This window comes from Magnolia sinica, chromosome 3 (genome assembly GCF_029962835.1).
Source record: "Magnolia sinica isolate HGM2019 chromosome 3, MsV1, whole genome shotgun sequence".
NCBI classification, from domain to species: Eukaryota; Viridiplantae; Streptophyta; class Magnoliopsida; order Magnoliales; family Magnoliaceae; genus Magnolia; species Magnolia sinica.
The window spans coordinates 111,925,014-112,064,630 of NC_080575.1; the positions used below are offsets into that span (position 1 = coordinate 111,925,014).

Here is a 139,617-nt window from a genome sequence, read left to right on the forward strand (position 1 = left end):
TGCAAGACCTAGGATATGGAATGTCAATTAGGTGGGGCCCACTTAATGTGGACTATCCATCATGAAGGGCCACACTTTGATGTGGGCCATCCATCATGTGAGGTCCACTTTGTCCATTATACAAGCCACCTTAATGTGGACCATTCATATGTGTGGGGCCCCACGTTTAGTACAAGTCGTTCATCATGTGGGCTCACTTTTGATGCCCATAATCCATCATGTGGATCCCGCCTTTAATGTGGATAGTCCATCAAGTTAAGCCACACTTTGATCTGGGCCATCCATCATGTGAGACCCACCTTTAATGTGAATAGTGCATTATGTGGGCCAACCTTGATGTGAACGATTCATCATACAGGGGGCACCTTCAATATGGGTCATTCATCCTGTGGTCCCACCTTTGATGTCCGCCACCCATCGTGTGGGTCCAACTTTTGCTTTGGACCGCCCATCACGATAGTGCCCACCTAATGTGGATAGTCAATACAGGGCCACATTTTGATGTTTGACATCCATCATGTAGGACAAACCTTTGCTGTCCACCATCTATCATGTGGGTCCCACCTTTGCTGTGAATCATCCATCATGTGGGGTCCAACCTTCAATATAGGTCGTTTATCACATGGGTCCACCTTTGATCTCAACTTTCCATAATGTGGTCCCACCTTCAATGTCCACCATCCATCGTGTGGGTCCCACCTTTAATGTGGGCTGTCCATTGGGTGAGACCCATTTGATGTTATCATCCATCATGTGGAGACACACTTTGATGTAGGGCATCCATCATATGGGGCCCACCTTTGAGGTGACTGAATTATGTGGGCCCACCTTGACGTGGACCGTTAATCATGTAGAGCCCCACCTTTAATATGGGTTGTTCACCGGGTAGGCTCACCTTATAGAAAATGTATAGAGGAGAATAAGGCAAAATGAGAATTACTTGAAAAGCTTAAGGGCAAGCTTATCCAAAAATATCTACCGCTTGTCTATCATTTATTTTTAAGAAATGTTTTTTGTTAGTTTTTTTTAAAAATAATTTATAAAATTAGAAATTTACAAAATAGTCTATTTTCAAAATAAGACCCTTTTTTTAATAAGCAAATAAGCTTTTACTAGTAGATATGCTAAACAACCCTTGAGTTGATCTATTAATCAAATTCAAATCTTGTAAATATACTACAAAATCTCATTGCATTACAATTTTTGGATTCCAATGTATTTCAAGTACAAGGTGCGAATTTAAAAAAATCTCAGTACATTTCAATTTCTCAATTCCAATGCATTCTAATTGCAAGTTACCAAAACATAACTGGAAATTAAAAATCACTTTGATTCTCATGTGATTGTGGTTTGGATTCCAATGCATTCCAAATGCACGCTCCCAGACGAGCCTACAAGTGGTCCTCATGGCTCCGTGACTGAAACCTTTGATTTTGTGGGCCCCTCTTATTGCTGAAAGCTTCGGCAGTTGGGAAGATCCTAACGTTTGTAGTAGAGGCCAGCAAAATAAGAAGTAAAGAAAGAACGCAGCCAGTCCATCTTGGAGATTCTTTAATCTCCATCCACACTGTGGACCATAATATCAACGGTTTGGACAAGAGAACCAGGGCCCCACTTGTACAAACTGAAACCTGAGAGAATCTTGATATTCATTCCACCAAAAAAAAAAAAATCCAAACAGAAAAAAGAGTATTAATAACAAGAGAAAAACTAACTCGGTTCAACTAGAACGAGTCGGAGTCCGCTAATCCAGGATGGAGACCCCAGGATGAACGGTCAGGATAGTCCGCTAATTCAGGACCATCCTCATTTTTACCTTTTGAGATTAGTCTCACACGGTCATTCTCGTAACTTAAAATCTGCCTCGGCCAAAAAAAAAAGAGGAGAAAAAGGTTAAGAAAGAAATGCACCTTATAATCAATGAATTATATGAGATGAATCCCCTGCAAGCTGTTGAAAATTTTGGCATTCTGCCACTTACAAGGAAAATATGAAGAAAATTACAATCCCCGAGGATGGTTGCTCTGAAATTACGCTAACCAAAGCATTAGAATCAATGTAAAATTAATAAAGAATGCTTGTGTGCTTGCGTCCCGGGACCAAAATAGGTAACATGCAGATGTCCTTTTGGCCTTGGTTAATTATGATAGAGCCCATCTGCCTGAACTCCAACCTTACGCATGAGCGTTTGAAGCCACTGCCCGGTTTCCGGGTCATCCTGAAAAATATGTCAATGTGAAGAAGATATTGAATATTGCCAGTGGGTTTGAAATGCATAGGCTCTTTTAGAGCTTTTTTGGAAGCAATTACTCCAAAGAGGAATCACCTCACCATACAGGCACCAAACACGGATGATGATTGGGAATGCTGATCTGGCGGGCCACTATGTGGATGGGCTATAGACCAACAATTACAGAAATTAGACAAATCTGATCATCCACTATAGAGATTTGCCAGTTGAACGTAGGACTATTGATTGTTTTGAGTAAACCATGCTGCTTTCAGACAAACGATCAAGATGGCTACCAGTCCAATCTGGTTGAATTTTGGTAAATGGACCATCCACAGGAAGATACCATCCATGACATAACAGGTCTTCCAATGCAGTCTGCTTTACTATCAGAGCTTCTTGTTATTTATGCCCTGTCTAAATGGAAGAATAAAAAAGGGGGTGTTGCAACCGTTACGTAATGGTGACAGTCATAACTGTTATGCGTTACGGGAACGAAACGGCCGTAATGTCAAAAACAAGTCTTAAAGGCCCTGTAATGGTCTCATAACAGCCCTATAACAGACCATAACATCCCCATAATGGTCCCATAACTAACAGTTTTTTCAAAAAATAAAAAAGAGTAGTAATGGCCGATACAGCGGCCATAACCGCAGTTGCAGCCCGTATCATAATGGTAATGGTCGTGGCCATTACGGCCACCGTTACTATTATGGAACACCTTGGGTAGTACTGGTACCACTGTAAGCTTATGGTGGTACCAAATAGAAATGGGGCCCACATGGTGTATGTATCACATCTCAGGTTACCCCCATGGCCTGAAATTTAGCACGATCTAAAAGTCTGGTAGACCACATCAAGGAACAATGTGGGAGGGAACACTCACCCTTGATTTTCACTGGGCCCCACCTAAGTTGCAGACCAGCCTGATTTTTGTCTTGACGGCTTGGTGACGGCTTGGTGACGGCTTGGATTCCATCACAACATGGTGGGCCCACATGCAAATCAAGGGTGGGTATTTTCTCTCAACTTGTCCCCTGTTCTGGAGCCTACCTGAGTTTCCGTTTGGGCTGATTTTTGGGCACTGTGAGTAGCATTGAGGTGAAAAATCTGATGAACGGGTCGGACGTTGTGAATACATTATGCGGGCCCCACTTCTGCCTGGTGGTACTGTAGCTTATGGTAACTTTCTTGGACAGTTAATGAGGTGGTGAGTGTTCCACTATGGAAGCCATAACCAAATCACGTGTAATTAGAAATCTCTGCCCTAGGCTACAAACTGGTGAAACACTTGCAGAGCCAATTCATGAAAGAATTCTGTTACTCTCAAAGGGGCACTCACATATAGGCAACCACTGAACCTTGCATCTGTTAACATTTGAGGAAGCATATTCTGCAAAACCACAAAAGCTCTGCATTTACACAAACAAGAGGTAATTGCCATATTATCTGACAGGCATATATGCATGAAAAAGGACCATTACATGACAACTAACAATCAGAAAGGCTTATGCACAAACCTAGGATGATCTGAAAGTCTAAGGAAACAACGAATGATAGTTTTTAGCAGTTGCTTGCCCGGTCTTCCAGAGTGTGACGCAATCATTCCCCATAGAGTTTGACTTATGGCGAGATACCGTTCAGCTGTGTTACAGGCATATTGCAGCCCAAAGTCATCCATGAGAATTTTATGAAGAATAAAGGTGGCCACCTATATATTAAAATGGATCAAAGTGATGAGTTATAATTCAAAATCATCAATAAATTCAAAGATAACAACAATTCTTCAGCATCACACCAAAAAAGCATTTGATTAAAATACAGTAACGAATCAAGAAAGTTAGTAAACTAGGACCCAATGCCTTTTTTTTTTTTTTTTTTTTGAAATTGTGCTGTGTCACATGTGCCTGTATTACCAACAGTCCTGGTCATGGCTCATCGAAAAATAGTGTATTGTTTTTTTATTATTATATTTTATTTTTAGGTTTTTAATAATCAGTTGCTTTTTTACTTTTTATTTATTTCCTGAAGTTTACATAAAATAATCACAACAAACTATTAAATATAATATTTTTATCATTACAAAAAATGTTCATAAGGATGAGTTGGCGAATCTCAATTTTGAAGGCCACCATCTCCAACACCATATACTCTTGTTCATAAGGATGAGTTGTTTTTCACATTTTTATTTATTTCCTGAATTTTGCATAAAATAATCACAACAAACTATTAAATATAATATTTTTATAATTACAAATGTTCATAAGGATGAGTTGGCAAATCTGACTATTGAAGGCCACCATCTCCAACACCAATATTCTTGTTCAAGTCACATAATAAGCAAAAAAATAAAGGACTAACAACAAATAAAAACAAACTGATAGATTGGAAAAAATAGTTCCATGGCAACGACAAAAATTAGAAGAAAATTAGCACAAAAGGGGCAAGCACCTGAAATCAAACCAAAAGCTACAACCAACCGGAACAGACAGCGGAAAAAAAATCTAAGGAGAATCATCTTTTCATTGACCCCTTGGTTAACCAGCCAATCTATGTCATTCACATCCTTTTGCATGTGAGCCAGACCACATGCAACTTTTATCTCCAACATTTTTCTGACAGAACCTGATGCTGCCAACGGAACACCACCCACCACACAACACATTTAATATGCTTGGACCACTTATCTGTATAGTGACCGCAGCTAATAAGCGATTGATCAGAACAGTGAGTTTCTAATTCAGAAGACATGGAATCTACGTCAAATTCAGAGGAAAGAACTGCCATGTACCATTGAACCCTAACTATACTACATCACTCACCTACATCACCAACTAAAATCTTGAACCATAAATCCTACAAGGTGGATTTTTCATTTGTAGAAGTCCGCCTAATGTGGTAGGTCGGACAATGATCATCCAATCAAACCACCTAAAATTGGTCATTTTTACATATTCCTTTACCGGATAAGCAGTACTCAAGTCAGGAACTCTATCAAGCTGTTTCTGATTTGAGAAGGCTCAAGGCAGGCTATGGAAGTTTCATAGTTGGGTTCGGCTTCCGTTGAACAATCAGATCTATACTTTACAAGGATGTCAAGCGAACAAGTGAGTAGAAACATCTCCCATTTTGAGCAATCTACTTCTTTCCATCCTGAAAATTCAGAATGACCCTCGACTCACACTACATAATAAGATCGTACAAATTTTAAAAGGATGTTAACTGATTTAAAAGAAGAAGAAGAAGAAAGAAACATAATGATGTCCCATACTGTCCTAGAAACCAGACAGGACCATCTGATCTGACTGGTTTCAACTTGAACCAGAGCCCCTCTCCAGTGTGAACAGTCTGACTGAGTTCAACCTGAACCAGACCCGCCTCTTAGTTGGATTGAATTTGTTTAAACCTAGATGTGCAAGATACATCTACACGATATATTTGAACTTGTAGACCAAGGTTCAGCTCTCTACAAGATACATTTGTCATAGTCTGAATCCATTGCGATACATCTCCAGTAAAGATTCGATACCTTCTACCATCAACCAAGGTATGATAATGATTATCAGGGGAGGAATGCATCAATGATAAATTTCATATCTTGGCATGTATTGACAAAACAATACAAAAGATACATCTTTATATGTATACGTATTGCTAAATAGACTTCTGTGCTGCATCACCTGATGATTTTTTGTGTGTGCATGTGTGTGTGTGTTCCTGTTACAATATAGTATGTTCCAATATTTGCTTTACGCAGCTATATTTAACCCGACTAAAACATTTGGTAATACAAAGATTGGCTGAGAGAGATGAAAAACACATAATAGAAAGTACTCAAACTTACAAAAGTGAGCCACTCACTATCTTTGAAATTTCAGAGCCAAAATCCATGGAAAGCAAACACCGAGGGACTACTTCTGTCTCTATAAGGTATCTAATACTTTCCCTATCATCAACCTGCAAAAGAAATTTATAATTTCCTTAGCTTGTTAAAGGAGTCAAAATCCAATGAACAATAACAGATAAAGTCATTTTTAACAAATGCAGTATTTTGTTAGGGGCATCAACTGATCAAACACTGCTACCATGAATTTGTTTCCTTTCCATGACAGCATGGTTGAACAAAAATAGGCAGCAAATTAATGCTTTTCCTTATAGATATACTGAAAATTAGATTTTAGCTTGTTGGTTCAGATATTTTAGAAAAAGTAGCCAACAGAAGATGATGGGCATTTCTGAGAAACTTTAGAGAGACCGCAAATCCAAAGTATAGAAAGACCTTTGGGATTTCGAAGTGCAAAGACTACTGGTGAGGGTAGAATCTCAAAGCATTCTGTGATCCTAATCAAGAAATGCAAAGATAACTGGTGAGGGTTAAATCTTGAAGCATTCTCTCACAGCATCTGCTGGACACATTCATCAGGTGGTCTCCACCATATATATTCTGGTGCAAAAATAACCCTAGTTCAGTCATCTGGTGTGCCCCACATGTAAAAAACAAAAAAGAAAGGAAGAAAACAAAAGAAAGGAAAACTAGAAAAGAAAGACTGATGGTTCAAACTCCTACTCAAGCATCCTCAGCAGGGCTCAATGATGATCTTTTCATGGTTGAAAGAAAGAAAGAAAAGAAAAGAAAAGAAAAAAGAAGAAGAAGAAGAAGGAAAACTAGAAAAGGACTGATGGTTCAAACTCCTACTCAAGCATCCTTAGCAGGGCTCAATGATGATCTTTTCATGGTCACAGGTTTAGTTTTCTAGTGAAAGTAGCTAGAATAACGTTCAGCATACAATATATGGCAATTCCTTTTACCAATTTGCATGATGACACACAACATACCTTTAAAAAAACAATGACACACAAGATATAAAGCTCCTTAGGAACCATCCAAACAACATCATGAAAGGGGTCCACCACTACATGCAATGATATATGAGATAAAAAGCTCCCTAAGAACCATCAAAGCAACAACATGAAGGGCTCCATCACTCGATTTACTGGGCCAGTGATTCTCAATCATCAAGCTTAGTAAATACTCTTGAATGTACCAAACCATTCTAGTTCCAACACAAGGTGTGCCTTTCAATTTTCTCTTCCCCCAAGCTATGCAAAATGTGCAAAAAAGACAATGATTTACTTATATCAAGCCAACTTATAGCTTCTCCATATATTCCTATGTGACAGGTAATTCTACTGAGAAAACAAATATACAGTAGTTGTAATCGTGGTTTGCTCATCAAACGATAGTCGAATTTTTTCAGCAACAGTAATCATAGAAAATCTATTTGCACAGATTCAAATGCTCTCTTGAAGGACAGAACATAATGTTAGAGTGCATAGACTTAGGTACACCTGGAACCACCATAACCAATATTGGATACGAACTTGTGTATATCTGCAGACTTCCAAAAAGTTTTGACTTAGTCATAGCCTCATAGGACAGCAGAATAGACAACCTGTGTATCTTATCGTTTGTAAATGGATTTCCTCTTTAAATAGATTTACAGGGAGAAGACGTAAACACAACTACACAAGAGATTACTCTCTCCCTTAACATGATTATTTCTCTACTTTTTCTCATGTTCTTTTGATTTTCATGGTTTCAGAGCATGTAGTTTCTCTTTTCTTTCCATTTCATTCTTCCTTACTTGAAATCGTCCAGTAAAGTGATGAAAGAGAGATTGTTCTCCATCATCATTCCACCGTTGCAGCAGTAATACGTCAACTGGAAGAGATTTCATCACCGATATTATTCTAGAAGAAGCAATCACAGTTGGAAAAGGTTTCCAATCTTCTTGAGAGTTAGATGACATCTGTTTTCCAGTCTTTTGCTCGAAAAACTTCCAAGATCTTTAGAAATCTTATCTACGGTTGCTAGTTTTGCTCAAAAGCCCTTCCAAGCTGCACAACTCCTATTCCTATCGGAATCTTTCCGGTCAGATCTGCCACAGACATCTCAAGGGATATCAGTTTTTTTATCCAAAAAAATCTTTTCACGTCTGATCTGAGAAATATGATTATTTCACTTGCCGTCAAGGCCATCTTAGTATTCCAATGTCAGAAAATCCTCCCTTTGACGACCTTGTCATCATCATCTCAAAGCAGTTTATCGAATACTTTATTTGAAAGGTGTACCTGATCATGGTTTTCTTCATTTCAATCATGGAGACTTGAATACCAGTATATTTTGTTATGTTGAATATTGTGGTCTATTACAAGAAACAATCTTTTGATGACCATTCATCTACTGAAGTTGAATATCATGCAATGGCTCATACTGCTTGTGAACTGATCCGGGTGAAAGCTCTCCTGTAGGATATGGGATTTCCAACATCTCCCTCCATTCCTTTACATTGTGACAACCAGGCAGCCATACACATTGTATTGAATCCAGTCTTCCATGAATGTACCAAGTATATTGAAGTCAACAGTCATTTTTATTCAAGAGAAATTTGATGCCAAAGTTCCTCACACACCATTAGTTTGTTCAAAAGATCAGGCGAATATCTTTACCAAAGCCACATCCACAGTTCATCTAAAAGCCATTTGTGCCAAGCTTGGCATGAACAGCATCCATGCTCCAGCTTGAGGGGGGGATGCTAGTCTGTATAGGCTTAGGTACACCTGGAGAGCACCATGCCCAATATTGTATATAAACTTGTGTATATCAGCAGACTACCATACAATTTTGACTTAGTCATAAGACAGCTAGCACAAACAACCTGTGCATCTTATTGTTTGTAAACATATTTGCTCTTCAAATAGATTTACAAGGAGAAGACATAAACACCAGAGAGAAAACTCCCTTTCGTGATTATTTCTCTACTTGTGTTCTTTTGATTTTCACATACAATTCCACATTTTAATTCATAGTTCTACTGAATTAAATCCACTAAAATATTGAAGCATTAAATACCTTTACAAGCGTGCCAATTACTCCCAAGCTAGTAAGCCTCAAATCTTCAATGGGTGTTGTGTACATTCTAATGCTTAAAAATGGGTACAAGTATACAGGTATGTTAGCTGCAAGAGAACAGGCCATGTATTCTGTTAATAATGTCCAACACCAACAATTTCCAAACTGTTTAATGAAACAAATGCATGTTAGTGGAAGAAGAAGAAATAGATAATTCAAAGAACAATTCCATAAATGTTAAACATAAAATCGTAAGAACATGGACTGCCGGAGATTACTACCCAGCAATTGATGAAATTTCCACGATCATGCATATTGAAGTTTTTTTTTTTTTTCGTAATATAACTGTCCTCATTCCTTGGAACCAAGAGGCATGCCCATAGAATTCGAGATGGATGGAAGAACTGGAAATGTGCCTCCGGAGTTTTATGTGATCGTCATGTATCACTCAAATTGAAAGGGAAATTTTATAGGATCGCTATAGGACCAGCCATATTTTATGGGGCAAAATGTTGGGCAGTCAGGGAATAACATGTTCATAGTATGAGTGTAGCGGAAATGAGGATGTTGAGATGGATGAGCAGCCACAGCCCGCAAGACAAGGAAGGATAGAGTTAGAAATGCATGCATTCGAGGGTACCAAGGAACAACGTTTTAAATATCGACGATATTGGCTAATATATCCCACAATATGTCTTGTATCCCACTTGTGCGATACGAAACTCACAGGTAGTGCCGATATATCCCACATGTTCAATTTGATGAGCATTTTCCATTTCTCATCCCCCCCCCCCTTTCTTTTTTTTTTTGAAATTATGTTAAATCAGTGTCAAATGGTTATAAATCCATTAGTTTTTCATGCTTTGCATGAAAAATCATGGAGTTGGAGCTTTGATTTCGATATCCATTGGCACTTCATGTTCTCCATGTTTTTTTTTTTTTTTTGAAAATTTCCTTCAACCAGTTATCAATTCAAACTAAGTTCGAAGTCTTTAAGAGTATTTGATGAAATGATCATTACAAACACTCTGATTTCGAAATTTGAGTGTAGGTGGTCCAATTTGGGGAAAATTCAAAAATTTCCCAATTTTCCCAAATTGCTTGCAATGTTACACACCAAACATGAAATCAAGCATGTATGAGGGCTAATCTACTGATTTGTTAAGTCCTTGTCAATTTTTGGAAAATAAAAATAACTTTTAATTAAAATCATTAAAATATTAATTTTTTTCTTCAAAATTATGCTTCAACTAGCAGTCAATTCAAACTAATTTCGAAGCATTTAGGAGTGTTTGATGAAATTATCATCACATACACTCTAAATGTTATGCATTCAATTTGAATATTGTTGCATTAGTTCAGTCACATAACAGATAGCTTAGGACCCTATACAAAGGAAACCTATTTTGTGCACTTCTTTTTCGAGATGTTATGATTTAAAAGTGTGTATTAAGGTATTTTTTTAACAATCCCTGAAGTTTCATAAAAAAATTCAACCATTTTCCCAATGCTTCCCAACAAGTGCGATAAATTACCCGATACAAACGATATATCCCGTGCGATAACTGATATGTATCTGTATCCCAAGGATGCGATACATAAAGCCATACCGATATTTCGAACACTTCCTAGGAGTAGGGCCAATAGGTCATAGGATGAGGGAAAGTAGTCTTAGATGGTTTGGTCATGTGCAACGGAGACCAAGAACCACGCTGATTAGGAGTGAGTTGGTACTAGTTGAAGATCTAAAGGGGGGAAGGCCCAAGAGGGCATGGATGGAGGCAATAATAAAAGATTTGATGATCTATGGTCTAACTGAAGGTCTAGCCCTTGATAGAGTGGAATGTTGGAACAAAATTCATGTAGCCAACCCCAATTAATTGGGATAAGGCTTAGATGATGATGAACTCTCCTCGTGCTTGAGAACAAGGAAGCGTGCTTCAGGTTACTCATCTAAACAAACCCTAAAAGATGGAGAGACGAGAAGAACATATTTAAATCACTCACAGAGGGAAGATGTAACTAAGACTCCCAAAGATCAGGCCAATCTCATTGACTTAAACTCCTTGTGTAGCATTACATACTCAAGCAAGACTTTCCCATCATCAATATTGGAAAACAAGCTCATCTAAATCACACCAGACCTGCATTTGCTTTATTACAATCATTGAAGTTGACTTTCAAGGCACTAAGAGGTAGGGACAATTGAAAAGCCAAGAAAATAAGAAAGCAGCCTCTACGAAGTTGCACCTCTGCAACACAAACACAATTACAAATACATATTATCTTACACTCCCCCTCCAGCTGAAGCATATTTATGCACATGCCCAGCTTGCCCAAAATCTGGTGAACACAAGAACAACGGAAGCTTTTGTGAGAATATCAGCTAAATGATTGTCTCACTGAACAAATGGAGCAGACGGTAATTTCGAGGCAACCTTCTCTCTATCAAAGTGATAGTCAACTTGATATGATTGGTTCTCTCATAGACAATTGAACTAGAAGCAATAAGAAGGGATCTACGCAATGTGTGGCACACACGTCCACACTGTGGGACCTGTGTCTCATAGGTTTGTAGCATATGTACAACAGCCGAGCCAAGTGAGGTCACCATCATTGGCATGTGCAATCCAATCTATCCACAAAATTAGGCACATTACATTCACCATACATGAGAATAAAAAAAAAAAAAACTGCATCCCAACCTAGGTGGTCCCCACACAAATCTATGCTTGGTGTCCTCTTCCTATTGTTCCACGTGTTGTGGCCCACCTAAGTTGTTGATTTGTTAGGTTTTTTATCCCACTTCGTAATAGGAAAGGGCTCGCCCAATGGATGGAGTGGATGTCACACACAACATAGTGGGCCCACTGATCTCGTGTGTTATATGGTGCGAGTTAGAAAGTTTTCTCATGGTCAGCACTTACAAACAGAACAAGCCTCATGGTGTTAAAAGACAAAAATAAATAAATAAGAAAGATGAGAGAAGAAGGCTGCCATGTAGGCAGCCCCATTTCTGAACTGGGATTCACTTAGTATGTTTATCGATGTGTATAGCTGCTTGATAATCACACTGTAATGGGTTAGGCATAGGCCATTGCATGATATTTGTGAGTACTAGTAGTGATCGATGTAAGGCAGTAACTGCCCAACCTTGCTTCTACTCGCAGTCCATGTACTAGCCCACATGGTTAAATCATCGTCATGCGAGCAAAACTGAAGCATGTTTTTCCTGATCCACACAAATAGAAGGAACAGGTTGGGATACACTTCAAAAGCTCATGTTTTGCCACTACGTGAAGCTGTGACTAAGGCATCTACAGGAAAATGATGGAAGAGAACCGGTATGCAACCCCTTGGACTTGATGGTAACTGGTGGAGATGCATTTGTGGCTGGGGAGGATGAGGATCCAATTTACGAGTCAGTTAATTCGGCAGAGACTTGGACAGGGCACATTGACACCCTCATTAAAGATATTACGAGATGCAGAAGACATGAACATTGCTGTCAACAAACTTATGGTTAAAGAAGTGGGGTCTCAAGATGATTCCTTTTAATTCCTTGATGAAGGTGCTGGCATCTAAAAGTGAGGTCCATGAGGCATCAAGGTCACATGGGGGCTGTGTGGTAGCTTGAGCGATTAAGTGAGCAACAATGAGTGGGCTGCATACCCATCTGATAGAGATGACAACAGAGATGATGGAGACGATGACGGCATCGAGGATGTTTGTATAGAGATTCCAAATCAGGCATCTTTTACCATTGTGGAGAGGGACTTTGACCATGTTACACAGGATCCAGACCATGGTGCTCATGCCCCATTATGGGCTTCTAAGCTGAGGCAGCAGATATTGGGTTCTAGGAGATAGATGACACGATGAGGCTATTGCATAGAGCACTGAGTCCATAGAAGTGATGTTCAAGCAGCTCCATTTCCATGCCGCATTATGGATATGGCTCGTATGCCCAGTATTCGAATTATCTCCGATATTATCGAAATATCTCTGATATTAGCTTTATCTCCAGCTCAATGATACCGATAACATTGGTAGCGATACCAATAACGCTGGTGGTATTAGAAATTCCAGGTATTAGCAATGTGTCGCTAAGTATCACCAACATATCAATATCACTATATAATCGCCAATATTTTCAACTATGTAAATTCTAGGTGTCGCTTGTATTGCCAATGCATCAATATCACCAATGTATCACCAATATTTTCAACTACGCAAATTCTAGGTAATGCTTGTATCATAAGTGTATCGATGATATTTCAATAATATCTCCAACGTATTGATATTATCAAAATTTTTTTTATTAGAAAAAAAATTATTTCAAAATTATTTTTTTTTTTTCATGGGCACATGGTTATATGTAGTGTTCAATTTGTCACTGATAATATCTCAATATTATCAACATTACAACATGCGTGATATTGAGACCACAATCTTTCATTTCCTTTACAATTGTTGATGATTTCTTGGTGAAATATCATGTGTTGTTGATATTTTGCAATATCAATGGATGTTTGGCTTGAAGGTTGGGTTAAATAGGGTGGATGGGATGGACTGATTTCTTACAACAGCACAAGCTTTTAAGGCCCCATTAAATGGAAACTTGTTATGTGTGCATTTCTTTTGTAAATTATTTTTTTTCTAAATATGCAAATATGTACATTTTAACATATCCTAAAGTTTTGCTGAAAATTCCACCGTTTTTCCCATGCTTCCCTACATTTCCGGTTATTAGCGATATTATTGGCGATATCGATATTGTTTCCGTATCCCTGGCCAGCGAAACTTGTAGCGATACCGATACTTCGAACACTGCGTATGCCTTTGGGATGAGCAACACCAATGAATATGACACGCCGTCATTTGACTATGGATATGGTCATGGGTGCAATTATGGCTATGGATAGAAATACAGCTACGGGTAGATGTATCTAGGATACGGATTTAGGTGTGGAGGTTTACAGCCACAAGCTCATAATAAAGATGCATTATTGCAAGCCTCATAATTTTAAAAAATGCATTGCTAAAAGCTGAAGATGTATAAAACCATAAACACAAAATGCTAACAAAGAGATGAGAAGGGCCATAATAAACATGAAGGAATGTGCACTCTACAAAATAAATTGGAACTAAAGTAATGTAAGAAAAATAAATAAATCATGGCTAGCACTAACAATGATTGTATCTACCAAAATAGTATGTCAACGCAAGGAGAAACATAACTCCATCATACATTAATCGAAGCTCAAGTTATTTTCCATGATTTCTATATTCAGCCACTTTATTAATTGAATTGAACTTCAAGAGGATCCAAGTTGGAATGTCCTCACACATTAATAAGGATACTGCAGAATTACCATTCAATAAAAGATGTCTTGTTTCTGGGTGCAACGCTATGCTCTGTATGGAAATTCAAACCGAAAAAGAATTAAATCAGTTGTGTGCAAATTTTCAGAATGAATGAACAGGGGAAAAAAGAAGGAAAAAGTCTGACATCTATAATAGACTCATGAAGCTCTTAGGAGCCCAAGCCACGAGCAATACACGAGAGCAACTAGGCACACAATGCCTTTATAAATAAATCATAAGTCAACAAGAGAAAAGTCAAGATGGCTTAAGTTATATGCTGAGGGAACAAACCCAACAAGGAGCAACAAGATCGACATGTCAAGGAACTAACATGTTGAAGAAAGGGGGAAGGGTGTACTGATTATATATTAGGCTGTAGGTATAGACGGGAATAAAAAAGCATCTATGGTATAGACGGGAATAAAAAAGCATCTATGTGTTGGCCTATATAAATCTTGACCTTACCCTGCAAGAGGTTAATACATATTATTAATAGTGATAGGTCTGATAGGTTTGTTGCAGAGGATCCTGATGTGGACCTTCAGCAGTCTTTCCTACCTCGTAAATGTCGTGGTGGTGACAGGTGTCAAGGGAAGTGAAATAATGAGTTTAGAATGGGCATCTCAGAAAAAGTAGTCTTTTGGAGATATGTTGCCAATCCTTCGTCAAACCTGTGTGGCAGAGGATTATGAATTTTGGAGAGATCAATGGCGGTCACCATCACTTATTGTAGAAACAATACTAAAACACAAACCCAGCTCAATGATTCTAGTTGATCTCCAAGAAGCAGTCACTGGCTAGATAACATTCCCTAAATTTCCCAAGTTTACAGTCTTCGACCTTTTTTTGGATAGTTAGGATTTTATTATAAGCAAAAAGAATGCCAACTGACTTCTAGTTAATTTCTGTAATTAGCTGATTGTTCCTTTTGCTCATGGGATAACAGAGGATGAAGAAGTGCATGGCTGTGTGACGCGACAAAAGAAATCAAATAATCAATCTAACTAAGAGACATTATGAAGAAGAATAAAGAGAGGTCAAATGTCACAAGAAAATAGGGAGGATGTGAGCAAACACCCTGCCTGAATCTAAAACAATATGAACCCCATAACTAATCTAATGTTTGCCAACCCATTTGATACATAACAAAAACCCTAAATACCTCTCGTAATGAGTAAATAATTTTACCCCACCACAATACGCAGTTCATAATTTGTTGATAACACCTCAATTCTTGTGTTGAACAGTGGGCGAGCATTTTATGTGGACACTTATGGAGGTATATGGGCCAAATAACCTAGAATGAGAAGCAATATTTGGCATGAGCTGAGGGCTGTTGGTGGGGATTTCAACACGATCCGCTTCAGTCACGAGAAAATGGGAGGGCGCAGAGTCACAACTTCCATGAGGAAGTTCGTGGAACTTGTGGATAGGAATGGCCTTATTGATCTTCCTTAAGTAGAAGTCGGTTAACTTGATCTGAAAAACCAAGATAGGTCCATCATGTGCACTGTTGTAATGTGCGATCGCATATGCGCACTATGGAGGGGAAATCGCATATGTGACTATGGCATATGCAATCATTGCACATATAGGATCACATATGTCAAATATGCAACAATATTAGATCGCACACAACATATGCGATCGCATATTGGCCCAATGGTCAGAAATCTGACCGGAAGGACTTAATTTTTTATTTTTATTTTTTCAAAATCCAACCTTTTTGCCTATAAAAAGGCATTCATACCCACTCCATCTATTTGCATTCTACATTCACTCAAACTCTCTCTCTCTACTCTCATACACTTTCAAAGTCTCAATTTTCTTATTCTCTCTTACATAATTACATTCTCCATCTTTGAACTCTCAAATTCCAAGTCTCCAAGGCCCAAGCTCCAACTTCTTTCAACCTTCGATCAAGATTCAAGAAAGTAGAAGAAAGAATACATCGAATTCCAAGTCAAGTCTCTCATTTCATTTTCTACATATCTCATAATTCTCATTCATTTCATTTTCTACATTCTCCTATTTATTATATTCATTCTCTAGTTACATAACATTCATTTAAACATTCTCTCTCTCTCTCTCTCTCTCTCTCTCTCTCTCTCTCTCTCTCTCTCTCTTTCTACATTCTACATTTTTTAATCTCAAGATTCTTCATAATCTATGATTATACATTCATTCATTCTCATTTTATTTCTATATCTCTTTAATCCCTAAATTCTCATTTCTACAATCTACATAACTACATTCATTCATTCTCATATCTATCTCTCTTTAGTCACTCATTTATCTCTATTATCATTTCTATCTCTTTAATCTCTAGATTCTCATTTCTATTCTACAATATACATTCATTCATCATTCTCATTTGTCATTTGCGACAAAGTAGGTACAAGTACAATCTACTTTCATCTCATTTGTCATTCTACATTTCTCTCTCTCTTTCTATCTTTCTCTCTCTACATTCAAGACTCAAGAGTCGAGACGTTTTTTTTTAGTTTGTTACAACTTACAAGAAGATAAGATTCAAGTGTAACTTTAACTCCCTCTCTTTCTCCTTTTCTTTTCGATCCCTTTTTTCTACTACTAGTGTGAGTAAGTGTAACTCTCTCTCTCTCTCTCTCTCTCTCTCTCTCTCATCTTTTTAGTCTTAACTCTTTATTTTAGTTTAGTCTTTAGTTTTTACAACTTACAAGTTATAACAAGAAGAATCAATAAACCATGCCTTCTTCCCAATCTTTCTCTTTGAAACCCAAGTTGAATGACCCGGGTTGGAAGTATGGGCATTATCGTAGTGCTACGGATAAAACTCGCACAGTATGTGAGTTATGTTGGTTCTAGTGGCATTGCGTAACAACACCTTGCATATACAGTTACTGGGGTCAAATGCAAAAGCACACGACAAAATTACTACAGAAATCCGAACGGAGATCACGGAATATATGGATAAACAATTGAGAAAGAGATGCGATAGTGCCAAACGTCAAGATGAATGTATGGAACACAACGCATACGATGATATAAACGTAGTTGATGTAGATGAAGCTAGCCCTACCCCCCTATGCATACTTCTTTGTGTAACTGTATAGAGCCCAAAGGTCCAAAAGCCACATGTCGCTATGGCATATGCGGTCCATCCTCCCAAAGTGGCACGTGTGATTGCATAATCACTTACATGATCGCAAATGACAACATTTATGCAATTGCATATGACAACACTTATCACATCATCACCCAATCATCATCAGGGTCTAGGCTCCAAACATGGACCTAAAAGACTACATAGGCTCAAGACTAAATGGCCCTATTGGTGCTCTTCCATATGCATAAGTCTATACAACACGACTATATATTGTGGTTTCCTTACTGAACTATCATGTGAGTACATGTTTCCACTCAAGTGACCCAACCACATCTGTATGTCATATTCAGTCAAAGAATAACAGCATGTATTAAATCCACTCGAGGTGATAACGAATTCTCCATTACTCATCCTTAGGTGTCAAGACGTATGGACAAGGCACTTAGCAATGTAGTATGCTTCCATAATGGGACCTAGAAGCATTCCTTCACGTGATCCCATGTTCAATGTGCCAATACCTATGTTGTGCATACTCATGTACATATGTGATTAAAATAACTCAAATTGCGAGACAAAGCCAAAATTGCTTTAGTAGTCATCAAGTCACATAACAACCTCACATATGTACTACCCAAGCACATGATTGATTGTGAAAATTATTTTCATGGACAAGGGATTTCGGGTCCTATCTCCTCATGTCATTGGCTTGACCGCATACACAAGATCCAATGCAGTGTCCATGATGGACTCCATGGGTTTAGCCATGCTATGCGCTTACAACATGTAAGATGCAATTAAGAAGATATGCTCCCAGACAGTAACCATGTTACATTAGTCATTAATAAAGTAGTATTAATGATGGCTTTAGCAGGAATCCAATTGGATTTCTATAAAATTCAACAAATGCAATGAGAAAGAAAAGTTTTGGAAGTGGGAAGCAAAGGCCTGGTTTTCATCCAAATTTCTCCTTGCTAAGTTGTGCAACTATGGACACCCTCGATGCTTGTGCGCCAAAATTTGGAAGGTCATTATTCCCCCTCAGTTTCAAGCTTTTGTGTGGATCACTGTCACCAACAAAATTCTTACAATTGACGCCTCAAAAAGAGGAATGTGGTGGTGGACAATAAGTTTTTTCATGTGCAGGAGACGAAAGGAATCAACGGATCATCTCCTTTTGCATTGCTAGGTTGCTAGAGGTATTTGGGACTTTCTTTAAAAGGTAACAATAATCTTATTAAAGAAAAGGAGCATCGAGATAGAGCAAAACACTATACAAAGGAAACATACAAACATCATAACAAACTATAAAATGAAAGAGCAAGCATTCCCCCCACCCCCAAAACATGACCCCCACTAGGGAATATAAGGCATCACTCTCAAAATTACCCAATCAATATTGTGGATCATATTTTAGAAATACCTCCTATTTCTTTCTTCCCAAATCGCCCATAAAGCCACTAACAATCACAAACGTCAGATTGCCCTCCGACTCTTCCCAACCTCTACACCATGCGATCCCACAAGAAATTGTCCACTTGAGCTTGGCGAAGCGCAAAAAGACAGTGTAGACTATTTAGTTGAAGGCACTAGGTACACCCTAGGCAACAACCCCTGAAATGCTAGAAATGCCCAGGCACGAGACGACATTCCACGAGCGGTTTTTTCTTTTAGAAAATTATATTAGTAGAATATATGTTGTTTATAGATACATTATTTTTAGAATAATTTTAGCTCTAAAACTAATTTTAACACAATGAAATAAAACTAAGTGTAAAGTTACTGTGAATTTTAAATAAAGTGATAGTTAGACACCACTTCCAAAAACTTGAATTCATTTATAAATTGGAACATGTTTATGGTGGTGTAACGGTCCACTCTTTGGTGAGAAGTTGTATCATACTGTCTGATGAATTTATGAACCTTCATATATTTAATTTTCTAACTATCTACTATCAATGATAGATATATTAGAATGAATGTAATATGAAAATATCTTACATTTAGGTGTTTGCACTTATTTTTGAGGGCCAAAATTCATGCATAAATAGAAAAAAATATTTTAAAAAATAAATAAAATGGTAGAATTTCCAATTCCTCTTTAGCTTAAAATCCCATATCCTCAACTTTCATAAATTCCCCTAATTATAATCCATACAATTCCAATTTCCCAAAATCCTTGCCCTAAATTTCCTAATTTCGCGAGTACCCAAATTCCCCAACCCAAAATCATAATTTTGCTAAATTTCCTAAAATTTCCAAACCTTAAAAAACCAAAATTTCAATATCCCCAACTCTTTTAATCTAAATTTTCCAGTTTCCTTGAGAACCCCAATTTGTGTCTATCCCTTGTTGGCATAAATGGAAACTCAAATTTCTTTTAAGAACCCTAATGTAGTGCTTGAAAGGCTAGTAGAAAAAATCCACAAAACCTTAATTTCAAAATTTCCAAACTTAGAAACCTTCATTTTATAGAATTTCCAATAATTTGTGTCTATCCCTTGTTGGCATAAATGGAAACTCAAATTTCTTTTAAGAACCCTAATGTAGTGCTTGAAAGGCTAGTAGAAAATGTAAACCGAGACGAGTTGAAAGCTTTTGTGTATTTGAGACAACCCAAAGGGGTTGAATATATAGAGATTACAGCATCTATACAAGGAAAGAAATAAAATCAGAATCATCTACCTATGGAAACCAACTATATAAGGTATGCTAGCTATACAAGGTATGTTTCAGCCTGTCTAACATCCTCCCTCAAACTAATGCGGGTCATCGACAAGTAATAGTTTGCCAATGAGAAATGAGTGACGTGCAGAAGTTAGGGACTTGGTGAAAATGTCTGCAAGCTGATCATGGGATGCAACATGTGGTAGAGAAATGAGTCCAGACTGAAATTTCTCACGGATAAAGTGACAGTCAACTTCAATATGCTTCGTCCGTTCATGAAAAACCGGGTTAGAGGCAATCTGAATGGCTCTGAGATTATCAACATGGAGTGGAGTAGGATTCTGCACAGGAATGCCCAAGTCGGAAAGAAGTCCACATAACCAAACAAGTTCACTACACGCAGCAGACATCGCTCGATACTCGGCTTCTGTGCTTGATTTGGAAACAGTGGCCTGCTTCTTACACTTCCAAGAGATGAGAGAAGTGCCGAGAAAAACACAGCAGCCAGTGATAGATCTTCGTGTGAGAGCGTAACCAGCCCAATCAACATCCGAATAAGCACGAAGGTCCAGAGTCGCCGTGGAGGAGAAGAACAGTGATCGATCTAGAGTTCCACGTAGGTACCATATGATGCGTAACACCGCAGTCATATGAAGAGTCCGAGGAGCAGAAACAAACTGACTGACGACTTGGACAGCGTAGGCAATATCAAGGCGAGTCATAGTTAAGTAAACCAGACTCCCAACCAAATGGCAGTATAAGTCGGGCTGTGCAAGTAGATCACCATCGTCGTGGCCATAATGAATGTTAAGTTCTAAGGGAGTCTGAACTGTTTTCTGATCTGTCAATGATGCCAAAGCGAGAAGATCCTTGGCATATTTACGCTGGCTGACTAGGATCTCACGTTTAGAACGTGAGATTTCAAGCCCAAGAAAGTATGTAAGATGGCCGAGGTCTTTCATCTTGAAGGAGGATTGCAGAACTTCCTTTAAAGCCGAGATGCCAGCAGTATCGCTACCAGTCAGTAGGAGGTCGTCAACATATACTAGAACAATGACAATTCCGTGAGCAGTGATGCGCAAAAATAAGGATAGGTCATGACCACTTTGAGTAAAGCCAGCACCCGTAACAACATCGTGAAAGCGTTGGAACCATGCCCGAGGTGCCTGTTTGAGGCCGTATAGGGCTTTCTTTAGGCGACATACCTTATTGTCAGGGATTAAGGAGCCAGGAGGAGGTTTCAAATACACGGTTTCTTGAAGATCTCTATGAAGAAAGGCATTTTTCACATCCATCTAAGCGAGTGGCCATGAGCGAACAGAAGATATAGCCAGAAGAGTACGAACAGTTTTCATCTTGGCCACGGGAGCGAAAGTCTCATCATAATCAATTCCGTATTCTTGTTTGTATCCCTGAGCGACAAGTCGAGCCTTGTATCGATCCAATGATCCATCAGACTTGAGTTTGACCGAATAAATCCATTTGCTACCAATTAGTTGGTGGAGGTCGAGTGACAATGTCCCACGTATGATTATCATCCAATGCCCAAGTTCTTCTGCCATAGCCTTCTTCCAACAATCATGAGTGGCTGCCTGAGAGTATGAAGTAGGAATAGAAACGGTATCCGGAGTAGCATTCATGGCAGACATAGAGCATATCAACTGATCAGGCGCTCGATGTTCACGAGCGGAATGACGGATCGAGGTAAGTTCGGGATCAGCAACGGGTACAGTAGGTTCGGGTTGAGTAATAGGTGGTGGATCTGCACGTGGTCGACATGAGTAAACCTGCAACGGACGAGGGAGAGTACTTGAGGCAAACGGAATTTCTGGAAAGGCAGTTAGACCAGGAGAGTTGGGAGTGTGCGGAGGAGGAAGAGATGAATGAAAAGCAATGTGCTAAAGAAAAACATGTCGTGAAACCCGAACACGATGAGAAACCGGATCATAACATCGAAAACCCTTCTGAGTTTCTCCAAATCCCAAGTACATACATTTGACTGATTTTGGAGATAGTTTGTTACGTTCACGTGAAGCCAGGTGAACATAACAGATACAACCAAAAACACGAAATGTGGAATATGCAGGAGGTAAGCCAGTGAGAACAGAGTAAGGAGATTTACTGTTCAGAACTTTGGTTGGCATCCGGTTAATCAAGTAGACGGAATGTAACATTGCTTCAGCCCAGAAAGAACGAGGAACACTCATAACTGTCATCAGGGTGTTGGCAGTTTCAACAATATGACGATTTTTTCTTTTAGCCACCCCATTCTGTTGTGGAGTATCAGAATAGGTGATTTGATGAATAATTCCATGCCCTTGAAGAAATGTACGAAAATCAGTTGAGAGATGCAGGAGGTAAGCCAGTGAGAACAGAGTAAGGAGATTTACTGTTCAGAACTTTGGTTGGCATCCGGTTAATCAAGTAGACGGAATGTAACATTGCTTCAGCCCAGAAAGAACGAGGAACACTCATATCTGTCATCAGGGTGTTGGCAGTTTCAATAATATGACGATTTTTTCTTTCAGCCACCCCGTTCTGTTGTGGAATATCAGAACAGGTGGTTTGATGAATAATTCCATGCCCTTGAAGAAATGTACGAAAATCAGTTGAGAGATATTCCCCCCCTAAGTCAGAGCGGAGAGTTTGAACTGAAACCCGAAATTGAGTCTCCACCATAGAGTGAAATAACTTGAATTTTTCAAAAACCTGTGACTTCAATTGCAGAAAGTAAATCCAAGTGTAACGTGTGAAATCATCAATGAATATTACATAATATCGTAACCCAGAGAGAGACATAATTGGTGAAGGACCCCAGACATCCGTATGCACAAGTTCAAACATAGAAGATGATTTTGTAGTACTTAGGGAAAATGGAACACACTTACTTTTTGAAAGACAACAGGAAGAACAAGAATAATCCAAATCATTTTTATTAAGAGAAATATTCCCTAACATGCCAGACGAAATTAACTGAAGTAACCGATCGGAATGTGGATGACCCAGGCGAAAGTGCCATAGTTTCCAGAATTTATTTGCTGAAGAAATATCTGATGAAGAATGAGAAAAGAAACAACGGGCCGTAGTGACAGATGGATCAAAATCCAGCACGTACAGACGACCATGCCGCCTACCCCTCCCAAGTACCTTCCCCGTCGCCAGATCCTGCACAAAACAACAGTTGGGAAGAAATATGACTAAGCAGTTATTTGATGTGAGTTGACCAACTGAAATTAAATTGGAGGAGAGGTTAGGGACATGAAACACATCACGAAGGGTGAACTGGCGATGAGCAGAAGGAGAGAAAGTCAATGATCCAACAGACTGAATAGGTAGTCTAGTGCTATCCGCAGTAGAAATAGCCTGATTGCCGGTGTAGGGACGAATGTCACGAAGATGTGATACAGCACCGGTCATATGATTGGAAGCACCCGAATCGAAGAACCATGTAGAAGATGGGGATATACCTGACATACCGGCCACAGAAAGGGCCTGAACGATTTGCTGGAGCATCGCAGGAGTCAACGGAGATGAAAGACCTTCAGCAGAAACAGTAACAGTCGACTCGGAAGAAATAGTGGCAGCAGTAGCAGAAAGAACACGACCATGGCCAAGACCACGACCACCACGTCCACGAACAGAAGAAGATGCATATGCACGTGTACGGCAGTCTTAAATACCATGACCAGTTCGTCGACAATAAGCGCACCATTCTTTGTATTGAGCAACAACATGACCCACCTTGTTGCAGCCGCGACATGTTAAAAGAGAGGAGCCACGCATTGATGTAGTGGTGGACACAGCAAGCACCATATCAGAGGATCCCGGAGTCGAGGAAGGAAGTGATAGAACTTTCAGTCGTTGTTCCTCAGCCAATAGATCATTAATAACCGAATTCAATGAAAGAGTAGGGCTACGGTTCAAGAGAGCAGCTCGACAATGCTCGAATTCCGGACGCAGTTTCATAAGAAATTGGCGAACTTGCGCACTCTCGCGCATAGTTTGGAAAATCCTAAAGTCATTAGGAAATATTGGATCCATCAAGGCCATCTCAGTCCAAATTGTGACAATTTTAGAATAAAATGATTGAATACTGTCGTCACCCTGAGTAAGGTTAACGAGATCTTATTCCAGACGATATGACCGGGCCGCATTACTTTGTTGATAAATTGTCTGAAGATGCTCCCACATTGCCTTAGCCGTGCGATGAGGTGTGAGGCCAACAGCAATGGACCGATCGACTGAATCGAGAATCCAAATAATAATCCGTCCATTGTTCATTTCCCAATCAGCCAATTTATCGGCATCCGTGGAAGTGGGAATAGTAACAGATCCATCAATTAGTCCCCACAAACCACGACCCTTCAGGAAGTTCTGAAAATGGATGGCCCATAGTGAATAGTTGGTACCATCAAAACTACACCTTGGGGCCTCTGTACGTGATGAGTTCTTGTCCATTGATCGGAGTTAGTATAAAGCACGCAAAGAGTTGCAGCAAAAGAAGAATAGGAACAGCAACAGGACAGCAACAGTTGTAGCAGAAGAAGAATAGGAACAGCAACAGTTACAGCAGAAGAAGAATAGGAACAGCAACAGGACCTGTGGATCTGAAAAATGTAGATCCGGCGACGCAGCAACAACAGCAACAGATCAGGCGACGCTGGGGGTGGTCGGATCTTCAATAGGAGTGGTCGGACGCGCAGGGGGTGGTTGAACGCACAACAGGGGGTGGTCGGACACGCGGCAGGGGGTGGTCGGACGTGCAGGGGGTGGTCGGACGAATGGTCGGACGCGCAGGGGATGGGCGGATCTTCAACAGGGGACGTTCGGACAAGCAAGGAGTGGCCGGATCTGCAACAGGGGACGTTCGGAAGAGCAGGGGATAGTCGGATCTGCAACAGGGGCGCAGGACGAGCAGCAGATGGTGCTGGACGAGCAGAGGGATGATCGGACGACGCAACAGGGGTGGCCGGACGACGCAGGGGTGGTCGGATCTGACAGGTGGTGCCGGATTTGGATCAGTGATGCTCTGATACCATGTAAATCGGGACGAGCTGAAAGCTTTTGTGTATTTGAGACAACCCAAAGGGGTTGAATATATAGAGATTACAGCATCTATACAAGGAAAGAAATAAAATCAGAATCATCTACCTATGGAAACCAACTATATAAGGTATGCTAGCTATAGAAGGTATGTTTCAGCCTGTCTAACAGAAAAAAGAAATCAATATTTCATGAGTTCATAAAATATCTAACAAATTTGGGAGAGGAGTGTTTCATAAATCAAATACTTGGTATAATTAGAATTAGGAAAGCATGCTCCAAGGGGATTTATAAGATGTCTTTCCACTCTTAATGGGTTTTAACACCAAAACTAACATTCCTTGATGTATCCAAAAGTATAAAGAGTGACAACATTATGCAGGTGGCAGTCCGGCATTAGGTGCTTAGCACATGCCTAGGCTTACACCTGGGGATAAGACCTCTCCTAGGGCCCAGGCGTGCAGGTAGCTCAAACGCCTACACCCTGAATGTCATTAACTGCACTAGTTTTAGAGTGAGATGGGTTTTCTAGAGGTCCCTGCTTGATGTGATTGTTGGCTAGAATTCGGATATGTTATTCGATCGCAGTAGCCGTATCAAGTCAATGTTCCCCTAAGCTATTATTTGGGGATTTGGAAAGAGAGGAATATGAGAATTTTTCATGAAAAGCTTATGTCTACCAATAGTCTTTCTAGCTCCCATTGTATGTATCCCCAGTTTTGGGGAGGGACCTTATCCTCACTGAATTTTTGGGCAATCAACCCTAGGCAGGCCTTTGTTGTTTTATTGGCCTTCTTTGTTGTTCTTTTGTTTTGTTTGTGTTGCAATGCAGTGACGATAAGGTCACCTTCCAGTGTTGTTTGTCTTCTTCTATTCTTTAATTAATGAATTTTCTTTTCTTGTTTTAAAGGAAAAAACCATGAATAGTCTTCCATGGAAGAGGCCAATTGATGGCATCGGCAAAGTTCCTTTGATTATGGATGGAGGAACATGCATAGGGATGAGTTATTTCAAGCCAAAAAAAAAAAAAAAAAACCATAGCTCTGCCTAATTAGAATCCATAACCCCAATCAGTAGATGCAACGACTCCTTCGCTAACCATCCTTGCTGATCCGCCTATCACCAACAGACCTAGATTTCCTCTCTTGAACTTCCATCGAAGTTGAGTTTCCACATTCCAGTTAGAGGATCCCTTGCTACACGAATAACAAAAGGATGCCTAACATCCTCAATAACCTCCAAACGATGTAATGATTTTCCATGCATAAATAATCAAGTGCAGTAACTTTAAATAAAACAAAACTTTGGATGGATAGTCAACCTGAAGAAGAGCAAGTGCATTGCAAACTCGCTTTGAAGCACTGGCGGAGAGTGTGGGAGGTGAAAGTTCATGGTATATTGAAACTATCTCCTACAAGTAACCATAAATGTGGTCATTAGTTGCAAATAAGGCAATCTGTTAGTAAAGGGGGAAGCTCCTAACTGTACTGCAAGTTTGCTAGCCCATCTTAATGTATGGTTAGAAGATGCAAAGAGCAAAAGAAGCACAAATATTTTGCATAAAAAATTATAACAAAGTTTTATAAGCGAATAATCGATAACATGCTTTCAATAGATCAAAAACAAAACATTGGAGCAAAATTATGTATCCAATAGAAATCCTAATTCAATAAAGAATGAATACACAAGCTAATAGGGCCAAGTGTGCACGCACAGAGTCACACATAGGAAAAATAAATAAAAATAATAAAAACACATGTAGAGAATACCATGTAAATCAGAAATCGGAAAATAAAGTTATTTCATGACATAGCATACTTAGTTATTACTACAGTTCAAAGCATCAATGTTGTTAAATTCTATTGAAAACCAATAATGACATAGAAACAAACTAATGAGCCATAAATGCAATAAGGTAACACCAGTATAATCATCAAACTATGGATAGAAAATGATCCCCCACAAAAGAAAAAAGGAAAAAGAAAAAAGGAAAAAAAAAAAAAAAAAAAAAAGAAGAAGAAGAAGAAGAAGAAGAAGAAAAAGCCCCCGCTATCAAAACAGACCAAAAAATGGATATTTAGTTTTGGAAAACCCTAGTCTAAGGTAACAGACAATTCCCTGCAATATTTAGTTTGCAATAGTTTGGAGAAGAAAACTGCAGTTCCTCATATAAAAAATGTAAAAGCATGTGTCATTGATTAAAAACATGTAGTTTACTACTAGTTAGAGAGTTAGTTTTGGGATTCCGTATTTTCTTTAATGCTCCCAACTATAATGCGAGTTTGCTAGTCCATCATAAAGTATGAGTAGAAGATACAAAGTGCTGTAGCATAAAAATATTGTAACAAAGTTTTTATGGAGAATAATTGCAATATTCTTTTCAGTAGATCAAAAACAAAACATTGGAGCAAAATGACACTTCCAATAGAAATCCTAATTCAACAAAGAATGCAACACATAAGCTAATGAGGTCAAGTAGTCGGGGGATCGGAGAGAGAGAGAGAGAGAATATCATGTCAATTGGAAATTAAGGTTATTAGAGCGCTCATATAAAATACTTAATTATTACTACAGTTCAAAGCATCAATTTTGTGGCCCTTCAAAGAAAAAAGCATCAATGTTGATAAATCCTATTGAAAACCAAAAATAACATAGAAACAAAACAAACGAGACATAAGCACAATAAGGTAACTCTAGTCTAATTGTCATACAAGGGACAAAAAATGATCCCCGACATAAATTAAAATTGCCATTTCTATCAAAATGAATAAAAAAAATGGACCAGAAAATGGATATTTAGGTTCAGTAAACTCTATTCTAAGATAACTGCACAGTTCCCTACAATGCTTAGTTTGTAATAGTTTGGAGCTAAAAATAAAAAATAAATAAAAAAAAGAATGCACCCCATATAAAATTGTAATAGTTTTTGTCTTGTTGATTCACAAACATGCAGTATGCTACAAGTTGGAGATTTAGTTTTGCGAATCCATATTTTCTTTAACCATGTTTTCAGGGAGGATAAATGATCACTGACACAATAGGCCAGGAGGGTGTGTGAGATGTGCTTTATGTACTGGGCTGTCACTTGTCCATGGTATACACAATACCTGATCCTTGTCACCATACTGGTAATTAGGGAACATGATTCTCAAAGTGATGTTCTCCCAGCTGGTTGTTTGCAAAAGTGATGCTCCCCGAGCCCATTGCTGTGGAAATAGAGTAAAAAATATATCTCATGATATTTTATCACAAAATCCTGAACAGTGAAAGAGAGCTGAAGGTTGGGATGAAGGTTTCCGGCAAGTGCTGAATCCAGTGAGATGAGTGGTTTCCGGCAAGGCGTGAGGAGGTCAAGGAAGTTGTCAAGAGTATGCATGGTGTTTGGATTATGGCCAGACGGAGGAGGAAATCCTTAGACGTCAATGGAGGGGGTAGAAGGTTGGGATTGCTGATGGAGCTTCCGACGCTAGTATGTGGAAAGCTTCCTAGAGTGGTCGGAATTGAATTGCCACAGAGTTTACAGTTGAGCAGGAGGGGTAAAGGAGGTATTTATTCCTCATTGGAGGGATCGGTGATCATCTGAGGCTTTGCATTCGTTCGAATGGGAATGGTTGAGGAAGCAAAGTTCTCCATCTCATTGTTGCATGGTTATAGTTATGGTGGAAGATGATTGTTAGTGAAAATGGCCAAGTATGGGCCGGAGGTAGTGAATCGAGCTTCCCATCGGAAGGAGGAGAGAAAAAGGAAAGAGGAGGTGGGTAAAAGGGAGGTAGAATGGGGATATAAAGGAGGGTCTAAAGCCAGGAGGAGTAGAAGAAGGAAATTCAAAATCCTATAGGTGTTCGAGTTGTCGGTATTGCTATAAGTTTCGCTGGTCGGAGATAAACATATGATATCATTATCGCCAATAATATCACCGATAACTGGAAATGTGGGGAAAAGGGGGGAAACATGAGGGAAACAGTGGAATTTTTCAGTGAAACTTCAAGAAATGCCTAAATACACTTATTTGCATATTTAGGAATAAAAAATGCAAAAAGAATATATTAAATAATAACTTTTCATCTAATGGGGCCCTCAAATAATAAGTTTTCATCTAATGGGGCCTAAAAGGCATGCGTTGCCGTAAGAAATCACTCTAATAGTAACCAAAACGAGTTGATATAATATAAATATAACTAACATACGATAATTAAGACATGTAAAAGTAAACGAATTCAAAAAGTACACCTTTCCGGCCATATTTCATCCCCATATGGAATGACGAGATGGCTCATAGTCATCATCCGGATCCCGTTGCAGTTGGGTGTGGCATTGTTGCCCAACACGTTGGCAGTATTGTTCCTAGATCATCATCTGTTTGTACCAATTGAGGAACTCTCTATATACCTCTGATAATCATTCTACTCGAACTGTATGAGTACACCCAGACATGAGTACTGTGTGACATACATTTACGGCAATGGCCGAGTAAGGTCCTGAGGGAACAGATCAAGTCCAGCCCCAACTCCCTGATATTATTGTTGTCAGTCATACGATTACCTCGAATATCCTCCTATCAAAGGGTCGTGACTCCAGGAACTATCTGTCGGCTGCCTGTATCCATGGGTAGATGAGTGTAATTGAATGTCTGAGCCGCCATGCCCATACTTATGATATCCCCCATGCGCATAAGGCAGGACGAAGGTAGAGCTCTCATGCTCTAAATTGACGTCCGTAAATGACAAGCCACGTGCGAGAGCGTCAGCCACGGCGCGTCCGACTTTCTTCTTCGAAAGACACTCAAAAATATGTGTGGGCTCTGATGCTTTCATCCCAAATGGTGAACGAGATCCCTGGTCCTTGTCTTAAGTGGCATGGTCAAAGTACTGCTCCTCAGTGAATTGGCCAACAGATCACTAGCTCTGACCCGTTGTGTACCCCCCACCACTGCCACCTCAGCCCCCACTAATACCACCTACATCGGTGATGGTACCTCCATCCCCTGCCTCACCACTGCTATCATTGTTGTCAACTCACGACCAGTGTAGAATGGGGGTTGAGTCTCATCATCATCACTCACTACGATTTGATGATGGGGAGTGGGTCGTGAAGATGCTTTCTCACCCTCATTTGGACGTGCCAAACTCCGCACCAAAGGATCAAAGGAGTCCATATCTGCCCTTTGTTAGCTTACTACCTAATCGACATCGATACCAAGAGACGTTGCTTCCTCGGGTACTTGTGGAAAAGAGCCTCCCTCCGCATCATCTAAATCAGCTGACTTGACCCACTCATAAAGTGGGTCCTCGGCATTGTCACTTGTCTATGCCATGGTACCTACTGACAACAGGTTGAGCGGGTCCAAATTTTTCTCCTTGTCTCGGTTTGCACGCAACTGCCTCTCTTAACTTCATATTGTAATGGCAGTAAACGAGCTCCTGCAACTTCTCATATGCTAGCATGTTCCTCTTGCTGGTGTGTATGAGTGGTCACGTACTCCAATTCCTCTTTCACATGGTGAAGAGGATACAGTCTAGGTGAGAACACGGACTGCCAATAACTGCAGTGCGGGTGTATCGCCTCCTTACATCACCCACCACTCGCCTATTATCCACAAGGAACTTGTTTTAGTTTGAAGTTTAAATGGAGAATGCAATTACCTAACCATATATTATACTACATAAGTAAATAAATTAAAAATTATACTCACACGGCATCATCGTTTATCTCGATGCTTTTGCTAGTGCGGATGAGAATGTACTCCTAACATTCCTAAACCGCAACAATTATAAACATGGATTCACAAGTCATCAATTTTAACCACCCATATTTTTAGAGACTATAAGGAAATATGCTCATTAACGAAATCCACTTAAATTGCATTACCTGGTTACCGAATTTTGCTTGTGTTGACGATTCAGACAATAACGTTTCAAAAACCTCTTGGACGGCCATCTTCAAATCATTTTTCTCATGGAGCTGGTGTTTGTAATGGAATTTGGGATTCATTTAGTATGTTGAAATCCAAATATTATTTATTCAGTTGCATTAACATGCAAACAGAAGTGATGATTAAAGTGCAAGTCCAAGTGCAAGTGATAAAAAATACAGGTAAACGTAACAAACTTACTGGCCTGGCAGAGTGGATGCTCAAGGGTCTTGGTCCATCTATATCGATGATAACGATCACCCACTGACGTGAGGTGGGGATTGCAGTCTGTATCCCTTCCCTCATAATTCTCACAAGCTTGTAAAGTGACCCATCAAAGGCCACATCTCATTATCTACGGCCCATAGGATCCTTTTAGATCGGACTTAAGATGGAAAGGACAGTATGAACTCTATCCCAGAAGGAATCGGAAAGCACCATTTTCGAAAACCATCTTTGCACCATCTGTCTTCCTCTGGTTCCACTCTAAGTAGTTCTCATATCTGAACAAATTTCTGAGACCCACACGGTGCCTGTACAAGCTGTCAAGTGCGATGAAGTTCATGGCGAACCGTGTCACACCCGGTCTAACGATGTCCCCTCCACAACACTCATGCATCGCAGCCAACAACTATGAGTGATTGTATATGAAGTTCGTCACTCTCCTCGCATCATTGATGGTCTTCCTGACGGAATTCCTCTGGCCTATCGCCTCGAACATTAAATTAATGCAATGTGCCACGCACGAGGTCCAATATAGATTTTACCTCCTCATCAATTTCTTCCACGCCTTAACGAATGCATTGTCGTTGTCCGTGACAACTTGGATGACATTCTGGGGCCCAACATCTTTAATCACCTCCACTAAGAGCTCACATATATTTGTGATCTTTTATATTGGCGAATGCATCAATAAATTTGAGGAAAACGGGCGGCCCTCTACAGTACACCATAAAATTGGTAATTGATATTTTCATGGGTCCCGTCCACCCATTACACATGACCGTCAACCGGTACTGCTACCAATTCGGCTTGAGTTCACATGCCCAAACCCACATCTCCCCATACTCTTGATCGAGGCAAACCCCAAGAATCTCTGTTAGCGTCAGAGGCTTCACACCAAGCCCGGCACACTACACCTCCTCAATCATATCTTTGAAGTGAGGATTGTTGGCTTCATTTGCTGATATGTGACTCGAGATGAACCACCCAGATATGACACTCCTCCCTTTCTCCTCGATCCCCTTGTTTCACATGTTTTTTTAACCTTTTCTCATTAACACCTACAATTGGTGCATCTGTAACGCGGGCACTTTGTGTGCACTGTAGGCCATGCCCACCAGAACCACTACTACCCATATTGCCTCCCTCAAACTATCCGTTGCTCCCACCAGCCTCATGTCAGGACCACCCAAACAACGGCCTAGTCTCATCAAGCCGTCTCCTTTGCTCCCCCTCCCACCCCGATGCCTGATGCCCGAGACTCGCGGATTGCCTCTCTGAACTCCCTCATATCCTGACTTATAACACAGTCATCGAGATATGCAATCTCCTCGTTGTTGTCGTCATCTTACTTGTCAATAACACCTAGGCCCCGTCCAGTACCTCATAGCTCCTCCCTTAAATCCCTTTTCCAATCCTTTTGTTGCTACTTGTGTGACTTCGCCTCAACCAACACTCATCTCATCTCCTCTCTCACTGGCTTTATTATACTCGGGCAATTTTTCACATTCTTATGCCCCCCCTCCCCCCCCCCAAAAAAAAAAGCTCATTTAGCCTAGATACCCCACCACTTTGTATTAGGGCGGAAAGTTGGGCAGGTTCAAACCGACCGACCCATTACCGACCCGACATTGGGTTGAGCTTGGGCGGGATGTATCGGGTTTGGTCTCGGGCTTGGTCCATACAAACACCATCTCGATAAAACTTGGGTTGGGCTCGGGTTGAGGTCCCGGGTTGCCCTACCCAACCCGAACCAAATCAATATATAAATTCCTTATAAATTAATTATAATTGAGTGGGAATCGTCTGTGTTGAAGGCACATGAAATTCCAATGCCGTCGGGTTTCATTGATCCATGTCGTTTCCAATGACTCAAGCTAACAAGATATGCTCGATTTCTCTCCCAAATAGATTGCTTGATACACAATATGACTTTTAAAAGTGTAGTTGTCCTATATTTTAGCTTGTTTGTTTAAAAAAATGAATTTCTTTACGATAAATAACTACGTATATAATTAATAAAATTATAGGTACAAAAAATAAGATGTGTATTGAAAATATATAGACTAATGTAATAATGAAAATATTAGCATATATCTACCCGACCAACCTGGCCAACCCGACCGAGCCCACTTGGGTTGGGCTTGGGTTGAGAATTCCCAACCCGAGGTGAGGTTGGGTTGGGTTGGGTTAGGGTTGAGGTATAGGAAACTTGGGTTGGGCTAGGGTTGAGCACCAACCCAACCCAACCCACCCGACCTTCAGCCCTACTTTGTATCACTTGGCCACAATAGTTGTATATGGCTCCATATTTATTCTCTTCCACTGGCCATCTAAGTTTCCACCCAATGTCCCTTGCTCCTCATTTTCTTGATTTAAACGACATTTTGCTCCCGATTGACACTACATACAAATACAACGAAACAAATTGCATATAACTCCATAATTATACCTCAGAGACGTTTTTAATTGCTCGAATCGGCCAGTATTCAATTATTTATAAAAATATATCGAGTCATCTATATATAGAATCCTGAATTCTGACCAATCCATTCATTCTCCGAAATGAAGGACAAATCAAATTGTCAAAATATTTTTACATGTGGGCCCAATTTGGCGATACATGATGGTAATCCTAAATCTTCGAACAAACAAAAAATGAAGTAGATACAAAATTCAGGTGGACCACACCACATGATATTTTTTTCCTTTCATCCAATTGCCACTGTTTACTATGGGATGGTCCACCTGATAATTGGATCTGCTTCATTTTTTGGATAAGGGAGTTGTTTGCAAGTTGAATATCGAGAGAGAGTACAATCACGTAGAATGGGATTTTCTTGATTGTATTTTGGGTCGATTGAGTTGTGGGCGAAAGTACAAGAAGTGGATTCAAGAGTGTATTAGTTAATTAGGTTGAGTTTTCAATGCTAGTCAATGGATCTCCCAAAGGTTATTTCAAAGCTTTGAGAGGGCTTTGGTGGGGGACCTGCTTTCTCCCTTCTTACTTGTAGTGGTAGCGAAGGCCCACATAAGATGTTGGATAAGGGTTTATCAATGGGGCTTATTAGCAGGTTTTGGGGTTGAGAATGCAGATTTTCACGTATTGCATCTTCAATTTGCTGGTAATACCATTTTATTTTGCAATGCAAATATGGGGAAGGTAAACAATTAGAAAAAAATCATCAGGCGTTTTGAAGTGATGTCCAAGCTAAAGGTTGATAAACTTAAGCCTAAGATGTTAGGGGTACGTGTTTCCAAGGAGGAGAGGAGAGTCTGGTTGTCAAGTCAAATCTTTTCCTTCCACATATCTTGGGCTTCCTTTATATGTAGGCAAACCAATTAGGCATCTTTGGGACAATGTAATTGAAAAGATTGGAAGAAAACTATCAAAGGTGGAAGAACAGGCAAGTATCCTTTTGTATTTATGTAACATCCTTGATTTTCACTGTTTTGGATTTCCAAAAATCCATCAATTTGTTTTTTATTTAATTAACCTAAATATTACTTATTAACCATTAACACTCAATGTTAGTGTATATAGGAGTGGTACCAGTAAAGAACCGCACCAGTCCGATTAATCAGCCATAGGAATCCAATGAATCCGCCCGATCACTTGAACATCAGGTGTAGTGTAACGTCCCGCCCAACCAGAACAGTGTCCTGGGGCGTCCACATAGGATTTGTCACAGGACCGTTCGTTTAAGCTACTCGTAGTGAAGTATCACAAATAAATTAGACCAAGATTAGTCCAATTGATTAGGCCAGACGGGTCCTGATAGAACCTGGTGCGGGCCTCCAAGCCAGATGGCTGTTTACACCTAGCGACAGCCTGTGCAGGGTATACCGCGTCACGGGAAGGTCAGAAAATTATAAAAATTTAGGGGAGCATAGATCTCACTGGGCTCGGGGACCATCATGGACCACGGATCCAGTGGACACTCAGAAGTGGAATCTGACACTTGCCAGATGCGCCCCACCAATGCCAGAATTGAAATCTGGCACGTGTAAATAAAACTGAAATATAAGACATTTCAGCTGTCAGATTTCTTCATAATTTATGATGAGGGTCTAATATATTTTTCTACACTCGTCCACAAAATCTAAGACCCGATCGTGGCACAGTGACCGTTGATCGCAAATCGGACCCGTACGACCAAACCCCATATCTGATCGTCTCCAAATTTTGCATGGCCCTTCATTAGGCCATGGAGCATTTATCCTATAAGTTTCATGGCCAGAGGGCCACCAGAACTGCTCCAATCACCAAAATAGACCCCACGGGGCCATTTAAAGGTCGGAACCGTTTACTCAGACCCCATATCCGTTCATCCGTTTATTCTCAAATTTTATATGGCCCCTCATTGGGCTATAAGGTACCTACACACCAAATTTGGTGGCCAAAGGGGGTGTTAGGTCCGCCCCAAAGCCAATGAGGAATCCTAAAAGGCCATTGTGGGAATCCATTAAAACTTAAGGCCAGAGGGCCCAAATCTAACTGACCCTTCGCTAACTAATCAAGGCAAGCATGACTAAATTAAAGATCTAACCGAGGCAGAATCAGATAAGGCCCGGATCTTGAATAATAGACCAAATCAACCCCGTTACTCTTTTAGCCTAAAACCGATGGCTTAGAGTAATCATGACTAAATCTCCACTTTCACTAGTTATAAATAGGCCACACTATGAACATAGTTAATCCAAACTCTAATCATCGCCCACGAGAAATCTCAATACCTAATTCATTCCAAAAATGCCCCGATTTCCCGAACAAGCTCTAGACCGCTTGTTACTGGGCTTGACGTCCATCGCTGGAGTCAGACCTGGATACTATCCAGAACCGCTCAACTTGAGCCAAAGGACGAGTGCATGAGAAGTGCAAATACCCTAAAGGAAGAAGCTGAAACTTAAGTGAATTGGGTCGTCCACTCTTATGCAAAGTTGAGAGTTTCGGACCGTCGATTTGCGACCAAACTTCGCACGTGGAGTAAGGATATTTCCCTGCTCATATCCATATAACCGCGGCCCCGATCGACCATCGGTGACCGTTGAACAGACTTCTAATCATATCTGTCGATCGGCGAATCCAAATGGCGGGCCGATCATATCCATGCGTAGATCATCATTAGGGCCAAATATCCAACGGTGGGTGTCGACTCCTACGCCCCGTAGTGGCCCCCAAATGGTAGAAACACACTCCCCTAGGGCTAGTATAGTGAAAACCCATCCCTTAGGGTCATTTACACCAAACCTGGCACTATATAAAGGCCTTATTTGGGGCACCCTCTCCCCCATAAGAATTTGCCGTAGGGAACAAAGGGAGAGAGGAGAGAAAAAGGAAAAGGAAGAGAGTGAAGGTGGACCATAGGCAAGGTGGGACCCAAGGGAGTTCAATCTTGCACCTCCTTACCTCTTCTTCAAGGAAGAACCCTCCACCACAACCACGCATTCGCTCCGTTGATCGTCTAGGTAAAAGCCCTCATCCCTTTTCTTGAAAACCTTGAGTTGAAGAAGGATTTACTTGAAACTCTAACATGCGAATGGTTGCTTTAGGGATTCCGGCCGTTAAACCCCAAAGCCCTCATTCTTAAGTCGATTTTCGAGTCTCCAACGACCCGAAGGTGCGGACTATTATCCTTAGGTGGCTTAGCACCAATTGTAGTTGAAGTTTAATGATTTTGTTTGCTTGGTATGTTGTATGGAAGAATCTAGAGGAACCTAGGAATGGTATGTTGTTGGATTGTATGAAATGGCATGTTTAGTTCTCCTTGATGTTAAATCTTGTCTCTCATGATCTAGTGTATGGATGATTATATGCACATGATTGTTTGATTTCTTTTTCTCTCATATGTGTTGCTTCCTAGTGTGTATGATTCATTGTTCTTGTGTAATTGATCCCTTGAGGTGTAGGAAGTGCTTGACTTCCTCCCAAATCCACACCACTCACATGCACCTTATTCGTGATGTTGTAGTTTGCTTGCTAGGAGTGTTTGAATCATATGTTGAGATGTATGTGAACATGATACTGTATGCTAGATGATATCCTTGATGGTTGGCATGTTAAGAGTCATTCTCAAATCCTTGGATTGGTTAGGAAACTTGAGGAGAGACGGTAGCCCCATTGGTAGGACTACCCAAGTCTAAACCCATGGATTTGGGCGAGTGCGCGTGGGCGGCAGTAGTTCGACTACATGGGCCTCTTGTGCTCGATGTCGTCCGTCACATGCTCGCCTGACTCATGCGGTTTAGCCTATTTACTGTCCAACCCTGGTTGTTAACCATGTTTGCTCACTTATGTATGGAATCTGGAACACCCTCCCACCGTTGTAGCTCATCGATACCGAATGGAATATTGATCCACAGTCTCGTGAGCCGGGCATGGTGGAATGAGACAATGTCTGAGTTGTCGCCCTATGCTGGGGTGATGCGCCTCCCCGTAGTGACCGCGAGTCATCCCTTTCTCTCAGCACTCCCCGTGTGCTTGAAGTCGGGGACGGGGAACCCGACGGGATCAAGGATCGTGAGGTCTTGGCTTCACACATTGAAGGGTCTTGGCCTCGCAACTCGTTCAGGGCATTTGATACGTAGGGTGTATCAGATTCCCAAATCTGCTGGATGAATGGACTTAACTAAGAACCCGGTTAACATTATCATTACATTGCCCTAGTTAGGTTGGCGACTCGGCAGTTGAGGTCGCTCTGAGGGAGTGTTGACATTCGTGATCGTTAGACGGAGTCGCTCGAGGGAGAGTTATGGCGAGGGCATACATCATATCATCCACCATGCATGTGCATTAATAAGATTAGTTAAGTATTTGTGAATGATTGCTTTTCATTAAAATCTTATTATAACTGATGCTTGTTGCAACTTAAGACTAATAGCACCTACTAAGTTGATCACTCACTCCCACTCTGGGACGGTGTTTTAAAACACCAACTAGACTCTTTCATAGCTGCAGGTGACGAGGAGTTCGAGGAGCCTGTCGACGCGAGCTTGGACGAAGAGGATGAATTATCCTACTTTTAGTTGATGGGCAGCTCTCCATCGGCTTGACGGGTGAAGCTTAGCTCGCTGAGTCGTGGACTCGGCCTTATATTCTTTGGGACATGGCATTTCTTTTCTTATGATTTTGTTGGGCGACACCTTGTGCGACCCATTTTCATTCTTTTGGACCTGTATATATTTAATCTTTTCATTTCAGTAGATTTGTGTGGTTGTGCTTCATGTTCCAAGATATTCCAGGCTGCGCATTTAAATTGAATTAAACGCATAGTAATGAAAATCGGTTATAAGTGACCCCAGGAACTCGGGAGCCGAGTGTATGCACGACCCCCGATTTCCAGGGCGTTACAATTTATTTATTGGTAATGTTAATTAAAATTAAAGAAGCTATGTAGAACATGACTCTTTACTTTGTCTCTTTTTAGATGCCCTAAGGCAGTTTAAATAGATTAGAGAGGTTAAGAATGGCATATTTTTATAGTAAAGCACAAATGAGAAGAAGTTTCATCTCTTGAAGTGGAAGTGGAATGCAGTGTGCCTTCCATATGGGGATGGGGGAGCAGGAATAAGGAAATTGGAGGGTATGAACTCGGCGTTATCGAGTTAAGTGGTGACAATTTGGCATGGAAGAAGACAACTTATGGAGAGAAGTGATAGCCTATAAGTTCGAAGTGAGGGAAGGGGGATTGTAAACAAAAGACTTCCCTTTATAGGGCGTCAGCGATCTAGAAGGTGGTAGCTAGGTTGGGGGCTAAGCTCAAGGAGGGAATTAGGTTTTCCTTAGGAGATGGTAAGAAGATTCGTTTATGGCAGGACTCCTAGGTGGGAAAGAGGGCACTCAAAGAAGAATTTCCAAGGCTAGCTAGACTATTACCAGAGGAGAATATTCCTAGTACTTGATGTTTTTCAATGGCTGGGGACTTGGTGGTTTGGACTCCTCATTGCCAAAGAAACTTATCAAATGAGGAAGCCATTGATTTCATCTGGTAATTGGATTAGTCTCAAGGTTTTTGGCTACCTATTAGTAAGTGCGGCTGATTGGTTTGGAAAATGGAGAGTTTGGATCGGTTTTCAGTGCGTTCTTTCTACAAAGTGTTGTATGGGTCGTTATTTGGGGAGCACAATGGACACACTCCTCGTGTTTGGCACTATGGAGCTCCCTAAAAAGTTGCAACTTTTGCTCGGTTGGTGGGGAGAAATAAAGTGCTAATAGTTGTCGACCTTCAGAAGAGGAAAATGGTGATACCCAACATTTGTGTTATGTATGTAGAATGCAAAGTTGATCAATCATCTTTTTTCTATGTCCATTAGCTAGAGGTGTGGAAAGGTTTTTCAAGATATTTAGAGTGATGTGGGTGGTGCCACGAACTATTGATGGGTTTTTTTTCTAAGGTGGCATGGAGATAGTATAGGGAAAAAGGGAAAGGCAAATTGGAGCCTAGCTTTGTTGGAAGGTCTTTGGGCCATATGGGGAAAGAAATAACCATTGCTTTAGAAATCAGTGGTTTAGCTCTGGAGGTGTTTATAAGGGCTAACATGGATGCAATGGAGCGAGCCTCGTGTTTAGATTCTCTGACTGATTGTAATCTTTCGCATTTGAATTGGGCTTCTTTGTTGTAATTTGCCTAAGGTTTTGTTAGGCTTCCTTTAATAAATTTTCGTCATCTTTCAAAAAAAAAAAAACCCTCAACAGTGGAGACCTGCTTTCCTTCTTTTGCTTTTACTTTCTTTTTTTCCCAACAAAACTGATGACTTGTTTCTTTGTAAACAAAATAGAGATCTTAGTTTCAAGAATGCATGTTTCCTTTTAATCATGTTTTGAGGCAGCACAAATGGTCACGGCACATCAGTGAAGTACGGTTTTATGTACTGGACTGTCATTCCCTCTTCCATTTCATATGCCTGCACTTATCTATTTCTGGAAACACAATCAGGCATGATTCTACAATAAGCAAACTATGAGAGAATTAGGAAGGAAGAAGAAGTCACATCTGGAAAGACACCCAGGCATGTTTCCACCAAAAAAAAAAACTATCTCAACAGATCTGATCTGGTGGTTCCTTTCCGCAAACTGCCCCAGAGGAGGTCTTGATGGGAGAGATATCACTCAACATCACCCTCTCAGGAGAATTTATTAATAAGCAAATTGGCAACTGAAATGATCACGAACACATATATTCACAGATGTAACATGTTGTTGTCAATGAAAACCTCTGCCATGGCGAGTTCCAGAGCCTGTGTAAAAGTGGAAGCTTGATGCCCAGTGGGCAGTTGATCATAGACCTTTTGTGGAACTACAATTTAAAAGCTGAAACCAAATTTCTGGGATAAAGACTAAGGTGATGATGCTGAATAATGATATTCAGATACAAATAAGCATGTCACTGACCAAAAATGCCAGTTCCATATTTTTTTTTTTTAAAAAGGCAATTTACCTAAAACCAAGAAAGAGAATTTGTAAGTATCATTATTGAATGCTTTTTTTTAAAAATGCAAGTAGTCAGTGTCATAGAGATTGTCCATGCCAAACTGACAACAGAGAAGGGAAGCAAACCTGTAAGAGTACAGCAACAGAACCAAAAGAATGCCACAACAACAGACCGAGATCTTGAAATGCCTGTCTTTGCTACAAGAAAATGAAGGTAAGTCTACAATTCATCCATATGAACAAACAACAAATATGATAAAAGCATTAAAAGGAACAACTGGAGAGAATGTCAAAAGACTGCATAAGAGATTCAATATGAATGCAAAGTTTGAATAGACTAGCCTTTAACAAATATCCAGTCTTGTTGTTCATAATCAGGTCCTTTTGTTTGTCTGATTGGTTGCCCGGAGAGACTCTCAGGCAGGATCTACGGGTGAGTTTGTATTTGTCTTTTTCTTTTGTTTTTTGTTTTTTTTTTTGGTTTTTGTTTGTTTTGTTTGTTTGTTGTTATTGTTGTTGTTTACTTTTCTGGCCTCTAGCCTTAATAATATTGCTGCATCTTTCCAAAAAAAAAAAAAAAAGTATACAGTCTTGCAGCAACTGCTAGCGGAAGTTTTTCATCCCTTGTTATATGGTGCTTGACATTACAATCCAGGCTAACGAGGCTGGTGGTTGTTTCACGTGTAGGTCTATTTATACTAATACAGTGACGCAGGACAACCAACCACTTGCTCTAAAAGCTCGAATTGATAGAGCATGGCAAATCAATCCCTTTATCTCAAAGCCCAGGCCCCACATCTCATGGGAAATGCCCCTGCATTATCCAGCCCTTCAGTTTGCCTTGACTATCTCAAGGATGGGAATGAGGAACAAGATTCTTACATTTATAAAGGCAATGAACTTGAGAAAAGACATTGCTTGGGAGGACTCTTCTGCACTATGGTAGGGGCAATGAGATGTTGAAATTCAGTTGCATTAACCTCATTAAATTTCATCAAGGTAAGACCTTATGATTCTAAACCCCTACCAGCAACCCCATACCCTAACCTCAATGCACCAATCACTCAAGTAAAGTTTGCAGCATAGCGATTGTAATTTTTGCAAGATCAATGGCCAAAATTAACCCATCAAACAAAGTTCTTTTTCCCCCAAGAGCTTGTTTGTTTAGAGAGAAAACTATAGTCAACCATGGAAAAGAAAACGAATTCCTTTATTAGAGAAACCAAAAAAGGGAAGGAATTCGATTTCCTCTCACAAAGTATTCCTAAAAAAGTAAGTAAAACATGTTAAAATCTCTTTTCCTTGGTGGGAAAAGAGTGGACCTTCTGAAGTGATATTTTAAATTGCAAAAAGTTGTCATTACTGCACTCTTCTTTGGTGTGGGTAGATTAACCCTTTCAAAATGGCAACACAAACATTGGGAATGGAAAAAGAGACCCTTTTCCATGCAAACTCATGGTACAAAACAAATAGGGATATGGCAATCGGTTCCACCCAATGCTGATGTCACATTTGCATGTTTTGAAATTCCCTACCTATTTTCCTTTTCTAGATTCTGTTTTTTCATCCTAAACAAACAGGCCCTAACATGCAAGCTCAAACGATAAATAAATAAATAAAATGAGCAGACAAATTGCCGCTCAAAATTTTTATAAGTCTCCAACTAAACAGTGGAGAAATGCTAAGGCAATTGCATGAGGATTGGTTAAACTTTCAAGACAATTCATAGCACATGTACCAACCTGGTGCACTCTCGCAAGATCCAGTCCATCCATCTGCTTGGACCGGACTCGGATTGCGGAGTGTAGAACACAGCACCAAGGTCGGCACTATGGTGACGTGGCAAAGTTCTATGGGTCCTACCATGATGTATGTGTTATATCTCCATCCATTCTGCTAGATCATTTTAGGCATGAGCCCAAAAATGAGACAAATCCAAAGCTCAAGCGAACCACACCACAAAAAGCAGTGGGGACAATAACGCCCACTATTGAAACCTTCCTAGTGCCCTCCATGATATTTATTTGCCATCCAACCTGTTCACAAGTCTCACAGATTTGAATGAAGGGTAAACACAAATATCAGCTTGATCCAAAACTTCTACGGCCCCCATGAAGTTTTCAATGGTAAGCGTTCAATCCCCACTTCTTTCTGTGGTGTGATCCACTTGAGCCTTGGATCTGCCTCGCTTTTGGGCTCATGCCCTAAAGTGATCTGGCAAAATGGATGGATGGTGTGGATATAATGCGCACATCATGGTGGGGCCCACAGAACCTTGCCAAGTCAACACAGTACAGACCTCAGTGCCATGTTCTACACTATGCAATCCAAGTCCAGTTGGACCACAGGGAATGTGCCCTGGCCCACATTGAATATAGACCATTGGTCCACTTTTTAACAAGGTCCGATTTTCTCAAACACACATGACAAAGTCAAGAGTAGACCATCCTAATTTTCCACTGGTCCATTTTTTTTTCCACAACATTCGATTTCCTCAAACACACATGCCCCACTCACAAGTGGACTGGCCTAATTTTCCGGCGAAAGCACATTCATTTGAGGGTCACACCTGATAAATGTCCCAAATTTTGCAGATGAAGTACGGTTTCAATGAATCACCTCTTCAATCTATACCAGGCAAATCACCTCCACATTTCTCAAGGAGAAGCAATTCGGTGCCTCCATGTCCACAACCGTCAATTCACTTCGGCAGGCGAATTTTCAGCCACTGGATTGAGATTTTCCAGTTCAGCTAAGTTACAGTTAAAATGGCTTCTTCCGAAGCTCCTGTTTTCGACCCAAGAATTCAAACAGACGGTTGCAGATATAGAGAGAAGACACCGAATCAGTTCTCTTTATCAAAATACGGGAAAAAACAAGAAAAAGGAATGAAAGAAAGAGAAAGAAAAAACTAAAAGAAGAAGAAGCTACCATCACCAATTTGCGTCAGCCCAATCTACAATACAAATGTGGCCTCTCACAGGCATCAGAACCATTCATCTGGTGCGAACCACCTGCGAAATTCGGACGAAACCTATCCGTCCAGACAAACACGGAAAGCCATTCTCATTCAAAAGCGGGGCCCACCAGATGAACAGCTCCCGTCACCGAACACAGGCTACGTGCTTTTCTTGAAAAGGACGAGAAATAAAGAAAGAAGGGATAAACCTGGGAGAGAATATCCATGGCTCTCTCTCTGCGATCCGGTTCGCGTAGGTCGAATATCAGTTTCTCTTTCAAATCCATTTTCTTTTGCTTGTGCGAAAGAGAGATTGGGAACGACGACGGAGAGACAGGAAGAACGCGCGGGTGTATATATGCAAATGGGGCATTGATTGATACTCTAGCTGCCTGTGACGCTTGATACGCAGGCCCTTAGAGATGGCACGTGTGGCATACATAAACACCAATCCAATCGAATAAATTCTGGAATTAGGTGTAGGTAAGATGGATTGGAACATCCTACCCTCTGATTCGGGCAAACTTGTTTGTTGAAGTAAATCCATTGGATGTTTTTCATTTTAAACCGTCCAATATATGTTAATCATTCTGATACGAAAATGGTCAAATGAGAGTTTTTCTTGGATTCATTTAACATGTCAACTAACAGGTATTATTTGAACGATTTACTTTTATGAAAATTTTCTAATTTCTAAGTGCCTGTGTATCATTCATCATACTCTTCCAGAGTATCACATTTTTTTCTCATGCAAATTCATCTTCCATACGCTGGGACGCCGATTGGGTACCATCCCCGCCTGTTCCGAGCTCCGGACAGGCTGGGGCTCTAAGGGCCACTGTGATGTATGGCTTTCATCAACACCGTTAATCCATTTTTCTATATCATTTTAGATTAGAAGCCCAAAACTCAGGAATATCCAAGGCTCAAGTGGACCACACCACATGAAGCATCTGTGCTAATGAATCCACCGTTGAAACCTTCCTAGGGCCCACCTTATTGCATGTATCATGCACCACTGTTTCCTCTGGTATGGTCCACCTGACAATTGGATCTGCTTTATTCTTGGGTTCGTGCTCTAAAATGATCGGACAAAAACGGATGAACAACATGGATATAAAAAACACGCATCAAGGTGGCCCCACGATAATGGCCACACCGCCAGGTGACTCTGGCGCCGCACGTAATCCGCTCCGCGTGCGAAATGCTTTCCCAGGAAGTTCCTGCGCGCTGATAATCTAGCGGGCCCTCGATGATGTTTGTGAGAAATCTACCCCGTCCATCCATTTTCCCCGCTCATTTTACTAAAAGAATATGAAATTGAGGCAGATCTAGAACTCAATTGGACCACACCAGAGGAAACTGTGGGGATTGAATGACCAAAGTTGAAACATTCGCATGCCCACATAAGTTTTGTATCAGGCTAGTTTTCCGTCTTTTCCGTTCATGTCAGTGGGAATGACCTTATAAACGGTTTAGATGGCATAAAAACATCAAGGTGGACCATAAGGAGGATTTAAGAGTAGGCATTTCTTTTACCAGTTTTCCCTCTCGTGTGGCCACTTTAGTTTTGGATCCACCTTATTTCGTTGCCTCTTGTATTAAACTCTGTGTCTTTTATTAAAATGAGCTGGAAAAATGGATGGACGGTTGGATTTCTCACAAACATAACGGTGGGCTCCACTGACCTTCCCAGTTAAGTAACTTACTGCAAAACTTTTCGCAGGCAAACCCCGTCCCGTGCAATTCCTGTGCATGCAGAACTGATTTTGTATATGATTCTCGCGTATTTAAAAGTTCGTTCGGACGCATGAAGAGCTCATTCCAGGACAAGGTTGTCACGTCGAAGATTCAAATCGTTGACATGGACGTCCTGGATTGTGTTTAGACGGCCTGGCATGGATCTTGCTGTTTTGGTTTTAGATGGCCCATTCGAAGTACCTTTTACTGAAATGCGAGTCGTCGGATCATACTCTCTTTTCAAATGGAGTGCATTTAGTGTTTGGTTAATATACGGACCTACTTGAAATATGTAGGTGCACAAGATCCACGCCCTTTATAAACGGGTCCAAAATGTGAACTTACTCTGTCTCAAAACCCAGGCCGTGTAACTATAGGTTGCGTCTTCCATGTTCAAGGTAAATAAAAAAATTGCGGCCAAGTTAATGAGTGTACCCACCTGATTTATGGGCCATTGCATGTCCATGGTCTGATGAGCCGGACGGATGGACCAGATCTCCTACATACGCACCCTGTTGATAAGTGTCTTGCAAATCCCTCTGTTCATCTCACCCGAGTGAAGCATTTCTCGAGCAGAACGAATACGGGAAAAGGAGCTATTTGATACTCTGGCTGCGTGTGAATCTTGATACGCGAGCACTTAAAGATATGTTATATGTGGCATGTATTAGCTCGAACTAAACCGTCCAAAATTGTGGAACCACCTTTTTCTAAGTTACTCTCCGTAGATCAATTTGATTGAACAATCCTGACCTATGATTCGTGGATACTTGTTTTTGAAATAATACCATTGGAGGTATTTCCATTTTTAACCGTCCAGTAAATTCCCATTAATCTAATAGGCAGATAGCCCGATAGAAGTAATTTTTAGCTCATGATACATCTAAAATAGTACCTATAATTTGGACGGTTTTGCTTTGAATTACGTGTACGCCATGCAATTTCTCAGTAATTTCTAAGTGCCTGCGTATCATCCATCACACTGCCAGAGTATCCAAATACCTCTCTACAGGAAATAAGGATATGCACGGACTTATTGGTTTTTCAGGTTGTTGATGTTCCGGTGGTTCATTGATCCAGACCATTGGTCCATTGAACGGAGCATGCGTCTATGAATTCAAATCCTAAACGTCTGGCAATTTTCCAGGAGCTATTAGACAATGCTCCGTTGGAGTGATTGTACATCACTGTCTAGTTTTTGGTTCACACAAATGGGCCCATTTTTCAGTGATCTAAACTGTCTATAATATGGTCAATGATCCACACACTAAAAACATCCCAGATGGACGCATCCCAAGCTTTTGAATAAAGGACCAACAAAGAAACGGTTAAAAATGAATTACAGCAATGGTTCCAGTCTTCCAGATATTCTATAGCTAATATTCTCGAATCCAAGGTTCTTTTCACCGTACAATACAGACCATCCGCGCTGGGTCCTATTACATCAACGTTTTGGGTTACTAAACAATGGGCCCCGCCTGTAAAATCTGAGATTACGTGCAATCACCTTTTTTCGGTCACGCGTGGCACGGCACGTGTTGCCGCTCACTTCTATGTGCAGGCAAAGATTGAAGGGCCCATCTCAAACCGGGAACTCAGGATCGTCCAACTGACTTATTCCTGACATTTCCTGCATATGGTAGGGGCCACTATATCAACAGTCTGGATCACTGGACTATAGAACCCACATGGACGTTGATGCGGGCGAATCAGGACCTTAAATTACCTTGAATCCTCGTCTCACTACATACCATTTGTGGCACAGCGTGCCAGATTCGGGCCATTCAGCAGGTGGGCCAAAAGATTAAACCAGTTCAGTCATCAGGTAGGCCACACGTGCAATCCGATATGACTAGTCCCCTCTTTCAACCGACATTGTTTTCATACGTGTGTCCAGCCTAATTTTTGGGCCATTGGGTACAGGTGATGAAGACACCAGATGAACCGCCCAGATATTCCCACTCCCTCATGGTAGTACATATCGAATTATCACTAAGTAGTGCACCTCCCCACGTCCACACGCACCACTGGCACGTGTGGGATATTATAGCTCTTCATCAGGTAGAGGCCCCACTATAAATATGTGGCTCAAATGTTAGGCTGGTCAACCGATCAGGCGGGCCACGTGTGAAAACAATGGATGGTTAAAAAGAAGTCAATGGTCCCAGTTAAATGTATATGTGGTCCACAATGTGAAGGATTCTGATTCTTTGCACGGGTCTGCTATGGAATGGAGTTTAGCAAAAGGCTGAATGCATAGAATCTGCATGGGTGAAAATGGGCTGTATGCAATTTGTAAGATATTTTACGTGCCTGTGTATCATCCATCACACACTGGCAGAGTTTCAAAGTTCTCTTGAGAACTAATAAAATGCATCAACACAGGCCTAACTCATTTACCGTTGTAGAAAAGGGAACTTGGGCTAAGCCGCCTTGGCAGGCCCTAGGTCCGGTTATTAGCTCACAAATGGGCTAGGATATCCTCAGCCCGGCCAAGTTCACTAGAGCTGTTTAGAGTCTTATCCCACTCCCTACCTAAATCACGTTCAGCCCTCCACCCTAGACATGGCCCACTGGTTCGATGATGCGACTATGTCCAACGGTCACTGCCTTCTTTGCAAAATGGCATCCAAGCTGGACGATCCTGACCACTGGCTCCCAGATGGGATATTGATGCTCTGCCAAAGTGTGATGGATGATACACAAGCACAGGAAAAGAAAATAAAAGATGCATAATGCTTACACCCCTACTGCAAATGTTCCTACCAGAACATGCATTGATACATAAAATTATTCACATCCTGCTACCAAATAAGAAAAATAGATGCCACAGATAAAATTTAGCTAGTTACAATCTCTTGGTGAGATCTATGGTAAGCTCCTCCACTGAGGATGCGTTCGGTTTCACCAATTATCATGATATTTCATGATTGATCAGTTGAATTTGGTGCAAATTATCATGAAATTTCACGATATTAGGTGCAACCAAATGCACCCTAAAAGGCATCTCTATATCAGATTGTCAGCAAATGTTAGATTTCTACCATTAGCCTTAGGGGTCCTTGGGACATATCTCCTGCAAAAGAGGTTTCCGCAAGTCCCTTTTTTCTCAGTCAAAATTTTCACTGCGAGTGAGCTTTTTAGTGCACATTTCAACGAGTGGGGGCAAAACAGGGATTTGCAAAAGTTCATCCAAACACAGAAGGCAAAATGGAGTTTTGACTCAAAACGGCAACCCTCGTGAGGGTGCGTCCGATGGGCCCTTAACATTGTAACTGAAACTATGATTGAGATGGGCACATGGAAACATCAATGCAATAAAGAAGTTTATCGTAGATGGGAAAGAATTGATGAGCTCACAAGACTTCATTTCTGGAATTCTTAAGCAATTAGCTATTCCATTGTATAAAATTCAGAAGGCAGACATCCATGCAGTTAATAATTGTAAAAAAGGCTATGATTAAAGGGAATTAAAGTCAAGATATCAATTTTGATCATAACTTTATGGGAGAGTACAAAGATATTAGCATTTAATAATTTGCACGATTACGATGGTAGAGAGGTGAAGGAACATGCCATCCTCTTAAAACCACTAGTAGAAAGTTGAAGATTACTTGCTTTCTGCTTTCTTAGGATACTCCCTTGCCCCAAATATTGTTGATCCGACTCTGACATTTGTACTCCCCATTTCAATCTGCAGAAAACCGTTGTATACAAAATGTCAATGTATGTTACTTGTATATACTGCACTACTACTCTGTCATATACATTTAGGGTTGTTAGCAGGTTGGGTTCAGGAAGGACACTGCTGTACCAGTATCAGGAGTCAGGACCCAATTAAGGGAATTGGATCTAGGTTCTGTTTGGTTCAGATAACGACACCATATATGAGGTACTGAATCCAAATCTGATTGTGTTTGGGTATTCAGCGAGTTCTTTGCCTAATTTCAAGCATGAAATAGTATTCGAAATGGGGTTTGGATCTGGAATCAATACTGGAGCCAGTCTTGGGTAGGGATCTGGATTCGTGTCTTTACAAGAAACATGCTTTTTGTGCGAGTTTTAGACAATAAATATAATTATTTTTTTGAAAGAGAATGAATTTTATTCAAAAGGCACAGTCATATAACAACAGAGAAAAATAAAGTACAACAACTGGACCACCAGCGGCCACAAGCTCAAAGCTCCCACTCCCTTCGAAGCAAAAAAACCTTCGCAACTATCACCAAGAGGGGAGCTACAATTCTTAAAGCAGCGACCATTACTCTCCCCCCAAATGGACCAAAGGCCCGCGAGCAAAGCAAGCCGCCGCTTCGATCTACCGCTAGAACTAGACCCACCTTCATGACGGGCAAGAAAAAAAAGTCCCTTCATAGACTTGGCATAAAAGGATAGGATACGGACCCACGCATCCCAAGCAAAGGGGCAATGGATAAAAAAGTTGCTCCCCATTTCCGCATCCCTCTTGGAAAGGAGACAAACGTTCAGCAACACCATCCTTCTCTTGCATGAGTCATCGATGGTTAACACCCTGTGGTGCCCAGCCAGCCATGCAAAGGCGGCACCTTGGGAGGAGCACTGTAACGCCAAACAAGCCCGATATGGTTTGCACTACAGTTCAAGCCCGGGGGAGGTATCGAGCCACAAAAAGAATGGATGGAGAAGCCCCCAGATTGGTCTCTAAGCCAAAAAAGAGAATCGATATCACCCGGAGATGGAAACAATCCTTCCAGGCAAGAGAGAAGCCGCACCAATTCATCTACTTCATTGTCCATAAGGTGGCGCCTACGGTGGGGAAGCCAAACCCCACTAGAGAAGCATCAAACTACTGATATGTCCGCAAAAGGACACAACCTTGCCAAATTGGGGAACTCTAACAGGAGAAAAACATCCCCACACCATAAATCATCCCAAAATCTAATTCTTTCCCCATCTCCGACTAAGAACCCAATCCCTTTGAAGACTTTAGGCACCCTCTTAGCAATTGATAAAACTAAAATAGTACCTGATTGGACCCCATTCCTAATAGATTAGAATCTAGTTGACACATATCACACCAGATTATTAATTGGCGCTGCAATCTAGATCCAGATTGAATTAAATCGGGTTGGAATTGGGATCCTATGGATCCAGGCAACCATTGACAGCCCTACATACATTTCCTGATGAAAAATATACAATGGCTGATCGATCTTTTTTTCTGCACAACAAAAGGTACATGTGGTTTCCACCAGGTGATCCAAATTATTCATATGGTAGGAGTAGAACCCATGGTAGATGAGATACGCTCCCAAAATCTCCCCATCAGAGGATCATAGCCATCAGGTTTGGCCCCATTAAATGAGGAACATTGAATCATCTATCTTCATTAGATGAGTGGGATCATCTGATAGGGAAGATAAAAGGCCATAGCCCATTACATGAGAGCACACTATATCAGTGGCTTTGGTTACATAAATGTAGGCCTCATCAGTAATATTGCTGGATCAAACATAAGAAAACACTGCTTCTCTCATTCAAACAACATATTCCCTTACCGCTTGCTCAAAGTCAGCAGACATGCCCATTGACAGCTCACACTCCTCTTCACTTATTCCAAGTGCCTTGCAGACTTCAATCCTACACTCAGACAATGCCTATTTCTCCAACCATTAGAATATTCAGTAAAATCAAACAACTGACTGACTGACGGTTCCAGCAGCTTCACCTTGAAATTCTCAGGAGTTGATGAGTAATCAAGCATTCCTATTGTCATTAGGCCAGAAAACTCGAGGTTTGGGCACCCCAGCTTAACGTGTTTAGCCAGTTCTACACAACCTGAGGGATCAACACCAGATTTTGCTGCAATTGAAACAATCGTTCCATTAATTGATTAACCTCCACACATGCTATGTGATGCAATAGTTATAGGAGACAACAAACATATCTAAACTCTAAAATGTTACAGAAGGCCACTAAACAACCCGAATCAAACCAGAGTTTTTAATGCTAAGAACTTTCATTCTAATTCAGAAACATTGAATACAGGCATGTTGAAATGAAAGCGAGAATAAAGGGACGAAAAAATAATAATAATAACTCAACGGGGCTGAAGCATAAGCAAGGAATGATTGCATGACTTCAACAGAGCAAACAAATGGAAAAGAAAATAAGATTTACTTATTTTAGTGAATTCTGTTGCTGATATTATTTTAAAGACCAACTGAACATCACTGCAGATATGAACACAAACGATTTTTCCTCTTTCCTACTCACATGCTTCCCCACTGGTATTAACTTGGACTAAAACTTTCAGAGGCTTTCTTCCAATGCTTGCAACAGCACGATCAAGATGATTTGCAATCTGCATGGGGACACAAGGCAGGGTGACACTGCTACCGTGAGTAGCAACAAAAGTAGATAAAAACTGGGCAGGTTGTTACAAGAGCAGTTCATTAATCTTTCTATACGATGACACTTTTTAATAAAGAAAAGGGAGGTAAGTTTCTACATGAAGCAAGCCAAGATAGTCTGCAAATGCAAATTACAGGTTGAAAACAGCAAGCTAGGTATAAGTCAAAGTGAGTATACAGGTTAAGTAACACAAAATTACTCAAGTGAAGAACAATGAGTAAAAACAAGCAACAGGTCAAGCAATAAACAGTCAGACTTGCAGCAGAGAAAACATTAGCATTGATCAAGAGCTACAGAAGGCTTGCTAGCCCCATATGCACCCTCTCTTCATGCACCTATACACACAGCCTCTGTGCAAACCTGGCCAGGGGGTGTGCAAACCTGGCAAGGGCATGGGACATCTGAGCATACTGAATGCAAAAATAGGCCGAGCTATGCACATTCAGTGTGGATAGATGGCAAGTGTTTTAAACAGTTCATTCTTTTCAGCAGAGGTGGCCCACCTAATGAGTGAACCAACCTCATCTTTTCATATGGTCATTTTCCTGATGGGGGCAACCTTATGCACCACTCAGATATCCCACACGCTTGCCAGGTTGGTGCAGTGGGCATGTGGAGAGGTTGCTGATGGGGCCAGTAAACATCAGAGCTATATTCCAGGTAAGGCAATTGCATTGGCAGAAAGATTAGCTCCCACTTAGAAAAGCAGGAATCAGATCCACTACTGCAAAGACCTTCTGATAGCAAATTCAACAAAATGTGGATCAGCTTATAATCCATGAAATGACCTAGTCACAGTTTGAGCATCTAAAAATATACAGCGGGCAAGCAATACAGACAAGATTTCTGTACAGACAGAAACTGCATGTGTTTTTGTGTTACTTGTTCCCCATTTGTGTTTGGTTACTTGTACACCTAAAAGGACCCCATATAATGTTCCACTATGGCATGCGTAACTCAAAATGCAGTTGTAGCTTATCCACAAGTACAGGGTGTAAGCCAACATATGGAAGAAATTTCACCCAGCTGGTTAGTCTCCGTGACGGTTCTTTGACAACCTCGTATTTTCACTATTCTTAACCTAAATTTTGACAACTGTGCTTGAAGCCTGCAATTCTGCTGTTGAAGCTCTGTGCTGCTGTTAGGGTGTCAAGTTAAGAGTTCAAAACCTACAATCACTATCGCCCTAGATCTCAAACTAGCTTTGTTATGGAAAACCAGTTAAGAGTACCAGAGGGATATGGGGAGAATCCTCTGCCCATGCCTGTGCAGACTACTGCATATTTAGGGAAAGCATATAGTGGGTGCAAAAGAAATAAAGGCCAGTAGGCTATGTTGCACAGAAATTTTCAAGAGCAATGATAAAGAGTACCAGAAGTTATGTAAATACAACGATCTTTTGCTTAAATGTTTACCTTCTCATCATCCACACTCTCGACCATTTCAAGATTGGGGACAGCAGCTGCATAATTGGTAAATACAGAGAGACATCCATTAAACAGAAATCCAATCGCAAGTACAAGATGAAATGAAAAGACCTAGCCTCAAAAATGGAGCATAATGGTTATCAAGAAAATGCCAAGATTATGCACAACCAAAGGCAAGAAGAAATATAAAAAAGGCTATAGCAGATGTAAAGGAATGGGAGGCTGCCTTATAGGCTTGTAGCAGTAGGGTAGTTTTTGCTTGGTTTTGTCTTTTTTCCTTTTTCCTTTTTGTATATTGTATTCTTTTGCCTTCGGCCCACCAATAATAAATCATCGCCTTTCAAAAAGATGAACATATATAATTGTAAAATATGTGTAACTATTCACTGGACAAAATAATCTCCCAACCTTGACAACACACAAGAAGAGATGTGTGTTTGTGTGCATTTAAGCGATAAAGGAGTGTAAAATAATAACAGAACGCAAACAGATCATCTCAGAACAAGGAAGCGAAACTCCAACTTCATTTGAGCTTCTCTACATATGAAAACCCCAAGTTAGACTATGCTACTTTCCTACACATTTGAACACCTATGCTACATTAAAAATGAATAAATTTACAGATTATGGTTAGCTACTTCCGTGCGAGCAAATTCAAGAAGATTTAGTTCACTCCCAAGTGCCAGATGGATGGGCAATTGGGCATCCATATTGTATCACTAGTTCATCATCATCATAGCCTTGTCCAAGGCTCCGAGCAATCTGGATCAGCTTTACGAATCCTGTTTCACCTGTTATTGTATCCTTAGTAAAAGGTACTAATGCCCAATATTTTCTCTCTGGGGTGAATGAGATGCCTATGTTAATGATGCCAACTATAGTCACTGAAATTATGGTCATGAAACTCATAGACAAGGTGGTTGAAATGAAGAATTGGTGATGAGACCAATGAAGAGGAGTTCCATAGTTTTAGAGTTGATAGTAGCAGTCTTAGGAGACTTCAGACTTTGAGTTGATGCTCCTAGGACAGACAATGTCTGGTTTCCTTGAGCTTTTCATCATTCTTCCATTCTCCTTTCAATAGAGTTAGGCTTGTAGTTGGGTTGGAGTTAGGTCACCCATAGTTCTGTTTAGTAGACAGTTTGTACCTTTGATGAAGGCTTCACATGTGTCCAATGCATACAATCTACATGCCACCACATGTGCTGGCATGGTAGACAGGTGCAATATCCAAGCCAGATGTCCAGCCCAAAAATAAATCCGGTCACTCAGCAAGTGGGCCGTGATATTAGAAACAGATGGGTGGGTTAGAAACCACCAGCTAAGTTCTACTTGGCTGTTTTTTTTTTTTGTGAACTGTGTCCCACCTGATTCTAGAGGACCAACCTGATTCTTGGGTCAGAGTATCTACACTGTGGTACCCCTGGACGGATGGTTTGGATCCCGTGCCTATGTTTTAGGCTGGCAGATGTGCAGCATGCACATGGGCTGACTCGTACACACATGTAGGCTTACAAATGCTCATATCTGTGTGTACATACACAATTTGATAATAAAAAACCAATGATAAATGCATTGGTCGTTACAGATTTACCATCGTTAATTTCCTGTAAATTGTGACACAAAGAACTCAATTTGAATTTAGCATTATTACAAAGTTACATCAGCAATGTGTGCATGTTGTGGCGGGCTCAACACTAACCTGATTGGCCAAATCTAAAATTTTGGTCGTGTCAGGTCAGGTTGGGCTTGGAAATCCTCAACCCAACCCCGGGTCACATTGGGCTCAGGTTGAGGCCCCAGGGCAACCTGAACCCAACCCTATATTACAAGTATACTATAAATTATTATATTAAATGTATGCATAGCATAAGATACAAAATTACTAATATTGGTAGAGTGTACTATCCAATCCAACCTGACCCAAGATGGGTTTAGGTTTTGGGATATAGTACATCGGGCAGGCCTCAGGTTGGGGAGCTCAAGTCAGGTCTCAGGTTGTGCCAAGTCACAGGTTGACCCCCAACTTGAAGTAGGGGTGGGCTCGGGTTGATCCTCAACTCAACTTGGCCCACCCAAGTTGCACCCCTATATGTATGCATTTCATTTCACATTTATGTGCTAATGTGGGCTTTAAGATTTCACCAACTTCCACAATTTCCAAATTTTCCCAATTCTCCATTTCTTTGAAAATTCCTTATATTTACTAAAATAACAAAATAACATGCTCAAGTTAATTTGGTAACAAATTCATTCCGATGTGTTTCTCAATTTGGTAACTGTTGCAAGAATCTTGCCAATGGGAGTGCTGGAATCGCGGTTATTAGCCTTAGGAGACAAGTCAGACATATTTTTGTCCCTGCACTTTTTTTTTTCCTTCTTTTTCTACCTCTACATTGTCTATTATAATGTATTATCACTTGAAGATTTTCTTCTCAAAGTATGCTACTTAATGTAAATACCAACGGAAGACTCCTCACTTCGCATGAATTGTGTGAGAGTACCAAACACAACTGTACTTAGCAGCTAATTCCATAAATAGTTACCAAACGTTCTCAAAGTTTCCAGTTCTGGGAAAGTACTTTAGATGAATAGGACTCCAAATTCCTAATAAGAAGGATTTCCATGCAAATTACAAAATTGCATGAGATTACAGTTTAGAACCCATTTCAATCCTTGAAAGCATCCAAGATTGGGCAAACTTCACAAACTTAGGCTGCATTGGATGCAAGCATGCATAGAATTGCAAGCAATCAATTTAACCAAGCAGAGGGTGACAATAGATTAGTCATATTTCCTAGTACTCATAACGAGAAAATAGCCCTTGAATTGCAACACCGTTTCTTCCAAGTCCAATTTGGAAGTACAGAAACTGCAATTAGAGCCCATCGCTCGATGGGAAGGCCTGAGGAAGATAATGACAACCGAGTTATTTCCACTTTCTTAGGCCCTGTTTGGTTGCCACTTCAAAATTATTTCATATCCATTATAGTAAACATTAATTATGTGTTGGAGATCATAGCTATGTATCGGAGATCATAGCTTATATAAAAAAAAGGTGACCAAGATTATTCTTAATCCTTACCAAAAATCTCTAATACATATTACTATTAGTTAAAACGATATGAACTAATTTTAAGTAGCAACCAAACAGGGCCTTAGATTAATAATAGCAATTCAATTCGATAGTGCATTCCTTAATTGCATTATTGGCTGAAAACGCATATACTCAAGGAGTTCGATAGCAATTCACACAAAAAGCAACCGAAGAGGTGAATTGCAGACAAGATGGTACACATGCAAAAGATCCGTGCCAATCATTAGGTGTGGCCTACAGCGAACAGGCACCGGCGAATAAATCAGGCCAATCCATTTATTACCTAGGCCCCCACTCATACAAGGAAAGCGAATGGTCAGAAAGAAAATGCCAACGGCATGTTCTCATAAAGCAACACCTAGTACATGAATCGGATCTCGCACACGTGTGCACTATTAGCACGTACTTATGAGGGATACACATACCAATAAGGGATTTGGCTTTGTTGCTCTGCAAGTGCCCGATGAAATGCCATTCGATATCTGCAGGAAGCTGCAAAAGAGGGAGGCGAGCTGCTTCGACGGAAATAAGAAATGAAAGTCGATATGTAGAATTTCAAGAAGAGGAAATTACCTGAGGGGCCTTATCAACGAGCTCTTGCACGTAATTCTCGCCAAAGCATCGGTGGCCAGCGTCGTAGACCTGTCGGACGAGGGAGACGGGCTTCGTTTTGCTGACAGCCACCACCCTAACTCGCTCGGCAGGCCTTCCTGACCTCTCCGCTGCCTGGTGGGCTCGTTGTAGCACCGAGCGAAGGGCCGTTACAGCAGCGCTCTCCATGGCCGGTGCGGCCATCCAACTGTTGTGAATTTGGTCCGCGTCGTGTGGGGCTGCGGGCCGCTTAGGCTATTTGGAATTCGATTCGGATTTATTTCCTGCGTAGGCTACTTTGCGAGTTCTGTACGATTTATACGGAGTGGCTCGGACAGTCTGGCAGGGTCATAGATGATACTCAGGTACTTGGAAATTGCATTCTTGACATACGATTAATTTAAAATAAGCCGTCTAACTTATGCATCCCATTTTAGATGTGTCATGGGCCAAAAATAAGATTATTTGATTACTTTGATAGTGGAGATTGGTAGACATTCATTGGGTTGTGACAAATGAAAAACTCTTGATGATCCTATTTAATTAAAGTCACATGCAATGTTTTTAAGTACCGGTGATATTCGTCAATATATCTCAAAATATATCTTGTACTATACTCGCAAGATATGAAATGCATAAGTAGGAAAATATATTTCACATATTAGATTTGCTGAGAATTTTTTATTTATGAATTTTTTTTCTCTTTAAATCATGTTAAATTAGTGTTCGATTATCATAATTTTTCATATTTTATATAAAAATTATAAACTATAAGTTTTAATTTTGGAATTTGAAAAGGATGATTGAATTATGAAAAAAATTTTAAAAAAATTCAAATTCTCACAAATTGATTGCAACCGACCCAAAAAGCCAAAAGAATCAAACATATATATATATATATATATATATATATATATATATATATATATATATATATATATATATATATATATATATATATATATATATATATATATATATACTTGAACCCTCGAACCCTTGACTGGGCGTTGAAACTCTGGAGAGTCTACCCCACATTTTTTTAACATTTTATAAACTATATGAATATAATTTGAATGTACCTACATTAATCTATTAAATAATGAATAAATTAAGATCCCAAACAATTTATATATATATATATATATATATATATACATGCTTTTATTTTTTATAATATTTTGATTTATAATTGTGCATGATGTCTTGTTGGGTATTTGAGCTGCAGAATCACACAAATCTAAATTTAGGATAGCAATCCAATAACGTCAAGCAACCACAAGAGAACACAAAGTTTTAATGTAGAAAACCTTTACAGGAAAAAACCACGGCACAAAGCAACAGAAATCCACTATGAAATAGAAATTACAAGAGAGAAGACTTATCCAATTCGAACAACCTCGAATCTCACCCTTGTTACACCCTTTGATAACCCTAGAACCCTTTAGGAACCCTTGGAAAATTTTTAGAACGCTTTAAAATACCTTAAAATAGCCCTAAGGACCCTTATTTTTAGTTTAAGAAACTCCACTTACGCACCTAATTCGGAAAAGTCTGAAAATCGCCTCAAATTTACGCAGTCCGCGCAAGATCTGCGTAACCTCGACTGGTTAAGGGACCCCCTCAACCGGTCGAGCGGCTCGGACACCAAAAACATGTGCTCGCTGAACTTTGAGTTGAGTAGTGCTCGACAAGTTGAGCAGCTCCCTTGACTGGTTAAGCCTGACCCTCAACCGGTCGAGCAACACCAAAAAATTAGATTGAAGGCTTATGATAACAATCTCTACCAAGTCTTCAATCTTCAACCTTGTAGCTCCTTGACCTTTTCTCTTATCTCTTCATTGCATCATAGCTTCAATCAACGCTTCTCGTACACACTCCGTCCTTCTTTTAAGCCATCGCCAAGCCCAGAGAAGTTGCACAGAACTTTTAACTTCTCTGTAGGAACAACCTTGGTGAGTATGTCTGTTGGATTCATACTAGTGTAAATCTTTTCCAGTGTGACGCCTCCTTCCTCAAGCACCAGTCGGATAAAAGTGGTGACGAACATCAATGTGTTTAGTATGTGAGTGATAAACAGAATTTTTAGTCAAATTGATAGCGCTCTTGCTATCATTGTTAACCTGCACAGCCTCCTGCTGAAGTCTCAACTGATTTATCATGCCTCTGAGCCAAACATCTTTTTTAAACGTTTCCGTCACTAACATATATTCTGCTTCAGTCGTGGAAAGAGCTACCATGGACTGAAGCTTTGATATCTAATTAATTGCTCCACCCGCTAATACAAACGAGTATCTTGAAGTAGACTTCTTCGAATCTATACTACCTGCGTATTCAGAATCCACATATCCTATCAACTTTGTCTTTGTCTTTTCAAAAGTTAAGACGTAGTCTTTCGTACCTTGAATATATCAAAGTAGTCATTTCACTGCTTCCCAATGTTGCTTGCCGGAATTTGACATGTATCTGCTCATAACACTGACTGCTTGTGAAATACCTGGTCTCGTACAAACCATGACATACATTAAACTGCCAACTGCATTCGAATAGGGCACATAAAATAACCTGCTTTTCCTCATTGGATTTAGGACATTGTTCTGAGGAAAGCTTAAAGTGAGCCTTATGGGGAACGCTCACCGGCTTTGCCTGATCCATCTCATACTTGATTAATACCTTTTTAAGGTATTCTGCTTGTGATAACCAAAGCCTGCTCATCTTCCTATCTTTATAAATATCTATGCCGAGAACCCTCTTTGAAGCCCCCAGATCTTTCATCTTAAATGTCCTTGATAACTGAGTCTTCAATATGTTGATTTCAGACATATCATGACAGGTAATCAACATATCATCAACATACAGTATTAGGATAATGAATTTTCCATCACTCAGTGTCTTGTAATAGATACAATGATCGTATTCACTCCGAGTAAATTTCTAACTCGCCATGAAAGAATCAAAATTTTTATAGCACTACCTAGGCGGCTGTTTCAGGCCGTATAACGACCTCATTAACCTGCAAACATTTTTCTCTCCCCCTTTAACTTCGTAGCCCTATGGTTGCTTCATGTAGATCAACTTTTCCAATTCTCCGTGCAGGAATGCAGTCTTCACATCCATCTGTTCCAGCTTAAGATCGAATTGGGCAACCAGTGCTAACACAAATCTGATAGATACCTGCTTAACTACCGGCGTGAATATCTCTGTGAAGTCAATTCATTCTCTTTGAGCATAACCCTTCGCTACTAACCTTATTTTGTATCTATCTGTTTCCTTTTTAATAACTACTTGCATCCGATCGCTTTTCGGCCCATGAGAAGCTCCACCAGCTCCCACTTTTCTGCATCAGGCTCATCAAGAGCCTCCTAAATAGTAAACGGGTCCCCCTTATCTGTAATGAGGGCATGTGCAATATTAGAGTCGTCCATGTATCTTGCCGGTAACCTGCGATCACGCGGTGGATTCCTTCTCACAGGTGGCTGCTTCACCTGATCCTGTACCTCTGTCTTCGCATTTGTCTCTGCCTGAGTATTATCTGTGTCAATCTAGATGTTTACGATCACCCTTTCTAGTTCATTTTGCTCATTTTGATCATTCTTGTGAATATAGAGAGCTTTCATCGAATCTGATGTCACAGCTAGTGATGACCTTGCATGTGACCTTGTCGAATAACCTGTAACCTTTCACACCAATGTCATAGCTAACAAAGATATACTTTTTGGCCCTATGGTCTATCTTATCTCTCTCAACTAATGATACATAAGAGTAAGCCTTACAACCAAATATGCGTAGGTCTGAGTAGTCGATTTTTTGACCACTCCATACTTTCTCTGGGTTTTTACATTCAATTGTCGTTGAAGAAGACCGGTTCACCAAATAACAAGCCGTGTTAACGGCCTCAGTCCATAGGTCATTGCCTAACGCAGCATTACTTAACATGCATCTGGCCATCTCCATGAGAGTCCGATTCATTCGCTCAGCCACACCGTTTTGCTCGAGCGTGTGGCGCACTGTATTATGCTTAATGATCCATTCATCTTTGCAATAATCATTAAACTCAGTGGAAGTAAATTCTCCACCATTGTCAGTCCTTAAAACCTTTATTTTTTACCTTGACTGTTTTTGTAACATTGTCTTCCATTACTTGAATATGGTGAAAACTTCAGATTTACGTTTCATGAAGTAAACCTAAAATTTTATGGAGTAGTCGTTAATGAATGAAACAACTATGATGACCCCCTAATGGAAACCTCTAGTGATGGCCTCCATATGTCAAAGTGCACATAATTAAGCACTCTCTTACAAACATGTTTTCCAGATTTAAAAGATAGTCTAGATTGTTTACCATATATACAATGCTCGCATATATCTAAATCAGAATTTTTAACAGCTGAAATCAAACATTAATCAGAAAGTACCTTCATGCCTCGCTCGCTCATGTGGCCCAGACGAGCATGCCACATACGTAGAGACGTGGAGTCTGCAATAGTTGCTGCCGCTCCACCTACTGAAGTGCTCCTAATCAACCTGTAAAGGTTTCCGTGCCTCTACGCTCTCATAACCACAAGTGCCCATTTTGAAACTTTAATGACACCGTTAATATCGGTGAACTTGCACCTTATAGCCTCGAGTGCATCGTGAGAAATCAGACTTTTCTTTATATTAGGAACGTGCCTGATGTCAGTCAATGTACGCTCCATCCCATCAAACATCTTGATGCTCACTGTACTAATAATCACAACATTACAGGCATTGTCATTGCCCCATAAAAACTTGTCATTCGCATTCCTTGTAACTAGTAAACCAACTTCAATGAGAAGTCATGTGATAAGATGCTCATGTGTCAAGTATCCACTCGTTTTTATGATTGTTGTGTAAGTGACCAATCATGGAAACAGACATAACATCACCACCACTTGATTTTTCATCAGATGTGACCACATTGGCCTTCTTGGAAGAAGCCGTTGAATTTTCTTTCTTTGTTTTAAGATTTCTACAGTCCTTCTTCATATGTCCAGACAGGCCACAATTCTAACACTTTAATTTTCCTTTGCCGTTACCCTTGGATTTGGATCTAGATCTTGAGGATCCTGTACCTCGCTTAAAATCTTTGCCCCTCGTAATCAGTGCATCGGAAGATGCCCCTATGTTGTCGTTTAGCTTTCTCCTAGTCTTCCCTTGAAGGGCTGAGATAACGGTGTCAACACTTAGAGTTTTATTTGCGGTGCACATCGTGTCCTTGAAAGACTCATATGATGCAGGAAGAGAATTCAACAATATACATGCATGTTCCTCATCTTTGACCACTTCTTCCATATCCAGCAATTTGCACATTAATTTATTAAAATTGCTGACATGGGCTTTTAAATCTCCACCATCTGCCATCTTGAAAGTATAACATTGTAACTTCAAGTGTAGGCGATTTTCAGAGGATTTCTTTGCAAAGATGTTCTCTAACTTCACCCACAAACTAACCGCAGTTTTCTTCCTCAAAACATTATAAAAAACCCCATCCGTGAGACATAAATGGATAAATGCTAAAGCATTACTATCAAGGTTTTCTCATTCATTATCTTTCATGGTAGATTTCCGCTCCTCAAGAGCCTTAATCTCGCCTTGCTTGGTTAACAGGCTAATCATCTTAATCTTCCATAATTCAAAATTATTTTTGCCTGAGTACTTCTCAATATCAAACTTGTCATTTCCCATTATTACTAATTCTGCAGATTTAGATCTGTGCCCTAATAATTGCTCTGATACCACTTGCTGGGGATTCGAGCTGTGGAATCACACATCTAGATCTAGGATAGCAATCCAATAACGTCAAGCAATCACAAGAGAACACAAAGTTTTAACATGGAAAACCTTTACGGGAAAAAACCATGGCACAAAGCGACAGAAATCCACTATGAAATATAAATTACAAAAGAGAAGATTTACTCGATTCGAACAACCTCAAATCTCACCCTTGCTACACCCTTTGATAACCCTAGAACCCTTGAAAAACTTCTACAAAGCTTTAGAATACCTTAGAATAGCCCTAGGGACCCCTATTTATAGTTTAGGAAACTCCACTTACGCACCTAGTCCAGAAGAGTTCGGAAACCGCCTCAAATTTACACAGTCCGCGCAGGATTTGCGTAACCTCGACTGATCGAGGGACCCCCTTGGTCGGTCAAGTCATCCCCTCGACTGGTCAAGCGGCCTGGACACCAAAAACATTTGCTCGCTGGACTTTGAGTTGAGCAGCTCCCTCGACCAGTCGAGCAATCTCAAAAAATCAGATTAAAGGCTTCTGACAACATGTCTTTTTTAATAATCATTAAAATTCATTAAAAAGTTAAACCAATTTTTTAATGTTTTCTCATGATTCCAACAACAGGGATATATTACGCGGTATAATCGATATACCCAAGTATCTATGTACAAAGGTACGACACATAACACAATACCAGTATTTTGTACACAATACCGATATTTCATACACTAGTCACATATATTATTTTAATATTTACTTATCAAGCATTGAACCGGCTAGAGTATTAAATAACCGCCGCAGTCTGGGTCTGCCTAGTAAAGCTGGTAGAGAGTGCACCGAGGTTCCATCCCTCTGGCTTTAGCTTATGAAACTTTATTAGTATTAAAAAAAAATGGTGGTAACTCATGCTCCTCGCATGGGACAATGAGGTACGGCTATCCAAATCATTCAAGATGTGCGATCCATTATGGTCGGAGGATATCATACATCTAAACTCAAGCAAGCAAGCAATCCTAATCATCCAATTAATGTTTTAATCAAATAATGGTTGAAAGCAAAATGGTCAGTGGTCCAACTTAGAAGTGAAATTAAGACCGTTTAGGTTATCCTATGGGCGCAAATTTTCGACTATGCTCCGTTCACAGCTGATCTATCCACAGTTGTGTGTACGTTTTAAGAGCCTCCACCATTTTCTAAACAATGCAAAACTAACAAAGAAGCGTAGCGTGATTTCCTATTTGGCTCAGTACTTCACTGCAACTCTCGGATGCGGATTTTGAACTACCCCACCTGTTCCGCTATCAAAACAGGCTAGGGCTCTGACGGGTCGACCGTGATGTATGGGTTTATCCACACCGTCCATCAATTTTTTTTCATATAATTTTAGGGTATATACCCAAATAAAGAGACAATCCTAGGTTCAAGTGGACCACAGAATTAGGATTAAATTTTATCATTAAAGCCTTATTCGGAGCCGCAGAAGTTTTGGACCAAGCTGATAATTGTGTTTTGCCTTCATCCTGTTCTACATGAGTTTATGAACAGCTTGGATGGCAAATAAACATCACGGTCAGCCCTAGGAAGGTTTAAGGATGGACGTCATTATTAGCACTGCTTACTGTATTGTGGTACACTTGAGCTTTGGATATAGTTCATATTTGGGCTTATACCCTAATAGATGGACAATATGGATAAACCATAGATCACGGTGGCCCGTTAGAGCCTCCAGCCTGTTTCGAGCACTGAACAGGCGAGGTTGGTAGTTGGTACCCATCTGCATCCAACTCTCTCGCATCCGGATTGTCTAGTGACCCTGCCACTAGCCAAGGGCTGGTGGTCAGTGCTATGTGGGCCCAAAATGATGTATATGTTTCATCCATGCCGTCCATCCATTGTTTGGGATCATTTTATTTTATGAACCAACAGTAGAGGTAGATCAAAATATCAAGTCAGTCGACCACTTCGTAGGAAACAGTGTTGATTGAACGTCCACCATTAAAACTTTACAGCGACACAAGTTTGGGATCAAGATGATATTTACTTTTTTCCCTTCATCCAGGTCTGTATAACCTAATCAACAGGTTGGATGTCAAATAAACATTAGAGTGGGCTCTGGGAGGTTTTTAATGGTGTACATCCAATCATTGCTGTTTTTCCGCGGTGTGGTCCACCTAAGATTTAGATTTGCCTTATTTTTGGGATCAAGCCCTAAAATGACATGGAAAAAGGGATGTACGGTGTTATTTAACACGTACATTATGGTGGCCCACAGAGCACCGACCACTAGCCACCTGGCTAGGCGCAGGGTCAGTGCCCCGCGTCTAACTCTCTCGGCTCAGGCGCATTAACGTAGGTAGCGGATTAGGTGTTACCCGCGTAACACCTTAGTGGGTGTTACCCTTACTTTGGAATACACCTTGATGATGTTTTTATATATCCACTCCGTCCATCTGTTTCTACATCCTATTCTAGGACGGGTTTCGAAAAATTATGTATTCCAAATCTCAAGTGGACCACACCATGGGAAAAAGTGGTGATTGAGTGTCTCACCATTAAAAATTCCAAAAGGGACGATCGTGGGGTTTTAGTAATGTTTATTTGCATTCCAACCTGTTTATAATGTCAAGAATATATGGATGAAAGGGAAAAATAAGAAGATCAGCTTCATCGAAAGCTTTTATGGCCCACAAAAAGTTTTCAATGGTCATTCATCACTGTTTCTATTTCTAGTGGTATAGTCCACCTGAGATTTGGATCTTCTTAAGGCTCGTGATCATACCCTACAATAAGAGAGGAAAAACAGATGGCCGGGGTGAATATGCAACAAATACATAAGGTGGGCCCCACACGGTTAGGGTAACACCCACTAAGGTGTTACCCAGGTAACAGATAATCCGCTCCCATTATCATGTGAAATGATAGGAGCCAGTCGGGGCTCCGGTCTGGTAATCCAGACCATTGGTTTCCTTGGTCCCATCGTGGATGGAGAAATAAGATCGTTTTATGGAGGAGATTTTCAGCGTAGTCTATTTTCGGGCACAACAGATCAATGGTCTGGATTACCAAACCATGCCTCTCACTCGTTAGAATTGAAACCCATGTGTACTGTTGAAAGGTGTGGGCCACGTATCATGTAATTCCACCATGTTTCATTGATACTCATCGCCCCAGATGCAATGGCTGAATCCAGATCATCCATATGGGTGGGCTCTTTTTCAGGCGGATCATTGTACTAACTAAAACCACTTAAGATTGAATGGCCCTAGCCTTCTAGTCAAGAGACATCTCCACCTTATATGGGCCGGGCGGCCCAAACAAGTCTCGCTCAAAGCCCAATACCGTAGATTCGGCTGTGCTCGTCCTGCCCCCCGTTCAGGCTCAAGAGATTGATGACTCGTCCGAGTCGACTCAAGATGGCAGCTGTTAAAGAATTAGAATCGACATGTATTACACCTTGGGGGAAAACGGGCAGCAGCTAGCTCGAGTCCAGTCAGCTAACAGGCCTGGTTTTTGGACCTGACAGCTCTGTCCCAAGCCGAGCGAGTTTACTCATTTGAGCTGGTCTCATTGTTGTAAGTTTTGGTTTAAGGTCTATTTATTTAGCACAAGGAATGGAAGGTTCACAGCTATATATGGTGCTTGAATAGCACCCGTATCACTACTGGTAATGGTGGTATATGGTTGTTGTGCTCGTGTGGTGTATGTATGGCAACTGACGGTCCAAGAGATGCACCCTACCTTGATGGAGAAATATCCCAAAAAGCAGGCTGTCCAACCATCAGATGGGCCACGCCATAGAAAGCAATGCATGAACCTCACAAAAATCTTCAAATTAAATTCAAGTGGTACGGCCCATATGATGATTGGATTAGCCTGATTTTGGGGGCATCCCACCATAATGATGGAGTGCACCTGGTGGATGGGTTAGATGACATGGACGTATCAAGTGGACTGCACCTCTTTATTTAGAGATTTATTTTGGTGTGGTCGTACATTGTTTGAGGTGGTGACCCCATTGGTGATTGGATTGGCCTGATTTTGGAGAGGGCTGTGAATGGGTCAGGTCGGGTTCTACAGTACTTGTACTTAGGCTAAATGGGTTTGGGTCCCATCAGGTCTCATCAGGTCTTTCTTGAAGGTCTAGGCCCGAATCCAATATGATTCGGGTACCCATCGAGCTCACCAGACAGATGGATTAGATCACACAGACATGTGCTTCTTTGACACACGTATGGTGTGAAAATAGGCTCTCTTATATGTGTGGGGCTTAGGAAGCCTTACTTTCTTTTCCTTGGACTAACCTACATGTGTGTGTGTGTGTGTGTGTATAATACAGCCATTTCAACACTGAGGTGTTGATATGGATTCCCTAGTGGGGGTGCTAACAGTGGAGTATGTGTACTAACAGGGCTAAGCAAAAAAGTGAAAAAATAAAATAATAATAAAGAGAACCCCTAAGTGATGTGTATTGGATGGACCTGATCCTAACCCAGTTACACCGGATTTTTAACCGGGTCTAAAAGGTGAGACCGGACCTGACCCAATTTATCAATGGTTCCAATAAATAGGTCCCAAACCTGTTAAATTACATTGGGCCCTTCCTATACTTACATGTTACATGTATCAATGGTTCCAATAAATGGCCCTAATCTTTGAGTTAGGCTGAAATTGTGTTGGAATATTTGGTTGAATTAAATAGATTATAGAAAATTGAGAACAAAAAAAAAAATAAAATTTTGAGAAAAATAACTTATTGAATTGAGTCGAGGCGTGACTGAGTCACTCGGCTTGAAATTGAATTTGCTTCCCTTGGACAGCGTCCCAAGTGCAACAGGTTTCCAGAGCAATCGACTTCTAGGATACAATGACTATGACCCGATCCCAGCGGTGTACTCACTGTACGTGGGCTCGAACCACTTGCAGTTTAATTTGAAAGTGCTGAGTTGACTCAGCGATGAACTCAGTAAAATTCTTAAACCAGAATATCAAAGAGAGTTTTATAAAAAAGAAGAATTTTTCGTATATTTCAAACATAAATCAGAAGTCTTTATATAGGCTCTAAAGTGGTACGTTAAGCACTCTTTACAAAGGATTAGGTCCGTTGGGTTTAAAACCAACAGATGCGACCAACCGGAACGGACACACTTCTCTGGTTTAAAACGAAAAGGCATAAGTGCGAGTACACTCTCGCAAATAAAGTCCCGCGAGTACCTATACACACACACACCCACGCGAGTACACTCACACCACACCTGCACCCACGCCTAGCCCAGCCTGTCCTGTCCCGTCGCGCACACGCATGCGCACATGGACTTGGCTCGGCTCGGCATGGCACAGCACGGCTCGGCTTAGCACGTGTGCGTGTAGTGAATGGCGTAGATTAGAGCTATTAGCATAGCTCCCCCACAGGACCAAATTCACATGCCCCCTGAATGGAGCTCAAGCCCAAGGTAAAAAGACTATCTTATATACAATATAATTTTCTTTGTCAAATCCGATGTGGGACAAAACCGACAATGCAAAAGCACTAAAACTTTTCAAATGTGGAGGGAAACCGAAAATTTGAAAATCAAATTTTTAATATTTATTTTAAAACAAAATACAACAATCCCCCACATGTTTTAAAATAAAACTCTTTCGGGTTAAAGCGTAATAGTTGTGCAATGGTGCCGGTGTCACCATAGTCTTGAACCTGAATCCTTTTAATGTAGATCGCAAGTACATGCCACTCACACATCTTCCTCTGTAAGTGATTCTGCAGTTCGGTGCGTTTCAGTCATATACCATTACCTGGATTTCATGAGTGTTATAGAGAATTCGCTTAGATTCTCATAAGAAGTGGCCTCCACCTCCACACCCATATAGGTGAATTCCATTAAGTGTATGCAGCAACTTTATATACCACCAAATATATGTTTATGGATCCATTAAGAGTTATAAAAATTTATACTTCTGCGTTGCTGCTCGCACTGTACACCATAAAAGGGGCTCATATAACTCAGTGTAATCGTTTACCTCGTGTCTTGTTGTTTACCTATTGAACTTATCTCATGTGATCTCCACTTGTATAGGTTGGGTTGCCAATACTGTCAGCTCATATATTAGGCTCAGCCCCATTTTCTTCGATGTATCATTGACTAACCTTTTAGATAGTTCTTTGGTCAGAGGATCTGCTAGATTCTTTTATGACCTCACAAAGTAAATAGATATGACTTCATCACGCAACATGTATTTCATTATATTGTGTTTGAGTCAATATGCCTGCTCTTTCCACTATATATTTTACTCTTTACTTTCGTTATAACTGCTTGATAGTCACAATGAATAAACACGACTGATACAGGCTTTGGCCACAATGGTATATCAGCTAAGAGATTTCTAAGCCACTCCTGATAAAACCTTTTCTAAAGCAATAAACTCAGATTTCATAGTCGACCGAGCAATATATGTCTGTTTGGTAGACTTCCAAAAGACTGCTCTTCCACCCAAAGTGAAGACATATTCACTAGTGGATTTTGTCTCATTTAAATCACTGATCTAGTTAGCATCACTATATTCTTCTAATACAACAGGATAACCATTATAATGTAAACTATAGGCCATAACCATTATAATGTAAACCATAAGCCATACTGCCTTTTAGGTATCTCAAAATCCTAAACAAGACATTCCAATGCTCTTTTATAGGGCTATGTGTATATCTACTTAGCCTTCCTACTGTAAAAGCTATGTCTGGTGTAGTGTAGTTTGTTAGATACATGACGCTATCAAGTATTCTGGAATACTCCAATTGAGACACAATATTTTCTGTATTCTTCATGAGAGTCACACTATAATCATAAGGAGTACTGACAGGTAAACAGTCAAAATGGTTAAACTTTCTCAATATTTTCTTAATGTAATGAGATTGTGATAATATAATAACACCATCTTTCCTAATTACTTTAATACCCAAGATTACACAAGCCTCTTTTAAGTCTTTCATGTCAAACTTAGATGACAAGAATTTTTTAGTTGCATTAACTAATTTAATATTAGTTCCAAAAATGAGCATGTCATCAACATAAAGGCATATAATAACATAATCATTTTCAGAAATTTTACTATATACACATCTATCTACAACACTTATATGATAACCATTTGATTTTAAAACACTATCAAATTTTTCATGTCATTGTTTAGGAGCCTGTTTTAAACCATATAGTGATTTAATTTGTCTACATACTTTATTTTCTTTACCTGATATCTTATAATCCTCATGTTGCTCCATATATATTTTTTCTTTTAAGTCTCCATTTAGGAAAGCTATTTTAACGTCCATCTAGTGTACCACCAGTTTATATATGGAGGCTATCGCTATTAAAACCCTAATAGTTGTAATCCTAGTTACAGGGGAATATATATCAAAGTAATCTATTCATTCCTTTTGTTTAAAGCCTTTTGCTACCAATCTAGCCTTAAACTTATCAATAATTCCATCTAATTTTAATTTCTTTCTAAACACCTATTTATAGCCTATTGGTTTGTTTCCAAGTGGTAGATTTACACGTTTCCAAGTGTTATTAGATATTATAGATTCCAATTAATCATTTATTACTTCCTTCTAAAATGTTGCTTTTATAGATTTAGATTTTATAGGGAATATGCTCTTAAAGAACTCTGCATTCCTAACTTCTATAATTGTATTAGAATTTAGAATATTATTCTTAGTTTTTAAAACTAGAAACCTGTAAACTGTATTGTTTTGTGCGTAACCTATAAATACACAGTCGATCGTTTTAGGGCCTAACTTTCTTTTCTTAGTTTCATGCAATCCTACTTTAGCAAGACACCCTCACACTTTAATATATTTATAACTAGGAACATGATTCTTCTAAAGTTCATAAGGTATTTGTTCAGAAGATTTAGAAGGAATTCTATTTACGATATAACAAACAGATAAAATTGCTTCTCCCCACATATTTGAAGGTAAGCCTGAACTATTTAACATAGTATTCATCATCTCCTTTAGATTTCTATTATTATGTTCTGCTATTCCGTTTTATTCTGGTGTATAAGGAGCTGTAGTTTCGTGAACTATTCCATTCTTTTCACATAATTCTTTAAATTGAGAAGATTTATATTCACCACCTCTATTTATTCTAAGTCTTTTAATTTTTATATTTAACTGATTTTCAACTTCAATTTTATATTTAGAAAAAACATCTAAAGCTTCATCTTTGTTCCTTAGCAGATAGATTCTAGTGAACCTAGAGTAGTCATTTACAAAAGTTATATAATATCTTTTTCCACCTCTACACATGTGATTTCTAAAATCACCTAAGTCACTGTGTATTAACTCTAATAGAACAGATGATCTTTCTATTCGTTTAAAGGGTTTTCTAATGAATTTTGATTCTACACATGTCTCACATTTTTCGAATTCTTCATTAGATATATTAGGTAATAAACCTAATCTTTTCATTTTCTTTAAAGATACTACATTCACATGACCTAATCTACTATGCCATAGATAAAAAGGTTCAACGATATAAACAGAACTGGATGTCTTCTTATTATTATCTTGGATACATTCACAATGAATAAACCATCGATACAGTATCCCTTACCAACAAAAGTTCTATTCTTAGTCATTACAAGCTTATCTGAATCAAATACTAACTTAACACCAACCTTATTGAGAAGCGAACCAGAGACCAAGTTTCTTTTAATATCGGGCACATATGGGACATCATTCAACATCAGAGTCTTTCCAGAAGTGAATTTTAGAAGTACTTTTCATTTCCCTACAACTGGAGATGTTCTAGCATTACCCATGAACACCTGTTCATCATCTCCTGATACTTGGTAGGAGGTAAACATGCTACGATCCTTGCACACGTGCCTAGTTGCACCAGTGTCTAGTACTCACTCCAAGTTGTTTACAAGAAAGACTTCTGACACCACATCTACTACCATGTCAGACTCATGGCCTGTTTATGTAAGATTAGCCCGCGGCTTATCTTTATTTTTCTTAAATCGATAGGTTTTAATGTGATGCCCTGGCTTTCCACAGTTGTAGCAATTTTCATTTTTCTTGAATTGATTGTTTGCATTCTTCTTTTTGAGCCTGCATTCATTTGCGTAATGTCCATGTTTGCCACAGTTATGATAGTTGTCTTTTTTCTTATTATTTGCCCGACTTGATTCCACAATATTCGCCTTTGAATATATCTCATTTCTATTTTCTTTTTGGTCCCTGATTCTATTGGCCTCCTCTATTCGTATATGTACGATAGTAGTTTCCAAAGAAACATTGTTCTTTTTATGTTTCATTCTATTTCTATATTCTTTACAGGAGGGTGATAGCTTTTGTATTAGCGCTCCTGACAGAAACACTTCATCCAACTTAATTCCTTCTGTCGATAGTTCGTGAACTAGACTTTGAAAATCGTGAATCTGATTTGTAACAGGTTTATCGTCTGTCATTTCGTAATGAAGGAAATTAGCAATTGTATGATTCTATTGGCTTCCTCTATTCGTATATGTATGATAGTAGTTTCCAAAGAAACATTGTTCTTTTTATGTTTCATTCTATTTCTATATTCTTTACAGGAGGGTGGTAGCTTTTGTATTAGCGCTCTTGACAGAAACACTTCATCCAACTTAATTCCTTCTGTCGATAGTTCGTGAACTAGACTTTGAAAATCGTGAATCTGATTTGTAACAGGTTTATCGTCTGTCATTTCGTAATGAAGGAAATTAACAATTGCATGTTTCTTAGCACCTATATCTTCTAATATGTAATTCTTTTCTAAAGCAATTTATATGTATTTAACAGATTTATAAGAAGCATACACGTCATATAGTTTGTTGGACAAAGAGTTTAAAATATAGTTTTTACAATTATTTTCATCTGTTACTTCTTTTTGATTTGCTGGATCTATAGTAAATGATTTAGATAGTATGTATGAAACTTTAAGGGTGGTTAATGCGAACATCAGTTTCTGTTTCCAACATTTAAAGTATTGTCCATCAAACGGTTTGATTTTGGCTAACTCAGCAGAAGCATTTATTGTTACTGTAGCCATAGTTTATGTAATTCAACAATTCGATTTCAACATTGTTGGAATATTTGGTTGAATTAAATAGACTGTAGAAAATCGAGAACTAATTAAAAAAAAAATTTGAGAAAGATGACTTATTGAATTAAGTCGAGGTGTGACTGAGTCATTCGACGTGAAATCGAATTTGCTCCCCTTGGACAGTATCCCAAGTGCAACAGGTTTCTAGAGCAGTCGACCTCCAGGATACAACAACTATGACCCAGTCCCAGCAGTGCATTCACTATACGTGGGCTCGAACCACTTGCAGTTTAATCCGAAAGTACTGAGTTGACAGAATATCAGAGAGAGTTTTATAAAAGAGAAGAATTTTTCATATATTTCAAACATAAATTGGAAGTCTTTATATAGACTCCGAAGTGGTGCATTAAGCACCCTTTATAAAGGGTTAGGTCCGTTGGGTTTAAACCCAATAGATGCGACTAACAAGAATAGACACACCTCTCTGGTTTAAAACGAAAAGCGCAAGTGCGAGTACACTCTTGCAAATAAAGTCCCGTGAGTACCTATATATACACACTCACGCAAGTACACTCACACTCACACCGCACCAGCACCCACGCCCAGCCCAACCCAGCCCGTCCTGTCCTGTCCCGTCATGCACACAGACTCGGCTTGGCGCGCGCGTGCGTGTGTGGTCAATGGTATAGATTAGAGCTATTGACATAACCCCACATGACCAAATTCACATGCTCCCTGAATGAGGTTCAAGCCCAAGGCAAAAAGACTATCTTATATATAATATAGTTTTCTTTGTCAAATCCGATATGGTACAAAACCCACAACTCAAAAGCACAAAAACTTTTCAAATGTGGAGGGAAACTGAAAATTTAAAAACCAAATTTTTAATATTTATTTTAAAACAAAACACAACAAATTGTTCAGTAAGTACGCGACAACAATGGTTGTGTGCCACCACTAATTTTTAACATAAGCATATCGTAACCTGTAACCCTTAATGTAAACTAATAAAAAAGAACCACTTGCATGCTTAAAATGTAAGGTTAAGCTGTAAATTACCTAGAAAATTATTGTGCATCAGATGATATTTTTAACATTCTAAACTCTAAATCCCATATCTGACATATTTATGCAATTTTTTTTTTAAATTACTCTACTCTACTGATTATTAAAAGACGGCAAACAATTCACGTCTATTTGGCAAGCATCATCAGTATGACACATGTACCATATATATGGTAAAAAGAGCCAGGCAGCCCTCCCACATGAAATGCAGATTCACACATAAATCTCTTTTCTTTTTTGTGATCAACAAAAACACTCGTACAAAGGAATATTAGATCTACCATCCATCAATCAAAATAATAAAGGAAAAAAGAAAAGGAAGGGGGATATTTGGCACGTGTGCACGAGTACATCCGTGCAGACACATTAGCTCTAACAGACTAATTACTTGGAGTCAGCGCCATTGCGGCTTTTGATACCCTGGGTTTTTGGAAATAGAAAAAAGGTCCAGGTGATGATCTCCAACACAAGAGCTATGAAACCCAAACAAGAAAGGATCCCAACATAAGCCCACTTCCACTTCTCTGCCGGACTTAGAATACTGATGCCTTGGAATATATTCACCGCAATCAACGAAAACAAAGAGTAGCCCAAGAAATGGTGGTATATGTGCCAATACTTGCGGTAGTCGTCGTTCCTCTTGGGCCTCAGCCATATAGCCAGCATCTGAAGCCACACCAAACAACAACAACAACCGTTAGGTGCAAACATGGCAAGTGTGCGAAATCTAGGCCGTTTATCTGGTTAGCTCCAGATGAACATGCCCTGGTCCACTCATCCCGTGAGTGCCTGAGCATGGCTGATGTTCTCCAGCTAAAAAGGGAGTTAAATGATACTTAAGCAACATGACATTTGATATTCAGGCACTCACAAGTTGCACACGTGGCATGCATGGACTCAAGTTAAAACTAATTAATTGCAGAAGGACGTCAGACTGGTGAACAATCCTGACCATCAATTCATGGGTACTTGTTTGTCGAAATAGAACCGTTGGATTTTGGCACCTGCCATGTTAGCCCAATGACAAAAAACACCCTCCTTTATGCCTTTTTTCAAAATGATGCATTTAAATATGATAGTAAAAAATTCACCTTGCCGTTAATTTATTGAGTGGAAAAACTAACTATGATTAAGTTAGTAAATATCTTTTTGAAAATGCCAATAGTATCCCTCTCTCACATCCCCAACAAAAACCCAAACACAATCCTAATCTCTCCCCTCTCTTCTCCCAAGATATAAGCCTAACCCTACCTTCTTATAAAACCCTCGCCCTAAACCTATTTGGGATAAAAAGGTAATTTTATGTGGTCAACAGTCACCTATAATAGCCTTGACATGGTTCAATAACTTTCTGCCGGCAGAGTTTGACCCAGAGTGGTCTGAAGGGGTTATTTAGGAATGCACACAAGGGAGGGTGTTATTGTCGTTAGGGTCAAAGGGAAGCTGTTATATGTCAAAACACCTTTCTATTTTTAACCTTCCAATGTATGTCCACCAATACTCAAATAATCAAAGAAGCATGAATATCGAATTCATTATACCGTGAACCAATTAGTTTGACTTATATATCACACATGAAATTTTGGGCCTGTTTGGATAGAGTGCAAGCATTTGACTTAAGTGGGATGAAATTGACATTAGCGCCGGGAAAGCAAACACTTCATATTTGTTTGTTTTGCAACAAAAGTATCTTCAAAAAACGTATTTCCTTTTCATATGAAATTATGTGGATTACAATTCCACGTAGAAAAACATTTTTTCTCTTCAAAGATACCATTTAAAATGTTACATTAAAGATGAACTCTTTTATTTTCATTTGTCTTTTGGGAATTTTTTTACAAAAAAAAGAGGAGAAAAGATTGTACTTCCTTGTTGAGAAGGCATATGCAAGCAAACCATTTGCCACAACATTCTTCACTTTCCAAATAAGTGCAAGCGCCTTGTTGATATAAATTGAATACCGTCACTCGCTTGCATTCTATCCAAAAACGCTCTTTCAAGCAAGTTTTTATTGTTTGCACATCATCCATCACTCTACCAAAGTATTAAAGATTTTCTCAGGAATAATTAAAAGAGGAATGCTACTTGCGTCTGGCCGAAGTGTATTTGCTTCACACATGGAAATGAGACTCAAACCCTAATGATATATTGTATGTGTTCCAAAATATTATTTGTATATTCATAATGGCACATCTATATATTTACCAAAAAAATGTATGGATGTATCCATTCATAATGTCACATACATATAGTTGTCAAAAGACGAATGCATCTACTACATAATTCCATCCATATATGCATCATAAATATGTAACTTTTTGCAAAAAATGGTCACCTAAAGTTCATATATACCCAACCTTAGCTTAATTGCATAGAAAAAATCTTCTCATCATATTCTCCTTTCTTTGAATTCCTCTTATTTCGTAAATAGCATTATATTTTATAGTAATGAAAATAAATGATAGACACCATTCCAATACTAAAACCGGATACAAACTTTACTAGAGCTTGGACTCGATTGAATCTCGAGGATGGTATGCAAGATGTCTGTTACTCCAATTGGAGGTAAAAACTGTCTTAAAAAAACGGCGTTATAGAGTGCTTCTCAGCCAAAATTCTTTAAATGGGACATCCATTGAATAACAAATCTAACATGATATGCATAATCTACGACTGACACATGTTAGGAAATAAGATATGAATGTGTATACAACTATACATATACATATCTTACTTAACAATTCTAACCTGACCTATTGACAGCCCTACATCCATGATCAGCTTATCAGGTGTTCCTGAGTGTTGGTTATCCAAATTCTATAGGCCCAATCAGATGGTTAGCCTTATTCAATCGATGTGACTTTTGTGCTATGCTCCCATCTTGAGTAGGACTAGAATCCGTAGACTTAGTAGATTAGTGAATATGCATGACACATGGGCTATGGATGAGTTGACAAAATTTATTAAACTACAAATGCAAATGATTATTGTAGCCCAAAGTAGATGAATTTACTTGCAGAGTAGCCACGCCAAAGAGCGTAATGCCGAGAATCCTGTGAGTGGTGAAGGTGTAGTTCTTAGAGCTATTGCCGAGAGATATCCCAATTGCCCAACCGATGGTGCCAATTACATATGCCATCACCTGACCCGGAACATGAATGCGAAACCACCTCTCCGACTTGAAAGGAAACGACTTGAAATACCTTGCCACGATGATTGCGAGAGGCAAGATAGTCCCCCATCCTATTATATTTAGTACTCCGTGCACCTGTGCTAACGACATAGTTTTAGGACTTGGATGAGTCAAGTCGATGGGGACTTTGTAAGAAAGCGATCTGGTTTGATAGCACTAGTTGCCTAGAAGTTTCGCCCTTGACTCGGACCAGTCGGTCGATTTACATGCCACTGGACTTAAAGACTGCTGGATTAGTCCATCCGAGTCCAGAGAATTTAAGTCATGTTCTCTAATAAAAGGTTGATAAAATTACACTTAGAAATTAGAAAGGTTAAAACACAGATGCAGCTTCTAACCCAAGCTCAATGGGGTCCGCATTGATGTTTTTGTTATATCTAATCTGTCCAACCATTTCTCCAACTTATTTAAGGACATGGGCTCAAGCAGGAGGGAGAACCAAATATCAAGTGATCTATACTAAAAGAAACAATTGAGACAGGAACGACTATGGTTGAAACCTTTGTCAGGCCACAAAAGTTCTGAATCAGGTTGATATTTTGTTCTCTTTATCTTAATGAGAGTCACCTTATGAAGCGTTGCACAGTGAACCCCATGAAGCCTTCAATGGTGGCATTTTTCTTGCCGCTTGATTTTTGAATCTCTCCTTACTTGGCCCAGGTCCTAAAATGAGCTATAGAAATGATTGCATGGAATAAATATAACACAAAAATCAAAGTGGACTCCACAGGCGCCCTGGGTTCATATAAGTTTTTCTTTTTCACACGCGCTCACATATCCCGCATTTAAGCCTGCATACTCACACCACTGTAGGTGCTCCAATCCATGACCTTATGTTGAAACTCCGGTGAGTCTACCACTGCGCCATTGGGTCACAGGAGATTCTTTAACCATATGTAGAAGGCAAGTCGCAGGTATGTGTTTAACCTTTGGATTTTTATATTTAAAAGTTAAGAGGTTTGCTGGATGTGTTTAACCTTTCAATTATTATATTTAAAAGATGGAAGTTTGCTAGAATCCACATTGACATCGAGACTGTAGACTTTGGATATGGGATTATCTTTTGATGATCCAAACCGTTTATACAGTGGTCCTCACCTCGGGTGGGTGATAACCACAAAAAAGAGAATTCATGGATTAGAATATTTGGAACCTTTGATCATACTCTTTTCCATGAACGTGGATGTTATCTGAACCTTTGGATAATCAAAGGTTTCAAATATTTCAAATCCGTGACTTTTTAGTCTTCATGCATCCATCGTAAGTTTCATGGTATAATCATTAATTAGTTTGGATGATTGAAAGTGACCTTGATCCAACTAATAGTGCGATGGGAGCAGATTAAGTGAGAACCTGGATTCACCGAGGCCCCTGACTGTGGGGCCCACTGTGATGTATGTGACTGCATCCACGCGGTCCATTTGTATTGAAAGCTGATTTTAGGGCATGATCCAAAAAATGTAGTTCCAAATCCCACCATAGTACAGGAAACAGTGGTGATTGACCATTAAAAACTTCTTGTGGGCCACAAGCTTTGGATTAAGATGATATTTGTGTGGTCTCTTCATCTAGGTGTTTGTGACCTTGTCAACAGGTTGGATGGCAAATAAACATGCCGGTGGAATTCATAAAGTTTTTTTTTTATCGTGGGGATTCAATCACGGCTGTTTCAAAATGGTTGGACGGTGCGGATTTAAGGCGCATGCATCACTGTGAGACCCATAGTCAGGGGTCTCACCCACCTCGGTGGATCGGAAACGGATTGGCTACTCCCCCTGCCACCAGCCCCGTGGCTGATGGTCGGTGCTCTGTGGGCCCTACCATGATGTATGTGTTTCATCCATTCCATTCATCCATTTTTAAAGATCATTTTATGGGTTTATATAAAAAATTAGAGGTATATAAATCTCAGGTGGTCCACACCACATGAAAACACTAGTGATTGGATATCCACCACTAAAATCCTCCTAAGGTCCACTGTACTGTTTATTTGACATCCAATGTGTTGATTTGGTCATACAGGCCCAGATGAAGTGAAAAAACAAAAATCAGCTTGATCCAAAACTTTTATGGCCACCAAAAAATTTTTAATGGTCGACGATCATTCAACACTGTTTCCTGTAATGTGTTCCACTTGAGATTGCTATATATCTCATTTTTGGTATCATATAGTAAAAGTTTCTGTAAAAATAGATGGACGGCATGGATGAAACATATACATCATGGTGGGGCCCACGGAGCACCGACCATCAGCCATTGGCTGGTGTCAGGGGGAGTAGCCAATCCGTTCCCCGGTGGATCCGGGGTCTCACATAATCCGCTCCCAGTCCGGACACATCACATCGCAGTGAAGTACGCTGGGATCTGATGTACCAAACTTCTAAACGTTATAAAGGTCTGCTGGGGCCACAAGGGTCTGGATGTCTGCTATATGCGGACACGGATTCCCTGACAAAACTTCCAGCTAACGGAAGCTAGGTGGGACCCACTATGACGTTTGTATGAAATCCACCTCGTTCATCCGTTTTTCCAGACCCACATGGCCCAAAATAATACAAATCTAAAACTCAAATGGGCCACAGGACAAGAAAATGCACTAGGTAAATGCGAACCGTTGAAACCTCCCTGAGTCCACCTTAATGTATATATGCCATCATACATTTCACAATCTCCTTATTAAGATGAACTGAAATCACAAAAATTACTCAAATCCAAAACTTACGTAGCCCCATGAATGTTTCAACAGTGGATGTTCAATCCTCTATTGTGCGGCCCACATGAGCTTTGGATTTGAGTCAATTTTCGGCCCATGGCCTAACAAGATCCGTAAAAACGGATGAATGAAGTGGATTTCTCACAAACATCACAGTGGGCCCCATCTAGCTTCCCATCACAGGAAGGCAATCCTCCCTGTATAGCAACATGGCTCATATATGTAATCTCCCAATCTTCAGTTTAAATTGTGTGGTTGTAAAAATCACGTTGACTCCTCAGGTGGGCCACATTGCAAAGAAAATTGGATTGGCCAAAAAAATAAAAAATAAAAAATTCTTCTTTTGCCGCCCATCTGAGAAGTGAAACAGCTGATTTTTTAAACAGATAATCATATCAGTGTAATCACTCCTGATGGAAAGCCAAGCCTACATGCCACCACTAAGCGTGGGTCCCACTTTGCATGCTATGAGATTTGAGCTTTTTCCATCATGGCTACACTATTTAAATCGTCTCCTTTGGTGGGCCATAGTGTATAAAACAAATGGATGGCTATAACAAAAAATAAATTCGTTCTGGCTATTAATTCATTTCTTTATATTTAGGCCTTTAAAATCTAGTTATTATCTCTCAATCTATCTTCTTATGTGTTTACCTTTCTTAGATGCTGACGGTGATGGAGAGCACTCTGAGAATGACCAGATGTAAGATCAACGGTCTCACGGCAATCAAAGTTTTGGATAGTGGTACGGTGCATCAACGGCTCCTGATTGATCACATGCTCGCCGATTTGCCACACGTGATTCAATCTCGATAAATTGTAATCGGACGTGGATGGAAAATCGAGTCTCACGAACATAGAAAGGTAGCCTGCCAAGTTGGTGATGTTCCTTACCTTAAAACCCACTTCTATTGGTGAAGATTGTAACCGGCACCCGCGCTTGGTGTCGCCGGTGATGTTGAAAGGCAATAATTCAAGAGAGCCGTTCGAACTTTTGAAGGCGATTAGGGCTCTGGTGCCCACCATTTCCGCACGCCTGCCTGGATTTACACCCCACGCCACCCACCCGGACTGGAACGGTGCACGGAAGAAGACGTCGACGGTCTTCTCGCTCTTGTTACGTATCACATTGTGGTAATTCCATCCAAATTCAGCTCCGAGAGCGTCTAATCTTCTGCATTGTGTGATTCTTCCATCATTCATGTAAGAAGTACCCTCGTCACCGCACACTGTCGAATGGGAATGGGCGTTGACAGAGAGGCGGAAGAGGGATGATGACGATGCGGCGGCGAAGATGAGGATAAAATACACATGAAAAGAAGGCATGTTTAGGAACTTCATTGGCCCCAATTTCCTGATAGTGTTTTGCAAATGTGAATGAAGGGGTTTATGTAGTTGGATGGAGTAAAGGATACTCATTGAATGGCCGTTTTTGGTTATTCTCTTGTATTTTTTACTACTTTCAAGAGTAGAAAAGCATGGTGATGGCAATATTTTTAGTTGTGAAGTTTCTTCCTTGTTGATGAAGATTGTAGTGATGGGCTATTTTGAGATACTTGCATGATTGTACAATTCATGTCCGCCTTTCTATTTTCTAAAAGAGACTGAGACTACAAGATCTAAAAGAGGACTTCAAAATCTAACAATATATATGTTTTGGCACAAAACAGCATAGTAACAAATGGACTGGATATTCACATGTTTGTAATAACACACCTATCTACTCAACACTGATGTATTGGTATCGATTCCCAAGTAGGATGTGGCTATTGGTTCCCAAGTGAGGTGTGACTAACAGTGGGGCGTGTGTACCAACGTACTAATAAATAATAATAAAAAACCTTTGTAATGATATATCTAGGATTTTGACCAAAGTAGCCTTGTGGTATTGCTAAAGGCCTGAAAATTAAAAGATTTAAACAAATGGCCTATATATCTAGCCTGACACAATTTTAAAAAAATTTTGGGACAACTACGGTGTCCGTGAGAAATCCACTTTGTTCTCATGTTTTGCCAAATCATTTTATGACATAAGCCCAAAAATGAAGTAGATCTAAAGCTCAAGTGGGCCACACAATAGAAGACAATAGAGATTGTACGCCCATAGTTGAAACATTCATGAGGTCGCAAAAGTTTTGGATCAGGCTAATATTTTCATTTTTTCAGTCTATCCTCATGGTAAGGACTTTATGAGCATTTGGGTCACTTCATGAACAATATGCATTGTATATCAACATCACAATGGAGCCTATACAGGTTTGAATGGTTGGCAACCCTTTTCCATTATTTCTATTCGTGTGGCGCACTTGAGTTTCAAATCTATCTAATTTTTGGTCTCATATCTTAATATGATCTTCCAAAACAGATGGATGGAGTGGATTTCTCACAAACATCATAGTAGGCCCAACATAGCTTCCGATGGTATGAACTTCTATAAAAGGCTTTTGCTCTCAAAATTTGCATTGATGGGATGTCACGCGGATTGGATAACAGGACCTATCTAGAAATAGATGGTCCCGTGGAGTCCACTGTGATGTATATATTTTATCAACGCCGTCCATCCATTTTGAAAGATCATTTTAGGGCATAAGCCAAAAAATGAGGCATATCAAAAGCTCAAGTGGACCACACCATAGAAAGCAGTGAGATTGAAAACCTATTATTGAAAACTTCCCAAGGCTAATGAATTTTTGAATGTAACTCATTCTTTGGCCCATGATATTAAATTAAATTCTGAATTTAATGGATGTAGAGATTTGATACATATCTAACGGTGGGCCCCGCAACCCTTAACACATGATAACCCATACTCTTAACACATGACAACCTCGACCCTTAACACATGATAACCACAACCTCGACTCTTATCACATGATAACCTCGACCCCTTAGCACATCACAACCTTAACTCTTATCACATGCCAACCATGACCTAGACCTTGACAACCTGGACATTGACAACCTCAACTCTTAACACATGATAACCGCAACCCAGACCTTTAACATATGATAACCTCAACCCTTAACATATGACAACTAGAAAGAAGACCCTTAACACACAACATTAACTCTTAACAAATTATATATGTTCATTGTCTTCCAAGGTATACATTATAAAATCTAAATTCTATCTCCTTCATTATCTTTCACGTGACACAACTATTCATCTTTACCTCAAATTCATTCTAACAATTATTTCTCCCCACGACAACAATCATGACCATTCCTCTCTATTTACAACCCAAAATAGCTTCTACCTCTAAAAAAAAAACTATTATATTAAAATAATAAAAAATTTTTTTATTCAAAGTATCTTTCACCTATCAATGGCTTCTATCTTTAAGAAATATGATCATCGGAGTAAAAACAACACTCGTTTTTAGGGCTAGAGAAGTTGTTGGCGCTACCCATATGTCGGAGAAATTTATGATGGTGACCATACGTCAGAAAACAGAATTTGAAGGGGGGGTGGGGGGGTGGAGTCCTAGGAAAATAACAAAAGAAGAAAAAGAAAGTTTGTATGAGCACTAGCCTCCAAGAAGAAGCAATTTCATCTCAATTTTTGTTTTAAGGTGTCAGGGGGCTACCTAGGACATTTATTTAAACCTTTCGATTTTTGGAGTGTTTGGCAATACCACAAAGCTACTTTGGTCAAAATCTATAATATAACACCAAGTAGAAAAAAGGTGTATTTATCAAAAAGGGTGGGTTGTGTAGAGATGAGGAAGTAACATAGTTATAAAGATTCATACAAGAGACAAAAGAAAAGAAATCAAATTGTGTCTTGCCCCGCTTGGAGGAAGTAGGTTCAAGCAAGGGCTTTGTAGGACCCACCGTGATGTATGGATTTTATTCACGCTGTTCATCCACTTTTTCCGGATCATTTTAGGTATGAGCACAAAATTGAGGTAGATCCAAGGCTCAAGTGGACCACATCACAAGAAGTAGTGGTGGTAATGACGCCCAATGTTGAAAACTTCCTAGGGCCCTCCATGATGTTTATTTTCCATCCAACCTATTCATAAGGTCACATAGACTTGGATGAAGGGAAAACAAAAATGTTAGCTTGATCCAAAACTTTTATGGCACTCAATAAGTTGGTTTTTTTTTTTTTTTTTTTAAATAGTGGGCGTTCAATCCCCAATGTATGGTCCACTTGAGCTTTGATCTACTTCATTTTTGGGTTTAAATTAACCTTAAAAAGATCTAGAAAAATGGATGAATGGTGTAGATAAAACCCACACATCATGATGGGCTCCACATATTCCCCACCTGCTCCATTACCATCCATGCAAGGGCAAGACACAATCCACTTTCGAAAGAAAAGGATGACAATAGAAAAGGAAATGCTCTAGCCCGCTTATAGTGCTATAAGTTAAAATGCTCAATCCATTGATATAAAAAGGTTTAGGACCGCAAACATTACACCTATCTGGCGAATATTAGCCATTTGATCAATAAAATTTTGGTCTGTTTGTCTGAGGGATGTATCAGGACTTAATATACAATTTAGATGGACTGATTGATTTATCCAAGTGAACCCATGCAAGCAATAACTAACACGGGGAGGGATTTGATGAGCATGACTACCGCCTTCCTAAGTAGATATCTACTCCAAATCCATGGAACTCTCTAGACTCCTCACTAAGCTTCCTCGACTCCGTGATAGATAAAAGTAGAAATAATTTTCAATAAATTCTAAATAAATCGATTGATGATAAAAAATAAAAATAAAAAGAAATTACAATCTTTTAAAAATTGAGCTCAAACCTATGATAGAGTTCTAGACTCAAAACTCCTGACTTATAATAAATAGTAAACTTACTATTTATAGAGGGTCTCCATTCATACTAGACTTCCCAGTTTTTGCCAAAAATAGTAAGGGGCCAATTTATCCTAACCATGTTATTATCCAAACTTTTAAAAGCCCTTTGTTTTTTTTTTTTTGTTTTTTTTATGTTGGGTAGGGTTCCTATCATTCATAGGATCAAAAGTTATACCTCAACTAAAACTTACTAGAGTAAAAATGAAAATTAAATGGACTTTTGATCGAAAAACATGGATTTTTCATTTGACATGGCCCAATGAAAATGTGGGAGATGAAAAATCCTTATTTTCCAGCAAGACTCTTTAATTAAAGTTCTTAAGACCAACTGGTTAGACCATTAACTAGGGTTCACCAAGTTAATAGCTTCCAACCTTTAGTGAATGTGCAACATCCAATCCGTCCAGTCAGTTGGTCCCATCATGATAATTTCCATACAAAACATCAGCCATATTTACACATTTAATGGCCAAACTTGTATCTTTATGTTTATCAATGGCTGAAAACTATTTTATATGGAGTGGCACATGCACATTTGTGTATGTAAGGCTTATTTCTGATCATGAACTTATACCTTCTCAGTAAAATAAGCCTGCTTTACTCATCTCTTCCATCCTTCTCGACAATTACCACAGTTACCGTACCGGAGCCTAGTTTCCTCCCCCCAAGTACATCTTAGATGATGATCCAACCGTTCATGTTCTGCATTCTATACTACTGGCCGGCCATTAAATGAAAATTTGATTTTATACGATGAACATGGAAATTAAAAAGTTACTTTTCAAGTGACTCATATTCAAATCTAAGACACGACGTCAATCATCAATGAAGTATGATTATAAGATCACAACTTCATGTGGTTGTAGTGAGAACATGAATGGTTCCGATCAATCTAAGGATCCAATCGGGTGTGAAAATCTGTTATAATGCGGTGTGGTGGTAGGGGGCACCCTACCCTATCAAAACACTAAATTAGGCTATATTGTTCTATCTCTGCAGGACATCGAGATTCTAAACTGAAATTTTTAGTAAGAGAAATGATCGAGTGGACTCGGTTGAAGGAAACCTTCCCATACACCCAAGTGTATTTGTAATCGTTGTCATGTTAATCACTTATCTGGACCGTCCGTTAGGCCTAGTCTTCTCTTCTCCTGCTACGATGAAAAAATCAATGCAACCCGATGTTCGTATGGACTTATCCTCTATGAATGATCTTGTTCATTTGATTTTATATTCCACTCATTAGTAATGGTTTGGATCATCTGATCTGTATGATTCTTTCAATGGAATCTACTAAGAGTAGACTGGACTTAGTGGACGATATGGATGGGTGATATGGACCCACTTCTGGAGCCAAAGTGCATAAGGATATTATATATGTATCCTCTTTGAATTATTGGCGCTGCACAATGGGGTTCTGTCCTTTGCGACCCACAGGCCAATGTTAATGGACCGGATCCAGGTTGGGGCCAGACCGAGTTCCGTCAGGCTATGATCATAGGGCCTACTTTGATGTATGTGTTCTATATTCACTCCATTTATCCCTCTTGTTTTTTCTTTCTCATTTTAAGCCGTGGGTACACGAAAAAGCATATCTAAATTTAAGACCGACCCACCGTGTAAAACAGTGGTGGTTGAAAGGAAACATAAATATCAACTTGATCCAAAACTTTTGGGGCCTGATAGTAAGTTTTTAACCGTCAATCATCACCATTTCCCTCAACCTGAGATAGATTTGAATATGCTACGGTTTTTTATGCAGGGATGAATATGATGAAGTCAATCAGTATCTTTCTCAACAATGACTACTCTGAATCCAAGGAACTTCTCGGACTCCTCATATAAACTTCTCGAAACTATAAGCAGAAAAGTAAGTAAAATAGAAATAAATTCTATAAAATTCTTAATTTCATTCATTGAAATAAATGAGTTCATGGCCCTTTAATGAGATACTAAGCAATAGAAGAAATTTCAAAATCAAATTACCGCTAAAACTCTTAGAATTCGCAAAAATCAAATTATAGCTAAAACTCTTAGAATTCACAGCTTACTATAAATAGTGAACTTACTATTTATAGACGGTCATGATGTCTATTAGTACGCATGATTTTCGGCCAAAAATAGTATCTTATTTGGCTTTACCACACTGTTCTTCTAATTATTCTAAACACTTTTCACGTTGGGCGCAACTCCTAAAGCCTAATCTACAAAGAATTATAATCAAAGAAAAACTTATTATAGTAAAAACATATCAGAAGAGGGAAATGATCGTCAATCTAATGGTATTTTACAAATTTGGCACGGGTAACTCAGCATAACGGGGTTGGGTGGCTAAAGTAGCTCATCCTACCCAAAATCATATAGGTATGTCAAATAACTCATTTCAGATTGTGAGATACATCCGATTTAAGGTCTAACGGTGTGTATCACTTCTATTGTTGACCGGGCCTCTTTTGATCCATCTTGACTATGAAACTGCCTGCAACATACTCTACATCAGTTTTGGACTTACTCAAATGAATAAGGAAAATGGATGAACAATTTAAATATACAAAATATATATCAAGGTGGGGTGGGTCTACGGTAATGGCTTGACGGAATTGGATCAAGGCTGGACCTGACTGAATCTGATCCCCAATGACCATGCTGCTCTTTTTTTTATTAAAATCAGTGATCAGCAGACGCATGCACTTTACACCTTGCATATATGTGCTTCAATGCAAACCATAAAAATCATCTTATCCATGCAGATGATGCTGAAAAAAAAAACATTGATCGGATTATCTTGATCATTTGATTGGATGTCATTAACTGGATATCTACCTCAAAAATAACCACTCGTTCAAATTTAACCAATGGATTCTTACTCTTGCTCCGGTGGTAGACTCCTAGGAGTTTCAACACCCGGTCAAGGGTTCTAGTAGTGTTTTTAAAAAAAATGAAAAGAACAAAAAGAAAAACAATGCTAGATATTTGGAGATTTGGATCGTACAACAAATTAAAATTTTTTCATCTTACTATTTGGATGGTCTGGATTGAGGAAATAACATGCCACACATACTGTAGAAGTGTGAATGAATACGGATGGAAATTGTCAGCCAGCGTATCATTTGTCTTCTCCTTTCTCTCCACAAGGTAACTCGTGTTTCACGTGTCGCCCGCAGGGGAGTTACATGATACTCGGGCAGCGTATGGTGCTTGATATGCCGTCACTCATGAATTCTACATGTGGCATTAATTGGATAAAATTAAACCAGCTAAATTCTGGAACTCACTGTCTTAACGTTACAGTCACTAAATCAAATTGTTTCCACCACGTTAAGATGTCAATTGTGGATACTTGTACGTTGAAGTAGGATCATTGGATTTTCTCACTTTTAACCGTCCAATAAATGTCCACCAATCTGACAGTAAAATATTCATTTAAGACATGCTTTTTGTTTGCGGTGCATCTAAACTGGGAACCATAACTTACACTATTTAACTTGACTTACTTCATGCTCAGCCTTCTAAGTAATTTCTAAGTGCCTGCATATCATCCATGGGATTCTGCCAGAGTATCGAAAATTTTCCGTTACCTGGACGTGTTACTTACGGCACGGAAAAGAATTCCATGCGTTGCTTGAAAGAGCGTACGCATATGATATATTGTAAGGTCCGAATCCAACAAAATGTGAAATATGTCATAATACGCCAGTTTGTATATATAGAGCCCATGGTTCGGATATCCAGACCGTTGATCTTAAGGAACCTGCAACGGATCGATGGTACCTAAATGAATATTGCAGATTAAATGAATCCAACCCTTAGTTTAGTGTCTGAAAAATAAATGGTTAGGAATGAAATACAATAATGTTTGAAATAACAGCCAATTTGAGATAGATAGGATCAACCTATGTAGAAAATTTTAAGGATATTTTCCGTTCATGGTGTGTCCCGTCACATTAAGGGTCTGGATTAAATAAAATTAGTCACAAATTCTACAAAACATAGGCCAATATTCACGTCTGGATGCATGCTACCGTGGTTAAAAGACTCGGTGAGTCGGACCGACTCGAATCGGTTAGGCATGCACGTGTAAATATGTAAGATGTGTGCTCGACCCAGCTTCCTCGTTTATACGGGTTTGCTCAGGTCACATCTGCTTTCCGCGCCCGAATCCAAAAAAAAACGTTTCTCCGTAAGCTCAGTGGGTGTTTGATTTTTCATTTCCCATATAAATACCTTATGAACATTACATTATTGAATAGCTGTTTGGAAATTAACGAATATTATCGTCTTGAAAATCAAGATATATGGGCCCCATTGTGATGTATGCGACGCCATCCATAAGTAAAAAACCAGAATACTTAAGAGTGCAAGTTCTAAAATGAGGTTAATCCAAAGCTCAAGTGGCCCACATCACACGAAACAGTGGTTGTGAAACGGTCACCATTGAAGAGTTTTTTCTTCCCAATGCTAGTAAAATTATTTATCTGTCATCTAACATATGCGTGAGATAACACAAATATGAATAAGATGATTATACAAATATCAGCTTGATACAAATCTCATGGAGAAAGGAGTTTTTATTGATAGGCCTTCAATTCCCACCATCTCCTACTTCGTTATCCACATGAGCTTTGGATTTGCCTCAATTTTCAGCTCATGCCTTAAAATCAGTTGGCAACGGCATGGAGAGGCCACATATGAAAGATGTTATTAATGGCCTTTAGTAATGAGAACATGTACCGTTCAAATCATCTAAGCACGTGGGCCCACTGTTGGCGGAGGCAAAACAAACTCTATTTCAATCCTTTTACTTTTTCTCTTTTATACTTTTTTAGGTTCGGTCTGCCGTGCTAAGAACAATACAGTGCACCACATTCTACCAAACATTCTACTTTTATCTTTTTCTTTCTTCTACGTAACAGATGCCAAATGAGGAAATTGATCCTGGCTCTTCCCTCTATAGAGGGTACGTACAAGCCAACTCGATTCTCGAACATCAATCCGCTTTCTCTTTTTAATGGTCCATGGTGGTAAAGTGAAGGCTTATCCATCAAATAAAGGAGGCCCACCCTGATTGGCTTCCTGGATTAGGAAACGTGCTTGTTACGTGACACGTGGAAACTGGCACCAAATGCAGGACGGATTGGGTGCTACCACGCTCCTCGGCTTGGCACTGGCTGGGGCTCTGAGGGGCCACCATGATGTATGGGTTTTATCCATACCTTTCATCCATTTTTCCATGTCCTTTTAGGATGTAAAGTTATAAATTAGGCAAATCCAAGGCTAAGTGGACTATACAATGTGGATTAAATGTCTACAGTTGAAAACTTATTAGGGCCATAGAAGTTTTGGATCAAGCTGATATTTGTGTTTTCCCTTTCAGATTATGAATAAGTTGGATGGCTAATAAACATCACGTGGGTCTTAGGAAGCTTTCAACGGTAGATATCGTTATAACCACTTCTTCATGTGGTGCGGTCCACTTGAGCCTTTGATATGTCTAAGTTTTGGGCCTATACTATTAAGTAATATGGTAAAATGGATGAACGGTGTGGATAATACACACAAATAACAGTGGCCCCACATAGCCTCAGCCTGTGGGGAACTGGGACAGCTGGTAGTACCCAATCCGCGTCCTATCATTTGGGTGGCCACTTGCTCCCTTTTTTTTTTTTTTTTTTTAAAGCTTGCTGGTACACGTACGGTCACTTCACACTTCACTGTTAGCCACCCCAACTAGTAATCAATACTAAGACCTCAGCGTTGAAATACTTGCTCGTCATTTGCAGCATTGTTTCAAGGCTGGGTGTTCCTATGGCTACGATAGTCAGCTTTGTGTGATTTTTCAACGGAGGCACATTAATGGATAGGGCCCATTAGATGGGTGGCTGGGATCCACCTCTCCCATCTCCAACATCATGGTTGAGTTTTTTTCTTGGCAAAACTAAAAGGAACAATTTCTTGAGTGGGAAACAAGTAATACCGTTGTTAAAAGGCAAAAGGATTCCTCTCCGTCGGATTGGGTGGAGGGTTGGAAGTTCGGTACAACTTCAATGGGAACTTCACGTGCTTTCATGTTACAGTCGCGGCCTCGTGGGAGGCCGGTTCGTATACAAGTCTATGTAGAGTATGCTTATTCTACCAGTGTTGCAGGTAGGGCTCACGGGGGCGCGGGTTGGATACTGACAAGGTCAGTAGTCAAATCGCTACTGAAGTGACGTCACCAAGCTCTGTGGACCCCACTAGGATGCGTGTGTTGTATCCATACCGTCCAACCATTTTTAGAGATCATTTTATGGAATTACAAAGAGAATGAGATAGATCTAAAGTTCAAGTGGACCCCACCATAGAAAACAGTGGGGACAGTAACATCCACCGTTCAAAACTTCTTAGGGCCAAATTAGTTTCCGTTGAAGCTGATATTTTTGTTTTCACTTCATTTATCTCTATGTTAACTTATGTATAGGATAGATCTCAAAAACACATGATGGCCTTATAAATGTTTCAACGGTGGATGTGATGGCTCTCACAGTTTTCTGTGGTGGGTCCACTTGAAACTTAGATATATCTCATTTTCTTTTTAATGCCATAAAACGATCTCTATGAATGGTTGGACGGTATGGATACAACACATGCATCATCGTGGGTCTACATAGCTTGATAACGTTACTTCAGTAACGATGCGGCTACTTGCCTTTTCAGTATCCCATCTGCGCCCAGCTGACGGGGTGTGGGTAGTTACATCCAACCTGTCAAACACTAGCTATATAGCTGCTGTAGGTACGCGGGAAGACGAGCGCTCACTCCTCAAGCTCGAGTTGTACAAACGGTTCAAAGGAGATCGAAGTTACGTGGCTCTAAAGTGATATATTTATTATATCTACACGGTTCATGTATTTTTAGAGATCATTTTAGAGTATTATCCAGAAAATGAATTGTATCCAAAGCTCAGGTGGACCACACCATAAATATCAGCGGGGGTAATGATTTTCATCGTTAAAATATTTATAGAGCCCATCATAATGTTTATTTTCCATCCAATCTGTTCATAAGGAAAGAGTAAAAATAATTTTCATATTGATCCAAAACTTGCGTAACCTCAAAAAAAGTTTCAATGGTAGATATTCAATTCTCCATTGCTTTTTGCAGTGTAGTCCACTTGATAGGTAGATCTGTCTTATTTATGTCTAAAGCCTTAAGATGAGCACGCCAAATAGATGGACAGCTTGGATGTAACACATACATCATAGCAGGCCAAATGAATGAACAATTTGTGACACATACATTATAATCAGACCCACTGAACTTGCTGACATCAATTTAGCAGCCATGTAGCTGGCCAATCCACCTTCAAAAGGAATAGCTGCTGGTTAGACACCGACAGCATCGGTAGCTAAATAGCGTTGAATCCACTGTTCCGGCCATTTGTAAGTGTCGTTTTTTATAGCACGAGAAGAAGAATAAGATAGGTTCAAGTGGACCAACAACAGAAAACTAGGGATCAGTCACACCCACTGTTGAAACATTTATGGAGCCCACCATGATGTATCGTTTAGATCAACCTCTTCATAAGTTAACATAGAGATAGATGAAGTGATAACAAAAATATAAGCTTGATCGGAAACTTCTCTTGGCCCCTAAGAAGTTTTGAACGATGGATGTCAGTCACTGTCCCACTATTTTCTATAGTGGGATCCACTTGAATTTTACATCTATTTCATTATTTTTCTCATGCCATAAAACTCTCTCCAAATGGATGGACCGTATGGATACAACACATGCATGATGGTGGGTCCACGGAGCTCGATGACGTCACTTCAGTAATGATTTGACTGATGAGCTTGTCAATATCTAATCCGCGCCCCTTGTAGAGTCAGTGATCCCTCCATTACCGAGCTCCGTACTGGTGGGTGCTGGGAAAGCTCAGTGGCCTACCATGATTTTAATCTTGCAATTTAGTATAGTGGAACCTTTGTGGATGGTGCTCCTGAGACCGGCTCCGCTACAACATTCAAGAGGAGAAGGATAGAACCGTTCATGTTTTAGGTGCTACCTCAAATGGGACACAAAGATGATCCTGACCATCAATATGTACAGACGAATGTGAACTTTTTAAAAATAAAATATTCAATCCGTTGAATTTAGCGCAATCGATAAACGGTCAGGCTCGCTGTTTCAGAATAATTATTGGATCAGTGACCATTCAAAATATCTACCTATTTATGGACGCTTCTGATTATCCAAATGCGGTTTTGGGGCAAATGGCTGACATATGCTGGCAATCGCGAATCAGCGTGCAGGAAGAACTGTCCCATCAAAACTAGAATGCTAAACCAGGTCATTTGACTTGTATTTAGCGAGAAAAGCGCCCCTGGTTGATAACTTACTGGTCCACCTGAGAGAGTTTTGGTGTTTCCCTTCATGCTATTGAATCAAACGTGATGACTGGGTTGGATGATATATATACAAAACACAGTGGACCCACATTAATTTTATCTGGACTTTTCTACGGTAGGAATTGTAAAAAGCCAAACGTATACCAATATTACCATAAACCATGGCGTTTGTTTCAGGTTTTCATGTTCTTTGAGACGACTCCATGCATCATGGAATGTATGGATTGGGTCCAGCACAAAAACTAGATCAATCACCAGCACTTTTCTTACGAATGTAGACCATTTATCCAGTTTTACACTCGCTATCCGTTTGGAGGCTACATTAGATGACATTGGTTGGTGCATCCCACCATATGGATGATCGTGATTCAGGGATTTTTAATGGGGACTCGTAGTGAATCAAAACAGCAAATCATCTCAAGGAACCAGTAGGGTTGATATGTTTCCAACCCCGCCACAAAAGAAAACCCAGGACCGAGCCTGTCCTGGGCCCTTCACGGGCCACAACAATCAGGCCTGACCCTGGTCTTTGATTATAATGCACAGAAACCCAGCCCAAGCAGTAGCCCTGCAATACAATCTTGTGCAACATCTGGGTTGTTCATCATCCATGACATATGACAAAAATGCCCTTGAAATCCTCAACTGGCCGAGATGGGATACGGACTCCTAAACGAAACCCAAGTTGGCCCGGCTTATAATGGGCCAAAATAAACTGGCCCGCTTGAAGTCCTAAATTGATAATTAATGGCCCAAGCCCAATCCAGCAACGTCTGGACTCATTAAGTGGCCCATCGTCCATGATATACGAAAAATTGCCCTTGAAATCCTAAACGTGCATATCTGGGCTGAAGACCTTTTAAATGAAATCTTAGTGTGGCCTGATTATTTCACGGGCTTAAAATTTAGACCGGTCCATTGCTTGGACCTGAAATTCCGGCCCGGCCCACTGACAGCCCTATCAGGGAGCATGACGGGTTTTGATGGATTGAGGAACCCACTGTCATGAGGGGTCTCATTCGCACCATCAGATGGCGAGCGTGCAATCCATCTGGTCCATTCATTAGGCAGGGCACAGTGCACACCCCCCATTTTTTTTTCTCATACAAGTGTGATGTGCTTGATCATGGCATGTCAACAACATACCTACCTGATCAGTGGTCCCGATCTCTGACATATATCATCCGACGGTGGGAACGAGGCCTAACATCAGAAGATCTACCGGAAACGGATTGGCTACTCCCCCTGCCACTAGCCCGGTGGCTAGTGGTCGGGGCTCTGCGGGCCCCACTAGAAGTATGTATTTTATTCGTGCCGTTCATCCATTTTTACAGACCATTTCATGGGTTGTACCAAAAACGAGAGGGATATAAATCTCAGGGCCAAAACTGTGATTGGATATCCACCATTAAAATCCTCCTAAGGCCCACTGTACTGTTAATTTGACATCCAAGCTGTTGATTAGGTCATACTGATTTAGATGAAGGATAAAAAACAAATATCAGCTTGATCCAAAACTTATATGGCCCCAAAAATTTTTTAATGGTCGATGTTCAATCAACACTGTTTCCAGTAATGTGGTCCATTTGAGATTGTGATATATCTCATTTTTCGGTTCGTATCATAAAATGATCTAGAAAAATATATGAACGGAATGGATGAAACACATACATCATGGTGGGGCCCACAGAGCACCGACCACTAGCCATTGGCTAGTGGCAGGGGAGAAGCCAATCCGTTCTCAGATCTACCCTGAATTGCAAGATCAGGTTGAAGAAATGCAAGGCAATCGGTAGAGGAAAGCAGGCCATTAGTAGTACTGAGTTACTCAGTAAGCTCTTATCGTACTGAGTAAACTCAGTTGGGCGGGCCCACCTTGAATGTATGTGGTCTATCCACGCCGTCCATCCGTTTTTCCATCTAATTTAAGGGTATCCAAAGATTAAGTGGATCATACCACTAGAAAGAGTAGGGATAATGATTTCCACCGTTGAAACATTTCTAGGCCCCTCAGTGATGTTTATTTGTCATCCAACATGTTCATGAGATCATAAAGACATGGCCCAACACGAACATGCCCTGGCCCAAGAATTAGGCCAGTCTGCTTATCAAGTGGGCTACGTGTTGATAAAGTCGACGGTTGGAAAGGAGATCAAGTATGGCCTCTCCAGCCTATTTTTGGGGAGGGAGTGCTCACGATGTGCACCAGCTGATGTACGGACCAGATCTTGCACATATATGCTACGGGTCGCCCTCTTAAATCTTTCGGCGTGAATTGCGGTAGCACTATCCTTTTTCTCATTCATCTCAAAACTTATTTCATGGTCAACATGACTATATTCACTGTTTTCGGGACCATTCATATGCGTGACCCCTTCATGTATGGACCACAGCACTATCAAACAATCAGTCGTTGGATCGATGGACTTTTGGTCATTAAATAGGTTCGTTTCCCTTTTAATTTTCCACATGAATGCTAACGAATGGGAAATAGCTCACAATTATCTTTGAACCATCTATTATTTTTGTATAATGGTGGCCAACTTGATGATTGGACCAGCCCAATAGGCCAGCCCCAAACCATTCATCATTGACCTGAACTGGACACATTTCAAGCTTAGGCCCAACGCTCAGGCCAAGCCCTACTGAGCTGGGCTGTTTGGACCAGTTCAACCCATAGATGAAGGATCCAATTTTGGTGCAGGGAAGCGCATGATGAGGTGGATAATCTTCCTCAAGGATAACCAGTTGGAATCTATGGAGCTCTCTGGACTCCTCACAAAGCTTCCTCAAATCCGTGAGGAATAAGAGTAGAAATAACTCCTAATAAATTGGAAATAACTTGATTAATTATAACATCCAAAATTACAACTATAAAAAAAAGGAACTCCAACTTAAGATGGTGTTTTAGACTAAGACTCCATCTCAAACATACTAAAATGTAACTTACTATTTATAGATGACGTCTATTCCTACTAAACTTTATGCTTTTCTGCTAAAAATAGTAAGTGTCCAATTTGACCCAACCCAGTTATTCTCCCAATCTTTCTAAGCTCTTTCTCATGTTGGACACGACTTCTACCACTTAAGGGATCAAAACTTGCACTCCAGCTAAAACTAACTATTTATGGTAAAAATGAAATTAAATGGAACTTTTGACAGACGATATGATGGAATCTTGCAAATCCAGTGTGGGCCAACTGGCATAATGGGTTAGTTGGCTCAAGCAGGTTCTCATACCCCAGAATTATATATAATATGTTGAAAAACTCATCCCAATTTGCGAGATTCAACGGATTTAAAGTTCGACGGTGCGGATCGTTTCTGCCTCCAATCAGGCCTTCTTTGGTCCATTCTTTGACCCGCTCTGCATCAAATTTTTGGACAGTAACCTCTCCATGGTGGGGCCAGCTAGGTAGCTGGCCATGATCACCACACATAAGGTGGAGATCTAATGCCATGTAGAGAACTTGATTGTCATTGAATTCAACGTGCTACTTTAATTGGGGTCAAAGCCTTCCTTAAACTATCCTTATTTGACAAAATCAAAGATAATCTAGAAATAGATAAGGAAAAAACCGCTTAAAGACAACCTAATTTCATTATTTTAGCTCGAGAAGAGGAGTTTGTCAAAATTTGAAATGTTAGGCCTCGTGCTGCCAAACGAGTCTAAAATCTTCTACTTGATATTAAGGACGAATTATGTCCGGATTTTCAGTTCTGGAATCGGGTCCACCATTGTCCTGTTAGGCCCTATTGTGGATGGACCATGATCCGAATTTCCCGGGGTTGAACTGCTCATCTACTGACTCATACCATGGATGTACCTACCCCAAAATTTCCGTTGGACTCTCCATGATTAGGATTGGAACATTAGAGGAAAAACCTGGTTGAACCAACGGTTGACAATCGATGGTCGAATATCATCTAATAACCATCAGCCGTGATGATTTGTCAGTTTTGGTTTTTTGGAGTATGGTCCTAACGTAGGGCCCTGGAAATGAACGGTAGAGATCTCATAAATATTTGACACATGCAAGGAAATGAAGTGGACGTTTAGCTCTGGAACCTTTCTAGTGAACAAACCGTGTTAACGTCCTGCGTGCATTTTAACCATCTCTTAAATCCTGGTGACTCATCAACCACAACGTCCCACAGGTACAAGTCAATCGAGACTGTCCAAATTATGTTCTCCATCATGGATGGAGCTTATCCTGTCGAATTATAATCTTCATAGGCCACTGAATTTGGTCCATTTGATTCCAGCAGTTGGACCATGTGTTGAGTGCGATTTACAAGATATGTTCCATTAATCATGTAGGGATCAATATTTGCTGTGATGCATGGCATATTCCTTTGGATGTTATTAGGAGAGAGAATTGGTGAGAGATGTGCCTCCCAAAAAGTTTATTATGCGTGACTCTCGTCACCACCGGAACCTCAATAATGGTCAATATTCACCTAACTAAAATTATAACAATTGAATGAAATAGATTGGGTCACCAAATAAATTTTGATTAACGTATGATAGCCATAGATGATGGAAAAATTTCCTCATGCCATAAGATAAAATGAAAATCAAATGAACAGAAGGTATAATATGAAATTAGAGTACATAGATTCATATATAATTTGAATGCGTTGGTCATCGTGGATAAAATTATAATTCGTTAGTTATGTTGAGCAAAACTGAATCATTTAGTTCCAAAAGAAGATATGTTATAAGTAATTAAATTTTCTACTTAAATACCTTGTCTCTCATCTTTAATGGCATTTTTATTTCCTTCTATCATAATTGCATATCATTCTTTCACTAATACTATATTCATTTTTAATTTTCACAACACTTCAAATTTGATAGAACAAGATCCAGCGATCTAAAAAATAATTACACCACAGAAGTATCGATCTTGTGCTCAAGTTTAACTCAATGTTAGTTGTTGTGGAAAATCACCCCTACACACTATTGATATAATTAAGATAAGCCAAACAATAAAAAGAAAAGAGCTAAATTAAAAAGCCTAACATAAAAAAATAAAGATACAAATATTTACGTGATTTGATAATATGCGTAGGTTTACTGGCAACAACATAAAGAAATTTATTCATCACAACAACAAATATTAGAAATACAAGATACTATTTCTTGACCACTACAACAAAAGACTCTCAGAGCAGCAGTTCGATTCAGCCCTGAGTTGGCTGGCGTCTTAACCAAATCATGGGGTAGCCGGTGCTGTCGAACTAATTAGCGTACCAAAGTCCATGTATAGCACACTACTTAGGGTAATCTTAAAACCATGAGAGTGAAAAAGCACAACTAATTAGTTTTAGAACAAGAACCCGTAAAAACAAAGCTTTGTAATACTACCATTTCTTTAGCGGAATATCCATTCCATCCATCAGCTGCGCTCCTCAATTCTATGCCTTGGGGACAAAACTCAGCTGGATCTACAGCTCAGGTGGCCCACATCACAGGAAAAAATGGGCATGGGATGCCAACCATAGACTTGTTTGTGGGGGCTACCTTGGCATGTATATTTCATCAAACTCCAAGTGTGAGCCACCACAAGCCAAAATAACAAAATCAGCCTGATCTAAAACTTAAGCATGCCATATTGCGTGAACTTGGAAGTGTTGGGCACAATTTTACATTATTCCCTGGTGTGGCCCAATTGAGTTTTGTACCTGGATGATCTTTTTGCATTACAGTGACCAAAAAGGTTCTTACCAGATGAACAAAGTGAATGAGGAAGCTACCCACCGTGACTTGTGTATTTTATCGTCTCCGTCAATCCATTTTACCAGATAATTTCAAGGGTTAATTGAGGCCAAAAATGAAACATATATAAAGGTGGATCTGACCACACAGGAAACAGTGTTAATTGAACTTCTATGGTTGAAATTTTTTGAGTGGCACCGAAGTTTTGGATCAAGCGGATATTTGTATTTTCCCTTCATCCACGCCTGTGATCTTACAAACAGGTTGGATGACAAATAAACATCAGTGTAGAGCCCAAGGAAGGTTTCAACTGTGGAAATCATTATTCCCATTATTTCCTGGGGTGTAGTCCATTGAAGCTTTTGGATATGCTTCCCATAAAATGAAATAGAAAAACGGATGGATGGCGTGGATAAACCACTTACATTCATAGTGGCCAACAGAGTTTACTCAATATGATAAAAGCCTACTGATTTGGAAGCGGATTGCGTCCTGCCCCGCCTGGACGATTATCTGTCTAGGCAGTGGGTCTGTATGGGTTTTATCCATGCCATCCATACATTTTTTTTCATATCATCCAGGGGCATGAACCAAAAATAGAGGCATGTCCAAACATCAACTCGATCACACCACAGGAAGCAGCAATGATAATGACACCCACCGTTGAAACCTTCCCAGGGGCCAACGTGATGTTTATTTGTCATCTAACCCATTCATAGGTTATAAACGGTGGATGTTCAATCCCCACTTTACCGTCCAGTTGAGCCTTGGTTCTGCCTCGTTTTTGGGTTCATGCCCTGAAAGGTAAAGACGCGTGGATAAAAACCCTTCCATCAGGGTGGGACCCACATAGCCCTGCCTCGACGGATTATCGTCCAAAAGCGGGGACAGGCAATTCAATTTCAGTGGGATGTATTAGACACGCAACATGGTCCCACCGATTGGAGGTGCTGTAGGCGCTGCCTAAAACAGGTGTTGTAGACGATTCCGCCTCTAAACCAGAGAATGAAATTTTAATCTGTGCATCAGTGCATGGCAAATCGTCTTATTTTTTCAACACGTCGAAGTTTGACCAAAACGTATGAGATTTGAGAACCGGGCCTTTTTCTATATAGATAAAGCAGATACTTACGCGTAGTCAACGTACAATGGTTCCAGATACTGGAGTTGTGCTCCTTCACCTACTCGTATTCTTGTCTCTGTGTGTCAGCTACTCTTTTTTGAAATTCTTTAAAAGCTTATACTACCTAACTCTTATAAAACTAGCCGTAGAAGTGGACCACTGTATAGTGTGTACACAACTCCATCTCCCGTGTCAACTCCCCCACTATAAAATCCCAGTCTCCCTTCCATACCTCTCTCTCTCTCTCTCTCTCTCTCTCTCTCTCTCTCCCCCCTCAACTCTAACAATGAAGCTAGCAAAGACCTTAGTCATTGTATTAATAGTCATGGTTTTATTCATGGCTCGTATCAATGCTATTATTGACAATGAAACAGAAGAAGAAGAAAACTTCGTACAGGAAGAAGAAGTTCCTGCACTGGACTCTGACTCGGTTTCAACTGACCTCTCTTCTACCGAAAGCGAACAGTCTTCTTTCCAAGGATTGGGCCGGTTCCTCCTAGCCAAGAACAAGCGGAAGCAACTCAAATGCAACAAGAACCCTCGAATTTGCCGGGCTAAGGGCAGCCCAGGGCCCTTCTGTTGTAAGAAGAAATGCGTAGACGTGAGGATGGACCGACTCAACTGCGGTCTCTGTGGGAAGAAGTGCAAGTACAATGAGACATGTTGTAAGGGCAAATGCATCAACGTAGCATTCGACAAGAGGCACTGTGGACGTTGCAACAACCGCTGCGGAAGTGGGGATTTTTGTTCATATGGCCTGTGCAGTTATGCTTAGAAACATTAACATTCAGTCGTCCATCATAAGTTTACGTTCCTTTCATTTTTTTTTTGGAAAAGTTTGTAAGAAGTTCAATGTCCAAAAAATGTTCTTTTCAACCGTAAGCTAAATTTTAGCCATGCTCATTTGAGTTCCTTTTTTTTCATTTCTTTCTTGGAAAATGGAGTTTTTTGGTGGTGAATATTGTGGAGCTTGCTAGGGTACGGTAATCGACCACCCTATGAAGGGTAATTGTTACTAATTGCACCTATAGATTGTTGCTATACCTAATTTCCAAAATCTCCTTAGGATATGAAAGTTAGAAATTGTTGGAGAATCAGGTAAGCAAATTTTGAATTCAAACCAAATAAGATAGATATAAATGCAAACAAGCATAACATAAAATACACAAATTTTATTTGAAAAATTTTTACGGAAAAAAATCACGGCACAAACGACAAACAAATTCACTATGATAGATGAATTATAAGAGATGGATGCACTTATATAGATGAGAACCCATCAAAGCCCTAGCTTTCTCTCTAGAACTCTTTAGGGCCTGTTTGGCTGGACCGATCCCACGGTATTAGGTAGGATGGGATTCAAAAAACATAATTATTATCCATGGCAGGGATTGTTCCCTGTACCATGGTATAAGCTTAATTCCCTGCTTTATTTGTAATACTATGGTACATTGAAAGGATATACCCACCAAAGAAGTTTTCAACGGTAAGTATTCAATCCCTGTTGCTTTCTATGGTGGGGTCCACTTGAGCTTTAGATCTACCTGATTTTTTGGCCCATGCTCTAAAATGATCTCGAAAAATGTGTGGACGGTATGGATATAGCCCATTCATCATGGTGAGTCCTACACAACTTGCTAACATTGAATGAAATTGGCACGGACCAAATACGATTCCATCTAACCTACTTCCAAGCTTTTCCACTCATCTCAAACATTGAGTGGAATTAGCACAAGACCAGATGCAATTCCATTCCACCTAAGCCCATCTAATCCAGCCGGCCAAACAGGCCCTTAATGACGTTTTGGAATAACCCTAATCCCAATTACGCCCGATATATATATAGCATCACAATCGAAATATAAAATAAATTATGCAATTATGCAAAACTGTGCTCCATTGATTTAAGCATTGATTGATTGACATCGATTGAGCAGCCTTTGATCGATCGAGCACCACATTTTTTATTCCTCGAATATGCTCAAAAGTGTCCATAGAATTTTTCAAGTTTTTTCAAATTCGTCGATCAATCAACACTATCCAAAACTGTCCAGAGATGCCAATAAGTATAAATCAGAGTTCACTCGATTGATCAATCGATCGGATCCTGTTCTATATACAGATTGAAGACATCTCACAATAGAGATACATCCTCTCTATTTTTCAAATTTATAAATTCCTTCCCCTACCCTTCTACTACTATCTATTGGGACTTTGGAGGCATCAGAGGAATCCAAACCAAATGATAAAGTTTACATGCAAATGTGCTTTGATACAGAGGGTTTTTTTTTTTTCAAAATGAAGTAGGAGTAATCCACCAAGATTTCATTGAATTGACAAAATATATAGCCATTCGGGTAGGTCCGAACAAAAAGGATTGGACCACACCTATCATATGCAAAGGGAAGCTAAAGGCTGAACAAATATAGACAGAAGCAGGGGCGCCCGGTGGGCTGAGAACAGAAGCAGAGCTGGGGAGAATGAGAGCCACCAGACCAATCTAAGTTTGGAGCTCCCTCATTTTCTCAAAGATAACATCATTAGAGGACTGGCGGTTTCTTGTTGGAAGGAATCTGCACGAATCTGGAAAACAGTGGATTCGTATCTGCAAAGATGAAAACGGAGGGGAATCATGTAAAATTGCCAAGTAGCTAAGGTCCTGATTCGCAGAGTCCCAGCAACACAGGCCATGAAGTACAATCTATTCGGGCCTTTCCATTGTACAGGAGCCCAGTGATCTACACACCCAAAAAAAGAAAAAAAAAATCCCAGATGAAAAGAAAAATCTAGGCCATTTGATAAGTTGGGGACACAGAAATGGTCAAATGCCTGATGAAATATCTAACAACATGAATGACGGTAAAATGCTGCTTGGAGGCCAACATAATTTCCATGGAGGAGGAACTAGGCAATAGACGGAGTAGGATGGGAGATTTTGGGCGTCCTATCCATTGTTCAAATTATCATGCGTCGTCTACATCATCGATAAAACATTTTAACGAGCTCGACGGTGTGAAAATTTTAAAGGATAAACATATTGCAATAATATTTTATATTGTATTCTTGTATATATTTTTTCTTAAAAAAAAAAGAAAAAAAAATCCTTTCATGCATTGATAAATTATATGAATATTTTATTCAAGGACCCAAGTTATTTAGAACCATTGTCTCACCTGTACGTGGAGAATCCGTTGGCCTTGAACTAACAAAAATGTAAATATTCTATAGGTAGGAGCTCTAAGTGTTTAGGATTTTTTGGTGCATGGTTTGTCCACTGTAAGGCGTATTATTTCAACGTTTTTGATTACTGAACTATGGGCTCCACTTACACAAACTGGAAGCCGAACATGCTGGATAACCTAAAAACCATGCTCCAATGTCCATTTCTTACCATGTGTTGTCCGCCTGATTAATGGACGGACCATAATTTTTGGTCCCAGTAGCCAATCTGATGAACGCACTGAATCTGCACATAAATTGGCACCGGTCAAGAACCTTTTGCTTTGTACCTGTAAGTGCTCGGCACAAAATAGCTTCCACTACAAAAAGGCTTTTTTAAGAATTGGTACGCAGGCGTTGAATATTCTCGGAATTTTGTAAGTTTGTACGGGCATTACGAATGTAAAACGTGCTTCCTCGCTACTAGATGGGATGATAGGTTTTTTTTTCTTCTTTGTAATTATTATTATTTTATTGGTTAATACGTTGTTATACAGACGTAACAGACCCCACTATTAGCCACACCCAAATTGGGAATCGATGCCAAGACCTCCATGTTGAAGTAAGGTATGGATCGGTATGGTGCGATGATAGGTTAAGCTAGCATGGATAAACGGATCGAAAAGTCATCCATCCTTGGTCCACATGGCGCAGTAATGTAACAATCAAGTCCGTCCATCTAGAGGGGCACATCATGGGTGGCCCTTGTTGCAAGACATGTTTGTCTACATGCGTTTCAACAAGCATTTTCACATTTAGACATTTTATCAAACACTTAAGCTACACATATCATATATATGTAATAAAGTATTTATAACGGGTATCATAGTCTATTTAAAAAGGGTTCACCATGCATACAACAATCGAGTATTCTCAGTCAATGAACATGACAAACATAAATAATAATTTCATACTCATTCAATCATTTAAACAAACACGTGGAATTCATTAAAATCAACATAGTCTACACTCATATATATAGTATATGGAAAACGTCGTATCTACGCATATGTGACAACAATCAAGTCAGCCATAAATCATTATTGACATTGAAAGTCTTGAAAACCATAACCTAAACATTTATAGTCTGCACCTTTCGCCGATAGACTCATAACAAACTCAGTTTAAACCCTAAGTCTTTGTCTACAGCACGACGACAACCTATAGCATGAAATAGGTTAGCTATTTCACCATTTACTCTATTTGAATATCTAAAACAGATTAGGGATAGGATTTCTTACCCAAGACGGAGTCGGAATCGTCGGGGTAGCGATACAGACAGACTGATTCAACTCGTGGAGTGATGGGGTTGAATCCCAGGAACTCCCTCACTTTCTCTCTCTTTCCTTCTCTCTCTTTGCTCTCTTCTCTCTCCTAGAGTTTTTGCAAATTCGTATGGAATAGGAGAGAGAGGGTTTAAGGCCCTTATATAGGCCCAGAATTGATGGGAATGGCCCTAGGGCCATGGTATAAATTAGGTTATAGCCAAAAGTTAGTTGTTTCAATCCAACGGAGCTATTCTGGAGGCCCATTTTCTACATGCAGTCGGACTTAAGCTCCCTGACATTGGATCTAGGTCAGGTTAAGATCTCGGTCCGATCGGATCACTGAATCGGCCACGGGGGTCAGTTTCAGTTCAACAGTCATCGACACTCGATCAGAGTCACAAGTACATTGACATGTGTTAGAAATTTTTTCTGATCCGAGGGTGTAATTGGGTCAGAATCTGACGGTCTGAATCCTTAGATTCGGCCTGCAAGCGAATGACTCAATTCACTTAAGTTTCAGTTCATTTCCTAAAGATATTCGCGTTTCTCACGCACTTCGCTCCGGGCTCATGTTATGCATTTCTGGATATCTTTAGGACTTGATTTTCAAGATGGTTGCCAAGTCCAACAATGCGGTCATAACCGTATAGATTGGGAAAATCGGACTTTCGACGCGCGGTCCAGGTCCGATACAGAGTTTCGATGTGCTCCCAAGAGCAACTGGGTTTTAAGATGGATCTTAAGTTTCTAAGCAAGGTAGCGTTAGCGATCCTGCAGATTTTGGGTCACACAGATCGTATTTAAAGTGATTAGTACTAATTTCATAGATAATCTAGTTTAGCATCTAATTAATCCACATCTAATTTCTAAAGGGATTCAGTCCTTAGTGATTTCTGCCTAAGGTGATACTCGGGTCTTTGTACGAATTTTTTCGAGACGTTACACTAACTATTTTTCAAGAAATGATCTATGTCATGTGACAAATATTCCTGGTACTTCAAGCAATGATCCATGCCATGATCGAAGACTTGATGATTGTGAGATACCATTGTTTCGATTGCTGAGTAATGAGGTTGCAATAGATATTCCCAGCACTTCAAGCAATGATCAATGCCATGCTATAAATGTTGAAGGACAAACGCCGACTAAAGAATTTTCTTTTTAAGTATGCGATGTGACACAATTTCTAATTTAAGTTCTTGAAATTAAACAAAACGGCATATACAATTAGGTGTCTTGTAGAAAGTTACAGTTGGAGTTGCATACGTTGATAGTGGACGACGTAGGAATATTCAAAATAAAGATATATAGGTCCAAGTACATATGTGGCATGTCCTTCGAGGCAATAAACCAGTGCCAAGCAAATATTGAGGAGAGTGGGCAACGTACAGTAACTTCCAAGAGAAAAAGAAGAGATCATTGCCAGGTCACCCGTTTGATAAGTAGTGAATTTAACATTAGTCACATAAATTCAAAATTAACTTGTAAGGCAAAATAAATTCAACATCAAATGAAGAGGAGATACGAAATTAAAATCAGTTAGGAGAAAGTATGGAAAGGTGAGGATATTACAACAGAAGAAGTTTTGGAATTTTACGAGGATTCTGATAATGAGCTTCCGCCATATCTTCACAACCTGAGAAAGGCAAATTTAGGTATTGTGATGGATTTCATATGAACGAAGAAATAAAACCGTTTCAAAATATGCTTCCTTGCAATTGGACAGTGCGTCTGAAGCTTTCAACTGATGATTCGAAAGGTTTCGTGTATTGATGTCACATATTTAATTGGAAGATACAAGTGTGTTATCTTTATGATAATAACATTCGATGGAAATAATCACATCATATCATTCCAGTAGCATATACAGGATCAGAGAATCGGAAAGCAATAATGGTTGCAGGTGGTTCCTCATCATTTTACAAAAAGTAATTAGAATCATTCCAAGGCTTCTTATTATGTCAAATCGAAACAAAGAGTTAGTCACTAAAGTTACCACCATTTTTCCTTATGCACTACACGAATATTGTGTGCATCATATTTAAAAAACATAAAACAAAAAAAGTGTGTAAGGAAAACTCAGTAAGGAATTACTTTTGAGTTACTGTTAAGACATTCATGACAACTACTTGTTTAGGGATTCAATGGATATATGTAGATCACTTAGTGTGGCTTTTCCGATGAATGACACAGATCTCCAACACATGTGCTGCATGTACGGATACCCGACGCTTATCCTTCCCAGCTCGCATGTTCAAAGGTTTCTCGTGGATGATGGGTCTCATTACCATCCAAACCTCTGCCATTTCCTGTGACGTGATTATAGATTATAACAAATGACCCCACATATCATCTATATCCCATCATTATACACTAACCTCTCTATGATTAGATACGGGCACAGGAAACTTCCATTGTGCATATTTAACACGTGATCATTTTTTGAGGGGGAGAGAGAAAGAGAGAGGCCAATCAGTTTCAGTCCAAAGCCAAGAGAGAGAGAGAGAGCACCCAATCAGTTTCATTTCAAAGATATATAAACTAGAGAATGAAATTTTATAGTGAGGCGAAGGTCCCCACTTGTAAAACATCTGCCTTCTTTTCCAATACCCTTGTGTTTGACCGAGGAGGTTGTAGAAATTGACCCTATTTCTATAATAAATAAAGTACAAACGCACACATATTCAATGTACAATGGTCCCTCACCTGCTTGTATATGTGTTTCTACGTGTGTCGCAGCTCCCCTTCTTTGAAATTCTTAAAAAGCTAAAAGCTTTTTTAAAACTATCAGTACGTACAAGTGGGCCACTGTACACAACCCCATCTCCACCACTATAAAAATTCCATGTTTCCCTTCCAAAACCCACCACCCATCTCTCTCTCTCTCTCTCTCATCATGATCAATCTAGGAAGGACCTTACTCATCTTGGCAATAGCCATGGCTTTAATCATGACTCATATCAATGCTATTAGCCAGGAGGAAGAAGAAGTAAACTTCATCGAGGAGGAAGAAGTTCCTGCATTGGACTCCGAATCCATTTCAACCGACCTCCCTCCAGCTGATAGCGAACCTTCTTCTTTCCGAGGATTGGGCCGGTTCCTCCTTGTCAAGAACAAGCAGAAGCCCCTCAAATGCAACAAGAACCCACTAATTTGCCGGTCTAAGGGCAGTGCAGGGCCCTTCTGTTGCAAGAAGAAATGCGTCGATGTGAGGACGGACCGCCTCAACTGCGGCCTCTGTGGAAAGAAGTGCAAGTACAATGAAACATGTTGTAAGGGCAAATGCGTCAACCTATCATTCCACAAGAGGCATTGCGGACGTTGCAACAACAGCTGTGGAAATGGCAATTTCTGTTCATATGGCTTGTGCAATTATGCTTAGAAACATTAACCTTAAGTCGTCCACTAATTTTAAAATATTTATATTCTTTTCATTTCATTCTTTCTAATTTTATTAAAACAAAAATTAAGTTGTCAAGCTTCCAATAAACGTACTCTTCTCGTTCTTTCGAATAGTGACAAACATTTTTCATTTCTTGCTTCGAACTTAAGGGAATCAGTGAAGATGGAGTTCGGTGGTGGACGAATGTTGAGTTTTCCAGGGTAGATTAGTGGGCCATGGGACAACAGGCCGCACAACATTTCCGGGCTTTTCCTTTGTACACGTGGAGCCCCTTGTTCAGTACTCTTAATCCTTGATATTATGGGGCCCAACGTGTATGATGTCCACCCAATTTGATCAATCCATACATGGCTTGGAAAATGGATGGCTCCAAAAAAAAGGAAACTTGATGGATGGATTGGATCATATCATCATTCTACAGTTTTTTGCACAGTACCCAATAAAATGTATTTTGGACTTAATAATAGACGGCTCAGATTGATCCATTCGACTGTCCAAGTGATGGAATGGAACTAGGAGCACTACAACTTATAGTGCTCTTAGAGCCTGGTTTTTAGGAACATTGGTTAACCAAAACCCGTCAACGAATTAATGGCCTTCCAATGGATGGTTAAGAACAAATTGTCCAACGGATTCACGTTTAAAAATGAAATTGAGAGGCCAGGATTGTCTCACCGTTGCAATTCTAATCAACCACCTATCGAAAGTGTTTTTTTTTTTTTTTTGGCAAACCGGTTAAATGGTTTGATATATGGTACTTTTGTGGGCACGCTATGACAGCCCTCTCTCCATGCTACACGTGGCAGATCGTTCGGGATCCATCTATTCGCCGTACTAAGGCTGATAAATGATAGCAAACATATCGGATGATACTCGCCATCTAATCAGTGGAATTCAAAATAACAATGGAACTGAACGGCTGATATTCAGTTCTTGAAAATGAAGAAAAACTGATGGTGACAATAATCTCAAGTGTTTTGAATCTCTGCCGTAAACCATGTATAGCGTCAAGGAAGCGCGTTCTAATCGCAGAATACATCCCCACAACCAAAAACTTACAAAATGCTGAGCCCATTTTATATATATACAGCCTACCTTTTGATTATTAAAGGAGCCTTTTGGTAGTGGATGCTATTTGAGGTGGAGCATCTGCACGCTCTAAACAAAGGTTCTTCACATATGCCAATTCACGTGGAAATTCAAAATGTTAATCGGGCTGGTCACTTAGACCAATATTCTGGGTCAGTCCATTCATCAGGTGGGCCAGACATGTTTATTAATGGACGACAGAGGGTGAATAGCCAGTCCACATCCAAACTAAATGTTTTCACCATATGATGAGTGGACTAGCCTGGTTTTTAGGTTGTACAGCATGCTCTCCGGATTTCAGTTTGTACCATTAGAGCACACTTTTCCGCCATCCAAACCGTTGAGATTATGGGCCTCGCAAGCGATGACTGAATAATAAAAAAGGGAGAAATTTCCTCCGTATATAGAGACCCAATCTATAGGGTATTAGGATATTTGTTGGTAGAAGGCCTCCACACAGGTGGGACATCTAAAGGTTCCCATTCAAACCGTCCGAGCTTTGTGCCATGTGAATCAGAAATTTAATTATTAAAAAAGGAGAGCCAATCGATGTGCAGACACCCAGAATGAGTTTTTGGACATGACATATAAGAATTTGGGGTAGGTGAAGCAATTTTAGCCAACTAACCCTGCTATGCCGGGTTGCCCATGCCAGATTTGTGAGATTCCATTGTAAGTTCATTTTATTTTCGTTTTTACTGTAAATGGTAAGTTTTAGTTCTTACATAACTTTTAATCTTTTGAGTTGTAGTAGTCATGTCCAACATGAAAAGGACTTTAAAAAATTAGGAGAATAACATGGTTAGGTCAAATTGGATACTTACTATTTTTCGCTGAAAACTATGAAGTCTAATAGGAATATGGTTGTCTATAATTAATAGGTTTATTAATTATAGTAAATCATGTTTTTAGGGAGTTTGAGTCTAAAACTCTGTCTTAGGTTTGAACTCATTTTTTAAAGGATTGTAATTTTGTTTTTATAGTCAATTTATTTTCAGATTTACTAAAAATCATTTCTAATTTTATCCCTCATAAATTTAAGGAAGCCCTGTGAGGAGGCCAAATTGCTCAGCAAATTCAGATTAGTTATTCCCTACGAAAGATTGGCCTCATCACATTTTTTCCTACATCACAACCGATTAGTTATTCCCTAAGAAAGACGGTGACTGACCTCATCACATTTTTTCCTGCATCACAATCATTACATCTGATTTATGCACACTTGTTTATCGAAATATGACAATTGAATATTTTTCATCTTTAATTGACCAATCAATACCCACCAATCCTATAATCAAATTGTCAAATAATCATAATGTTTGGCTCATGATACATCGAGACTGAGATCCATGATTTGGAGAGTTTAATTATTTATGCAAGGTATGCAATTTCTAAGTACTTTGAAAATGCCTGCGTATCATTGGGCACCCGAGTATGAAATATCTTATCACTAAGGAAATGGGCTTTTTACATCTACCTCGTGTGGCAAATGCAATTTTATATAAACGTACCCCCTTCTGCTTTTGATTTTTATGGATACCACCTCACTGTTTTCAAGATTCATTGCTGATTTCCCCACACGAGAAACCATCCTCTATTAACATCCTATCTTTATTTTAAAATAAATACTAGGACAAAACCTATGACAGATCCACTGTACACGATGGCCGGCAAATACCTCAATCCAACCCGTCCAAATTATTGGGCCTCCATCAGTTGGTACAGAGTTCTGAAATCAGATTCATTGCATCATGTGGTTCTTCGTATGCCCACTAAAAAAGAAAGTATTTTGGTGATTTGCTCCACATTCCCATAATACCTCTTGACGTAGGGTAAGGAGAGGAGGTATCTGCAAAACTGAAAGAGAGAGGGAAGGTATGCCTAACTATCATATGATAAAGCAGGACTTTTAGGGATAGCAGCAATCTATACAATGAATTTTAGTGCAGTCAAACAACACAAGTGATCACCACTAATCTACCCTGGGAAACTCCACATTCCCCACCGCAAAACTTCATTTTGTCTCTTGCCTTGAAGTTCCAAACAAGAAATGAAGAGAAGGAACTGAAATAAGCATTACTAAAAAAATATTCATCACTATTCAAAAGAATGAGAAGAGTACATTTATTGGATGCTTGACACCTTACAATTTTGTTTTAAGAAAAGAAAAAATCAAATGAAAAGAATATGAATTTAAAATTAGTGGATGACTCAACGCTTATAGTTCTAAGCGTAATTGCACAAGCCATATGAACAGAAATTGCCGTTTCCACAGGGGTTGTTGCAACGTCCACAATGCCTCTTGTCGAATGCCAGGTTGATGCATTTGCCTTTACAACATGTCTCATTGTACTTGCACTTCTTCCCACAGAGGCCACAGTTGAGGCGGTCTGTCCTCACGTCGACGCATTTCTTCTTGCAACAGAAGGGCCCTGCACTGCCCTTTGCCCGGCAAATTAGTGGGTTCTTGTTGCACTTGAGGGGCTTCCGGTTGTTCTTGGCAAGGAGGAAACGGCCCAATCCTCGCAATGAAGATGGTTCGCTATCAGCCGGAGGGAAGTCGGTTGAAACCGAGTCAGAGTCCAATACAGGAACTTCTTCCTCCTCGATGAAGTTTATTTCTTCTTCTTCTTCCTCCTCGCTCATAGCATTGATATGAGTCATGATTAAAGCTAAGGCTATTGCCAAGATGAGTAAGGTCTTTGCTAGCTTCATGCTTTGAGAGAGAGAGAGAGAGAGAGAGAGAGAGAGAGAGAGAGAGAGAGAGAGAGAGAGAGGTGGTGGATTTTGGAAGGGAGCTTGGGATTTTATAGAGTGATGGAGATGAAGAGAACGATGGGTTTGTGTACAGTGGTCCACTTCTACTGAATAGTTTTATAGAATCTTTTGCTTTCTACGAAATTCAAATAAGAGGAGCTGAGAGACAGTTTCACAAATAGAAGTTGGTGAGGGAGCACAAACTCGAAAGTCTGGAACTTGTGTGCATTGACTATTGGAATGTTCAGACTCAGCATTCCAAAAACTGCAGAGAGTGGTCAAACTTCAACGTGTTGAAACAAAATGACGATTTGACAAACTCAGTATAAACAGTATAAAATGTTTTGGAAGGCGACTGTTGTAGGAAGTGCCTTTTTTTGCACGGAAGCGGCTTCCGTGGTGTTCCACACGCCACCGACTTCCTTGGCGCGTTCACGTCACCAAGTTCTGTGGGCTCCACAACGATGTAGGTGTTATATCCAAGCCATCCATCCATCTGGCGAGAACATTTTATTGCACAATTCTAAAAATGAAATAGGGATATAGCTCAAGTGAACCACACCACAGAAAGCAGTGGAGACAATGATGGCCACCATTGAAAACTTCTTGCGGCCAAAGAAAGCTGATATATTTTTTCCCTTCATCCAGGTCCGTATGAAATTATGAACGGGTTGGATGGCCAATAAACATTACGGTGGACCCTAGGAAGCTTTCAACAGTGGGAATTACCGTCTCCACTGCTTTCTATGGTGTGGTCCACTTTAGATTTGGATCTTATTCACTTTTCGGCTCATCCAATAAAATCATCTCACCAAATTAATTGACAGTCATCATGGTGGACCCCACAAAACTTGGTGACGTTTGAAAGGTTTGTTCTTGCTTCGGCTGAATGTGTATCTCCAGGAAGACTCATGCATTCATGAGTCAAAATGAAACATTTTATGCATTGTGATTGTTTTGCTATGTTTTTCTACGATGTTATACTTGATTGATACATTTTATGCCTGTTTGGCCGGGCAGATTGGATGGGATTGGAAGATGGATCCCGGGATTGGCCAGGCGTGCCAAACAAACACCAAATTGTGATCCCGGGATATAGCAATCCCATGGATCTTAAGACAATCCACTGACATCACCATCATTGCCTTTAAATCCCATCCGATCCACCCTAATCCGTTCAAATTTGCCTGAGACGTGTTTGGTTCGATGGATTGGAATGGATTGGAAGGTTTAATCCCAGGATTGGCCGGTCGTGCCAAACGGACCCGATATACCAATCCCATAGATCTTGCACCAATCCACTGACGCAGCCATCATTACCTTGAAATCCATGCAATCCACCCTAATACCAACCAATCCCGTCCAATCTGCCCGGCCAAACAGGCCCTGAAACTAAACAGGGTAGGAGGGCGTAACAGCATTTGCTTGGCTGGAATTGCTCCGCTGGAATAGGAGCCCGAGCCTTTTGGATTTCTTTAGGACTTCTTTTGTTAAATTGACATTATATATTAATTGGTTTGTTTTATAGTTTGTGTAGTTCTTTTGTGCACTCATTGGACTTGCACATTTTTTAGGGCTTGCCCATTTGCTTTATGGTTGCTTATCCCTTATCATTTTTTATTTTTACGCCCTTGAGTATGTGCTATTCTAGGGGCCACTGTTGGCCAGTTGCATTAGAAAGGATTAGGTGGGACGGGATTCAAAAACTATAATTATTACCCATAGCAGGGATTGTTCCCGGTTACCATGGGATAAGCTTAATTCCATACTTTGTTTGTAATACGGTGGTACATTGAATGGAAATACCCACCATCATTTGAAACTATTGAAAATAACACACATGTGTTATATCTAAACCGTTCATTTGTTTTGTAACCTCTAAAAATGAGACAGATCCAAAACTTATGTGGCCCCAAAGAAGTTTTCAACGGTAAGTATTCAATCCCCGTTGCTTTCTATGGTGGGGTCCACTTGAGCTTTAGATTTACCTGATTTTTTAGCCCATGCTCTAAAATGATCTCAAAAAATGGGTGGACAGTGTGGATATAGCCCACACATCATTGTGGGACCTACACAACTTGCTAACATTGAGTGAAATTGGTACGAACCCAATGCGATTCCATCTAATCTACTTCCAAGCTTTTCCATTCTTCCCAAACATGGAGTGGAATTGGCACAGGACCAGATGCAATTCCATCCCACCTAATCCTTTCTGGTGCAACTGGCCAAACAGGCCCTAAATCAACTTGCGCGTGGGATGAATGTAATTTGACCTGCAAGCATGGTACGTGTGACACTTATGTAATTCTCAGTGTGACACTTGGGCTTTCGCGGCCAAAGCATTGTACTCGATTGACAAAAAATTAAGGCATTACTGTGACGCCCTGTCATTGTGGTCACATGTGGGTGAGCATACGAGGGCAGGTCCTAAGATGGCTGGCAGGCTATTGTGTGGCTGGCAGGCTACTGTGCACATAGTGAAGGTGAAACTTTGTCCTACATCGGAAGTGTCGTCTGAAGTAATGGTAGCTATATGTGGAGTTGTCACCCTATACTGCATGAAGCCTTTTGAGGGAATTCTCCAAGAACAAAACTGTACGGGCTGTGCCCAGAGCGGACAATATCATACAGTGTGGGTGTAGGCTGTTACAATTACACTTGCTTTCTTTTATCTATCCAACCTTTTACCCTACCATCTCCCCTAATAGCGAGGAAGCATGTTCTAAATGCGAAACGCATCCATACAAACTTCTAAAATGCTGAGCATATTCTATACACCACCTGCATGGCAATGCTTAAAAGAGCCTTTTTGTAGTGGATGCTATTTTGGACCGAGCACTTTGAGGTGCTAAGCAAAAGGTTCGTTTACACGTGCCAATTCATGTGCAGATTCAGCGCTCATTCGGTTGGCCGTTGGGACAAAAAATTCTGGTCCATCCATTAATCGGGTGAGCTAGACATGTTAAGAATTGGACATTAGAGAGTTGAAATAGTGTAAAAGAACCTCGTTTCAACACTGTGGTCTTGGTATCGATCCCTAGTGGGGGTGGCTAACACTGAAGTGTCAACTAACAGTGAGTGTGCTAACAAGCTAACAAAAAAAAAAAAAAAAGAGTTGAAATATAGGATGTGGCTTGGACGCCAACATGATATACAAGGAGGGGAACAAGGCAGCTGATGGTGTGGATTGGGGGATTTTGTACGTCCTATCTATGGTTCAAGTTATCATGTGGCGTATTTATATAAGTGATCGCTTATATAGCTGATAAAACTGTTTTACCGTGTGGATCGGAGTGAAATTTTCAAAGGTAAAACATGCTAAAATAATATTTTATATTGTAATATTGTATATGTTTATTTTTTCAATTAAAAATCCTGCCATTCATGGATAAATGATATGGATATTTTGTTCAAGGACTAAAGTAAATAACAAAATATGTACCTGTATATATTCTATAGGTAGGATGTCTAAATATTGAATATTTTTTGGTGCATAGTTCATCCATTGTCACACCATTCATCACGTTGGATATTTCATCAGTACCAAGTAGAGCATTTCTGTGCCCGCGACTTATCAAATGAACTAGAATTTTCTTTTCACCTGGGATGGGATATATATATATATATATATATATATATGGGAAAAGGTACTATGCGCTCGACCTCACGATAAGCTCCCGTGAGGTCGAGTTGTGTGGGCCCCACCATGATGTGTGTCGACCATCAACACCGTGCATTTGATGGGTCCCCTTTAAATTATGGGATATCCCAAAAACCAGCCGTATACGAAACTCAGGTGGGCCATACCATCTAAAATCATGTGAAGACACCGTTAAAACATATAAAAGCACCTAGTGGGGCCCACCTGAAATTTTCATGCATCTGAAACTTGGTCTGAACCCTCATCCAAGTGGGAAACACATAATGGATGGTCTGGATTTGCAAACCACATCTCGGTGGGCCTAAAAAATGGTTATGAATGTTTTAATGGTACATGGCCCCTCTCCACTTCTGTATGTGGTGTGGCCCACACAAGTCACGGATTGACTTGATTTATGAGACCTAGGCCCACAATGGAATGGTACATCTGACTGATGGGATAGATTTTCGAATCACATCACGGTGGGGCCCACACAGCTCGACCTCATGGGACGAACTTGCGTGCGCGCGCGTGTGTATATATATATATATATATATATATATATATATATATATATATATATATATAATGCTCACACACAACTAGCTGGACCGTCCAACTAGTTTGACTAATTATTGCTAATTAATGCTTAGAAAGAGAGGGTACGTGGTTTCTCCGTGGCTTTTAACAGGCTCTTATTAAAAAAAGATCAAAAGTCATGGGACCCACCACTGTGTTAACGTGAAATTTTCTAGGATCATCATGTGTGTCATCTCATGTGAGATCTTGGGTCCAAAAATTAGCCCCATCTATTATTCAGGTGGACCACGTAATTGAAAATAGTGTAAAAAAATCTCACCATTCAAAATGATTCCTTTGATTGGGCCTATTTGAATCACGTGTAAGCATGATATTTTGGTACCATACATGGCTTTTGGTGTGGCCTCTAACGGCTGGAGTGGATTTCACATAACGATAAATGTGGGCCCTATAAAAATTAAGGGTGGACATATTTGCATCAACTAGAATGAGATTACAAATATGATAGTCGGAGGGAATCTTATATATACATCACACGGTTAGGCCTTTTAAGAAAATCAAATTTAGCTTCCCTCTCCCGCTGTTGGCTCCAAGAAAAAGGCCCTCCCCGCTTATCATTAGGAGAAAAGAGGCATTTGCCAACGAAAAAACACCAACGAAAATAGGTATGACATAGTCCTCACGCCATATGGTGCATCCTTCACCGTGGGTCAACTTGTTATATGTATCGTATATCCATGCCATTGGTCCAAATCTGCAGGTCATGTTCCAGCAAGATTCCAAAAAGTTAGAAGATAAAAATCTCAAGACTACCACACGGTAAGAAATATTTGATATTGAACGTTTATCATTAAAAACTTCCTAAGGCCCACTTTAGTGTTTATTTTCCACTTGACATATTGATAAAGTTATGAAAACCTAGATTATGGGCAAGTGAAAAAATAAAATAATAAAATTTTCTTGATCCAAAAATTTTATGGTTTACAAAATGTTTCTAATGGCTAATCACCATTGTTTCCTATGGTGTGGTCCACCTGAGATTTATATCTATTTTAGTTTTTGAATAGTGTTTTAAAATAAATTGAAAATATAATTGGATTGCATGGATATATAATACATATATCAAATTGAGCCCCACGGTAAGGGATGCATCCTATTGTGCTTGGATTAAGTGCACTCCATGCGGGGTTGGAAGTTCACGGAGAGCAGCTTGGCTAGTGACCCTGCCACTGGCCAATGGCTAGTGGTCGGTGCTCTGTGGGCCTCACCACGATGTATTTGTTTCATCCATGCTATTCATCTATTTTTCTATATCATTTTATGGTATAATACCAAAAAAGAGATATATTCCAACTTAAAGTGGACCACATCACAGAAACAGTATTGACTGAACGTCTACCATTAAAAAATTCCTAGGGGCCATGAAAGTCTTGGATCAAGCTGATCTTTGTTTTTTCCCTTCATCTAGGTCTTGATGACCTAATCAACATATTAGATGTTGAATAAATAGGACAGTAGGCCTTAGGAGGATTTTAATGGTGTGTATTCAATCTCTACTGTTTTCTTGTGGTGTGGTCTTTCTGAGATTTATATTCAACTAATTTTTGGGGTCAGGGGCTAAAATGATCTGTAAAAATGGTTGGACGGCATGGATAAAACATATACTTTATAGCGGGGCCCACAGAGCACCGGCCACTAGCCGGGCTAGTGGCAGCACTCTAGCCAAACGGCGTAGTAAAGATAATTACAGAAGAATAGTGCGTTAAATGAGGTGAGAGGTATGGAGAATGGTTGTTTCTAAATAAAGTGGGATGATTAAACAGGGTGTACATGTGTGATATATTGGAGCAATGCGCCACATGTCTAAAAAATCTATTTTGTTCATTAGATTGGGACCCATGTAAGCATATCAAGTACTTTTTTTTTTTTTTTTCTTGTGATCAATAATATAATATTCACTTACGAGAAAAGTGAGTTGGTAAAAATTCATTCCAACAATATAAATTTCACTTATATGTGTGGTTCCAGTAGTGAAGATGATCATTTACTAATTTTTAGTACATAAAATTTTATTGGTGGGCCCTATTTGATAAACGGGTTAGATCTACGACATGTAACTGCCATTATACTTATGTAAGACTCGTCTTGTATTTTCACATCTAGTGCATTACATGTATATAGAAAGATATTTTTTTTTTGTCATTTAATGCACAGTTCAACTAGTCATGTGTGAGCATTTCTCTCTCTTTCTCAAATTGGCCCAAGTAGCTCTCTCTCTCTCTCTCTCTCTCTCACTCTCTCTCTCTCTCTCTATATATATATATATATATCAGCTTTGTTATTTGGTACAGATTACTCTAATGCCTCAAAAGTCCCAATGAATTGTAATAAAAGGGTCAGGGGAGGTATTTACAAATTTGAGAAAACAGAGGGTGATGTGTCTCTAATTTTCACATAATAAGGAGATTTTAGGAATTACAGATGGCAACAATCTATGGATGCAATTAGTACAGTTAACCGTCACAGGGTAGCCCATTACTGTACTCTGGCAAGCTCCATGTTCACCACCAAAAAACTACATTCTCCAAGCAAGAAAAGAAGAAAAGGAACTCAAATAAGCATGGCTAAAATATAATTTAATGTTGAAAATAACATTTATTAGATTTGACTTCTTACAAACTATTTTCAAGAAATGAGAAGAACATAAGCTTATAGTGGACGACTGAATGTTAATGTTTCTAAGCATAACTGCACAGACCATGTGTACAAAAATCACCATTTCCGCAGCTGTTGTTGCAACGTCCGCAATGCTTCTTGTTGAACGCCAGGTTGACGCATTTCCCCTCACAACATGTCTCATTGTACTTGCACTTCTTCCCACAGAGACCGCAGTTGAGGCGGTCTGTCCTCACATCAACACATTTCTTCTTGCAACAGGAGGGCCCCGGGCTGCCCTTAGCCTGGCAAATTCTCGGGTTCTTGTTGCATTTGAGGTTCTTTGGCTTGTCCTTGGCCAGGAGGAACCGGCCCAATCCTTGTAAAGAAGACAGTTCACTTTCAGCAGAAGGCAGGTCTTTTTCTTCTTCTTCTGCTTCGTTGTCAGTAATAGCATTGATATGAGCCATGAATAAAACCATGACTATTGACAGGATGAGTAAGGTCTTTGCTAGCTTCATGGTTAAAGTTAGAGAGAGAGAGAGAGAGAGATGGATGCTGGGTTTGGAAGGAGTCTGGGATTTTATAGAGTGGTGAAGCTGACGCGAGAGATGGGGTTGTGAACACACGATACAGTGGTCCACTTCCACGGCTAGTTTTATAAAACAAGTATGGTTAGGCCGTTCAAGCTTTTTAAGAATTTCAAATAAGAGGAGCTGTACACGGAGATAGGAATACGAGTGGGTGAAGGAGCACAATTCCTATTTCTGGAAACAATGTACATTGATTACGTGTATGAGTGCGGATCCTCTGTTTCGTGAAAACAGTGAGCACCTGAATCCAGCTTTACTATTGGTCCACGTCACTGTAAGTGCCACGTCATCATATTTTTTAAATATATTAAAAAAATACATTTAAGGAGAAGTCTAACGGAAACGTTAGAACTTAGACGGTTTCCATTTGGAAATCGGGTTGCATGCTGAGTACGGTACGCGCTTATCTTACTCAGTGAACTCAGTTGAGCCCACCTTGTATGTTTGTGGTCTATCCATGCCGCCCATCCGTTTTTCCATATAATTTAAGGGGTTGAGCCCAAAATTGAAGTATATCCAAATAACAAGTGGATCATAGTACAGTAAACAGTGGGGATAATGATTTCCACCGTTGGAACCTTTCCATGCCCCACAGTTATGTTTATTTGTCATCCAACCTGTTCATAAGATCATACAGACATGGATGAAGGGAAAAAACAAATATAAGTTTGATCCCAAAACTTTTGTAGCCCCCAAGGAATTTTCAACGGTAAACATTCAATTCAACTGTTTCCTATGGTGTGGTCCATTTGAACATTTTATATGCTTCATTTTTGTTATCAAGCTCTAAAATTATGTGATAAAATTGGTAGACAGAGCGGATAAAATACATAAATCATAATGTACCCCCACAGAGTTTACTCAGTACGCTTAGCGTACTGAGTTACTCACCGCGCAATCCGCGTCCTTCCATCCGGGGATTCACAGTCCGCTTCCTTCCGTTTGCGGATTCAGCAGCCGGTTGAGCAGCGGGACCCCTAAAGTGATGTTACCTAGTTACGTGGGCCCCACCATGATATGTGTTTTATATCCATACCGTACATCCATTTGGAAATATCATTTTAGGGTATGAGCCAAAGAATGAATCAGATCCAAAACTCGAGTGGACCCCACCACAGAAAAATATGGAGAGAGTCACGCCCGCCATTAAAAACTTTTAATGGACACAGAAGTTTTCAATCAAGCTGATATCTGTGTTTTCCCTTCTCTAATGTCCATGTTAACTTAAGGTCCATGATTTTTATTTAAGTTTCCATTTGAACAGCGAGACTCGCTACTAAAGTGATGTCACCTAGTTATGTTGGTCCCATCATAATGTATGTTTTGTATCCACACCGATCCATATATTTGGAGAGATCATTTAAGGGCATGAGCCAAATAATGAATCAGATCAAAAACTCGAGTGGACCCCACCACAGAAAATAATGAAGAGAGTACACGCACAATTAAAAACTTCTAAGGGGCACAAAAGTTTTCGATCAAGCTAATATCTGTGTTTCCGCTTCTTTAATGTTCGTGTTAACTTATGAACAGGTTAGATCTCAAATAAAAATCACAGTGGACATTGGGAAGGCTTCAACGGTGGACGTCACTCTCCTCACTGTTTTCTATGGTGGGGTCCACTCCAGCTTTGGATCTACCTCATTATTTTGATCATGCCCTAAAATGATCTCTCCAAATGGATGGGCAGTGTGGATACAACGCATACTTCATGGTGGGCCCCACAAAATTTGGTGGCGTCACTTCAGTAGCAAGTCTAGCTACTCAACCTATCGGTAGTTAATCCGCCTCCAATTTCTTTCTTCTAAAATTTAATTAAGCCGTATCATCTCACGGCAATTTTATAAGATTAAAAAAAATATTTACAAACTTTGCTTGATTAGCAAGGAATATTAACTGCGACCCAGGATGAGTGATGTCCGTAGGATCCTCACCGTGGGTCCACCTCGATCTATACATTGTATATCTACTCCATCCATTTGTTTTCTCATATTATTTTAAGACTCGACCCGAATCAATACTTGTGATCGGGTCAGACTTAGTCCGGATTAGTCTAGGCCAGGCCAGGACTCGGATTGGGTTAGGCATGTTGGACTCGGTACTGAGTCGGGTCAAGTTCGGGTTAGGCCTATTTCAAAATTGAATCAAGTCGGGTCAGCCCTAACTCGATTTGAATCGACTCGATGCCCACCTCTAACCATGATGGTTATTTTTTTTTTTTTATCCACAATGTTTATCCATTTTACCCACTTACATCAGGGCATGAGTCTAAAAATAGATAAATCAACATCTCAAGTGGACCACAACATAGGAAAAGTGGTGATTGAACAAAAACTATTATAAACTTCGTAGAGCCCAATGTAGTGTTTATTTTCCATCCAACCAACTGATAACTTCACAAAGACATAGATGAAGAGAAAATACAAATATCAGCTTGATCTAAAACTTTTGTAGCCCCCAATAAGTTTTTAATCTTCTAATCATCCATGTTTCTTGTGGTGTGGTCCACCTGAGATTTGGATCTTCCTCAATTGTGTTCTCATGAACTACAATGACTTGTAAAAATGGATGGACGGCGTGGATAAAATACATACACCATGGTGGAGCTAATATAGCTTTTCGAATAACACTCAGTACTACATTTGGTGGTATATGCTACCAATGTCCCCTTTGTAAAAGCCACTTGTATGAGAAAATAGTCAGTGGCTTAGGTGGGTCATACTGTGATGTTTTCTGGAAAATCAATCTGGACCACAAGGTGTGTTACCTTTTTTAGGCCACAGGCCGAAAAAATCAATTTTATCTATAATTCAGGTTGACCACATGATTGTAAATAGTGCATAGACAATCCTCGCCTTCCAAATTGTTTCCCTTAGTCTTGCCCAAGTGATTCATGTGTCGGTATGATTTTTAGCAATACAATAATCTAGTTGTTGAAGTAGATTTTGATGTAAGTATAATGTTTGACCCTTTAAATAAAGGGTGGACATCTCTCTCTCAACTATTTCCTTTAGTGTGTATCTCTAGGCTCAATATGAGAGTTAATAGCCAATGGTTATAGTGGATATTATATAAACATCGCAATGGGCTCCAGAAAAATCAAGAGTTATGTTATATACACACACACTCTCTCTCTCTCTCTCTCTCTCTCTCTCTCTCTCTCTTTGCAAGTAGATAAGTATGGGGGATTGAATTTTGGCGTGGGCCCACCATGATGTGTATGCAAAATCCATTATGACAATTAGATACATAATCATTTAGGCCTGAATTCAAAAAAAAATAAAAAATTATGTTAACACAAGATTCATGTGAGCCACACCAAAGAAAATATTTAGAAGAGAGACATCCACCCTTAAAATTTATAGGACCTACCATGATAATTATATAAAATGGCCATATTAGTTTATCTAATAGAACTACATCATTTTTTCTAATGGAACCTTATTACTTTGTTAAATGAACTCGTCACTTTGTTTATTGAAACTCCGTTATTTTATTTGACAAGCCGCTACTTTATCTAGTGAAATCATGTCACTTTGCATAGTAGCATCATAACTTTGTCTAGTAGAACCAAGTCACTTTATTCGAAAACTCGTCATTTTATCAAGAAAAACCTTATAAATTTGTCTAGCAACAACATCACTTTATTTAGTGAAACATCGTCACTTCGTCTAATGGAACCCCGTTACTTTGTCCAATAATCACTCACTTTGTCTAGCACCCCTTTAACTTTATTTAGTGAAATCTCGTCACTTTATCCAACAACCTCGTTGCTCTGTCTAGTAAAGCCCTGTCATTTGATATAGTAGAACTTTGTCACTTTGTCCTACTACATAGTCCCTTTGTCTAGTGGAACCCCATCACTTTGTCCAGTAACCCAATCACTTTGTCTAGTGAACCTCGGCACTTTGTCTAGTAAAACCCAATCACTTTATCTTCCAGCCTCGTCACTTCGTTTAGTGGAACCAGGTCACTTTGTCTAGAAACTCATCACTTTTTCCAACAATCTGTAATTTTATCTAATGGAGCCCTATTTTCTTTGTCTCGTTTAACTTTATTACTTTGTTTAGTGGAATCATGTTGCTTTGTCGAGCAACCTCGTCACTTTATTTAGTATAACTCTGTCACTTCATTCAATAACCCCGTCATTTTGTTTACTCACTAAAAAAAAATTATCAGCAATGGATGGTCTATATTGTCAGTGGCCCCACATTATTTAAGGCCTACGTTGAATTGTGCCCTATATAATGTAGGGTCCACATCAAAGGTTGCCCTCACATAAATAGAGGTTAGGGCTCCAAATCATGTACATTGTATTGCTAACTAGTATAATGTGTTGAGTAAACTCTGCAGGAAAGTAAATTACATCTTGCCCCCCACATATACCATATTTCCTCTAGGTAGGAGCTATGTTGGGCCCACCTAATGTATGGGTTTTATCCATGCCGCCCATCCAATTTTTTCAAATCAGTTTAAGGTTTAGTCCAAAATTAGGTAGATTTGAAGCTCAAATGGGCCACACTAGAAGAAGTAGTGGTGATAATGATTTGAAACCCTAAAATGGGTGTTATTAGATAAACTAATGTGTCCATTTTATAAAATGAGGGGGTTTCAATAGACAAAGTGACAGGTTCTTTAGACAAAGTAATAGGATTCCATTAGACAAAATGATGGGGTTCTATTAGATAAACTAATGTGTCCATTTCATATAATCATCATGGTAGGTCTTATAAGTTTTAAGGGTGGATGTCTCTCTTCCAAATATTTTCTTTGGTGTGGCTCACATGAATCTTGTGTTAATCTAATTTTATTTATTTTTGGATTTGGGCCTAAATGATTACGCATCTAATTGTCACAGTGAATTTTACATACACATCATGGGGGGGCCCCGCCAAAAATTCAATCCCCCTTACTTCTTCAATTGTAAAGAGCGTGTGTGTGTGTGTGTGTGTGTGTGTGTGTGTGTGTGTGTATTGTATGGGGTGTGACTCCTACAAGTGGCTTTAACAAAGGGGACACTGGTACCACCAACTGCAGTACTGTGTTATTGGAAAAGCTCTATTGGCTCCACCATGATGTATGTATTTTATCCATGTCGGCCATCCATTTTTTTCAGATCATTGTAGTTTATGAGCACAAAATTGAGGAAGATCTAAATCTCAGGTGGACCACACCAAAAGAAACATTGGTGATTGGAAGATTAAAAACTTATTAGGGGCTACAAAAGTTTTGAATCAAGTTGATATTTGTATTTTCTCTTCATCCATGTCTTTGTGACATTATCATTTGGTTGGATGGGAAATAAACATTACATTGGTCTCTACGAAGTTTATAATGGTATGTGTTCAATCACTACTTTTTCTATGGTGTGGTCCACTTGAGATATCGATCTATTTATTTTTTGATTCATGCCCTAATGTAAGCGGGCAAATTGGATAAACAGTGTGGATAAAAAAACAACCATCATGGTTAGAAGTGGGCATCGAATCGATTCAGACTGAGTTAAGGCTGACCCAACTCGATTCGATTTTGAAATAGGCCTAACTCGAACTCGACATGACTCAGTACCGAGTCTAGCTTGCCTAACCCAATCCGAGTCCGGGTTTGGCCTGGACTAATCCAGATTGAGTCTGACTCGATCACAAGTACTGATTTAGGTCGAGTTGGATTGAGTTGGGTCGGGTGTAGTGGGTATCCACAAGATGAAATCACAACTCAAAATCGAGATTCACTTGCTAGAATTGTAACCTCTCCATAGCTACATGACATCTCAGATCTGAAACGTCATATCTAAGTTTATTTATTTATTTATTTAATATATATACGAATCGAGTTTCGGATCAAGTGAGTACTGAGTTGGATTTCGGGTCGAGTCGAGTCGAGTTACTAGGTGACTCGAACTCGACTCGTTTTGAGTTCAAATTGGACGAAGTCAACTCGATTAGGATCGACTCACCCACTCTGTTTGTATCGAGTCGGATGAGTCAAGTTTACTGAGATGTTACTTGCCCATCCCTAATCATGGTGAAGCCCACAAATGTTTTTTATTTTTAGTAGCACATAATACCAACATTGGTGCTGTGTATTATGCCATGTGATCTGAGTGTAAAAGAAAGAACCCAACAACTCCAAATCCCCCAATGTGAGTGAGACTCATCTAATTATATACATTGAATATCTATGTCACCTATCCATTTCGCGAGCTCATTTTATAGAGTAGGCGAAAAAGTGAAGCCTATCCAAATCTCAAGTTGACTATACTACAAGTACCATAGTAATTGATTATTAAAACCTTTTTGTAGGCCACAAATGGTTTTGGATCAAGCTGATATTTGTGTTTTTCCTTCGTTTGGGCTGTATGACCTTATCAACAACAATTGGATGGCAAATAAACATTACAGTTGACAATGAAGTTTTCAATGGTCGACATTCAATAACCACTGTTTCCAATGGTGTGATCCACCTGAGAGTTGTATTTGCTTCATTTTTTGTAAAATTCTCTAAAATAATATGAGAAAATGGATGGATGGGGTAGATATACAATGCATAGATCAAGGTGGGCCTACGGTATGGATCCTACGGATATCACTCATCTTGAGTTGCAGATAACATTTCCTTGCCAATCAGGTAGATTTTGTAAATAATTTTTTAATCATATAAAATTTCCATGAGATGACGTGACCTAATTAAATTTTAGAAGAAGGAAATTGGAGGTGAATTAACTACCGACAGGAGGTTGAGTAGCTATACTCGCTACGGAAGTGACGTCACCGAGTTATGTGGGGCCCACGATGATGTATGTGTTGTATCGACATTGTCCATCCATTTGGAGAGATCGTTTTAAGGAATGATTAAAAGAATGAGGCAGATCCAAAGCTGGAGTGGACCCCACCACAGAAAACACTGAGGAGATTGACGTCCATTGTTGAAGCCTTCCTAAGGTCCACTGTGATTTTTATTTGAGATCCAACTTGTTCATAAGTTAACATAGACATTAAAGAAGGGAAAACACAAATATGAGCTTGATCAAAAACTTTTGTGACCCTTAGAAGTTTTTAATGGTGGTCATGACTCTCTCCACTATTTTCTATGGTGGGGTCCACTTGAGTTTTGGATTTGATTCATTCTTTGGCTCATGCCCTCAAAAGATCTCCCCAAATGGATGGACGGTGTGGATACAAAACATATATCATGGTGGGACCTTCATAACTAGGTGACGTCACTTTAGTACAGAGAGTCTCGCTACTTAACCTGTGCTGAATCCCAAGATGGAAGGAAGCGTTCGTAGTGACTCACTATGCCTGGCATACTGAGTAAACTCTATGGAGTTCACCATGATTCATGAACAGGTTGGATGACAAATAAACATCACTATGGGGCCTAGAAAGGTTTCAATGGTGGAAATCATTATCCCCACTGTTTACTATTCTATGATCCACTTGATATTAGGATATACTACGATTTTAGGCTCAACCCCTTAAATTAGTTGGAAAAACGGATGGATGGCGTGGATAGACCACATACATACAAGGTAGGCCAGCCAAGTTTACTCGGTAGGATAAGAGCCAACTGTACTCAGTATGCAATTCGATTTCCAAATGGAAACCGTCCAAGTTCTAACGTTTCGGTTGGACTTCTCCGTATTTTTGTTAATATATTAAAAAAATCTGACATAGACCAATAATAAAGGTGGATTCAGCTGCTCACCGTTTCCACGAAACAGAGGATACGCACTCTTTTTGACAAGCTTATGATAACATTTCATTCCTTGGTTTAGGGCCGGATTCTATACAGCCGCATACAGCACCACATTGGCTGGGACCACGTTTCATGTGTGGCATCCACCTCGTTCATCTGGTGAGAAACCTTACTTTCACGGTACAACCAAAATATCATCTGGATATATACAAAGCTCAGATGGGCCACATCATTGGAAATGATCAGGTGTTAGGACGATGAAGTTTCTTGTGCTAGTATCTAATAATAGTCGGGCTAACGGATCAAGATGGGACACTGATGTCATGTGGGGTCCACTTGTTATAATGTTTAATCAGGTGATGGGCTATGATAGAGGATCGGGTGGTGATGAGATCATGCACGTTGAATTTTTGGTATGCGTGTCTTGCACAACTGGGTAAGATCGGCCAATTCGGGGGTCCTACGTGGATTTGGACATATCTTAAAAGCACAATTAACAAATGGTCGAATTGCTCGAAATCAAATGGACCAAATTCAATGGTCGATGCAGACATTAAGATCATACAGTGCAAGCTTCATCCATGATGGAGCACAATATTTGGACGGACAGGATTGACGCATGCATGTAGGACATTGCGGTGGATGAATAGTCACCAGGATTTAGGATTTAGGTGATGCCTTAAAATGCACACGGGATGTTAAAGTTCACCCAAAAGGATCATCAACTCTATCTCCGTACATGTCTCATATATTTATGAGATCTGGAGCGTTCATCTGCTGGGCCCCACTGCCAAGGAGAAATGTGTTTCAAAAATCAAAACCAACAAATCATCCTAGCTGGTCTCCATTGGAAGATATTCGTCCATCAATTGTTAGCCGTTCGTCAACAATGTTTTTTCACTAATGGTCGAACCCTTACAAGAAAAAAGTCCAATGATCAGTGCCATATGATCGGCGTGATTTTTGGGGTTGGTACATCCATGGTATGGGTCAGTAGAAAACTTCAGGCCTGAGAACTGCTGAAGTCATCGGCCTGAGGACAGATTAGACAGGCAACGCATGACACACGGTTGTGATTGTCCTATCTAGGTGACTTTCAGATCGTGGTACGAGGATGATGGGGCCCAAGAGGAAAATGGTGTGGATGACTGGACCATTGGTCCCAGATTCACCAACTTAAAAGACGTTTAGATCACGTAATTCGCCCTTGGTAACAGCTACTCGATTTTGGACTTGTTTGAGTGCATGAGGCCTAACATTTCAAATTTTGACAATCTGAAATTTGACAATCGCCACCCTCGAACTTAAAACGATGAAATGGGAAATGATACAATGGGCTAACTGCGCGGTTAGTATCCCATGCACGCAGTGTCATTTGCATTTCTTAGCACCTACATCATCTATCTGGACTATCGAAAAGGTCCAGACCAGTACTGTTCATGGGCTGCCTTGATAAAAATTTCATACTAATGGGATAATCAAAACCGTCCTCTCAGTTGCATGCAAAAATGAATGGATAAGATCGTAATTAGAACATAAGTACAATCATGAATGTTTAGAAATATCTGATTGTTGTTATTCTTGCATGGTAGCAGAAGAAGAGTGGATGGAGCTAATGTACGGTCCAGACAGGTGATTTGGATGCCTATGAGTCCAGATACAACTAAGGAAAGCTTCCATGCACCAGCTTACTATACATCATTTCTCTGGTGAAATTAGGCTCGGATGTGCTCCCCATCTGGTACTTGTTTTCTTAAACAAGGCTTTAACTCGTTTAGAGAGGGGTTTTGCCTCTGCTTAACATAGGATTAAAGGCCAATCAAAAGCGAGTTTTCGACCTAGTATTAGATTTTGCCCATGGAATCTAAACCGCTGATAATTTCCATTTTTTCTTTTTTAATATATATAAAATACCCCATCTGATATTCATACATACAATTATCCATTTTATAAGTGCCCCACATATGCAAACTATTCATCTTAAATGTCTGCATGTGCATCATGTGTCACCATCCAATATGATACATTTGCAATATGCTACCGCCTATCTTTTAGTGGCCTATATTTCAATGTGTGGCACACACCCAGTATATCACATGCAACACATGCCACCCTTATCATCAAATGTCCTACCTGTGTTGTCTGTATTGCTGAGTCACATTACTGTAGTCTTAACTTTTAAGTGCTTCACGTGCATAACATATGCTAATGTGCAGCATGTGCCTAGAACATGTGTACTCATTATTTTCAAATACCCTGTATGTACAACAGTCTAATCAAAATTTGGAGTGCTCCACATATGGCTGTAAGCTTGGAAGAAGGGAAGAAACAAAAATTAGCTCGATAAAAAATTTTGTGGGCCCTGATCAGTTTTTAATGGCTAATAATTGATATTTCCTATGGTAATTCTCCTGATATTGAGATCTGCTTCATTTTTGGTCCATGCCCTAGAATGATTTGGGGAAACGGATGGACAGCATGGATATAGAATAGTGCATCAAGGTGGGCCTCACAATAAGGGCTGCACCATCTTGGTTGAAGCCGGGGCGGATTGGACTCGGAATGCCTTGGTCGGTAGTTGAACCCAGTGTGTTTACGTGGCAAAGTTCTATGGCCCCACCATGATGATGTGTTATATCGGCACCCTCCATCTAATTTTTCATATCACTTTAGGGCACGAGCCAAACATGAGATAGATCCTAAGCTCAAGTGGAACACACCGATAGATATTGATGCCCACTGTTGAAACCTTCCAAGGGCTTACCATGATGTTTAACTGCCATCTAACCTGTTCATACCATCACAGACCTACATGAATGGAAAACACAAATACCAGCCTAATCCAAAACTTTTGTGGCCTTAATAAGTTTTCAACGGCAGGCATTCAATCCCCACTGTTTTCTATGGCGTAGTCAACCTGAACTTTGGGTATGCCTCATTTACGTGCTCATGCACTAAAATTATCTGGCAAAATGGATGGTTGGTGTGGATATAACACATGCATCACGGTGGGGGCCACAACTTTGCCACGTTCATGGTTGTGCCCACTGCATGTCCGTCCTCTCTCTTCTTCTTTTCCAAGCCGTTCTTTCAAAAAGAGAAGATTTCGGAGGAGATGGTTTCCGCCGAGAGAGAGCGAGGATTTTGGGGAGATGGTTTCGGGCGGGAGGGAGGTGCGAGATGGAAAAAAAAAAAAACTTTTAAAATAAGGGCAATATTATCTTTTTCAAAATACAACATTTGATACCTAAACAGTGGGAGGTTAATGACCAACGATGGTAAGGGTAAGCGAGTTTACAAGCATGCTCTTTTTTTGGAATTGACCCAAAACACAAGTAGCTGTACGTCATTGTCACTTTCTCTTTTTATCTGGGATCTTTTGTGGTGTGTAGATCACATCGATTGGCCCCACGAATTCAACGATTAAGATCACTAAACAACATGCTCCTCCTCCATAAAGAAAAGCCCGAACAGATTGTATTTTTTGCCTTGTGTTATTAGGACTGCGCGAATGAGGAATTAAGTTATTGGAAAAAGAGGTTTGTTTTTGCATCGTCCCCTTGTTACATGGCAAGATTACACGCTTCCCCTCTGTTTTCCATTTTTGCAGATACCTCCCTACAGCTATCCAGATTCATTCAGATTCCTTCAGACAAGAAGTCACCAGTCCGTTAATGACGTTAACTTTGAGAAAATGATTGTTTTCAAATTAAAATTACCACAAAACTACCATAAGAAAAGTCTATTGCCACGTGCTCTGCACGTACATGAACCAGGTCTTATGGCTTCTAACCTCTGTATCAGTGGACATTTGTATGTCAGCGTTGTTATTTGGTATAGATTTCTCTAATACCCCTTAATTAAGTCCCATATATGGTAATTAGGGCTGAAAGTCGGGCAGGTTGGGTCGGTTGGTGCTCAACCCTAGCCCAACCCATGGTTCCTATACCTGATCAACCCTAACCCAACCCAACCTCTGGTTGAGAATTCTTAACACAAGCCCAACCCAAGTGGGCTCAGTCGGGTTGGTCGGGTGGATACATGCTAATATTTTTGTTATTATATTAGTCTATTATATTTTCATTACAAATCTTATTTTTTGTACCTATAATTTTATTAATTATATACGTAATTGTTTATCATAAAGAACTTCATTTTTTCTAAACAAACAAGCTAAAATATAGGACAACTATTCCTTTAAAAGTTGTGCTGTATAGCACAAAACAATCTATTTGGGAGAGAAATCTGGCGTATCTTGTTAGCGGAAATGATGTGGACAAATGAAACCCGATGACATTGGAATTTCCAGTGCCTTCAACACATGTAATCGACACTCAATTATAATTTATAACGTATATATTGATTGGGTACAGGTTGGGTCGGGCAACCCAAGTCAAACCCAAGTTTTATCGGGTTGGTGTTTGTATAGCCCGATCTTGAGACTGAACCCAATACATCCTGCCCGAGCCCAATCCAATGTCGGGTCGTTCATGGGTAGGTCGGGTTGAACCCGCCTGACTTTCAGCCCTAATGGTAATTATATAGAAAGGTCAGTGGACGAATTTACGAAATTGAAAAATAGAGAGGATGTACCTCTAATTTTCACATAATAGGGAGATTCTACGAATTAGGTTTAGCAACAATCTATGGATGCAAGTAATACAATTAACCCACACATGGTGGCCCATTACTGTGCCCTGGCAAGTTCCACATTCACCACCAAAAAACTCTATTCTCCAACCAAGAAAAGAAGAAAAGGAACTCAAATAAGCATGGCTAAAATATAATTTACTGTTGAAAAGAACATTTATTAGATTTGACTTGTTACAACTTTTTTTCAAAAAATGAGAAAAACATAAGCTTAAAGTGGACGACTGAATGTTGATGTTTCTAAGCATAACTGCACAGACCATATGTACAAAAATCCCCACTTCCGCAGCTGTTGTTGCAACGTCCGCAGTGCTTCTTGTCGAACGCCACGTTGACGCATTTCCCCTTACAACATGTCTCGTTGTACTTGCACTTCTTCCCACAGAGACCGCAGTTGAGGCGGTCTGTCCTCACATCAACGCATTTCTTCTTGCAACAGAAGGGCCCCGGGCTGCCCTTAGCCCGGCAAATTCTCGGGTTCTTGTTGCATTTGAGGTTCTTTGGCTTGTTCTTGGCGAGGAGGAACCTGCCCAATCCTTGAAAAGAAGATGGTTCGCTTTCAGCAGAAGGGAGGTCAGTTGAAACTGAGTCAGAATCCAATGCAGGTACTTCTTCCTCCTCTACAAAATTTTCTTCTTCTTGTTCGTCGTCGTCAGCAATAGCATTGATACGAGCCATGACTAAAGCCATGACTATTGACATGATGAGTAATGTCTTTGCTAGCTTCATGGTGAGAGAGAGAGAGAGAGAGAGAGAGATGGGTGGTGGGTATGGAAGGGAGGCTGGGATTTTATAGAGTTGTGGAGCTAACGCGGGAGATGGGGCTGTGTACACACGATACAGTGGTCCACTTCCACGGCTAGTTTTATAAAACTAGTAGAGTTAGGCAGTTTAAGCTTTTAAAGGATTTCAAAAAAGAGGAGCTGACACACAGATACGGGAACACGAGTTGGTGAAGGAGCACAATTACAATATTACATTGACTACGTGTAAGTCTCTACTTTCTTTATTTATATAGAAAGACGCCCTATTCTAAAATCTCATACGTTTTGTCAAACTTCAACGCGTTGAAAAAAGAAGGCATTTTGACGAGCTCCGTATAACTCTCATTCTCTGGTTTAGGTCGGGAGTCTTGTCGTACACCTGTTTTACGCAGTGCGTACAGCACCCACAATCGGTGGGACCATGATGCGTGTATAACATCCATTTCTTTCATTCCGTGACAACCTTTACCTTCACGGTAATCCAAAACAGCACAATCTAGATGGGCCACGCCATTGGGAATAATGTAAAATTGGGGCGCGGCTTCAGTGGATCCACGGATCCAACAACGTGGGTGAGACCCCAGACTGTGGGGCCGCTGTGATTTATGTGACTACATCTACGCCGTCCATCCATATCTAAAACTCATTTTAGAGTACGATCCAAAATAAAAAATAAAAGAATGACGCAGATCCAAATCTCAGATGGGTCATATTGCAGGAAAAAGTAATAATTCAATTAAAAACTTGTTTGGGCCACAAAAAAAAAGCTTTGGATCAATTTGATATTTGTGTGGTCTCTTTATTTGGTTTCTGTGACCTTATCAACAGGTTGGATGGAAAATAAACATTCCCGTCGACTCCATGAAGTTTTTAATGGTGGGGATTCAATCACAACTGTTTCTTGTGGTGCGGTCCACCTAAGATTTGGGACTACATTTTTTGGATTGTGCCCTAAAATGTTGTGGTCCACCTAAGATTTAGGACTACATTTTTTGGATTGTGCCCTAAAATGAGTTGTCAAAATGAATGGACGGTGTTAATTTAAGGAATATACATCCCCTTGAGCCCCACAGTCAGGGTCCCACCACCTTGGAGCCCCTAAAATTATGCCTCTGTTTTTTTTTTTTTTTGTTAGCTTGTTAGTACACCCGCTATAAGTTGACACTTCACTGTTAGCCACCCCCACTAGGGGATTGACGTCAAGACCTCAGCGTTGAAACGTGGTTTCTTTCACTTAGCCTACCACATGAGCTATCGACCTGGGTGTCCCTAAAAATTATGCCTAAAACCTCTGTGCTAGTATCTAATCATTGTCAAGCTAACTAATAAAGATGGGACATTGATATTACACGGGGCTTGTTCATACTCGCTTTTCAATGCCTTGACATGAACTAATGGAAAACCACCATTGACACGATGAGCTTGGTACTCATGGAAATCATATTCATGCCTGAAGATATATTCATTTGATTTTTCTTATGTGATATGCCATTACTAATGTGGTGGCATGAACCCTTACACATGTCTTAATGAGAAAAAAAGTCATATACCACGTGGTTACTATTAATGAGTTAATTAATAAGGCAATGTGCCTAGCGCATCTATAAAGAGCCACCAAGAGAGAATTATATCACGGATTTAGTTATGATATATTTAGTAAGGCTATCTCTTTTAGCCATTATAAAATTTAAAAAAAAATTCCCAAGGACGTTTAAAGAGTCTGTGAAGACAACAAAGATCCTAAATATTGAACTTGTATTTAAGTAAATTCAGTTGTAGTTTGGACTCAGATTAGGAGAGGATGAACACCAAACGAATTAGGTCTCAATCCATACAATAATTGAAATTAAGAGAATAAGTGAGCCCGATGAAAGATCCACTAATATGGGATTGGGATCCAGTGGATCCAGTCCATTAACTCCTCCTAGATCATGGTCTGAAAGGAATGAGAGTTCAAGATAAATGTATGAGGCAGTTTGATTAGGTAATTCAAATGCATGACCATAATCAATTTGAGGTCCGAGGTCGGCGGTAAAGATTTCCCTAATTAATCTCAAATCGAGTTATTTCCTAAAGGGGATCAATTACAAAAAGAAGATTCAAATAGCCAATAATTTTTTATCTATCCGAAAACCTCCCTATTCAAAATACACATCATAAACATAAAGGATCCAAGATCAGCGAGGAAACCCAGCAAGGGTTTTGCTGCGAGCACATGGAGAAAAGCTTGATGCCCGTGCCAAACACAAATATATTTTCTTATAAATTTATTTTTATTTTTATCCTGGCATAATAAAATCTAATGTTAGCACAGATCGTTATTGTCCAGTACCATCACTATAGTACTATAGGATTAAATTAAATATCCGCAACCCTAAGTTGGTATATTTCGATCAATTAAGTTCTTACTTAGATGATCACATCTCTAGTCACATCATGCTAATCATTCACTTCAATTATCATTTGTTTTAATAGACAAATTAGGTATTTATCTCTCGATTGTTTATTTCTTTAGATTATTTTGATACTTTTCCGATTATAATAAACCATATATTTAATTACTAATAAAGATGGGCATTGTTTGACCTTCCTTTTATTTATTGATTCATCTTTATTCTTTTAAAAAATTATTCGCATTTACTAGTGAGAGAAAATTTTAGAAGTCGTTAGGCAAAAAGAATTCATCAAGAATTACTAAACCCTACCCTCTTACAAATTGCTTGATCATTGATTACAACTTGTGGTTGAGAGGATAGTCGGATCCTGCATCCTGTCTCAAATTAGTTTGACTCAATGCAAGGACATTAGCGTTCAATCAAACATCAAGTCAAGTGCGACTCTGGCATGCCCACACATCATAATCACACACGAAATCTAGATAAAAACCCTCCATCACACATATAATCTTGTGTTTGACTAAATTGCCAACAAAGCCCACTTACTACAAATTTTAATAATCTGATGGGGTACATGACAGACGATCAAATAGTGATGAGACTCATGCACTTGACAAGCCAAACTATATCCTGAAAATCAGACTTTAACTAATGGTCCAGCTGCTCAGAATGAAATGGACCAAATTCAATGGCCACGCAAACATAAAGACCAGGGTAAGCTCCCTCCATAGGGAGCGGATTAGGTTAAGTCCCGTCCCACCCAAGAAGGTGAGATCCTTAGGTTGGGGCCTACCTTTATGCATGTATTCTATATCCATGCTGTCCATCCAATTTTTTTTCTTATCATTTTAAGGCATGAGCTCAAAAATAAAGTAAATCCAAGTTTCAGGTGGACCCTGCAATGGGAAATAGTGGTGATTGAATGTCCCACCATTAATTAAAAACTTCCTAGAGACCACTTTAACATTTACGCTAATGTTTATTTGCCATCCAACCAGTTGATAAGGTCACATAAATCTAGATAAAGGGTATAAACAAATATCAACTTGGTCCAAAACTTTTGTGGCCCATTATAAGTTATTAATGGTCAATCACTACTATTTCGTACCGTATGGTCCACCTAAGATTTGGATCTACCTCATTTTTTGGATCATGCTCTAAAATAATCTGTCAAAACATATGGACGGCATGGATGTAGAATACATACATCAAAGTAGGCCCACAATATAAATATATCAAACTGGGCCCACAGTAAGGGCCGCACCGTCTTGGTTGATGCCGGGGCTGCACCTAATCTGCTCCGCCATCCATGATGGAGCACATAATTTGGACGGGCAGGATTGACGCATGCATGCGAGACATTGAAGTGGATGAGTAGTCACCAGGATTTATGATTTAGGAGATGGCTTAAAATGCACACATGGGAAGTTGACACGGTTTGTTCACCCAAAAGGATCCAGTCCACTCTATCTCCATACATGTCTCATATATAGTTATGAGATCTGGAGCGTTCATCTACTGGGCCCCACAGCAGGAGAAGTGTGCTTCAAAAATCAAAACCGACAAATCATCCTAGCTGGTCTCCATTAGAAGATATTCGCCCGTCAATAATTGTCAGCCGTTGTTCAACAATTTTTTTATTTTATTTTTCTCTAACGGTCCAACCCTTTCCAAAAATTAAAAAAGTCCAATACCAGTACCATATGATCGGCGTGATTTTTGGGGTTGGTACCTACATGGTTTGGGTCAGTAGAAAACTTCGGGCCTGAGAATTGCTGAAGCCAGCTGACTGAGGACAGATTGGACAGGCAACGCATGACACACGGTTAGGAATGTCCTATCTAGGTGACTTTCAGATCGTGGTACGAGGATGATGGGGCCCAAGAGGAAAATGGTGTGGATGACTGGACCATTGGTCCCAGATTCACCAACTTAAAAGACGTTTAGATCACGTATTTCGTCCTTAGCAATAAGGGCATGACTTTGGACTTGTTTGTGCATGACGCCTAACATTTCAAAATTTTGACCATCTCCTCCCATGGGACTAAAATGATGAAATGAGATATGATACAGTGGCTCCGATGTACGTGGGGACTGTTTGTTAAATCTGAAGTATGAATATAAGGTCTGAATCTTAAGTCTGAAAATCCATTTGGTAATTGTTTGAAAGAAGTGCCTATGTTTGAAAATTTAGTAGAATGTGAAATAATCGTTTGTTAACAAATATCTGAAATGTTTGAAATATGTTAATTTGATATATTTGCTAGTCTCTTGTCTAGAGATGTGGGTGAAATCTGTGACTGTGGGGCACACCATGATATATATGCCTTATATTAATCACACTGTTCATCCGTTTCGAAAACTCATTTTAGGATGTGATTCCTAAAATAAAGTAGATCCAAATCTCAGGTAGAGTATAATACAAGAAATAATGGTATTCGAACATTAAAAACTTTTCTTGAACCATTAAAAACTTTTCCCCAGACACGAAAGTTTTGGTTCAAGCTAGCATTTGTACGGTCTCTTCATCCATGTCTTTGTGACCTTATCAATGGGTTGGAGAGCAAATAAACATTCCAGTAGCCCCTTTGAAGTTTTTAATGGTGGGGATTCAATTACTATTATTTCCTGTGGGCAATCCTATCTGGATCACAGGGAACCACCAAAGTCGCACCCGCAAGCTATAGATGGACAGTTCTGTCAGAGGCTTTGTGGGGCCTACTGTGGTGTATATGTTTTATCCACACCATCCATCCATTTTTCCATAATGTTTTAGGACATAAGACAAAAAATGAGGTAGTTCTAAGGCTCAAGTGGGCCACACTATAGGAAACAATCGGAATTAGTGCCTATTGTTAAAAACTTCTTAACTCTACATAAGGCTCTGATCAAGCTGATATTTGTGATTTCCCTTTATCGGGGTTTGTGTGACCCAATTAACATGTCAGACAGTAAATAAATGTTACAGTGGGTCATAGGAAGTTTTTAACGGTGAGCGTTCAATTACCACTCTTTTCTTAAGGCCTGTTTGGATTCGTGTACTATATTGTATTGTATTATATTTGGGTACTGTTCATGTATACATTGGACGGTTGTCAGAATACATCCTTATCACCGTGCCATTATTCAATGTTTGGATAGGAGGTATTGTGCGGGCAAGTATACAATATCTTATACAGATCAATGTTTGGATAAGAGAGCGTGCTGTCAACCACAACTAATCCATGATATATTGATATGATACGAGTGATAATGATGATGTAAAACGTAAAGAGAATGCTAATTTCAAAAGTGTACGGCAAGCCTGACCATCCACACGCACGCGCTACCATAGAACACATACGCCAGATCAGAATCAGATCTTTCCATCACGTGGTCTACACTACACGGTTTAGATTTTCTGGCCATTTCACACATCAGGCGCGCCATATCTGATATCACACACAACAAATGGACGAATGGAATATGTTGTAACTGTCCGTTTACTGTCTAGTGTGACCCATCTGAGGAATAAAGCAGCCTGTCGATGAAAAGCTCTGATTGTAAACACGCATTCCATATTAACATGTGTTCCTTCGTGTATAAGGTATGTGGGCAGCATTCCCAGCCGTGTGGCATTAGCAAACCTCTGTGAAGTTAGTAGAATATCGTCCAGGTTTCTAGTTCGTAAGAGTGGAGCCATCATCCAGTGATCCAAACCGTTCAAAGGATAAAATCCTCGAGAAGGTAAACCCCTCAAAATATCGGTCATATATGGATGGCTGAAAAATAATCCACTATATAGATTCAACCGATAGAAGGCCTATGCCCATCATGAAAATCTAGATCTGCCCAATCTGATAGAAATTAGTGTACACATAATCCGTGTTGAGGCCAATCAAATCGACGGTTTGGATCATTGAAAAATGGGCCCCTACTGGTACAAACTGGAAGATAGGTGCATCTGACTTACCCAAAAGTGAGTGGTGGGGCTGGAAACATTCAACAAGCTCCCATTCCTTCTAAACCTTATGATCTTCACCTTTGGATTCTCATATCTCTCACCAAAAGAAGAAGAAGACGATGGAGATGAGAACAACAAAACAGAACCATCTACATCACCGTTCATCATCCCTGGCCCACCCTTACCTTCCCCACCCTCTTCCCCCAGAAGTATGCAATGTAAGGGCCTGTTTGAAAGTCGTCCGCATTTACAACGCAATGAAGACGTTGTACAAATGGCAGCAGACAGCATGGACAGTACAATACCGGCAGTCAGAAATTCTGGCTCTGCCATGTATTTGCGCGCTTCGTATACCAAGGTCGGCTACTCTTAACCAAACATTGCTAATGTCACATCAGACCCGTTAATACAATGCAATACACTCCTAACCGCGAATCCAAACAGGCCCTTATGGTGTGGTCCACTTGAGATTTGGATCTGCTTTTATCTGGTGCACTAAAATGATCTCGCAAGATGAATTGACTATTTTGATATAACACATACATTATGGTGGGGCCTACATAACTTGGTAACATCAGGTCGGTGGTATGTTGCACACCATGCAATCTGCTTCCACTACTATTACGTTATGTTCAATATCACTTGGATTTTCTACTAAAGCCTTTTGTAGAAACTTTCTAGACTAGGATATTAGGTGGGGCCCATCGTGATGTTTGTGGAAAATTCAGCCTCTAATTATTTTGCAAGCTTATTTTAGGACAAGAATCCAAAAATTAGGCGGATCCAAAACTCAAGTGGGCCATAATACAAGAAATGGTGTGAATTGAGTGTCTATTGTTGAAAACTTCTTACAATAGTAGAAGGCTCCCCGGGCTGAAGTATCCATAGGTGTTGAAATTCCACTAGCGTGAGTGTGTGGGGTGTGTGTGCGTGTGTGAAAAAAAAAATAAAAAAAATAGGGTCTCCAAGTTGATATTTGTGTTTTTCCTTCATCCATGTTTGTATGACCTTATGAAGAGTTTAGGTGGCGAATAAGCCTCACAGTGGGCCTTAGGAAGGTTTCAATAGTGGTCGTTC

General features: G+C 39.8%; 8 protein-coding genes across 12 annotated transcripts; 2 read left to right on the forward strand and 6 right to left on the reverse strand.

Moving 5' to 3' along the window:
* Positions 1-1,905: 1,905 nt before the first annotated feature.
* On the reverse strand, positions 1,906-44,395 carry LOC131240740 (uncharacterized). 5 transcript variants are annotated; one of them, XM_058239174.1, is made up of 9 exons: positions 44,037-44,385; positions 40,995-41,066; positions 26,627-26,716; positions 14,519-14,561; positions 9,144-9,250; positions 6,092-6,187; positions 3,751-3,941; positions 3,573-3,642; positions 1,906-2,218 (listed from the first exon to the last, which is right to left on the reverse strand). In XM_058239174.1, the coding sequence occupies exons 1-9, from the start codon at positions 44,112-44,114 to the stop codon at positions 2,138-2,140; spliced, it is 828 nt and encodes a 275-aa protein (XP_058095157.1). In that variant the 5' UTR covers positions 44,115-44,385; the 3' UTR covers positions 1,906-2,137. The 5 variants fall into 5 exon arrangements, with proteins under 5 accessions (XP_058095157.1, XP_058095156.1, XP_058095159.1 ...); XM_058239176.1 differs by having other exon boundaries at positions 2,081-2,218; positions 3,573-3,623; positions 44,037-44,394; XM_058239177.1 differs by lacking the exon at positions 1,906-2,218 and adding an exon at positions 2,225-2,643 and having other exon boundaries at positions 3,573-3,623; positions 44,037-44,395.
* Positions 44,396-48,936: 4,541 nt separating this feature from the next.
* Positions 48,937-57,372, reverse strand: LOC131240742 (uncharacterized). Its single transcript, XM_058239178.1, has 7 exons — positions 57,058-57,372; positions 56,910-56,976; positions 53,376-53,422; positions 51,823-51,910; positions 51,275-51,408; positions 51,105-51,203; positions 48,937-49,261 (listed from the first exon to the last, which is right to left on the reverse strand). Exons 1-7 carry the CDS (start codon positions 57,277-57,279, stop codon positions 49,178-49,180), a joined length of 741 nt encoding a protein of 246 aa, XP_058095161.1. The 5' UTR covers positions 57,280-57,372; the 3' UTR covers positions 48,937-49,177.
* A 16,783-nt stretch (positions 57,373-74,155) lies between these two features.
* LOC131238699 (cytochrome b561 and DOMON domain-containing protein At5g35735-like) lies at positions 74,156-81,238 on the reverse strand. The gene is made up of 3 exons (XM_058236315.1): positions 80,523-81,238; positions 76,976-77,230; positions 74,156-74,628 (listed from the first exon to the last, which is right to left on the reverse strand). The coding sequence occupies exons 1-3, from the start codon at positions 81,207-81,209 to the stop codon at positions 74,347-74,349; spliced, it is 1,224 nt and encodes a 407-aa protein (XP_058092298.1). The 5' UTR covers positions 81,210-81,238; the 3' UTR covers positions 74,156-74,346.
* Positions 81,239-100,211: 18,973 nt separating this feature from the next.
* Positions 100,212-100,700, forward strand: LOC131239078 (stigma-specific STIG1-like protein 1). The gene has a single exon (XM_058236637.1). It carries the CDS (start codon positions 100,212-100,214, stop codon positions 100,698-100,700), a length of 489 nt encoding a protein of 162 aa, XP_058092620.1.
* A 6,650-nt stretch (positions 100,701-107,350) lies between these two features.
* LOC131239079 (stigma-specific STIG1-like protein 1) lies at positions 107,351-107,848 on the forward strand. Its single transcript, XM_058236638.1, has one exon. The coding sequence runs from the start codon at positions 107,351-107,353 to the stop codon at positions 107,792-107,794; it is 444 nt and encodes a 147-aa protein (XP_058092621.1). The 3' UTR covers positions 107,795-107,848.
* Positions 107,849-110,984: 3,136 nt separating this feature from the next.
* Positions 110,985-111,639, reverse strand: LOC131238700 (stigma-specific STIG1-like protein 1). The gene has a single exon (XM_058236316.1). The coding sequence runs from the start codon at positions 111,617-111,619 to the stop codon at positions 111,131-111,133; it is 489 nt and encodes a 162-aa protein (XP_058092299.1). The 5' UTR covers positions 111,620-111,639; the 3' UTR covers positions 110,985-111,130.
* Positions 111,640-118,519: 6,880 nt separating this feature from the next.
* Positions 118,520-118,992, reverse strand: LOC131238701 (stigma-specific STIG1-like protein 1). Its single transcript, XM_058236317.1, has one exon. The coding sequence runs from the start codon at positions 118,976-118,978 to the stop codon at positions 118,580-118,582; it is 399 nt and encodes a 132-aa protein (XP_058092300.1). The 5' UTR covers positions 118,979-118,992; the 3' UTR covers positions 118,520-118,579.
* A 12,684-nt stretch (positions 118,993-131,676) lies between these two features.
* Positions 131,677-132,157, reverse strand: LOC131238702 (stigma-specific STIG1-like protein 1). Its single transcript, XM_058236318.1, has one exon. It carries the CDS (start codon positions 132,137-132,139, stop codon positions 131,678-131,680), a length of 462 nt encoding a protein of 153 aa, XP_058092301.1. The 5' UTR covers positions 132,140-132,157; the 3' UTR covers position 131,677.
* Between the last annotated feature and the right edge of the window lie 7,460 nt (positions 132,158-139,617).

Coding starts and splice junctions, on each gene's coding strand:
- LOC131240740 (XM_058239173.1), bottom strand. CDS start 44,114: ATGGATTTGAAAGAGAAACTGATATTCGACCTACGCGAACCGGATCGC. Junction 9,251..14,518: donor AAGACATCTTTTATTGAATG/GTAATTCTGCAG, acceptor GTTCTCTTGCAG/CTAACATACCTGTATACTTG. Junction 6,188..9,143: donor TAATTGGCACGCTTGTAAAG/GTATTTAATGCT, acceptor TTTCTTTTGCAG/GTTGATGATAGGGAAAGTAT.
- LOC131240742 (XM_058239178.1), bottom strand. CDS start 57,279: ATGGCCGCACCGGCCATGGAGAGCGCTGCTGTAACGGCCCTTCGCTCG. Junction 56,977..57,057: donor TCGTTGATAAGGCCCCTCAG/GTAATTTCCTCT, acceptor CCTCTTTTGCAG/CTTCCTGCAGATATCGAATG. Junction 51,204..51,274: donor CAACTCCTGAGAATTTCAAG/GTGAAGCTGCTG, acceptor TTGGAGAAATAG/GCATTGTCTGAGTGTAGGAT.
- LOC131238699 (XM_058236315.1), bottom strand. CDS start 81,209: ATGAAGTTCCTAAACATGCCTTCTTTTCATGTGTATTTTATCCTCATC. Junction 77,231..80,522: donor ACCGTCAGCATCTAAGAAAG/GTAAACACATAA, acceptor TCGTTAGCACAG/GTGCACGGAGTACTAAATAT. Junction 74,629..76,975: donor TTGGCGTGGCTACTCTGCAA/GTAAATTCATCT, acceptor GTGTGGCTTCAG/ATGCTGGCTATATGGCTGAG.
- LOC131239078 (XM_058236637.1), top strand. CDS start 100,212: ATGAAGCTAGCAAAGACCTTAGTCATTGTATTAATAGTCATGGTTTTA.
- LOC131239079 (XM_058236638.1), top strand. CDS start 107,351: ATGGCTTTAATCATGACTCATATCAATGCTATTAGCCAGGAGGAAGAA.
- LOC131238700 (XM_058236316.1), bottom strand. CDS start 111,619: ATGAAGCTAGCAAAGACCTTACTCATCTTGGCAATAGCCTTAGCTTTA.
- LOC131238701 (XM_058236317.1), bottom strand. CDS start 118,978: ATGGTTTTATTCATGGCTCATATCAATGCTATTACTGACAACGAAGCA.
- LOC131238702 (XM_058236318.1), bottom strand. CDS start 132,139: ATGTCAATAGTCATGGCTTTAGTCATGGCTCGTATCAATGCTATTGCT.